The sequence below is a fragment of the Psittacula echo genome (genome assembly GCF_963264785.1).
Source record: "Psittacula echo genome assembly, chromosome: 1".
Taxonomy (NCBI): domain Eukaryota; kingdom Metazoa; phylum Chordata; class Aves; order Psittaciformes; family Psittacidae; genus Psittacula; species Psittacula echo.
In genome coordinates, this window is record NC_137735.1 from 100,866,179 (window position 1) to 100,984,637 (window position 118,459).

Consider the following 118,459-nt stretch of genomic DNA (forward strand, 5'->3'; position numbering starts at 1 on the left):
CTTGATTTGCTTTTTTTGGTCACGGGTTCTATAACCATATCCAAGCTTTCTTGAAAATACTTGTATTTCTTTTACAGGTAGCTCAAAAATCCGTAATATCATAAATTTTTGAAATTACTTTGTATTATTTTAATTCAGGGGCTAGAAAATACTTAACTGCCAGGCCCAACTACATGCTTTTTGGGAAGCAGCAAATGCATATGGAATTTCTGTAAAGGGCACAATGGTGGAAAACCTCCTTCAATCCTGAACGAAGTATAATATAATATAAGCCCTTTAGCTTTAGTATATTAAATCATTTGTGATGTAATGACAAACATTACCGTCATCTCTTCATTCAGAGCAGGTATGAGAACAGCAAAAGCAGCAACTGCAAGACTTGGTATCCCAGCAGTGCCCTAGCAATGATGTTGGTTCTGTTCCTCTACTTCTATGTCTTGACTCTCAGCTGAGACTGACCACAAAGCACCTAGCTAAAATAACTTTTCTTCATCAGCAGGTATCTTGGGGAGGTGGCCAAGAAAACAGGCTGACTCACTAAATAAATAAATGACCCAAGCATCAAATGGTAATGTTTGTCATCACTGCCCATTCTTCTCTGCCCTCTGATGCCATAGTGTATCTTAGGTTGACAACAAAGAATGAAGATAACAAGTCCATCTGCTTACTACTTGAAGTCGATGGAAGGTGTTCTGGCAGTTTTTTGGAGGGTGCTTTAAAACCCCTAGCTTACAAATGCCTTTGCTCATTTCCAACAGTCTAATGCAAAATACATGACATCACATGAAATGCAAAACTAATAGGAGAGAAGAAAGGACTTGATAGGAGACTAAATTTGCACCATGACTTTTCCTGGTTTATGGCTCTTTGGGAGTGTGCCTGTGTTGATGGTTCACATAAAGCTATTTTATAAGTAACAGAGTAAGTGGAAAAAAAAAACCCACCAGGAAAGACACTGAATTACCTTATTGAATGAAATTTTTTGAATGATAAAGCAGAAATTATGAAGGGAAGTAGGCAAATGACATTTGCTTTATACAGTGCTTTGAGACTACCCTGTATATGAAAGTATCAAAGGACCATCACAAATGTCAATGAAGATGTACCATTGTATGTACAAATGCATGTCCTATGCTTTGGGAACTCTCACACTAGCTTGCAGCATAACATGGGCTGAAAATCATTTTCCCCATCTTGCCTCATAATAGTTAGAAAAATCTGCTGTTTGCCACAGAAAAATTTCCACTGCTGATGGATTCCTAGGTCTGTTTGGCTGATTATAATTCCCCAACCTACCCTTATGTGATTCACACCCATACATCTGCTCTAGCTTCAGCATATAATTGTTATTCCATACAGACAGCCCAGTATTTATTCAAACAAGGGTGCTCTTGTGTATTTCTCCTTTTTTAGCTTCTCTAAAAAAGTAAATTGGTCACAATACATTACATTGTATGTGTGTGTGTGTGTGTGGAATAAAAACTAATTTTATTATCGCCTTAAAAGCAGCAGCTGATTACTAAAGCAGAATAAATAAAAGAAGTATATTAAATGGAGTACTGTACATTAGAGACAGGGCATTCCAGCCTTTTCTAAAATACCATGCCTAGTTAAAAAAGAACATGATTTTTGTTATTTTCCAACATTGTTTTCCATATTATAAAACAAATATTTGCTCTTCTGCAGATCTGTTGCTACAGTACAAAAAATCTAGGCTGTGACTCTGTGACACTGCAAGCCTTTGACTCCTGTGTTATCATTTTGTCCTGGGAGAAGCAGAAAAGATACTTGTGCAATGAGCAAGTTGGCACTGCTTGGATTATCTTCATGAAAGAAGCTGAAATGAGTTTAAAAACATTTGTGCTCTGCCAGATTCAGCTGACTTGGTTCTCAGGAGTTTGTGTGAACTGTTGTTTCATGGGTTATTTTGGCTCATGTATGTGTTTGGCCTTTGGGAGAGTTCAATGAACTCAGATCTCCAAGCGAAAGTATTCTACCTACATTTTCTAATGAAGATGGCTTTTAAAAGCTAAATTTAGTTTTCTGGAAAGTATTTCAAAAGTAATTTTAGACTTATTTAGCTCGTTTTGTGAAAACAATCCATATATAGACTTAAAAGTCTAGAGTTAGCAGTTTGGCTTTTGGTTTAAGGCAGTATACAAGTAGGGACCTACTTGTAAAAAAAATTGTAACTACAAGCTTAATGCCAAGTCATGTGGTATCTGGATGTGGAATTTGAGCTATTTTCAGTAACATCTATAGAGATAAAAGCATAGCATTGTTTTTTCCCCTATAAGTATAAACATTCTCAGTAAAAGAATTAATACAGGTTTTATTCCTGAGATCTTTGTGCTTCCTAACACTGTTTTCCATAAGTACTTGCAGTCAGATCAAGAGCATATGAAAGCAGTATGTTTGTTTTTACCTACTCATTCACATTATAGCTCTGAGCAAACATCTAGTAGCTATGTTCCCCCTCACATCCCTTCAAATACTTCAATTTTGACTTTTGCAAATGGAATCAAAGTAGCACTGGCACTCCTGAGACCAAGAGACACATATGCAGTGAATTGAAAGCTTGCACGGAATATCACAAAACCAGCTTTCATCTAGAGTCTTCTGCATCAAGTTCTGTGGTGGAAAATGGGTAAAGGGAATACATAAATTTAGTTAGCAAAACATTTGTAAAGCAATAAGGATAAGAATGTCCAGCAAAGAATGTCTAGCTGTGGCTTTAATGGAGGAGCTGGTAAGAGGTGGAAGAGACAGGTAACAGAAAAAGCGAAGACAGGTATCAAAACCTGGTTAGGAGCCACAAGGCAATAGCATGAAGGGCTTCAGCAGGGTAGGGATTACTTCAGTTACCACAGTGAACAAAATATTTCACTTCCAGGCAACCAATTCACAGTCAGCTACAGTCAGCGGTGCCTGTAAGTGCTGGTGATCTCACAGATAAGATGGTGATCTGACACTTGCTTAGTGGAATATGTAGAATAACTCTCACAAGAAGGAAAGCTGTTCAGGTGATAGGATTAATCCTGTCTTTGTCTGTCTTTGGCCTCTCAAGTGATGCTGTCAATGAGAGGGCTTTCTGATACTTCTGATATTTTTTTAAGATGACAAGCTAACTGATAGCAGGTTTTGGTCTTTCAAGTTGGCACAGATTTGATTAATGATTCACAGATGGAAATCTCTGTAGCTCTTGACAACTGTAGTAATAGCCCATTCCCAGGTGCCGGGCAGATTTTTAATTGATTGGTTTTTGTTTGTTTGGCTGATACACTACAAAGTAACACGAGAAATTAATTTATTCATATAATCCGTGCAGGCTAACAGTTCGTAGTGTCCAAATTCTGCTTCAATTCCTTACTTCGCATATGGTTACTTGTTCAGTGCTTTGAATAGGTGAGATACTAGATGCATATTGTTGGTTATAATATTACAGTCACATTAATTATTTTTAGTGTTGTTTTATCATTCATATAAATAGATAAGCCAAACGGCCTAGATATGCTAGTATGATACGGGGTTTTATCTGTAATCTGTTTGCAGCTGCCAACCCTTAGGTGATCACAATGTTCAAGGGATTTATAGGAACTGTAGAGTGTTACCGCTTCTGTGAAACAACTGTTTTGTGTGCCAGAAAAATTCCTTCCTAAAAGCCTGCACTTGATAGCATTCCAACACAGGTCTGTGTACTTTAGCAAACCAAGGGTGCGCCAAGTATCTCAGGGAATGTCTCTGAGATGCCTGAATACACTGCTTCCTTTGGATTTACTGCCCCCACAAAAATGTAAAACACAAGGTCAAAAACTGAAGTAAAGGATTAGGCATAAAACCAGGGAGGGAAAACCACAAGTAGAACAACTAGAGAATGCTGACACATAACTGGATACTTATGTTTGCTCCAATACTCTTACAATGAGTTCCTATTATATGCTTGGCATTCAGAGCCAAGTACTCAGTTTCCATAGAAATAGAGTATTTTCCAGATAAGGCCTAAGATTAACTACTTAATGACTTTTCCTTACATGGTCCTATACTTTACCCTTAGAGTCAGGCTTTGTTGTTAAACTTCAAAGGCTCTTGATGGGTGTTAAGGGATCTGGCTATCTTGGGAACTTGTGATTTCTTGCTGGTTCACACTCAGCTAACAAACCTGTAACTATAAGCAAAGATGATACTTTCATCTGCAATCAAGTGGTATGGGTGTCTAAAGATTATGTTTTCTTCTATTTTTATCCAGTCTGACAGCCAGTGACTTCTAAAAAATCTAAACTCCTCTTTCATGTACAGCTATTCATACATCCACATTAGTTGTTATATAAAACCTGGGTCACACCAACATTCACATGTAATCAAGATTCCTGGCTTTAGCATCCTGTAGTGATTGCAGATGATCCCTTACAGACACAGACTAGCTTGGACATGACTGTGAGATGAACTAATGCCTCCCTCTAGCTTGTCAAGCTGTTCCTGTGTCACCATCAAAAAACAAAAAGAAAGAAACAATAATTACACTTCTTGGTATAGGAGGACTACGAGTCTGAATTTTGTATGGCTCCATTATATGATGTGCAGCACCAAACATGCAAGCCTCACAGACACCCAACTTGCAAGTATCTTCATTGCACTAATGAATTTCCAAATATTTGTATAAGCCTCATGAGCAAAGTTCTACTCAAGAGTAATGATGTTACTTCCTATCTTTTTTACTCAGTCCATTGTTACAGATTTTCAGTTCCTTGAAGTTATACAATTGTTATGCATCTTGGGACAATAATCTTTGTTCCCCAGACTCTCAGTAAAATGGAACCCTTTGCAAATCTCCCCGTCATGTCTCATAGAAGCACAGTCACTGTCTTCTATCATCAGTGCTATTTATTTATTTCAAAGTTTATCCTGGCAAAAGACCAAAAGCTCGCAATTGTAGTCACTCCAAGCATAATACCATGAGCCAAATTAATCCATGATCTAATACTGATGACACTGGTGGATTCAGTCCAGAGACAAATGTAGCTTAAAGTTGTTTTGAAATGGAACATATTCTCAAATCTCAGAAGAGCAATAATATTTGTTTAAAAGTTGAAGGGATTACGCCCTTAGGGCAGAAATAAAAAAAAACCCATGAATTGCTATCTACGTAAAGAAATTTTACCCAGTAACTTTTCTATATAACACAAATATATGTCACATATCAGCAGTCTCTTATCTTTTTCGTGCTATCCTCTATTTTCAAGTTCACCTTTTTTTCTCATGTGTCCAAAAAGGGGAAAACAGTTTACTACATAGTATTTTCCTTTAAAAAAAAAAAAAAATCTACTTTTAAAAATCTAATTTATTGTACAAGTAGCAGCAGAACCACATTGCTGCATTCTACTTCTCTGTAATGCACACCTTGCTCTGAGAAACCAGCAAATGTCATGTTGCCCGGTGAAAAGAGGCTTACACTGTGCACCTCTGAGAATAGTCTATGACTCTCTTCTTTACATCCTTTCATAGTTAGTTATACGTAACAATAAGGTTCTCTACCTTTGTCTTATCTTCTTATGCCTGAATGAATGCAGTACCCAAAGTGCAGGACTTCACACTTGCCTTTGCTGAACTTATTTCAGACAGAACTTAGCACTGATAATACCCGTAACTTCTCTCTTTCACTTTGTCTCAGTTACAAGAACTCCAAGAATGGGAAAAAACTTGTGTATCTCTCTTTCTCTCCATTTCCCCTTTCCATCTCTCCTATTAACACTGCAAGATCACCTGTCCCACCAAGCCTATCATATGCATTAGCTTACTGAAACATTCTATACTGTTAAATGGATTGACTGAGCACAGTCCTCACACAGGACTTGGGAACACATACACACCTTTCTAGCTGAGTTCCCTATATTGACTCTGTCTGAGCTTTTCCAACTATGTCTTTACATCTTTCAGCATAAACCCTGATTATGTATATATTTACTTTATATTCCTCTATCTTCTGAGGGTTAACTTTAGCAACAGGATATTCTGAGTACATTTGGGTAGAAACCCAGGAAGCATTTCTTGGATTTGTTTTTAACAATTTTTTCACTTGTCCATTTGGTTTTGCAGTGGCTCAGCTTTTCAGTGAACACACAAGCTACTTCAGGTTCATCCTTCCTTTTCTTCATCACTCTCCTATCTGGCCAGCACTATCCACTTTTCCCTTTCAAAAGCCAGAATGGTACTTGAGGACTGAGGAACAGAGAAGCTATTATAGCAGAGATAAAACATTTTTTAATGTTCCTTATTGGCTTCATCGTTCTATGGGTGGTGCATACTCTGAATGTGCCAGATCCCTGCCCTCCAGATAGGTGGAAAAGCTCCTGATGGTCTAACTTGGATGCACTGTTAGGAGCAATATTTTTCTCAGAAGAGTAAATCCTTTTGAGATCCTAGCACTAAGATGGTGATTAAAGAAGTGGAATTACATTTGACCTCACCTGAAGAGACAGGAAAAAAGGTACAAATCCCACTATGAGGCACACTCCAAGTCTCCTATTTCCTCTCCTATCTAGCTTCCCTGTGTCATATTTCTCCTTCTAAACCGCTTCTCTTGCTGCTGTCTCAAACTCTTCTTCAAACTCCTCCCTATTTCTCTACAGCCCATTTCCCTGTCTGATCCCCTTGGCCTCATTTACACACATACAAACTACCATGCACACCCAACATAAGAGTGTCTGTGGTTCAGCACTCACATTCCCCAGTTCTATCCTACAAGAAACTGCATGAAACTAGAAAAAAAACATGGTCACTTGTTGTGAAAGGCTGATCTAGGAAGAATTCCTTGGCTTGCAGCACACTGTTCTACTATTTGTGAAATATGATTACTTCTGCCTTTTATCTTGTCATTCAATGATAACTGACTGCTCAAGGCTGACACTCAGCCGTAATTAGTCCCCTGGTGAAAACACAGCAACATACTTTGCAATTGCTCTCACATATCTGCACCCAGCATCCGTAACACATCATTCTTCAGCAAACAGATACTCCTTTATCTCCCCCCTCCCCCCCCAATTATTTGTACAAATTAGCAGGGGACATTTCTCCAAAGAAAAACTTAACAGAGGTAGAGAGCATCAATGTGCCTACAGATTACACTTAACATTTCACAATACATCAAAATAACTTGTATTCAAAGTCTGCTAACAAAGGGGCTGCCCTGCTGCTGTCTCTTTTTCTTTCCCATTTACTTATATAGCCAACTCATTTCAGAGAATTAAGCATCTAGAAACTTCTTGAGCACTCTGTCCACAAAGCTGCCAGGTACAAGCTGAAATAACTACCAGTAAGTCACCTCAAGCTCTCAGCTAGATCGTTAATGTACTAATAAATATGTAAAGAGCTCCACTCAGTGGCAAAAGAATGTATTTCTATCAGCTATGATATCTTAACATAACATGAGAAGAAAGGAGTCTTTGGAAATGTAAATATGTATACTAAACACCCTCTACTTAATTCAATCTCTGCATGATTAATTTTAATCAAAGCACTAGAATCATGACCTTTCACTAGTATAGCTTTATTCATCATCAGCCACATTTCTGAGAAAATTCAATCACTGGCTGTGAAAAGATGTTGTTTAATCAAGCAGACACTCTGAATTATAAATGTTAAGTAAAAGAGAGTCTTGCCCAGATGCTTCATAACCTATGATTGGCATACTTGTTATTCTCTGCAGTAATGGGGTGAATTACTCTGTATGATTACAAGGCCCTGATTACTCCCTGACAAGTTGAGGTTGACAAATACTTAAATACTATAAGACAGTTATTTGGACAATAAATAAACCAGTGTGAAGGTCTGAATAAAAAGTTTTTAATGACATTTATTTTCTTTGTATCATTTTTGGAAACTTGATACATAATGACCTTGGCTAAACCAAGAAAACTCAGAATTAACTCCGTATTTTTTTTTTAAGCTTGCTAGGTAGGCTTTCTTTTGTAATTAACTACTTTTTTCATCTTTTCTTCTTGTACCTTCCTCAGACTTTCTTACAAGTGAGGCCTGTTCTACAGTTCCTAGCTTCTCGAACAATCTCAGTATTAAAAGTAATCTAGCCTGAGGGCACAGAACTAGTGCATTCCTAAATCAAACATTCTCAAACTGTGGGGAATAAACATCGTTAAATGGAGATGCTACTAGAGAGCCAAAAGGAGGGCAATGGCAGGAGAAATGCTAGAAGAGCTAGAGCTAGGGCCACAGGCTGTCAGGCTCCAACAGAGGAAAACAACAGCTCTGAACACAAGCAGAGGAAGCAGACCTCATAGAAATGACCACATCAGCATACTGCTTCTCAGCAAGAGCTTGCCAGATCAGTTTAGCATTTCCTTTTGCCGGCTGATAATGCTGGATCAGTTCAGCATCTCCTGTGTGTATTCGGCCCCTTCCTTTCTCATCCTTGCTCTTGCTTCTGTCTAAAATACTTCCTCCTGCACATGCTTCTCATTCCACTTGCAGTGGCCCCATGGCAAACTTGTTTTTCCTTTCTCACCTGCAAACATGCTTCATGGTAGTATTTCCCCTCCTTGTGGTCAGCTTAAGAAATGCTGCATTAGAAATTTCTAGTTGGTGTTGGATTAGAGATGCAGAATGTACACTGGAATGTAGCAGGAAAAAAGTCTGAGATGGCTGCTAAACAAACTGGCTGACTGAATTAGGCATGCTATATCCTGAGTCAGGCCTAGGACAAACTCTGGAGACTTTCAGTTATTATGTTCTGGCCTTAGTATTAAAGATACACACACACCAAAAAAAATAGATAGCTTTATTTTCAGTATTATTTCTGTATGTCCTTAGTCATATTTCCCAAAGATAATAAAGGTCCTCCCTGCTTTGCAGAACTGCAATTTAAGAAGTGCTATCCTTCTGTACCACTGTTAAATCTAGATTCTAAGGGCCTAACTCCAGCTGTGTGGCTTTACTGTTCCCTGCACATAGGAATGGGAACATCTTCAGTGCGAAAAGCAAAAATTGGTTTCTGGAAGGCACTGTCTGGTACAGAGCAGGAGAGGTAGCGGGCAGGAAATAAGGCCAGAGAGGCTGTGGCTGGGGCCAGTGGGGAAGTGTCACGCTTTAAGTGGGAATCAATCAAACACCTGCTGCTGGAAGCACACTGGGGGACTGTGTGGATCAGTGCTTGCGTAATCATGTACATTCTTGTACCAAGTCCATCTACCAGCAGGTTTGCAACTTTTGTAAGTGGTAGCCGATAACAATCAATATACAGGTTTCTACCCAGTACAGTTATTTCCCGCATGATGAAGCACAGCAGTTGGCAGCAGGATGCCTGAAGTCTGCCTAGGTCCAACAGTAGGTATCAAAGTCACTTTTTAAGGATCTGTCTTTAGTGAAGCCCACCACATTCCTCACTAGAACTTTCACATTCCTGCAGCGTATGAAAAACTCAATTCATAATACTATCCTACAGTTTTGCTGGGCCTCGTGGGATTTTTAATATGTCTAGATTTTATAGGCTTCCCATTTCCATGATTTTTCTCTTCTGATTTTCAGCTACTTACTAGCAAATTGGAAATATTTTTGCCTTTGTCTGCCTGTGATAGATTTTGTGTCTTCCTAAGTGGATGTCATATTGTTGCTTTGTGCAGGTGGAAAATCATCCCCCACTTCAATAGAAGACAAAATCAAACAAAACTATGAAATCATTAAAATCAAACATCCCTAAACACAATCTTCCATTTCCTTTCCTCAATACTGAATTTTAAGTATGTATTTAAAATTTAATACTGAGGCTTTGTCTTTACTGACCCTTAGGGTGGGTTTTTTTTTTTTTTTCCCCACTCAGAGTTTATAACATCAGTTACCAAACCAGTTTTTTTTTTTTACTCTAAACCCAAGCAACATTTCTAACCAGGAAACATAATCCTATGTTTATATTAGGTGTTGAAAAATGCAAAAGAAAGAAATCTTTCATATAGTCCTGTTTCAAATATAAGCTTTGATAACGAATCACCATCTATCCTTACTCCTAGTTTCTGCCCCATTCATATGAATGTACTTTTTGGTGTGCAATGGCTCTAGAGTCAAACCAGATATACAGTTAGGAACGAAGGAAAGAAAAAAAAAGACAAGGACAGCCTTCCAATATCTGAAGGAGGCCTACAAGGATGCTGGAAAAGGACTCTTCATCAGAGACTGTAGCAATAGAAGGAGCAATGGGTTTAAACTTAAACAAGGGAAGCTCAGGATAAGTATAAGGAAAAAGTTCTTCACTGTGAGGGTGGTGAGGCACTGGAATGGGTTGCCCAAAGAAGTGGTAAATGCTAAATCCCTGGCAGTGTCCAAGGCCACACTGGACAGAGCCTTGGGCGACATGGTCTAGTGTGAGGTGTCCCTGCCCATGACAGGGGGGTTGGAACTAGATGATCTTAAGGTCCTTTCCAACCCTAACTATTCTATGATTCTACAAAATATAGAACATATACGTAAGATTTAGAACACTAATATAACATGACACTCTGGAAACACAGCTGTAATATGAAGTATATTAAAATTGCATTTGACTTCTGCACTCTGAAGTTTTAGCCACTCTACTGAGTAAAAATGTTACATATTACACTCTCAACGTATTCATAAGGATGGGATAAAATACAGAAAATTCCTTAGTCACGAGCAGTTTTACCAAGAGAATGACAAGTTTTGGAGTTCTATTTCAGTAAGACTTTTGATGATAAAAGCTTTCAGAGATACATTTGAATTCCCCTTGATTATCATCTGTAGTCTGAGAGTAGGATCAATTCAGCTATAGGCCTATGCCCACGTTCGGTGAGAGACTGGTATCTCTATTAGGAAAAAAATCCAGAAGATCAGAAAGATACTGAAAAGGTCTATGTGGCAGAACTGGAAACGTCAGTTATAGCATTAGTATACATGGAAATGGGCCATGAAATTACGAAATCAGTGGGAGTTACTTTTGAGAACTCTGGGATCATAAATACTAGATTAGAAACCAAACTGTGGCACCTATGCTGTAAAGAGCAGCTGTGGAAGACTGAAGCTGTTTTAAATTTGAAGTACCTATTAATGATTTAAATACTTTTCACAGTTGTAAGACTTGGAATAGAAAAAGGAAACGAGCAACCACAAATCATTCTGGTATTTTAGGCTGTTGAAAGAAGATGACCACCACTTTCCCAATTTTTAAGGCTGCCGACCCTCTTCAGATGCTTTTGTGGGCAAGAATAGACACTACCACCCATCTGGCTCCCATCTCCTTTATGAAAAACCAAGGGGTACTGCTATCTATCCCTGAGATCCCTAGACTCCCTTCTACCTGCCTTCCTGCCACCTCCTCGCTGGAAAAGCTCATCATATCCTGCAGTGGGCCATGAGTGGGGACAGAACTACAGTAACAATCGCGCTTCCATTCGGTAGGATTAATTTGGTCCTGCTTTAGGAGCCTGAAGAGAGCAGAGGGACAGCACACCGGCACAAAGAACTAACTCAGAAGGAGACAGGATAGGCGGCAACAGCACTGACACCACTTCATAAGAAACCCCCGACTACTGAAAACCAAGCGCAAGGCTGGGGCGCACTGGGAGCTGTTGTCGAGGAGATCAGAGTCAGCACAGCATGAAGAACAACGAATCCTATCCTGAGGACTCGGCTCCGCGGGCACAGAGCCCAGCGGTGGCAGCACAGTATCTAACGGCTCGCCTCAAAAACAACGACCGCCGCGCGCAACCCACCCCTGCTGCGCTGTGCGCCTGCGCCTAAATCGCTTCCGGCTGCGCGCTCACCGCCCGCCGCAGTTTCCGCTCCGGATCGTTTCCGTCTCGTCATTTCCTCCCCCACCGCCACTATTGCTGCTTCCTGCCCGGCCGGAGGGGACTCGTGTCCCTCCACAGGCCCTGTACGTGAGCCACCGCTTCTCCTTCCTTCATCCCCCGCCACCTCCGCCATGGCCATGAGGCAGACCCCGCTAACGTGCTCTGGGCACACGCGGCCTGTGGTGGACCTGGCCTTCAGCGGCATCACCCCCTATGGCTATTTCCTCATTAGCGCCTGCAAGGGTAAGCGAGGACAGGCGGCCCCTTTGTTTTTGAGGGTGCCCTCGCCTCCGGGGTGCGGGTGTGGGGAGTGGGGGGCAGAGCCGAGCGTTCGCCGCGCTGCTCGTAGGCCGCGCGCCGCCTCTCTGGGGGGGTGTCGCAGGGGCGGGTAGGAGGGGACACAGGGACCGGCGTTCGCTGAGGATATTGTTCCCGGTTGCACCACTCGTCCGGTGAAACTAGTGCTTGTAGGGTCCTACTAGCTTATGTTGGTGCCGAAATAAAAGGGGAACGCGCAGCTGGTTTTCGTGGTGCTTAATTAATTAACGGGTTAGCCTCTGGTGTGCCAAAGCCCGCATGCGCCTAGGTTTGGATCCAGACTGGGGGGGGAAGCCTCGAAAAGATTTATTTGTAAAACTGCCCACATGGGCTGTAGGTTTTAAAGTGCGCTTCCATTTAACCAGGACAGCTGCCTTGCTGCACGTAGAATGAAGATGTCCACCTCCATTCCCATGAGAATGCTTCTCCTTTTGTGAAAAGCATTTCCCCTTCATGCAAATATACGTTAATCTTATGTACGTATTCATAAGTTTAAAAGGACATTTCTGCTCTGGAGGGCGTCTAGTTCAGCTGTGCATCTTCTTGTGAGAACAACTTTTTGATAGCCACCCAGAAAAAAATGATTGTGTCGAAAAAATGAAAGGTTTTCTGTTTTATGTAATCTCTGTATGTGCTTTAAATGTACTTGCTGACAAACACAAGGCCTACTTCTGCATACTGTTAGTCTGACAATACTGTTCCAAAGTAAGAAAATAAACTTGCCTCACCTGAAGTAAACTAAGAAATATAAAATGTGAACAAAGTGTTCCTTTCTGCCTCCATTCTACCTTAACACAAACATAAAGAAAAATTTTATCTCATTTGGAGTAGTATTTTAATGTCTGTACAGTTTTAGAGTCATGAAGCAAGTACAGCTGCATAGCTAAGCTCTTCAGATAAACTCTTACAAAGAATAGCTTCATAAAGTATGTGGCGTTTTCTCATACTTTATGCTTGTACAAGGGAGTCTCTTTTTGTTTAACAGCTTCCTTATTTTATCACGTCACCTGAATATTGGTTTTGTTTTTCTGAAGATGGTAAACCCATGCTGCGTCAGGGCGACACAGGAGACTGGATTGGCACCTTTCTCGGTCATAAAGGTGCTGTCTGGGGTGCCACTTTGAACACAGATGCCACTAAAGCAGCTACAGCAGCAGCAGATTTTACAGCGTAAGTGATAAACTGTTTGAAATCTATATTTTATTTTGGTCTATATTTTATTTTAGTGCTCTTTGGTGACATATAGCCATAGTAAATTCCTGATCTCTTTGTTTTTCTTTAGTAATTCTTAGCTTATTTATGGCTAACCAAATTAAAACCTAGACTTTTAGGTTCCTGAAAGCAGCTACAGTTAATTCCATTGTGATTAATAACTATGATTGCTTTTTGATAAATATACTTAATTACCGTACTAGTTTGCTATAGCATTTATATATGGCTTTAATCTCTGGCACTGTAGTTGGAGCATAGTTGAAAGGAGGATTTTTGTTTTGCTTCTGCCAGTTGGCTTCTTTTTATTATTGCTAGGTTGGATGAGGTTTGGAGCAATCTGGTCTAGTGGAAGATGCCCCTGCCATGGCAAAGTGGGAGTTGGAACTAGATGATCTTTAAGGTCCCTTCCCACCCAAACCATTCTATGGTTCTGTGATTATTACAGGAAAACTTGTGAAAATTCTAGTGGATTATTGCTTTGATTTTTTTTCTTTTTTTCTTGTTTGTTTGCAATACATATTAATATTTGGCAAGTTGAATTCTGTTAGTAGAGGGCAACCTCTATAGGCAGTCTCTATATACTGTTAGTAGAGGGCAATCTCTATATATTAATAAAGTTGGAGAGAAGAACTGACTTTGTCTTAAAACTAAAATGGTAATTAGTCTGTATTATCCTGAAGAAGAGGATAAAGGAAAATTGTGGGATAGTACAAAAAAGATGTAGTAAAAACATGTATTTTCATTTACTAACTGGGTTATATCTTATAAGAATGGAGGATTTATGATAAAATGTTATGATGATGTCAGGGAAGATTGCTTACCTTCTAATCTGTTTAGGTTGATTTGTCACAGTGCTACTAAACATAAATGTTTTCTCTTGCTGTTCAGCAAGGTGTGGGATGCTGTGTCAGGCGATGAACTAATCACATTGGCTCACAAGCACATTGTCAAAAGTGTGGATTTTACACAGGTAAGAAAAACTTATATACCATATCCATCAGGGATGTAAGCTCTGGAGTATGTTTTGGTATTAGTTGCTCTTCTACTTTTTATGTGTTTATCTTAATAGGCAAACAATCTAGTGTACTACTCCTAGCTTTTAACACTGTAGATTAAATGTAATAATTCTGTTAGAGGTTGTTACTGTAAGATTCATGGAGGAAGGCTGGTATTGTGATTCAAAATAGAGTTGACCCTTTGTAACTTCTGTTTCAGGATAGCAATTATCTGTTAACAGGTGGACAAGATAAACTGTTGCGTATCTACGACTTAAGCAAGCCAGAAGCCGGTGAGTACTTTTTAGAACTGATTCTTGGGGGGTTTTTTGAGTGAAATAAAAGCTCTGAAATCACAAGCTACTTTGTTATGTATCTCTAGAGACAAAGTTGAGGATTGTTTTACAAATGTAATATCTATATCCTTTTGATATAGTAAGATGATCTGTATGTTTTAAGTTTACATTTTTGCAAGTGAATTAGAGTTTATAATGGATCTCAAGGTTAGCATGTTTCAGCTCAACACACTCATTAACAATAGGTTTAATTAAAATTTATTTATCTTAAAGAAAAAAGACTCCATGTATTTGTGTTTAAATCCATTTTCATACTGAACTACTGATGATTGATATGAAGCTAGAGAACCCTGAGTAGTTAAACTAGTGAAGCTTTTTAAATTTAGGTGATCAAATACCCAGTTTACACTTACCCTGTTCCTGGAATAAGATCTACAAATAAAGTCATAAATGTTTGAAGTAATTTTACAGTTCCTAGTAAATGGAAATCCATATACCTTAAGAAAGCTCCTGAACTACTGCATCAAATTATTTAATTTTCTTACATGTATTAAAATATTTGACTTTATTTTAAGAACCTGATGTTGTCAGTGGACATACTTCTGGCATCAAAAAGGCTTTATGGAGCAGTGATGACAAACAGATTCTTTCAGCTGATGATAAAACTGTCCGGTAAGAAAAAGTAACTTTCAGTTTTCTAAGAAGCTCACTTCTGTTTACTGTCATCTGTGTGAGAAGATAGTTATGTTTTTTGGTAAAGATACGTAACACAAGTTAGTAGTATTAGAGACGTAAATTGTAATAATTCTAATTTACCACATAAACATGTCCTCCCTGATAAGAAGAGGTTTTTGAGAAATGCATAGTATAATAAATTTGCCTTCCGTAATCATAGAGAAGATGAATTTGTACATGAGGTCTTGTGCATACACATTGTGCTGAGGTATTGCTCCCTTGTTTCTTGCAGTCCAGCCTTGAAAGATGCACAAGGCATGGACTAGACAGGCACTGGGATAAAAGACTGGGAAGGGTGTCTGGAAGCAGTGTGCTGCTGGTAGACATAGCCCTGTTTCTCTGCTGTGTTGATAAGTTGAGTAGGCTTTAGTTTTTTTTATAGGATGGCTCATCCAGTCATGATGAAGTGGTTTATAAGTTTACTTTATGCCCACTTGGTAAATGCTCTGAAGCCCAGACAAGACTGGCTGCTGGGGAGATGAATTGACAAAGACCCTTTCTCAAACTCTCTCCAGAAAAGATGGAAGATGTGCCTCAGCTTTCTGGCTGATACGACCAGTATCATTTCATGCTTAGCTGACTCACCGTTGTATTTATGGCACAAATGAGAGAGAAGTAGAATGGTCTTTTCTGCTTTGTAGAAGGAAGGATGGGAGTGTGAAGTGACTGGTGCAATTTCTCTGTAGTCTCCTTTTCAGCTCAAGTTCTTTCCAGTTTCCTAGAGTTCAAAACGGACAAGAGACTTGTCTTGTTTGCTTTTCTCTGATTGTGGAAATAGAAGTGTGGCAGTCAACTAATTCATGAAGATTCTTAACTTGTCGTAGCAGAGCAATTTCGTTTCTATTTAGATAGCTCTTGCACCCCTAGATAGAAAATTTTAGTATGTTGAATTAATTTCTGTTCTTTGTATAAATTGGCATTAGTGCCCCTTTGCCTTGGGATAAAAGGGCAGAATAGACTCTTCAAGCCTTGCTTCTAGGAAACTTGTACTGCTCAGGAGACTTATAGCAAGATTTTTAATCTCTAAAAGAAGAGAAGTTAAGTGGTATGTGTACCATTTGTTTTTGTTGCATTAAGCTTCAAAAGTAAAAGTATTTTAAAGCAAGCACATCTGAAAACTTTGCTTAGGTGAGAACAAAGGTAAGAATGCCACTGAAAATCTGAATTACTTGTGGAATCAAATCCATTGTTAGGTGGTGTGTTTGATCCAAATCTTGCCATTGCTGAAGTAATCTGAAAGGTTTTTTTCTTTTTTGTTTCCCCCTAAGCCTTTGGGACCGGAGTACCATGACAGAAGTGAAGGCACTAAATGTTGCAATGTCAGTGAGCAGCATGGAGTACGTTCCAGAAGGGCAGATACTTGTGATAACCTATGGGAAGACTATTGCTTTTCATAGTGCAGAAACGTGAGTCCCAACCACAGAATTTTCACAGGTTGAGTAATGGGCTTGGTTGCGAGTGAAAAATGATTCTACAAGGCTGGAATCACCAAGTTGTCCACTAATGCCAGTTCTGATGTCTTTGTTTGACATCTTGTTGGAGGCAGAGGGTGAAACAACTACCCTCTTCTAAAACAGTGAACCCTAACTGTGTAGAAGGTGCTAGACTGTAAATGTTCGGTGCCATTTTCATTTCACACTAATTGTAATTTTAGTTAAATAAGTTTAATCCAGGGTTCAATTCAGTGCTTTTCAGAGAACTTAATTATCTATACATCTCTATGATGTGTTAAGAAAGCGAGTTATACACTTAAACATGTTCCAGAAAGTAGTTCTGAATGTGTGAGCTTTTGTTTTGTTTATTCTGAACTTGTTCATATTTGCAAGTATTAAAACTTATTTCACAAACTTTGTGTGGGGGGGTGTATTCTGGTTTTGTTAAAAGCAGTTGTGGTTAGTAGAATCACAGTTTCTTTGCTCTCAATATTAGGGTTTTCTTTAAATTAGCTTTGGTAACAAGCTTTTCTCCCACAGTCTAGAGCAGATTAAATCATTTGAAGCACCTGCTACAATCAACTCTGCATCACTTCACCCTGCGAAAGAATGTTTGGTTGCAGGTGGTGAAGATTTTAAACTGTATAAATATGACTATAATTCAGGAGAAGAATTAGGTACGTTTATCTTCTATAATAAAAAAGTACTTCTGAAATGGGTATTAGAGTAATGAAATAATGACTAATAAATGAAACTTGTACTCAAATAAAATCTCAGCATAGCATGCTGTGCAAGAGGATGGAGGGGAAAAATGCTTAACTGATAATATACCTTATCTTGGTATACTTAATGTTGTTCTTCTAGAACTAATTAAAGCCTCCATTAAAAAGCTTTTTGCACGAACTTAGGAAAAAGTTATTCTGTATTGCTGCAGTAGCAAGCCTTAAGTGTCATAGCATTCATTAGATATGGCTAATGATTTGCAACTACTTTTATGAAAAATGTGATATATTTATGTTCTTAGTAATGTTGGACAAATAGATTAAAAAAAAAAGTATATATTTCAAAGTTTGCTTGTTGATCCCACCCTCATTTAAAATTCTCTGTGTGTAGAGTGAATGAATGGTTGAAGGAACAGAGCAGGTGTACTCCATGGTACTGGCTTGTGTTATAGTTTTGCCTTAAATAAGTAAGCACCTGCAAGAAAACATTAATATGTTACCTAAAGTAGGGATCACTTACATACCAATTAATAGAAGCTTTAGTTTGCATCAGAAGTTAAATACTGAGAAAGCGTCCTCTCACCCCCAGTATTTCTCCCCCTCTTCTGATTATTTTTGCTTACTAATTTCAGTTGTTGGCTGAAATGTGAAATGAATGGTCTCGTGTTCTCTTACAGAATCTTACAAAGGACACTTTGGTCCAATTCACTGTGTGAGATTTAGCCCTGATGGAGAGTTATATGCAAGTGGCTCTGAGGATGGTACGCTAAGACTGTGGCAAACAACAGTAGGGAAAACCTATGGCCTTTGGAAGTGTGTGGTTCCTGGTAAGTGTCTGCTTGTTCTTGATGAAACTTGGCTGCTCTGTGCGGTTTTTAAGTAATATCTATTATAGGTGATAAACATCATTGAATTTCATACAATAACTGTACTGTCTTCTGAGGTTTTCTATATGTGATTATATATATATCCACTCAAATCTGCTAGATTTAAGGATTTACTTTTGTAGATGTCATTTAAGCAATTAAATTCAAATGTGTAAGCTTACTGAATAAAGATACTTCGTGGATATTCAGGCAAACAGCCTGATGTATGTTTAAAAGAAATACTAAATACTGCTTTTTAGAAGTTTTAGAGATAATAATCTAAAATTTCACTAAATTAAGTGGAATTTTTTCATTAAGTTTTGGGGGAGGAACTGAAGATATTGACTGCTTTTTCTTCCTTCTCTCTACAGAAGAGGAGAATGCAGAAGCAGCAAAAGCAAGGACCACCCTTCCAGGAACTGCAGAGGAGGAAATAGGTAATGCACTGAACTGCCAACTTCAGCTCAGCTGCTAAGTGTTAAAAGATAGTGACATTTGTTAGTATGGAAGAGGTAGCTTTTCCTGGGTACCTTCTGGCATTTTTCACTCTTCTCAAAAGATCTTTGAATGCATTTTCCTGAAAATGACCATGTGGTGAGTGTCAGACTACTGAATAGAGCTGAGCAGACGAACAGATGGAGTAGAGTAACTGCATCAGGTTAAATGGGAAAGCAAACTGAACTGGTCTTTAATCAATCCCTGAAACATTTATTTGGTTTAAATATCTAAGATGAAATTAAAATAACACCCTTTTTATTTAATTGCAGAAGATCTTGCCTCTGAAAATTCAGATACAGTGTACAGCTCAACCCCTGAAGTTAAGGCCTGATTATTGCAACTGTTAACGTGACATACGGACATACAAGACTAAATCCAGTGACCGGTGATAAACGGCAGCCTTCCAGAGTGTGCTGTCTACATGAGGCAAAGATGGGCAGTAATTGATGAGAATGCGGTGGAACTGGCTAGGTGTTGTCTGTAAGAACTGAGTATCCAAACAATAGAAAAAGACAAGTAGTAGAGTTCTGCTATCTTCTTAGCATAACTGCCTACTGTCTTTTCAAAGAAGTGTGCAAGCCAAGATCCTGTCTCTCCAACTTCAATTAGACTCATTGTAGTGTTTTTTTTTCATTATGGAGAGGAGAAACAATGGCTTTTACCCACTTTTTTTTTTGTTGTTTTTTTGTTTTGTTCTGTTTCATTTTCTTGAAGGTTGGAAAATTTGGCTTTAGTTGAAAATGGATTATGTACTTCACGTGTTTGGTTTGGGTTTTGTTTCATTGTATGCTGCTTCTGAACATTTGTTTTCAGTTGTCTTAATAAAATGTCTCTCAAAACTCGTATCTTAATGTTGAGTGCGGGGTTCATGGAATGGAAAAGTTAACAGAATCTTTTCTAGCATTCTGGATTTCTACTATACAGAGGGAAGAAAGCAATAAGAATGTTTTAGGGTTGGTACAGACCTTGGCAAGTTCTTTAATCTGTAAGCGTTGTGTCTTTTTATTCTTTAAATTTGAATGTAAATGTGAGTCTCTAAAATCAAAACCAGTGAATACTCCTAAATTAAACATGCTGCCTGAAGTACTTGGTTGTACCTGAAAATCTCAGAGGTTGGCTTTGAGTCTGTATAGTGCTTGGGTTTAGTCCTCCAGACTGGATAAAAAAGTTACTCTTTCAAGGTTACAAATCATATTTTCTTCATTAAAGAAAATATTGCCATTCTTCCACTTGTCATTTCCTTTAATGTTATGCTGTGAGGTTTATATGATGCTTTCTGTAAAGAAAGAAAAGTAATACAGAGGTATATTTATTTATATGCCTTTTTACTTTTAATACTCATATTTGTCCTTGCTTTTCCATTTTTTTCCCCAAGAGTACAATAATGTTAATATTGTAGAAAATTGAAGCTTAATATTTGGAAATTGAGTTATAAATTGAAATGTGGGCAGTTATGTATCAACATAAGAAAATACTTTTCCCGTGTGAGGGGCAGTCAAACACTGGAACAGATTACTTAGGAAGGTGATAAAGTCTCTGATCTTGAAGATACTCAAAACCCAGCTGGATGTGACGCAAGGGAACCTGCTGTATCTGAGCCTGTTTCAGCAGGTGCTTGGACTTAGGTGGTTGGCAGAGGTCCCCTCCAGCTCCAGCTGCTGGAATGGAGTATGTGAGAAGGAAAACAAGGAATGGTCCTATGAATCTTTGTTTCATAGTGCAGTAGTAGTGTTGAGGGTATGTTACTTTGCAGACACTATTCCAAACTTAGTTTGCAGTTATCTCTGAATTTTACTCTCAAAACACGTTACAAACCCTCTGATTTACAGCTAAATTTGTCAGCCTTATTTCTATCTGTTTCAGCCTAGAAGCTGTTTCACAAACTGAAGGGTGTTTAAACAAGAAGTTCACACACCTCATGCAACTTGGTGCAGGCTCTAGTCTTTGTGCTCTATTTCAGTAGGCTGCTCAGCATTCCACAGAGACTGGAATAGCATCCTCAGGTTTCAGAGCTGTGACCATTCACTGCTTTAAAGCGATGCTGTCTTGAGTTTGTGGTTTCTTTGCTAGCCATATGAAAAGACAGCTGAAATGATCTATTACCTAAATGAGAATATTAACAATGTGTAATACTTTTTTCATGTGAGTTTGTGTCATCACAACTCTAGCTAAAAGAGGCTGTGATGTCAGTGGCTTTGTTACCGGACTTGGGATTTTCCAGGTGTTACGAGAAAGTTTTACAAGGTTGGTAATACAGAGCCTGTGGTGTGCACGTGTAACCCTAATTTCTATTTGAAGATTCGACTCGAAGGAATGTTAATTTGCCTGGACTTCTTACCATCAAGAAGGCAGCTCGGGTGTTACTTATCCTTAAAGGAACAGAACATCCTACAGCAGCTGCTGCCGCAGGGCAGCCGTCTCTCCTCGCGGAGGCTGCGGGGTGGTGGTACGTCTTGGGTGCCTCGTAAGCAGCCTCTCCGCAACGCCGCCTCGGCACTAATGCGGTGGCGGCAGGGGAGGGCCGTGGCCGCCCGCCTCCCGCCGCTTCCTGCCTGTGCGGGGCGGGACCGGTGAAGTCGAGGTCCGTCCGCCCCTCCGGGCCCTAGAGCCGCCGGCAGCGCCGGCCATGGCGGGGCGAAATCCAGGCACCAAGCTGGGTAAGGAGCTGCGGCCTGCGGGGAGGGCTCAGTGGAGTCGGGCCTGGCCCTGGCTCCTCCGGTAAGAGCTGTTAGGCTGCGAAGCCGTGGCGTGAGGGGTTCCCGAGGCGGCGGACCGGGAGCGCTGCTCGGGCAGGGCCGGCCGCACGCACTGGGACCGGGCGGAGAAGCGCCGGTGAGGCGCCGGTCTGCTCCCGGCTGTAGGCTCGGCCCCTCTGCCGCAGCCGACCCACTCAGTGCGTACAAGCCAGGCTGCTCCAGACCCTTGTTTTTATGAGAAGCCGAAATAGAAATAAACATGAGATTCCTTTAGTGTATCATACACCAGTGACATACAGGCGTGTCGTAGACTTGTTTTCTCTTTCGTACTCCAGGTTGAACACCGATTGAGGTTTCACCATCTCGTAGGTCTTCGGCTTGAGAGGCTCCGAGCAGGGCAGGGGATTGTGGGACACCCCCAGCACTGTGGGACTCGGCAGCCCTAGTCCTGTCACAAAGCCGGGCCTCATCCCCTCTTGATCCCCTTTGTGGTTCTCACTGAATAAACTTCTCCCCTTCTTTCTCCCCAAGACTCTGATAATGATTTTGCAGGTGGTCTCCAAGCCCAGAAAGTGTCTGTGCCACAAAGAAAGGCAGAGAGCAACCAAGAAAGGATTTCTCTGCCATTTGCTAGTTGGAGCTCCTCTTCTGCTGATTGCTGGGGATAGGGACAGAGAAAGAGCTACAGCTTTCTGACTTCACCCAGCAAACTCTAACTGCAGTGGTGGGATAAATTAAGGTGATTAGCCTTCCTGCAGTCTGCATTTGAGATACAATAATTTGGTAAATGTGAGCAGATGGCTAATTAAGTGAGGCAGATACAGGGGTAGCATCATGGAAGATGGGCAGCAAAGGACAGCTGGTGTGGAACAGGTTGATCTCAATCGGTTAGCAAGAGCAGAGTTCAGGAGTCCATGCTGCAGTGTCATGTGGCTGTGCTCCTGTCTCTAGCATGAGCTCGTGTGTTTTTACAGAACAGTTAAATGATTAGCCTGTGGACAACTGAGTTGGCTGCATTTTCATTCACCAGAATCCTTGACGTGCTGTAACTCCTGAAAGTGAGCTGTCAAATTGCTCTCTGATGTGCTTATGCTTGGGCTGCTTGTAGGGACATGTAAGTTTCAACCGTAGCCATCTGAACAGCATCTTTTTGCTGAAGCAAACATTAATAATGCAGTGGCAAACAGCATCTGTTAGGAAGAACTGGCGTGGAAGTTTGCAGAAACACTCCAGTTACTTTAAAGTAGGTGCATGTTGTGCTTTTTCTTACTGTAAATTTAATGTTACAATTGATTGTTATGTGTGGGGAGTCCAGAAACTTGAATATGAAGTCAGTTCAGTTCTTATCACCAGTCATCCTCTGATAGACAGGACATGTCAGGATGGCTGTGCTGCCAAGTGGAAAATTATTGAAAGAGACAGTTGACTTCACTAATATTTGTCCAGGTCTTCCTGTACGTCACTAGTCAAGAAACAAGTATTCAATCTGCAACTGAGTAGCACAACGTAATTGTTGGTTTTGATACCACTAAAGTAATCTTTGAGTATGTTCCAAGTATTTTCTATAACTCTTTCTTCTCCTTTAAGTAGCCATTCCCTGCCCAAAAAGCAGAGTCAACCTATTGCTCAGGATTATTAATGGAGAGCTCAGAAGGATGGATGTCTTCAGGGCTGCACCATGTGGCCTCTTCCAGCTGCAACTGATTTACCTGGAAGGGCCCTCACTTTATGTGCAGGTACTTGTTGCCATGCATTCCCAGTGATCTTCATTAAAATCAGTTGCAGTCAAAATAGGGAACTGCGGGTGTTTAGTTTTGAGAAGAGAAGGCTCAGGGAGAACCTTATTGCTCTCTACAATTACCTGAAAGGAGGATGGAACGAGGAGGTGGCTGGTTTCTTCTCCTAAGTAACAAGCAACAGGATAAGAGGTAACAGCCTCAAACTGTGCCAAGGAAGGTTTAAATTGGATACAAGGGAAAATTTCTTCACCAAGAAGGTGATCAGGTATTGGAACAGGCTGCCCAGGGTAGTGGTGGAATCGCCATCTCTGGAGGTGTTCAAAAACTATGTAGATGAGGCATTTAGTGACATGGTTTAGTGGTGGACTTGGCAATCCTGTGGTGATGGTTGGACTTGATGATGCTAAAGGTCTGTTCCAACCTAGCAGGTTTTACAATTCTATGATTGGGGTTAGGTGTGCAGGACAGGCATGGTAGGGGAACAGTGTGGCCATCACTACATTTGTTTTAAGCGGTAGCATACCCACAGTGTCTGTTTCTAACAGCTGCCATATGCTGGCTGCTTTAAAGGGAGAACTGAATCTCCCTGTCCTTTGCTCTCTCAATAAATATACATCTGAAGTACGTGAAGTGCTGTATTTAAGTAAGTTGCTGTATCTTACTTGGTGATGTATCGTAGCTGGTAGCAGTGCTCAGACTGAACATGTTAAACCCTTGCCTTTATCTTTCATGGTTGCTAGCAATGCACACTGCTTCTGTGACTTAGGCACTTTGGCTTTTCAAGGTTTTGCCAGCTTGTGCAAGCAGCTTTAACAGTAATTCAAGTGATTTGCCCTGTATCTCACAGAGCATTCTGTAGGATTATAGTCTTCTAACAGGGACACCTAGTGGTAAAATATGTTTTACTTAAAAATGTATTACTTGAGTCTTTTTCTCTGTGTTTGCTATTTCTGTGCTTGCTACCTAATGTCATAATTTAAGCAATAAATTTCTGATGCTGCTATTAGATAACATCTTTTTGTTTATCAGTGACATGCCAAACTCTTCTCAAATAATTACATATAATGCTTTCCATGTGATTTTTAATAAATACCTTTTTTGTAAAAGTCCTTAATTCATCCTTTCTTCCTGTCTTTCTTCTTATCACTATTCCTTAGTAGAAGAAGGTGTTTACTTGGAGTAAAGAACCAGTACATTATAGGACAGATAAAAAGACACTGATTTGCGTGAACTAGTCAGAGGGTCGCTAGTCTAATACAGTGATACATTTGCCAGCAAAAAGTCGTGTAAATGAGGTGGATAAGGAATTTTACAAGTTTGTCATTCCACAGGGTCTGCTTGAGAGGTCATTCTTGAGTGCTCAGGTTCACCGTGATGCCTGCAGAGGCTGAAAGGAGTCTGCCTCTCCTCTGCTCCCAAGGATGCTGGAGTATCACAGACCAGGTGCTTCATGTTTTGTCACATTTCAGAAAAGCATCAGATGCAACATTTTAGTGCCACTTCACAACAAAATACCGAAACGCATCAATCAGTATCTGTTTTGTGGTGTAATCTAGTAGCATATTCCTTTGGTTTACCTGCGGGGATGCAGATATCTTCCATGTGGGTTTTCTGTTCCCTACAGATAGAATTTTGATGCAACATCTTCAGAAGTCATGGAGAAGGAAAAATATTGAGTAACCTTGGGTAGAGGCAGAAGATGGCAAGTAGGATGTTTAAAACCAAGCAGGTAACACAGCTGGTGTGCGTGGAGCCTGAGTATGTGCTAGATACAAGTGTGCCACTCAGTAGACGTGGTGGAATCTGAATCAGAAAGGGAAGTGGCTTGAACCATAATACAGAGTCATGTGGTAGAACAACAGCAGGATTACCAGTCACATAGGTCTACTGTTTATTGCATTAGTCAAAGGGTAAATCCTGCCTGACCAACCTAATTGCTTTCCATAGTAAAATGACTGCATATTTTGACAAAGGGAGAGCAGGGGATGTTGTTTTACTTCAATTTTAGCAAGGTTTTTGACACTCTCTTTTGCAATATTTCATATCCAAGTTGGAACATTTGGACAGATGGATACTGAAATGGTTAAAAACATGATTGAATGGTTGGGCTGATAGGTCATACTCTACTTTGAGTCTGGAACTGGGTAGGGTAATGCAGAGCTCTAGCCTGGGACCCTTCCCACTTAATATTTTTTTTCAGTGACTGGAAGAGGTGATGGACTGCTTGCTCCTAAAGTTTACAGATGCGACTAAATTAGCCAGATCATTCAGAGGGACCCAAACTGGCTGGGAAGGAGGATCAACAGGAGGCCAGTGACGTTCAGCAGGGCTGAAGGCAGAGCCCTGCCTTGGGGAGGAAGAGCGCTATCAGCCACATGGGCTGTGGCTGCCCACCTAGTGAGCACCTCTGCCGAAAGGACCCAGGGCTGGTGGGCACTGAGGTGGGCACAAGCAGCAGTGCCCTGGCAGCAAGGACAGCCAGTGGCATCCTGGGCTGTGCTGACTGGGATATGAGCAGTTATAGCTCCTGGGAAGACAGGAATCATCCTCCCTGCTCAGCACTTGTTAGGCCATATCTGGAAGGCTGTGTCCAGTTCTATTGCCTCCCAACAGGAAAAAGAGATTAATAAACTGCCACAAGTTCAGCAGAGGGTCATCAAGATGGCCAGGGGGGAGTATTCATATTCATAGAATAGTTTGGGTTGGAAGGGACCTTCAAAGGTCATCTAGTCCAACCCTCTGCAATGAGCAGGGACATCTTCAACTAGACCAGGTTGCTCAGAACCATATCTAGCCTGGCCTTGAATGTCTCCGGGGATGGCACATCCACCAGCTGTCTGGGCAGCCTGTACCAGTGTTTCACCATCCTCATCGTAAAAAATGTCTTCAACATATTTAGTCTGAATCTCCCTTCTCTTAGTTTAAAACCATTACCCCTTGTCCCACCTCAACAGGCCCTGCTAAAAAGTCTCTCTCCATCTTTCTCACAGGCCTCTTTTAAGGACTGAAAGGCCACAATAAGGTCTTCCTGGAGTCTTCCGCAGGCGGAACAACTCTCTCAGCCTTTCCTCTAAGAAAGGTGCTCCAGATCTCTGATCACTTTCGTAGCCATCCTCTGGACTCTCCAAGAAGTCCATGTCTTTCTTGTACTGAGGACACCAGAACTGCACACAGTACTTCAAGTGGAGTCTCACCAGAGCAGGGTAGAAGGGCAGGATCACCTCCCTTGACCTGCTGGCCTTGCTCGTTTGGATGCAGCCCAAGATACAGTTGGCTTTCTGGGCTGCGAGTACACACTGCCGGCTCATGTTCTTATATTCTAAAAAAGTAAAAACCTATCCATGTTGCTCAGCCCCTCTAGTTGAAGGGCCAGAAATACATTCATTATGTTTCAATTGATACTTTTAATTATAGTTGGTATTTCTGAGCCATTTACATGTGAGAGCTAGCCTGTTGGCAAGTGGCATTTAGATAATGAAGTGTTGCATCCCTTTTCAAGACAGTGTAATTCTGTTCTAATATATTAATAGATGGTTTTAGCCTGTACTGTGGCTCTGTTTCTTCACCAATCCATTCTAACACCTTTTGAATCTGCTGAATAATTTTAATCAAATTTGAAGGACAGCTAGATGTCTCAGAAATAAGTAAGTTGCTGGATGGAGAGACCAGATTAGTTCCTCTGTTGAGGGGAAGGCAGGCATAGTTCAGCAATTACATGACTTTTCATGACCTCTTTTTTTTGGGGGGAAGACTATGGACAGTTTATGCAAGTAAGAAGGTCCTGTTTACTCCATGGTCATAAGGACCATAACAGGACAACTGGGTTATTGGAGCGAGGAGCAGTCTCTGGAGCCAGCGAAGAAGAGAAGGAGCAGCAGAGGACCTGGACCTGCAGGAAACCAAGCTCCTGTTGTCCTGCAGCTTGCTTCCTGAGGAGAGGCTTGTCAGTGGGTTTTGAAATGCTTTGGAGGATGCTGTCATCTATTTCATGTGATCCATGGCAATTTCACTAATGTCACAAGGTAGTAGAACTGATTTCTAGTTCAGGGCTCATGCCTTGGTGTCCTGCTTTGAGTATGTGAATGCTAATGACTTGGAAACTGAACTTCTCTCGTATAAAGAAAATAAGAGGTCCATAGCAAGAGTTACTACGGAAAAATAGCTACAGCTTCTGTCTTGAAGAAACTGAATAACCCTTAAGCCTCTGAACAGCTTACATGGTAAGATAACTGTAACAATGCCTGATCCTGAAGCCTTTCTTCTCTCTTCAGTGGCTTTGCTCAGCTCTGCATGGCCAGCTGGGGTCAGCCTGTGTCCAGGTGAACACCTCATTTCTCCACTAAAGGTTCAGGACACAGTTTCACCGGCTTCTCTATAAATAACAGCTTTCATCGCTTCCCTTACCCATTTTATCATGTGTTCATGGTAAGAGCAGGAGCACACATGCTGTTTCTGGCACGGAGGAGGAAATAACCAGTTGGGGGGGCAGCTTCTTTTGGGGACAGTGCTGCCTTAAAATGCTTGTGAAGTTACCGCCTCAGGCATCCTTGAGCTTTCTGTTCCACCATCTGAAGGGATGCCATCTACACATTTTTTTTTAAGCTTCTGAAGAGCTTAGTCTGTTTTATGAGGAATGTGTTAGCTATCTTAGATATTTATGTAATTATACTAATGAAGTGGGTTTATTTATTGTTTTCTGAGGAAATGCTTGGTATTTTTGGATTCATGTTCTGCGAAGAGAGGAGATGAATTTCCTGTTGAATATGATTTTTCCAAATGTCTTCGGAGAAAAAAAGTAAACTTGAAGAGTGATTACAGAATATTGGCTAATTAGCTGTAGTGTAACTGCTTTAATTACTTTTATCCGTGAAGCCACACGACTGTGCAGATGACTAGCAGATGACTTATTTAAAAAAAAAAAAAAAAAAAAAAAAAGGAAAAAAGAGACGTGTTCACACTGCAAGGTTAATGAGACTAATTAAATATAGTTTTCCTTAGCCAGATACTAAATCATAAAGCTTGGGGGACTGGGGGAGGGGGAGAATCCAAAGGGAGGCAGTGCTATTTCAAATAATGGTTTTATTGTGATTTTTAATGCAAGTGGGGAAAAAAAAAAAAAAAAAGAGCTGGAATTGAGTGATATTTTTGAATAGAAGCACATTCAAAGATTTTATGAGACCTCACATGGCAAACTTTGAATGTCTATTTAGAGACAATTACGCTGAGACATATATGTTTTCATTTGCCCACTGCTTTAATTAATGGAGAAGTGGGCTTGAATAAAAGGTCTGTGTTAGATAGAAGTCCCCATCTGCTCCTTCATATTAACAGAACCTTTGTCCTTCCTCGCCGTGGGTTTTATTATTTACACCATTTTATATCCTTTAGTAAACTGCATAATGTCTCACATTGAGTTCTGCAGACAGGATGGAGTTCTCATTTTTTGTTAAGCGATTTTTTATTTTTTTATTTTAGGTTTTCTTAAAAACTTTCTTTTCTGTGCACAGTGGTTCGATATCCCACAGTCAATAAAAAGCAAACCCTTGGGGATCTAAATTCTGTGGTCTTTCAAGGAAACTTGAATCTCAGGCACAAAAATTAGATATTAGACCTTACTGAGTTGCCGTGTGTTGCCTGCCTTCATCACTAGCCTTGAGTTATGGAAAACAGAGGGTAAAACGTGTTACATAGTGCGTAGAGCTTAAGCCAATGTAGAAGTTTCACTAGTTTATATTTCAACTTTGTGTGATCTGTATTTCTTGATACTCAAAAAGAAGGAAAGTAGTCATAGGTTTTGTAGCAATAGGTTTTCTCACCTCCTTTCTACATGTCAGTTAAGCTTCTTGCTTTTGGGGGCAGACTAGATAAGCCTGTGGCTTTGAAAGTGGAGAGGAGAAATGAGGGTTTGTTGTTCAACTGATTGCGACTTCGCAAGCTCCTCTTTTTCTTTGTTGCCATACAGTGAGGCTGAAGCTAAAGTGACGCGAACGAAATCCTTAAATTCATTAGGATTCCTTTGAGATTCCTTTTTGGATTTACTTTTTCTGATTTTGCCCAACATTTTGATGTTGTAGGTACTGCTCGTTTAACTGCTGGTATGTCCTAATAGGGAAGTGGGAGCAAGGGGGCTTAGAGTGCTTGGAATGTCTTGCTTAGCTGTGTTTCATACCTTTGTCCTGCATTTCCATTGAATCATCTTTACCCTAAAGTGGCTTCTGCAGAGCTTTTTGTAAGTCTAATTAGGAAAACAAGCTTGTATTTACACATACTTCAGGTAGTATATTAGCTCTGCCCTTTTTTTAGCTATTAAAATATGAAGTAGGAAGACAAAAAATTAGGATAAGATTTCTGCACAAATTTAGTGATTTTTGGCTATCAGATTTTTTTTTTTCCTTAATGTTTTAAACCTTTTTAATCAATGTGCTTGAGGGAAATGCAAGTTTAATACGGTGGTGAAGGCTCATAGAGATGATATGCTCTTAATAGTCACACAGAATTATTATCTGTTAGTATCTAAACCCATGTCCATATACTGATGTTAACTGATGATGATACTTGATGATTGATGGTGATGATTTGCTGATGATTGGCAGTTAATGATTGTTGATGTTCTTCAGAGTATTTTCATGGATTGCTGATATGATTAGTATTTAGAATTATGTTTTGGGACATGAGGGGTTTTAAAGATATTCTGATCTCTTTTTCCAGTGTACTTATGTGAGCAGTTTTTGTTTATTAATATTCAAAATTACACCTTTGGTTTATCATATTAAGCAGAACTTTAAAGATTCATGAACCTGGATCCTGATTTCTCCTTTATCCATCAATTACCCTTTGTTAAGCAGTGTCCCTTCTGGTTTTAGACGATTACATTGTTTTAGTAAATGTTGAGCATCAACTTGTCTCTGTATCTGGTTGTTTATGGATACTGAAGCTCATTGAAGTTGTGAGCCAGGTTGCCTGCAGTGGGCACTTCAAGGAATTCACACATGTAACACCTTGCTCCGAGTCCTCTGGAGTGCTTGGCAAGGTGAACACTTCTTAGGCAGGCATGCATCTCAGCAGCTTGTAGGCAGGTATGTTGCCTAGGAGTTCAGTGGTTTTGGAAACTTGCAGTTATTCAGATAATCAGCCTCTAGTAGCAAATTCAGTAAAATTATCTCTAGACAATAATACCCAAGTGCTTTATTATGCAACATCTGTCCAGAAGTTTTCATGACCATGTGGGGTACAGTTCCTGTAAACAAGGATTCATGCACACAAAATTGCTGTTGCATCCTGGGTACCACCAGACAAGCAAAGGACTGAATAAATGTTACGGTGTTGTGGAATCCAGAAGTAAATCATCAAGCAGTGGCAGAAGGCTGCTTTGTGGATTTTTTTTTAATATGCTACATGTTTAAAAAAACCTTCATAGTCCAGGACTGCAACGTAGTCTCTCTCATCAGCAGTAATTCAGTTGTAATAACAAACAAAACCTTCTGTGTGAAACATCCAGTCCACAGATCGTACCCTAACAGAAGTTAATGCTATTACGGTATCTTGGATGAGTGGTAAGTACTCAAGCCCTTTAAAGTACATGAAAGCACAACATGCTCTTCAGAGTGTCCAAACCAAGCTACAACTTTCTACTGAAGTCCCACACCATAACTTAAAAGGACACAGGAATAGATAAGACTTTTTTTCTTTTCCCACTCCAGAACTTGGCTGGATCTCAAAAGTGTATGTGAATCGACCTGAAGTTGTAAGGCATGCAGAACAAATTAAAAAATGGAGAACTGTGAAAGGTAATTGGCAAGTAAGTGCTCTTTTTATGCATTCTGTTCCTGTATTTTTAAAGCAGTCACTCTCCCTCTCCAGGCTGCAATATTGAATTTTTTTCAAGATACATGTAAACTTAAAAGATGTGCTTGTCCATGTCTTATTGTAATAATTTGTATTTGATGATGGTGGGATGGAATAAGGTGATGCATTTATCCAAACAAGTTAAAAACCTTATAACTCATGAGTGGCAAAACCGCAAATGAATTTAAGTCATCTTTATTCATGAGTGGATTAAATTGTATATTACTATACTACCACATTTATTCTGTTTCCCAGACAGGCTTCTCTGCATGCTGACTTCTTTTTTTTTAATTTTGAAGCTGTAAGATATGATCATGATCCCTGTCAAGTTTGACCTACCTGGATGATTTTTCTTTACTTAAACATCCCCAACATGTGTGATTTCTTAAGTAGTTCTTACCTAAAACTCAAAAATCCTGACAGGCTATGGCACTCAAGAGTGGGGGGGGGGAAGAGCCTACTACAGTTAAAGGGATTGACATCTCAACTCCTCAGATAAGGTAAATGATTGGCTAGTTTCTATATAATATAAAATAGGTTCACGTAAACTATTGCTAAAGCCAGTGGTGCAAATGAACTTTTTTTCAAGGCTGACTTGTATTCATTGACACACACGTTCAAGCTGTCTTGGCAGTTACCTTCAGCCTCTGCTGATTGCTGCCCTCCTGGCAGAGTTGACAGATACTGGCCTGGTGTGCATTGTTGTTTCTTCAGTTTGTACATGAGAATCATAATTCAAAACCATCAGGTCAGCAGCATTAAGGTAGTGTGTTCTGCAAAGCAGAGTAGGTGAGGCATGGCCATGTGCTGGCTTCTGCTGCCCCAGTGTCAGGACAGGAAGGGGAACAGCAAGCAGAGCTGGCTGCAGGATGTCATGAATGCTTTGGCAGCCTTCAGCAAGGGCAAGGTCTGAAAAAAGCCATACAGCAGTGCAGGAGGTCCCAGTGAGCTCTCAACCCTGGTCCAAAGGACAAATTGATTCCTCATTCACCAAACAGCTGTTCCGCAAGCAAATATGTGTGATTCCTCCCCTCTGCATGCTAAGTCATTTACTTGCAACAGTAACTGAAAACCTGGGAGCAGGAGGAAGGGGATAATGAAGGATCAGTCTTAACAGTGCAACATAATAGAATAAAGCAAGAATCATTTAGCTATACCTTAATTCTTAAAAAAGCTGTTCAGACCAGTTGGCATCCTGAGCTTAGCATGTTGGGCAGCCATTCTGTGATGGCTGAAGCTGCGTTCACAATGAATGCAGATGTTGCAGATGACAGCTGGGGATAATTTGATGCAGCTGTAAGGTCCTACTGGAAGGTGATAGAAAAAAAATGTTCCTACCTGTTATGTGAACCTGAAAATTTCGTCTTTGAATGTGATGATTAAATAAAAAATGGATATAAACTAGGAAAATTAGACTCCAGCTCAACATTTCTTCAATTTCTTATCTATAAAAAGGTCACTTGATACCAGTTTAGCAGTCCAGTAGCTCTGGGTTGGGAAATGGTGTCAGTGAGAAAATCCAGAGGGTATTCCACAATCTTGTCTATCTTCAGGTACTGCAGGTGAAGTAATATAAAAAATAAGTCTGCTGATCTGACCAAAGTTACTGTATAAAGAACAAAGACACAGAGAGCCACAGACTTTGATTACAAAGAGTTGTGGGGAAGAAAGAGATTTAGTGTCACTCCCTCAATATGGCTGTAGGACAAATGTTTAATTACTAATGCTTCTGCAATCTCCTGTGTAGTAACACTGATACTGAGCTACTCAAGTAAGGTTTTACTTTGAAGAATGCCAGAAGCATCTCTCCTGTGTTTGAACACTGTCATTGCAGGATAGTCATGTGCTGTTTATTTTACACGGGTGGTTTTGAACCTTTATGTGCTTCAGGTTAAGCAGCTCCACAGGTTCAAATTTTGAAGCCCATTTCCAAATACATATCTGAAAACTCCTTTTTGGAAAGAATGAAGTTCATACCAGTTCTTGGAACTCCTTGAACACATCTGCCTCGATGACTTTATGATTCATGTCACAACAGATGAGACAGAAATTCCTTCGAAGGAAAGATAAAAAAAAATCCAAGTAAAAGAAACTGAAAACCATTTAACGTGAAACCCATTTTGAAGGATTAGAGAGTGAAAGTAGAAATCAGTTAGTAACAAGCAGTCAGGCTTTGACTAACTGATTCCAATAATGGTTCATTACTTCATTCAGTCACCCCAAAGCAGCTTTCAATGTAACATTTACTGCAAGTTCAGAAAGGAGACTCCTGTCAGCGAAGTGTGAAAGGTTTGTAGGCTGGCCAGCCACTTAAGGTTTGCAGAGTAATACCTCCATGCAGAAACAAGTTTTGCTGCATATCGGTGTCAGAGGGCAGTCAAAGAGGAGCTTTATGGACTTCAAAGGACTTTGCTGTTGCAAACTCTCCCCTTGCTGAACATGTGCCCACTAAGAGATGCCAGCTTTTTGCAAAGCCATTGCTGTAAATGAGAATTTGCTGGAAGACCTTCAACAAATATTCCAAAATAATGTCTTAAGCTCAATTTTTATTCAGCAAAATTCTGTAGCATTTTCATCTAAACAGTGCTTACTTTTTCTTTCCCCACCAGATAATTACAGATGTTTTTTGTTCCCTGTTCACACAGAAGAAAGTGGAAACATCTGGAGTATAGACCCTAAGTTTTAAGAAGTTTGGAATCTTACCCCCCGCTGATTCCATGTTTCACTGTCACAGCAGGAGAAGCATGCAGACGTGCAAGTGTGCAAATTGCTTATGTGTAAACTCATCTAGTTACTGGCAATTGCAAACCTGTGCACCTCCTGAAGCACATAAACAATTTCTTGTGCATACAAGCCTTAAAGACACAGACATTCTTTATAGAATGGAGCATGTTATAACAGTGAGGTTTGTCACATAGGTGGTGTTTTCATCTTTGTCTTACAGAATTAAATTTGAAACAAGATGCTTTTTATCATGGTAAAAATGTTTGTTTGATTCTTACAGAGTTCCATTTGGTAGTTAGTATTTGCACCAAAATCTGGAGTTCGATCCTTTGATTTTGAGAGAATGAACTTTTGATTCCAAATACTTTCTCTAGCATTAGATACTGCTCAAGACATGAACAAATATATGCCAATGCTGTCCTTCATAAACCATGCTTTGCATATCCTCTATGTTTCCTCATATCCCATATGTTTCCTCATTCTTGAAGTGAGATCCAGGCTTTTGATTCCTGCATCTTCTAAGTCAATTTGGCTTTGGAAGCATAAACTGAAATACGATATTCCTCTCTTCACTCCCTTTGTAGGCTCCTTGGCTGCTGAAAGCTGTTACCTGCATAGACCTTACCACTCTTTCAGGTGATGATACTCCTTCAAGTATTCACAGACTGTGTTTTAAAGCAAAGCATCCCATCAGAGAGGATCTGCTGAAAGCCTTGGACATGCATGATAAAGGTATGGTAGTTTTTGTTGTGTGTATTTTGTAGGGAAAATGTCTACATTTCCTCAGTGTTCAATTTTCAGAAAGTGGTAAAGATGACTCTTCTTCTTATAATGGAAGGAGTTATGGTCGGGAGCACTGCAAAACTAATTGTCCTGAGAGAACAAACTAGGTTCTATATGATCTTATTCAAAGCAGCTGTCTTAAGTTCTAACTGCTAAGTATATATTTCTTTGAGTTAATATAAGAATGTAAGGAGAGAAAAATCCCTTCTCTGTTTGGCAACCAAAGTGGAGCATGGACTCAGGGCAACACTAAGTTATGATAGCTAATGATGTGGAAGCTGCAAGTGTGTGACCTCAGTGTATGTCTTTTAATAACAGTGCACTAAGGTGAAACTAATTGAGTATTCTGTTAATTTGCTGATTTCATTAGTAAAATGGTGAAGGGGAGGGTGTTCATGTGAGTCCTCTGGATTTCATGCTTAGCTGCTGTTTCTGTAACTACCGAGCCTGCCACTTTGCCTGTCAAAAAGATGCATTCCACAGTCCTAAGCATCTTATTTTTCCTTCAGAATATATTACCTGCTTTTTTCAGTAGTTAAGATAGGAGACATCTTTGCAGTCTGGTCTACTTTAAGAAATTAGTCCTGTAATGGTGGTTGTGTGCATGTCGCATATACTCATATGTACACGCACAGGATTCCCAGAGTTGAAGTCAACCGAGTTGAAGGGGTAGAAGACAGCCCTAAAGAACAAGTGGTAAAACTTTCATTGACATTACTCAAGGAGGCTTCATCTGAAGTCCCAGTGTTACACCCAAGGCTGACCACAATAGAATTTTGGAGCTAATTGAGACTGTCAGTATAACTACCAATAAAATCTCTTTATAGCTGAGCAGTGTTTCTGAATTTTTCCACATGTAATCACTGATGTATCAGTGAATAGCAGTTGACTTTGGTCTTATGATGATCTAACAAAAAGAAAATCCCAACGGCGTTTGGGGCATGCTTTTACTAGGAATATTTCAGTTTTATATGGGCATTGGCCCACTGATTGAAGACATGATGTAGAACCAAAGGGAAATCAGGCCTCTGGTTTTAAGCCATAGACATAAAATACCAAAGATTAGTCTTACTTTAAAACTTTGATTTATGGACTCTTCAGACAGGTGAAGTATTAAAAATGAGGTCAATTATCTAAGACTTTGAGAGAACAGCATTTTAACTAGAAATGCAGTAGGACTGCATTATCATAAAGATTGCTCAGTTGCTGCTGGGCTCAACAAGTAAGGACAGAGCTTGGCAGTGTGGTTTCTCTTGCAGTAATTTCTGACTAAGTATGTCTTAACTGTATGTGTTAGCATTAAAAAGTGAATCTATAAAAATCTTGGTGTTTTAACTCCTGCTAATGCAAACTTGCTTCAGGGTCAGGTGAAGGAACATGAGGGCAGTAACAATATGGAGAATTGCCTGAGCTGTTTGAGCAGTATAACGGACGACTCTAGTGTAGGTCCTTAAGATCTGTGTGAGAATGCAGAAGTGGGAGCTGAGGACAATGCACACATGCTCATAATGTGATTGCACTTGAGAAGGTGGAAATCTAGGTATGAAAAAGTGAACTGTAGCTTTTGCAGGTGTTACTGTTGGAGCGGTTTGTGTATATCCCGCAAGAGTCACCAATGCTGTTAATGCCCTAAAGGCTGCTGGCTGTAACATACCAGTAGCTTCAGGTAAGCTGTATTCAAAAATATCCTGTTAAATATATTGATGCTATAAAATAGGTAGAAAGATCTAGCAGTTTGGACTTGCTATTGTTTCAGAGTGTAAGGTAGAAAGGTGGCAGGTGGAAGGAAGGGAATGGAGGGGAGAATTTGCTTCCGGTATAATCTTTTGTTTTCCTTCAAGCTTATCAGGAATGCCAAGTCCATTTTGCTGGAAGCTCTTCAAAGAGGTCCTTAAGATATATCACTGTTTTCTTCATCCAAATAGAAAAAATTGAGATAGTGTGTGGGACAAAGTAACAGTAGACGCTAAGTCAATAACAACAATAATAATAATAACAACGATGCAGTATGAGCTTTAGGAGTTCTAATACACTTCCCTCCCCCCCCCATCAGTTGTTTGTCTTTTAAGAGTAATCCTGTGTCATGGTTTAACCCCAGCTGGCAACTAAGCACCATACAGCTGCTTGCTCACTTCCCCTCCCCAGCTCTCCACTCACCACACCAGAGACAAGTCTTGAATCTACAATAAGCGAAAAATAGAATCAAAGAATTATACAGGTTGGAAGAGAGCTTTGTATGTCATCTGGTTCAACCTCCTGCTCAAAGCAAGAGCTAACTTTGAAGTTAGGTCTGGTGTTTAATGCAAAGATCCATGTGTGGGTTTTTTTGTTGTTTCATTGTTGTGTAGAGGAAAAAATATGTACTAAATGCATTTATATGTGTGCCTTTTGAAAAAGCCATTATTTTTTCCATTTCCAAAGTTACCTTTGGGTTTTCTACTTAAACATCATAAACATAATCTGAAGTAGACCTCATTGAAAGCAATTTTTGCTATGTTTTAGCTGTTAAACATATTACTAGGATTTAGCTTGAAATATTACTTAAAATAATTGGAAAGAATTAAAAACGTATGTATTGCTTCATCTATGAGTTCACTCCTTGTTTGCTCAATTCTGCTGGAAGCAATAGCTATTGTGCTTTCTTATGTAGACTGCTTTGGAAAATATTAAGGCATATGAAAGAGACCTTTTTGCAAGATGCACTTAGTATCTTGCTGGACATTGGTTCTTGAGGAAAGAGCTAATGCTTCTTGTGAATGAAGAGAGGGTAGGATAAGATGCCTTTAGTTTGTTTGGATTACGTTATAGATAAAAAAACAAAACAACTTTCAAACTCTTTGGTGTATTAGAGGTATTTGCAATTTTATGGTCAATTTATAAAACATTTTCTTTCCTCTACCTGTATCTCCTTTCTTGCTAGTGGCTGGTGGGTTTCCATCTGGACAAACTCCTCTAGAAATCAAACTGGCTGAAATAAAGCTGGCTGTGCAGTATGGTGCTAGAGAGATTGACATTGTCATTAGCAGGACTCTGGTGCTGACTGGCCAGTGGGAAGGTAAGTATCCACCCTTTGGCAAGGAACCTAAACCTCTGTATCTGCGCTTACAAGCTCTGTCTTTGTCTCTTCCTCAAGTCTCCATATTGGTCCTTGAAATTTTGTCCCTCTCCTAAAAGTAATTGATAATCTGGGGGACTGAACTAAATAAAAACTATTTAATTTATGAAGAATGGTTGCATTTTTTTGAAAGAATGCTGTTACAAGTGCTGTCAGGCTGGGCATGCAGAATTATTTTGTGTTTTGAAAAATCACGGCTATTCCTACTATGCCTTTAGAGGATTTTGTTTACAGGATTAAAAAAAATAGCAAATGAAATGGAAGTGAATGTCTAATTATTTGAACAGTTTTGTTAAAACCCCCAAGGGACGCCTAATGTAGATGATAGCTCATTAAATATACATGTTTCAATTCTTGACAAAAATATGTATTTTACTTGTTTTCTTTTTCGTGAAAGTTGAGGGTACAAATTGACTGTTCATATTATTATTGATGTTCTTGTGCCTGTATACTACTACTAATTAGTAAGAACAATAATGCTGAAGATGGTTTTTGCTCTAATTGCCTCCTTAATGTACTGTGAATGGTTTGCCTTAAGTGCTGACAATGCTACTATAAGTAATCTCTATGTGAAGGTAAACACATCATTGTCTTGGAATGAATTTTCCATTTAGTTGTATAATGCAGTGCTTAATAGCCTGTTTGCCTGGAAGATTTCATAAAGGATCCCTGGTACCTGAGTTTGGTTAAGGAAATACAATTATCATGGTAGCAGATCATATTTTCTGATTTTGGTCTTCCTTCAAGTAGCAGTTAGAACTGAACCAAAAGGCCTTCATGTTTCTGCATCAATGTCTTCAGGACTGATATTCTGGTTTCCACTTCCACACCTTGACCTCTTTTGTGGTACTTACCAGCTCCACGCTTTTGCTCTTAAATATATGCAGCTTTACAAAAATTTGACTTCTTGACATTGTTGCAGACGTTTGTTTCATTCAGAGTGGCTGTTTTATATTCAAGTATGGCCTCAGAATATTGCTGTAAAGTGAAGACTGGGTGATTGAGTGGTTTTAAATAAGACAGAATGTTGGTTCTGTACCAGCTGGCAGCAATACTATATGTACACCTTTCTACAGTATATCTTTGTTAGCGTTTACACTGTAGTCTACAAACCAGCTACCCCCTCCAGGAGCTGTGCTGTGCTGGGAACATGCATTGATGGATACAAAGTGAGCAGAATCAGTGATCTGTCACTAAGACTGAAAAAGACCACTGCAGTGGACATGAGCAGCAACTTGCAATTATGCCTGGAAAAGTCTCTTTTGTAGCAATTTCTGGTGTTAACTATGGTTGCCATGCTTCCGACTTCATGGTACAAAACACTTTTAAGTGCAAGTTGCATAGAGCAGAGATCGGAAAGTTAATACATGTAAGCAATTGCAAATGCAGACTCGAGGTTTTATTACCCTGGGTTATGTGAAGGAGAACTCGGAGCTGAAATACAAGGCTAAGTTCAGAGTGAAAGGTTGTATCAGTGGCTGAAATGAACTGGACATACATTTTTAAGTTTTTCTATATGGGAAATGAATTGAGTTTTGTGATCACAAATTACAGGGGAGGAGTACACAGTCATAGCAATGATGGATGTAGTATAAAGCTGTCAGTTTACCAAATAAGTAAATTAAGGATGGCTTTTGATTTGGAATGCATAGTCTTTTACCCAGAAGTGAAGTCATGACAGGGTTGAAAGCTGTCCTTTTCTTAGCGATGGTTAGTTTGTAATGTTGGTTTTTTTTTTTGCTGAGGGAGAATTGAAATTATTTCCAAATGTTTTCTGAAAGTTTAGTCATGAATGTGAATTTGTGTTGGGCACATATTTACATGGTCTTGAAAAGAGCTACCTCAGGAGCAGAATTTACATGCCATGATGCTACAGGGTGAAAAATTATATTTAACCTGCCCATCCAAAAAAAAAATTACTTCAGGAGGTGATCTGAGCATTTTGATAAAAATCTAGTATTCTGAACTCCTGCTTAGCTTTCAATAAATGTATGCTATCTGTATGAACATGCAGGTTTCCATCTCTATCTAATGATTAAATATGATACACAACAATGTATGAAGAATGTTTAAGGAAGCTAGAAGAAGGGATGAAGAAATCCCTATATTACATAAAATTGAAAATTCTAGTGCAGTAACTGTGCCTGTGTTGAAGGTGCTTCATCAACTAGAGCTGCCTTGCAGTTATGACAGAACCTCTGCTTATGCTTATAACACTAATATATTTTTATCGTTATTTTCTCATGTTGCCTGTCTTCACAATGTCAGGAGTTATGGACAAAAATATATATGTGGTAGAGTGCTTTATCTTACCATTCATATATTTTTACCTTTTCTTCTAGCCTGTGCAATAACTGGGGTCACCATGATATAATAGCTTTGCTTTGTGATTTGTTTCAAAGGCTTGTTTGGGTATTAAATATTTTAGTGTCTATCCAATTATGTCAAGTTATTTTAAAGCAGTCCTTAAATATTGTTGGAGCTCTTTATGACACTCAGGATATGTTTTCTAGATCTTTATGAAGTAATTGTTAAGATCTTTTAAAAAGTGCTGAACATGAAAGCAGCTTTATTGGACAGCTAAATTACGCTGGAAAATAACATTAAATGGGATATAAGTTAGTGAACTTATATATCTTTTACAACGTATTCGCTTTTAAAGCAATACTACTTTACAACAGTTTACTCAACCATTGTCTTGTATCACTTGATGAAGTATGCATTAAGCTTAAAAATCAAAATTTAGATACTGTCTTTAGGCAGAGAATGTGGATATTGTCTTAAGGCACAGAATGTGGGCTCTGCATGAAAAAAAAGATGAACACAGGTGAATTTGACAAACAAACTGTATTTATTTATATGTTTTTCCTCTGTTCTCAATTAATATGTTGGGATTGCTGTACCTTCTGACGCTGTCTGGGGTGCTGTAATATGACTTCTATTTCTGTAGCTTTTAGCAAACACCTGGGCATACTGCACTGTCAGCAGCTTCAGAGATATTGTTAACCCATCACTTGCTCTATGTCAGTTGAATTTTCCTACAAAATAAGGGAAGTATGCCAGTATATTCTAAGATGTTTGAACATGGCTGCATCCATGAAATACGGTAGGTATAACCTCATTATGAAACCTGCCTTTCAGTTCTGTTAGTAATTATTCAAATGGGAGTTGAGAGGCTTTGTTCAGGGTTTAGGGGCCCCTTTTGTGCTACATACTTTATGAACAGCACAGAGAAAATACACTCCCCACTCCAGAGACTTAGAAAAGACTCCACGTGTTGTTCAGAAATAGTATTGCTAGATTTACCATTTTCTAGGTGTGCCAGCTGATGTGGGATCCCAAAGCCTAGTTGCACAGTTTCTGTCTTATATTGTCAGAAGCAGCTCAGATTCTTAAAGTTAAGCTCTGTTTTCAGTTTCATGGGAATCACTGGAGCCTGGAGTTGCACATATGTGACTGAGAGTGGAACTGAAGGAGTCGTGTTGTGCTGATAGCCTTGTGCTTGTCATTTTGTTAACAAACCTGCCATTAACATGCGAGACAGAAGGGACTCCAGCTTATTTTCCAGTTTCCCATCATGATTACCTTGATCTTTTGGTCTAACAGAAATTGAAACATCTTCCCTCCTTGTCTCAGTTTCTTACCCTTAACATCAGCCAATATGACTGACTAGATAAAAACAGCAAATAAGAGAAATTTAAGAAAAAAAAAAAAAAGATGTTTTTATCACCACATTTTTGGAGAAGTGCTGTTTCATAAAACTTTCAGCTATGGGTTTTTTTTTTCCCCTTAATATTTTCATTTCCTTTGTAGGAGATGTGGATTATCTCTTTTATATTGTAATTCTTAGGACAAATGTATTAGATCAAAGCAAAAGACCATCTAGACATCTAGACAATTTAGGGCAGATTATAGCCAGCAGTAATTGTCAGGGATGTTTGCTTGAGAAATGTTCAGGAGGAGGAACATTTTCTTTGGTGTATTTAATAGCTGCTAAAATCAATATAATGTACTGAATAGTTACACTTTTAGGAAAACCACAAAAAGGATACTTTCCAACAGATATTTTATGACAGTGAATTTAAAATTACAGCTATGAAAGTATCTTTTTTTTTCTTATAAAATCTGAATTTTTCTGATTTCTATAAATGCATCCAGTAAAAACAGATCTAAAGTTCTTATGTCACATCCATTTTAACAGCTTAAGTCAGTGGATCTACAACAGTGAGCATCCTGGCTCCAAATATGCTCTATTAGGGTTTGCTTGCTTTGGGTTTTGTGTTTCCTTTAGGGGTTTGTGTAGGGCTTTTTTTCCTCCAGCTTAAGACTTAGACTTCTTTTAGAATAGATCGTTTTGGTGCTGTGTTCAAGATGTACTTGCTTTGAGAGCTCTCAGTTTTCTTTTCCTTGTCATTAGCAGTCAGGAGCAGAGAGTCTCCTGCAACCTCTTCCTTGTGGCCTCACATCACAGCAGGGTTTTCTGTGACAGAGGTTTTTCCCAGATTCTTTGTGCCACTACTGCTAACCTGAGAAGCTCTGTGTCAGTTACTGGTGTTCTGCACAGCTCACAGGTATTCCCAGAACTGCAGCGTCCAGCTCTGCTCCTGTTCAGCTTGACAGAACTGAATAGTTAAGCGATGGACTTTTTGGCAGCACAAACTGTCCTAGAAGCAGCCCAGGACCCCTTGAAACACTGAGTGCATTTTCATGTGTGATTAACTTCACCCGTCCTTTAGATGCCAGGAAGTTTCAGGATAATCCAGTTATTTGTGCCTTGATTTAAATCTGACTGGGTACAGAAACTTCTTTTTTACTTTTGAAAGGAGTAGGAGTTTTTGCACTTGTTCTGTAGCAAAGCAGTTCCTGCTTGCCCTGGGACTGGGGTGCTCTGTACCAGAGGTGGTTGCATTTCTGTTTGTGCTTTTATGCTAAGGTTGAGAATGTCCTATGAATGCCAGCTGTTTTCTGTAATAACTGGTCTCTGAATAAAGAGCAGTATTTACTACCTACACAGCTGCCCCATTAAAGCATGCCCACTTTTCCACCACCTCAGCTAAACTGATAGGCACAGGTGATTGAAGATCCTGTGTTGTTCTTGTTTCTGGGTTTGTTCAACATCTTTGTTGGTGACATGGACAGTGGAATTGAGTGCGCCCCCAGCAAGTTTGCCGATGACACCAAGCTGTGTGGTTCGGTTGATACGCTAGAGGGAAGGGATGCCATCCAGAGGGACCTTGACATGCTTGTGAGTTGGGCTGATGCCAACCTGATGAAGTTTAACCATGCCAAGTGCAAAGTCCTACACCTGGGTCGGAGCAATCCCAGGCACAGCTACAGGTTGGGCAAAGAAGAGATTCAGAGCAGCCCTGTGGAGAAGGACTTGGAGGTGTTGGTCGATGAGAAAATGAACATGAGCCGGCTTCAGTGTGCGCTTGCAGCCCAGAAAGCCAACTGTATCCTGGGCTGCATCAAGAGGAGCATGACCAGCAGGTCGAAGGAGGTGATCCTGCCCCTCTCCTCTGCTCTCGTGAGACCTCACTTGGAGTATTGTGTGCAGTTCTGGTGTCCTCAACACAGAAAGGACATGGAACTGTTGGAACAAGTCCAGAGGAGGGCCACAAGGATGATCAGGGGACTGGAGCACCTCCCGTATGAAGAGAGGCTGAGAAAGTTGGGGCTGTTCAGCCTGGAGAAGAGAAGGCTGCGTGGAGACCTCATAGCAGCCTTCCAGTATCTGAAGGGGGCCTACAAGGATGCTGGGGAGGGACTATTCATCAGGGACTGTAGTGACAGGACAAGGGGTAACGGGTTAAAACTTAAACAGGGGAAGTTTAGATTGGATCTAAGGAAGAAATTCTTTACTGTGAGGGTGGTGAGGCACTGGAATGGGTTGCCCAGGGAGGTTGTGAATGCTCCATCCTTGGCGGTGTTCAAGGCCAGGTTGGATGAGGCCTTGGGTGGCATGATTTAGTGTGGGGTGTCCCTGGCCATGGCAGGGGTTTTGGAACTAGATGATCTTAAGGTCCTTTCCAACCCTAATTATTCTATGATTCTATGATCCATGCTGTCAGATAGTGAGACAGTTCAAATGATCTTGGCACTAGTTGCATATAAAATAACCTTCCAACAATAGAGAGGGTGCATAGCTGTGGTACGAACTCCAGTGAACAACAGCTATAAGGATATAATTTCTTTTCATGGAATCCAACCTAAATATACATTTTGTTGATTTTATTTTGACGTTTTTGGTGGTGTATCTTAAAGGTAGAAAAAACTAGAGTCTTTTCTTCTTGTTACTGAAACAAGAACAAGATGAAAGCTGCTTTCTCTGGGTTTCCAAAAGCTTTGGGAAGGAGTCACTCCACAAAAAGAGACTGCATTTGGATCTAACATGAGCAGTGTTATCAAATGCACAAGAAAATACCACAGGCTCTTTGTATTTTTTTTTGAGTCTTGATTTGATGTAGGTTTCTAGAGTATTATCGATTGATCAATAAAACATGCTAGACTGCATGCTAGTACTGATTAATTCACACCTTTGGTACACAGTAAGAACCAAAGTGAAGCTTGGTGTCTCTAAAGGGACTTGCTAAGTGCATTAGCCAGCTCTCTACTCATGTGTGTAGTACCTCTCGATAGATCACCCCAGCGATCCCAGCAGTGGCTGCCTGGTGTGCTGATGGATGTGCTGTAGTAGGATGCAGCAGCACCGCGGGTGGAGGGGAGGTCCAGCACCTGGCAAACCCTACTGTGTGTTTCCAGGTCTCGCTTCAGGACTGAGGGGAAAAGAAAGTTTGTATTGCTGAAAGACTTTAGTCTTCATAGCCATATCCGAGATCTTTTTAGCCAAGAAGGATTTGTTCCAAGCTGTATTTAGCATTCCATAAAAGAACTTTCTGGCTATGTGTTTGAAGATTGAGTAAAATGTGTAAAAAAGACTCTCTTGCAAAGGATCCTGCTTGTTTATTTTGCATCTTTTTTTTTTTTTTTTCCTTAATTCAAATTCTGGAAATGGTTGCTGTACACTGTAAGAGCTGCTTTTCTCTCCACACTGCTGAATTTTACCAGAAAGGGTGGGAGGGATTCCCTGTGCTCCTTCAGTTGTGTTAACTGACCAGGTCCACAAGTTGTAGCCTTTCTAAAGTCAATTGTATACATTTTATTCTGAGTCTGTGAAAATATGAAACTTAGAAAGTTAAGCATACTTTTGGGCATGACACTTCATAAATCCTAAAGCAGCAGTTTGGGAGGGGGGAGTTCTCCGCTGGACAATGTCCATGAGCAGCCAAATGCTGGTCTGTCCTCCCTGTTCCTGCTTCTCCCTCTCTGCAGCTGGGTTGCATGGTAGTTCACTGAGTGGCAGTGAGTACAGATGGGATGTGTGCTGCTTTGTGTCAGGGACGCATTGGCTGCATGGAGAAGAGAGCTAAGGGAAACCAAAGGTCAGAAGATAGAGTGATTGCAAGAGGCCCTGCAAAGGCAGTGGGAAGGGGAGGCAACTCCAGGGCAGGGTTTGCTTTTTGTTTTCCAGCTGGTGCGAAGATACAGAAATAATGGTCTGCTTTATCTCCAGTCTAAAAGGCTTTATGTAAGTCAATCCTACTGTCTGTGTCAGTGCAAGTGATAGTGCTTTGTGTGTACAACAGCGGCTCATGACAAACCTCCTTCCTGAACTCCAGCTGGCTTTTCAGCAAGTGTGGGGCAACAGAAGTGAGAGACCTTGGAGCTGTAGCTCCACAACATGCTAGAAAGATGTTGTCCTGCTGGCCCTCCTGCTGCAGTGCTTCCTTGGCCCTTGCTGTGGCTGTCTGAGATCACAACACAGGATGGTCCAAGTCCTCGTTAACCTTGTGGGCAATGCAACTGCTTGAGGTGGTTAGTAAACACAGATCCATGCAGATTTGCTGATTCTTGAGATGTGATCCCAGGCCTCAGTCTCTCTTCACCAGGGATATTAGCAGATGCCGTGGTTTAAGCCAGTCGGCAAGTCAGCCACGCAGTTTCTACTCCCCCCCCTCCCCCAGGGATGGGGAGAAGAATCGAAAGAATGCAACTGCCAGGGGTTGAGATAAAAATAGTCCAGTAACTAAGGTATAACACAAATCACTACTGCTACCACCAATAATAATAATGATAAGAGAAATAACAAGGGAAGAGAATACAATACCACCCGCTGGAAATGAGCCCGACAGAGCTGAGAATGTGCCCTTCCAGGAAACTCCCAGTTGCATCCCCGGGCATGACGTGCTGTGGTATGGAATACCTCTTTGGCTAGTTTGGGTCAGGTGTCCTGTCCCTGCTTCCTCCCAGCTTCTCCTCCTCCCTGGCAGAGCATGAGACTCACAAAGTCCTTGGTCAGGGTAAACATTCTGACCAGCAACTGAAAACATCGGCTTTATCAGTATTATCCCCAGGCCGAAAGTCAAAACCACAGCACTGCACCAGCTACTAAGAAGGAGAAAAACTGACTGCTGCTGCTGAACCTAGGACACAGACCACACTGATTTTTTTTCAGGAAGTTTTTATTTTCAAAAACCTTAAAGTGGGATTCAGATGCCTAAACACAGGCATCAAGCTCCATCATCAGACTTCATGAGGTGGTCCCATGGTACTGAGCGGAAAGTTAGGAAACCGAATGGAGATGTGGAGCCTCCAGGAGTGGCAGCTGGAAGCCAAGTGCAATATGTTGTGGCATTTTATGTGGCAGTAATATTTGTAATTAGACAATTTGGTCACACCTTTGGGATCTTTTAGGCTGAGCCCTTTGGCAAATGTGGCTGAAGGGGACAGAGAGTGTGACGACGTGGTGTGGAGAGGAAAACATAGCTGCCCCTGAGTACTGATTCAATGTACTAACATTTATTGCTGAAAAAGCTGTTTTAAAATCAATCTTGACTGTCATAGCATTTTTTACTCCTGATGTATTCATGAGTGTTTGGCATACTGTGCACATTCTTAGTTTTGAGAGAACTGACATTAATAGCTATTAAGTTAAGTCTGAAACTGTGTGGCATTGTTAATTATCTCCAGTCATGTAATTTATTGAACTTACAAAACTTAAGTTCTTGAGTGCTATGACTAATTATAAGATTGGAAATTAATCCAGAAGTGGAAATTACAGCCATACTTGAAAATGTCTCTCAGGCAACTTTGATCATTTTCACACGCTTTTATCCGCAGGTCTCTATGAGGAGATCCGTCAGTGCCGTGAGGCCTGTGGAGAAGCTCATATGAAAACAATCTTGTCAACGGGTGAACTGGGGTCCCTTGCTAATGTCTACAAAGCCAGTATGATAGCTATGATGGCAGGTAAATATATGGTGTTTTCTTTTTAAGCTAAGAATGTCTTTGCTATATTATTTATGAAGCTTAAAAAGTTCTAAGTGTGAAAGTTTAGTTTTGCCCAAAGTAGAAAAAAAACTATTATGCAGCAATTGCTGAAGTTGCAGGTGTAGTAATGAAGTGTCTTTTTTTTGTATAACCTACGAAAACTGCATCAAATGCTAAATAACACTTAAAACTGCTACAAAATTTGTGGAATGAGTAATATTTGTTGTAAAATGTCTGATCCTTGATATGTTTAATAAGGACACACACATTTGGGGCAGATGCATGTATTATCTAGGCAATTGTGGTGAGCTACAGATGGGGTGTAGGTAGATATGTCATAAGCTTATTTTAAATGGAGGGGGAATTTCCCTGTGAAGATTCATGCTGACAGCTCTCTCTTCTGGTTTACAATCAGTTCTGCTAACCACCCTTATTAGAGTGCAGTTTGAGAAACCAACTGTACTAGAAATGCAGTAAGGGGGAGAACACCACATGCTTCAGCAGGCACTCGGATGAGCTAGAATGTAACTGGTTTTAACTGGAATGCTCAAAATCAATGGCACTCACTACCAACAATTAACTGGCACTTCAAAAGTGTCCAGTCTTCCTGTCTTTGAAAACTCAGTTACATCTGACCCAATGTTTAGAAGTCTGTCTGCCTTTATTTTGAAACTTTCAGCCAAGAAACACATTCCTAGGAGCATGATGGAGTTTTTAGGGGCTATATATCGCTTGTAGGACTTATTTTTTTGCATAGCTATTGCCACTGAATGTAGCAAAGCACCTGTTTGCCCCTCTACTCTGCTCTTGTGAGACCTCACTTGGAGTATTGTGTGCAGTTCTGGTGTCTTCAACATAGAAAGGACATGGAACTGTTGGAACAAGTCCAGAGGAGGGCCACAAGGATGGTCAGGGGACTGGAGCACCTCCTGTATGAAGACAGGCTGAGAAAGTTGGGGCTGTTCAGCCTGGAGAAGAGAAGGCTGCGTGGAGACCTCATAGCAGCCTTCCAGTATCTGAAGGGGGCCTACAAGGATGCTGGGGAGGGACTATTCATCAGGGACTGTAGTGACAGGACAAGGGGTAATGGGTTCAAACTTAAACAAGGGAAGTTTAGATTGGATATGAGGAAGAAATTCTTTACTGTGAGGGTGGTGAGGCACTGGAATGGGTTGCCCAGGGAGGTTGTGAATGCTCCATCCTTGGCGGTGTTCAAGGCCAGGTTGGATGAGGCCTTGGGTGGCATGGTTTAATGTGAGGTGTCCCTGCCCATGGCAGGGGGATTGGAACTAGATGATCTTAAGGTCCTTTCCAACCCTAACTATTCTATGATTCTATGATTTACAGCAATATAGTCTCTGCATCTTTGGGTCTGTGTTGGTACAATTTTCCCTAGTTTAACCAGGATTTTAGGGATGTGTGTTAATGCAAAACTGGGAATTGGTTGATAAGGCTACATTCTTTCATTTCTGTTCTAGACACCTGCTTCTTCTACTGTGCTTGAAACAGGACTCTTTAAGTGTATTAATAGAAAGAAGTGTAAAGATATATTAGAAACACTTGAGTTAGTCTGTCTTCTAAACTTACCCTCATTTTTGTGTTGATTCTTTTTTTCCTACTATAAACTCTTCAGACCTGGAATTTTTTCTTATTTTAGAGCAAGAAAATATAATCTAGTGTCTTGTCAGTATTTAAATAAATATTCAACTTGCTACTGACCTCATTGTCTCCTTACAGACCACTATGCTTACCTACTTCAAGTGAAAGGGGAAGCGTTTCATGCATTTACATAGAATCATAGAATCATGATGCTCAGCTACAATGTCAATTGGTATCATTAGGTACAGAGGATCAGAGTTATACCAGTAAATATTGCTTTTAATTAGAAGAGGTGTAAGAAATACACATTTGCTGTAACTTAAACTGATGTAGTAATCATAATGATCACTTATTATAAACATGGAGTAGTGAAAAACTCAGGTTGTAAAGCAGTTTAACGTTTTCAGATTCTTTGCTGGTGTAGTTTTTTTGAAATACAGCAGATGGCTCTATTGTTAATGATTTTCCTTGCATAGTTATTCATTTTGCAAGATACTTATCCATCTGAATATATGCAGTAATTTCTTTATTTCAGTGTCTTGCTTTTTCTTTGTGGGTAGGTATAAAAATAAGAGTTTGTTGGTGCCCTACATACATGTATTGAGGGCCAGATTTTCAGACTACTTGTCAGAACTGCTGAGAACTTCATATTCCAGTTGAATTTTGTTTGCTTTGTATACTTGTAGCATCTTGGGGAGGAAGTAATTTGGCACAGTACTTTTAAATTGTAGCTTTAGGATCTATATATTTTTTCAACTGGAGCTATGACTTGAAAGAAAGAAAGAAAGACAAAAAACCAGATGATTTTTGTGGGTGTGGTGAGCCCAGGCAACTTTTATCTGAAGATAAAAAAGCAACGACTCTGATAAACCTGACCCTAGCAATTGGTTTTATATGCAGAAGTTAGTTACACAATGTAGAATCATAGAATAGTTAGGGTTGGAAAGGACCTTAAGATCATCTAGTTCCAACCCCCCTGCCATGGGCAGGGACACCCCGCACTAAACCACATCACCCAAGGCCTCATCCAACCTGGCCTTGAACACCGCCAAGGATGGAGCATTCACAACCTCCCTGGGCAACCCATTCCAGTGCCTCACCACCCTCACAGTAAAGAATTTCTTCCTTATATCCAATCTAAACTTCCCCTGTTTTAAGTTTGAACCCGTTACCCCTTGTCCTGTCACTACAGTCCCTGATGAATGCAAAACTGGCTTTAGAATTTTTTGCTGCCTCGAGCCAATTGTGCCTGTCCTTTACACCAAAATTTTCTGTTCCTTCAGCTGTGCTGTTAGAAATGCTCATCATGCTGTGTTGTAAACTGAGTTTTCAAAGCAGTGTAGTTGAAAATTACTTTAGAAAAGGGTTAATTAGTTTGCTGTTTGCTTTTTGTGATTGGTTGGGAATGTGTGGTTTGTTTTTTTTTTTAAATTGTCACAGCCTCAATAATCTGTTTTACAGCCTTGCCTTGCGTGCGATTGTGCCAGTGCAACTGAGGGCTTGGTGTGCAGTCCTTCAACTGTTTCACTTCACTATGCATAATGTAAGCCTATTATATAGGGAGCACAAAATCCTTACAGATGTTTATGTTGCGCTTGATGAACATGCACACGTTCACCTAGGTCCTGGAGCACAAAGCCACAGATGTATCACAACGTGTATATAAAATATATGTATTTCCTGCATATCTTACTTGTATGACTCAGAAGGCTGAGAGAGTAACACAGTGCTGATTTATCAGTAGCTCTAGAGCTTGGCTGGGACGTCTGGGACTTGGTCTCTGACTTGGTCTCTCTGACTCGGGTTCTTCCATACAGAGGTGAATTTTACAGTATATTTGCTGTTAAGGATCTCAGTCCCTCCCGATAAAGTTGCTCTGCTTTGCACAAAGCAATTAACTGAACAGGGAATACAACCCAGATGTCTCCTCTCCCAGATAACTTGCCAAAGTATAGTCTTCCTTGTGCTGTATTGAGGAATTATTGGTATATGGTGGGACCCACAGCACGTTTCATTTAGTCTGATTCAGGTAGCAGGTGGGGGTTCAGCCTCTGGACATGAGGCCAGCTGCACAGATCACTGACTTGAAAAGGGATGGTAAAAGGTCAGAAAATGTGCACCTCTGCGCTGGCTGGGATTTTAAAAGAACATTAAGGACCATGCTCAAGCTGAGGTGGTGAGCCCATGCACTTGTATTCAAAGCAGATTGCATAGGCTGCTTCTGTAGGCAAACAGCTGTACTCTGAGTCATAGCCCTTACAGGACTCGGCAGAAGGCATTTACTGTACATCAGCGAGTGAGGCTGAGCCCAGTCAGATGTGCAGATCCCAGCAGTGCACGGGAGGTAGAAGCCAGTTGTAGAAATGGTGCTTTGCACAACATGCCTGAGTACAAAATGTTAATGTTTGTGCCTGCAAGAAAGTGTTGCTTCAAAGGAAGGTATGAGAATAATTTACCTCTGTGTGAAGCAGTGGCTTTTGGCTACGCCTGTGCCTGAAATTGTATCTTCAAAGTACCATGATGACTTTTTCTTCCTTCTCTGGCACAGTACCATAAGGAGAAAGACATCAGAATGGGAGCAGGCACACGGTTCCCTTAATTTCTCTTAACCATACCTTGACTGACATGTGATAAATTCTTCTGGAATATTTAAGAACCTATTTCTGAGTGAAAGAGGCTGACAGCCCTCTAAGGACAGTGACTCATCTGGCAAGAATAATTCTTGCAGTGCTAAGGAGGACATAATGGCAGGTAGGATTGCACTTCAGTGGCTCTGTGTCACTGCCAAAGGGGCACATTGTTTTCAGAAGGCTGATTGAAAGAAAAATCTCAGTATTGAATCAGGGAGATTTTGGTCATTGGTTTACAATGTCCACTGCCATTTCTTGAGCTTTTTGAAGTCTTGATGGTGGTTTGAGTATATGAGCTTCTCAAGGGAAACTGCAACTTTGACTCTACCCAACAACTTCCAGACAGTGAGTAGAGCAAGCTAATCAATGGTTTTCAACTGTCTGGTGTATACTTGTGTGAGCCACATCCATTTCTATAGGAGACACTCAACTCTGTATCTTTGTAGCCTCTTGGAATAAACAGTCCTAAGGAACACAAATGTGAGTTCCTGACACCAGGGTACCAGTGGTAACTATTCTGTTTCTTTGTTGCGGTGTCTTTAAAAAAAAACCGGAACAGGTCTTGTGTACAGTTCTCTTGTGAGAGAGAGAACATTTTTTAACTTCCATTTTCTGACACAAACATCAGAGATCACCAGGGAAGCCAGGCAAGGAAGGGAAGTATGATGAACTTGCAGTGGGAAAGGAACGTTTCAGTAAAGATGTGGATGACTTAATTGCATATCACAGTCATATATGGTTTTTATTTTGGAAAATCATATTTTAACCATATTACCTAATTACAAAATCTTTATTGTCCTGTGTAACAATTCATATTAATTAGGATATGTAGACTGGGAGAGAGGTGGAGGAAGTGATTATGTAAATGTACTTTGCTTTAAAAGTGAAAACTTCATCTGAGTAATTTTGACTGTGAAAGCTGCTCTTGATGGTACAGTTCCTTTTACATCAGGCTTTGCAAAGCTAAGAGGAACACAGTGACACATAAAAGGTATTTGTTTTCTTTATATATATAGAAACAAGCACCTGTGGAAAGATCATGAAGCAGTGATGCAATGTTCTTCTGCAGCTCTACTAAATGTATGAGTTTAGGACAATTTTTTTTTCCATAAGTCATTAAGCAGTTAGTCAAATAAATTTTAAGCTGTACTGACTAATGTAAAAATTGAACTCAGAAAGAGCAAGAATTAGTGCTAAACCAAACTAGCTTCTAAAGTCTCTAGCACAAAAAACCCTGCAAAAAGTTGCAGGAGATGGCGGAGGCAATAAGGTCTCTGATGTTGGTAGTCTAGAAGAAGAAAACTAAACCACATTAAATGTGTGAGCAGAAACTTTTTTAGATGTTTGATACTGTTCATTCCAAAGTGAACTGAAATAATATAGCCAAATAGTTAAGAAAAACCATGTCTTGCAGTTCTCTGAAGAGCCTGCTATCAGTTCTTCCAGGCTTCATCACTCTTTACAGAAGTGATTCCAGTTAATACACACATCATTTTCATAGCAAAACTTACCAAAACTCAAAGTTGCAAATGGGCTGGCCTTGTGCTAGATTCAGAGAGAGACTGGCTGAGAGCTGTAGTATCCAGGCTTTGTCTCTTGAAGCAGAGAGCAGTGCTGCAAGGTTCCCCTAAAGAAAACTCAGGACATGGCAGTACTGCGTGAAGAGGTTTCCTGGAATATTCCACTGCACAAAAGCCTAGTCCTGAATTAAGAAAAGATATCACAGTTTAATGATTATAAGAAGACAGAGTCCAAGAACTGTGGTTTGGAAATTTTGCAAAGTAATGCCTGGCTATACCAAGCATTACCTCAGCTCTAAATAAGGTTTTTATACTGTGCTTAGTACTGGTGCAGATCCATTTTTAGCATGAATAATGGGAAGACAAATTCTAAGGTACAATAGCTGTTGTTTTGAGCACTGTATTGTGAAGATTTGCTTCAAGCAGGACTAGGTGGTATGGCTGTAAACATGCTAGACACCATCTACGTGCAGTGGATGATTTCCCTGCTGCTGGATGTGGACTGCCATGATCCAAAACTTCTACTAAGCAAATGTTTCTTGAAAAATGAAAGAGAAGAAAGGACTAGCAAAAACTAGCAAAATTTGATTGAAAAGCTAGGCAAATGTGTGCAAATGTGACCAATGTAGGAAACAAGACTGCTGAATAAGTAATAATACTTTGCACTTACATAGTACTTTGTATCTTCAAAGCACATACTGACATTAGCAGAGTAAATCTTACAATTGGCCTGTGAAGTATGGAACAAAGATAATAACAGACAAGTCAAAAGTGAAGCTGAGATCAGTTGTGAGTTCCTGGCTTTAAATCCCACGCTCAATCCAAAAGTCGAGGGTCCCCTCAATGGCATGTGAGTTGTATTATGTATTGATTTAAGTATGTGCTTACAACTTCAGCTGTAATTTGATACTAATTCAATCAATTATTAGAGCCCAGAGCATTTCCAAATGAAAGGCAAACCAAGGGAGGAGGCTTGGTAACACATATAAAACAAGATTTCAATTTGTGTCTCATTTTACATGTCTCAAATCCAACCATGTTAAATTTACAGTATATCTGCAAAGGGTACACTTTACCCTGTGAGAGATCCATCAGAAATCAGAGTCAATGTGTGGCTGTCATCTTCTAAAAGCAGACTGGGTCAAAATTGTCAGCTCCTTTCTACAGATGTGAACTGTTGCTGAGTGCTTTCCAGGGTGACAGATGCTATTCAGCTCTGGTTTGAAGGTCCACTATAGGACTGGGGACAAACTAGTAAGTCTTACTCTCCTGAATGTGTGGAAAGAGGATTTACTGCCTGACTGGTGACTAAGGCTTTCTTGGTCAGAGCCTGGTGGATGTTTTTTCTTTCCTTCCAACCAAGCAGAAGTCAGCATGAGTCCAAGGTGTGATGGGTCTTGCTTACCCTTCCAGCTTGGCTGAGCTGCACTCACTGGCTGGGGAAGGAGGATGTCACAGTGCAGTGTATTCTTTGATCTGACTGCTCGTCTTCAGAGAACAAAGCACAGTGCAGAGAGTTCTCCCACCTGCGTTGTCAAATGGTAGAGAATAATCCCAATTTTTTTTTGGCTGTGATCTTCTGGCAGTACAGATTAGATCAAGCGTGGGCATGATGAGCACATTTCTGAATTTCTGTCGGTTTACTGAGAGTGCATAAAAAGATGTTTATGTCAGCTCTCTTTCTGTCTGCGTGCATGCAGACAATACCTCATTTGTCCAAAGATTTGCCCATTCCTTCAGAATTTTTAGATAAATTTGAACTTGCATAGTTTGTACTGCTTCAGCACTTTGCATCATGCAGATGCAGTGTTGTGTCATTTTAGGAACATAGCTTTGGTTATTGTCTTGAATATATAGAAGTGCTTGCAGTTGGTTGTTGTAAGAGGCTCATCAGAACAGTAATTAGCGCTGTGGAATTATACTAGTAGGTGATAACTTTACTGTCTGCTGCAGCAGAAGTCGTTCATTCTGCATAGTCTGTGAATTGTTATGCATTTCAGAGCTCTGGTAGCATTAGTGAAAGCTTAGAGCAAAGAATAAGCACAAAGCACTGTAGAAAATCAAGATACAGAGCAGGTCAGAGTGACACAGTCTGTCTCAAAATTTTGAATGATATTATGGACTAAATAGTTGTTGAATTAAGAGTTATATCAAAAGATTGATGGTCTTTAAATACAATCACTCTAAAAGAGGTCTCTGCAGGAGCAAGTGACTTCATTTATTCTGCTACAAAGTGGGGGGACATAAAAAAGCCAGTGGTATAAAAATGCAGAAAGCTGCATGTTCAGTAAGGCAGAACAAGGCTGCTCTCTTAAATGATGTAATTGCGTGCAAGCCTAGCAGTGATACTGCAGCTAATCACTACAAATAATGTAGGCGTGATAGATAAGCTTGGAGTTGAAAAGTTCTAACAATGCAATCACAATATCCTCAGGTTTGAATTACTGATGAGAGTCCATACAAAGAGCAGTAACACAAAGAAAAAAAGTTGGGCTTGGGTAAAGCAGACCTTGAAGGAAAGCAAAATGAGACTTTAAAATCTGCCTGGAATTCAATAATGTGTGTATAGGGAATCAGAAGTGAAGGAACAGAAAGTGGTTGAGAAACAGTGCAGCAGGCTCTAATGAAAAGTCTGTTCAGTAGAGTCAAAAGAGCAATAGAACTCTCTACAGGTAAGTAGAGATGTACTAGGTAAGGGAAACAAATGTTGGGGGAAAAAAGGTACAAAGAGTCTGTGAAGAAAGAAGAAAATGTGTATGGTAAAGCCTTATTTGTTTGCAGTTTGTTAAGCTAGAAACCCAGACATGCATGCAAGGCCCCATTTGTTATGCATTTATTTATGTTCCTGCTGAACTGTGCACTAGCCTATACAGCCATATCTGAAGGGAGATAGTTATCTGGAGCTGTTCATGGTTGTCATATCAGGATGCCTGGCAACTCAATTTGCTAATGTTTTGAAAGGTCTAATCTATTAGTGGTATTCTTCTGTAATCAGAAAATAGTAAGATACACTCTCTACTGAAGTCAGAGAAGAAATACCAGTGTAAAACAAAAGATATTTGTCAGTCTGTATCTGTTTTTTGTGTTACCCACAACATCATTCGGCTTTCTCCCTCCACCATTCTCATTTACAAATGGAAATAGTGCTATTTCCAAGCGCTTCTCACCAGAAGAATATCAAGTTAAGTCAGGAAGCCAGAAGATGGGTAGGATTGTTTGAGGTAGCAGAATGACTCCTAACTTATCATCACCTTTGACAAGTCTGTTAAATTCTCTGTTTTTCTGTATGTAAAGTTAACATTGTGCATTTTATAGGACCTCTGTGAGATCTAGTAAATTAAGATATAAGCAGAAATATGTTGTTCTCATTAAAAGGCAAAAGTTTTTCATGTCTGTGTAGGAAGAATGAATACCCTTAGTCACGATTGAAATTGGGAAATGCAGCAAGAGGAAGTATGGAAATCTTATGGTGGGAGCTGCTGACTCTGATTTACTAGTTCAACCAGCCCTGGGAGTTGCAGTGAAGGTGGGAGCTGGCACAGCTTCTCATGGTACTCTATGGTGATGATGTTGTGCACTACCTGATTGACCAGCACTGCCAGTAGCAGCAGGGAGGTCAATTCCCTTCAGCTGTTTTCGTAGCACCCCACTAAATGTTCTTTTAAATGAAAGTGTTCTGCTGTGCCTCCCATGTGCCTTGCTGTGCTTTGGTGATCCCCCTGCACTGAGCAAACTGGAATGAGCTGTATGTGACAACATGAAGTCATAGATGAGAGGAGTCCTCAGAAATCCCAGGACTTGTCACTGGGTCTTAGAGAAGGGTTTGAACCATGATCTGCAGATTTCTGCTGCTTAACCTGTAAGAAAGTGGCTATTCTTTATGCTTCAGTCTTTGAAACTGGCTGTGAAATAGTAGATTACACTGAGGAGGCATAGACTAACAGCATAACATACCATTGAGAGGGATTAACCTTCTATTAACAAACTATCCTAAATGCCTGAATAGCATTTTTCTTTTACTGATATTCAAGATCTTTACAAAGCATGTTAATTAAAGAATATCTAAATAGTATACTTTCAGTTTATAACAACTGATGCAGAGAGGTGAGAAAGCACCCCCCCTTGTGTTAATTTTCCCCATGAATGAAACCTTGTTTCTATGTTAAATAATTTGTTAGAATTTGAGTTAAAACTTCTGAAGTTTCATATCACCTCAGGCTCAGAAATCGTTGCACAGTGAATAGTTCTAGTCAAACATTCCATCAAAATAACACAGCTTCCTAGCAAAAAACTGCTTCTGCGAAGCTCTGGTATAGAAGGTAATGGTTTGAGAAAATGCAATTTTAAAACATGGAAATATTATGTAAAATCAATAGATGTACAGGGTACTATTTATTTCTCTGATATTTCAGGTTTGTTTTTTTTATTCTGGCAACAGCAGGTGTTAAATTCTACTAAACCAGTGAAAAATAAAAATAAATATTTAATTTACTGTATCTATCAATTATACAAAATTTGCTTATGAAATATTAAAGTATCTTTTAAGAGATAGCAAGTAGGAACACCAGTTAGAAAATCCAATCCCTTAACAGAAACTTAATAGAGATGTGGAAATAAACTAAGCATGATTCTAGGGTTGTAGGTCCTGGACATTTTTTGTTGATTTTTAAGGTGCCAGGACCTAGTGATTGTGCCTATGTAGTTTGAAGGTATATGCTCATATCAGCAGAAATTAGTCTTCTAAAGAGAGATGTTGAATGAAAATATATGTTAGGTTATGTGATCCTGAACAGGAATAGGTTATTTTAAAACACTGTGGACACTCATTTGAGTAAACACATTTAATCATAAGGAGCAGGAGTACAGTGGAAAACAAAGCAGCATAACAAGACATGGACACAAACATAAGTGAAATACATATTGAGACACAAAAGTGGGACAAAAATTAGTCATGTGAAACAAGAAGTTTGGCATAAGGAGGTTATGGATAGTTTACTATGATAAACTAGATGTTAAAACACATAGAGATCAATATAAAAACATCCACTAACTTTGACCAGTTCATGTCCTAATGGTGCTAACACTGTATTTCAAAGTGTTACATTATTAAGAGCGGAAAAACAGACTGAATACCCAAGCTGGCTGCCAGGTTGCATCATGCTGTGTTCGGAAGAGAGCTTCATGGCTTTTCCCAGCTTGCCTCCATGGCTGCTTGCTGTATTTTTGTTGAGTTGCACAAGGGACTTGAACTTCCTTGGTAGGTACCCGAGTTACTTGAAGCCTGTCTCCCAGGCTTTCTGCACTCTTGATTCATGTTGCCAAAGTGCAAACTATGTTAGGAAGACACAGAAAAGAACAGATGTTCCTTCTTTGGTGCTATAGTCCGGAATTTCATCCCCTGGGAAATGTTCCTGATTTATATATTTAAAAAAAAAAAAAAAATATCCTTTTCGGAAATTGAAGGTTTTAATTTCAGCATCTCTCAGATAAGACAATTTCCAGTTTCTGACTATGCTTATTTTATAGTTAGCAAAGACAGTAGCTTTCCTGGACCTGTCTGTAATAGTCCTGCTTTTGAGAGAACTTTTTCAAAGACAAAGATGACAGCAAAGTCCATAGTCTTCTCAGCAAGTCAGCAGAGACCTGACATCTGATTGTCACTTGCACCTTTGATGTTTCTTCCCCTCTGGCATTTGTGCTATACAGTGATTTCCCTGCAGTGTAGAACTGCAGCTGATTTCTCAAGTTAAGTTCTCCCTAAATCTAAGATGTAGAAAAGATTCCTCCTTCATGATGCCAGGACTTTTTCTTAAGCAAAAAGTCTTCCTTCCATGATCTTTGCAGTTACACTGCCAATCCAATGTCCAGTTTACCAGCCTGTCCCAAAGACTTTAGAGGTGAAGTCTTGGGGTTTATCAAGAGATTTGTAAATTCATCTCTAAGGGACCACAAAGAAAACAGATGACAGTGTTTCATATTCTGTGCAGCACATTAAAGTTATAAAATTAAATTATGCAATACAAAATTATGAAACATACGTCTTAAAAAGCCTCCTTCCCACTGGTCCTGGAAATTGGATGTGTAGAGAGCTCAAAGGAAATACAATGCCTTACACATAAATGGAGCTTGAAATGAAAGATGAGAAAGCAGCTTGGTGGGGTGTGATGGAAAAGGGTGCCATGATTCTCATGACTTCTAGTCCCCAGTAAGAAGAGGGATAGCATTTTCAGGTAGAGCTTTGATAACAAGATACCATATGCATGATGTTGATAGCTAGCTGGTTACATCTGTGTTGTAATCAGGTACTGTGTTTGCAGCTACTCTGGGTATAAGCAAATTTAGCTTCTCAGCAGTTTGCTTGGTTGCCAATTGCAGCATTGTTGCAGCTTCAAGGCAAGCTCTTCCAGGAATTTCAGATGAATGGACCCTGTACTGTTATACTGATGCAATTTTCAGCAATTTCCAGAGCCTGGGTTAGAATTACAGCTCACTTACATTTAAACTAGCAGTTCCAGAGCGTACCGCAGAAATGCTGGTTTGTTACTTAGATGTAAACCAAAAAAATCCTAGTAAGGTAAACATGCTTTTGAACAACTTCTTGGCAAGTTCTTTTGCAGGGACTTGCTTGCTTTAGAAAGTAAGAACTAAAGGCGGGAAAGAAACATGGGAAGAAAGTAATATATTTTTCTGTTAAAATGTTCGAGATTAAGTAAATAAAAAAAAAAAAAGAAAAGGTGTTAGTGAGGGGTAAAGAGAAGCCTTTAGGTTTGAAGTGTTCCTGTTCCTTTTTTACTGCCTGAAGAACGCATTTTCAGAGTGAAACACAGGAACATGCAGAGCACTGTGCAGTCTATTGCTGCAGATGAGAACAAATAACTATTAACTAGTAACTCAGCTGCATTTTATTTCTCAGAAATAATTCAGAGAAAGGTTCTGCCAGTTCAGGTTATTGTCTAATGTCTGGTTCATGAAAGACAGAGGCAGGAGAGGATCTGAGATTATTAGAGTGGAATTTTTAAATGGCGGAAGGCAAAGGGAAGGTAAGAATAGAATCCGTTCAAGTTGAAAGAGGCAACTAATGTGGCGTTTGAGGTATTGGCAATGCGTTCTATATTATTCATGGCCATGACTTCAGTATGGCTTGTAGGTTTTTTACATTTTCATTTGCTAAATTAGGTGGGACATCACATATAGAGTAAAGTAGCCAGTGAAATGTGGAAAGTTTCAGATCATCACAATCATGCAAAGCCTGCAGACTCCTTTCCACAAAATACGAGTTGCTACAGCACTGATTTTTATGTTAATTTACTACTGAATAATTTAAAACGACCTGTTTATTTTTTAATAAAAAGGAAAGATATAAATTGGCTGAGTGTTCCTAATGTTACTTACAGCTGCCATTGAGCAGATGTTAGGGTTTCTTAGTGGTATGCTAGACCAAAGTAAGTTTTATGAATAAACAAACAATTTCGTTTTACTACCAACTCTTTCAGGCTGATTCTCTCCCAAATTCGCAATAAATGGCTTTTTAAAGCCTCCTCATAAATAATTACCTTTCTTGTGCCACTTTTTTCTAGGCACTTGGATTTTAATTACAATGATGAACTGTTTTAATAAGTTGTTAAATAATTTTATCCTTTTAGGGCTGAACCCATTTTCCATCTCTCTTAGACTTCATTGGTTCCTGGGATTTTAATCCTTTTAATTCTTACTAATTCACTTGATATTGCACTTTCACTCCCCTTTATAAATTCACATTGGAGAAGCAAACAGCATGCAGCAGCATCTTTTCATCTTTTCCTTCTGAACTTACACATGTATGCCCACCTTAGCTTGCTGGTTAACAACGGTCCCCTGTTACTGGTAACCATTTTGTTTAACTCAGTCATTTTGATCACAGCAGGTTTGAAAAGATAGGTAATTAAATGGAGACAATGTGGTTTTGCTTTGGGCTGATGTCTGCAGGCATTAAAGCACTCTGCCGAAAATACCTAGCAAAGTAAATACTATGCTTAGTTGAGTAGATAAAGGATCCACAACACTGCTATACTGCAGTGTTTTCCTATGTAAATACTTATTAGATACCTTTGTTTGTGATCTGATGTAGAGAAATGCTGAACACATAATTCCATGTAACTTCCGCTGTGATTCAGTTTCTGTGAAAAGCAGCTGCTTTATTGAAAAGTACACATCACTCACTATTGGAGGCAGGGGGGGAGGAAGTGCCACGTGACAGGTTTTTAAACTTACTGATTTTTAGTCTCATGGCATGACCAAAATTTACTTAATTAAAAGTGGCTGCTGTTAAAACCAAAGACCCCACAGATCATGTTTAAACTTACATTATTTTTTTTTTTATATGAAACACAAAATATGGAATGATTTCTTAACTGAAAGGGTTGTCAGGCATTGGAACAGGCTCCTCAGGGCAGTGGTGGAATCACCATCCCTGGTAGTGTTCACAAACTGTATAAACAAGGCCCTTACTGACATAGTTTAGTGATGGATGTGTCAGTGCTGGGGTAATGGTTGGACTTGATGATCTTAAAGGTCTTTTCCAACCCAGTCGAATCTATGATTCTATGTCTTATGATCCCACTCCCTACCACTGAACAACTGGAGTCACTACAGAAAATATTAATCCCAATTTAGATATTGTTAGAAGTCATAGTTAATAGTGTGGATCTTGCAAGGCTTTTCTTTTACTGGGGCAGGGTCTGTCTACATCAAGTATGGGTTTTGTTGGAGTGCAGCCTTGGGTAGCTTTGAATACTGTTATGCTCTGCACAACCTAAACAGAGCATGCCTAGGACCCAGCTCACACGGGGAGACGGTTCTGCGGCTTTTTGCTATTTATGTCAGAAGCTTAGGATTACAGATGGAAAGCTGTAGACCAGGTGGTCATGCTTGCTGGTGTGATGGTGATACCATCACTACAACTACAGTTTGGCAAGTGACAACTTGGTGAAACACAGGTAATGTTTTGCTTGACCACTTCTATTTCTGAACATGTACGTGTGGATGAAGAAGCCATTGGTAACAAAGTGAGGCTCTGAAATACTGCCATGCAAAGCTACAAACTTTAGATGGATTTTTTTTACTCAGTAAGAAAGACATAAAACGTACTGTCTCAATGAGTAGTGACATTTAATAACTTTCCACTAAATACCTATGAGGATACATATACATCTAACACAAAGAGAGATTCATACTCAATTTCTTTCACTCACAGTATTTCAATAAAAATAATGGAATGCCAAAGTACAAAATGATAATATATATTTAGTGTAGGTTTTTTAAAATGTAAAACCTATATATAAAATGTAGATTTGAAGAATGAAATATCATCATATCATTTTCATTTGCCAGTGAGCTAACAAAATGTGCATTTCTATATCAGTTTCAATTATTTTTAACCAAAAGCCAGGCGGTTGTTTCATTATTTTGGTACTTTTGGTTTGAGATGCTTGCCATGATTGCACTCTGTGACCAGATCAGCACACAGGCTGTTGATAAATGGAGGTAGAGAAACAATGCCCCAGCATATTAAATACCTTTTTATGAGTTGCTGCCTATTTCTGATGGTGCTTAAGGGTCTTTTTGATTTCCTTCATTTTTTAAAGTAGTGCTTAGTAGATTGTTATGCCAGAAAAGTCTGACTGAATTTATCAGCCATATGCCTTCATAAAACATCCCTTTGAAATAAAATTGTTAGTTTTGCCATGTAAGCATCATTAATAATACAGTAGGGGGAAAAAAAGATTTATTAAAAAGCCAGAAATGTGTCTTTCCCTGACCCCAGCAGGGAGGTGCCCTGCTGCTTGCAGTGTGGCTGCACAGTCAGGGGTTTTACCTGTTTTTTTTCTTGAAGAGGACTGGCAGGCTTTTTGGTATTCAGGCTACCTGAAGAGCTGGAAACCTTGTAAAACAACCCTACTGACAGTGGTGAAAGCATCTGCCAGTACCTGGAAGTTCTCACCTGCATTGCAGCCTACATGGATGGGCTTCTGCAATTTTGCCCAATGTCAAATTACCAAGATGGGGAAAAAAGAAGGAAACATTCTGAGGGGCAAAAGCTTCTGGGAGGCAGGAGCTGTGGGTAAGATCAATACCTTTTAAAACAGTCACAGATTGCCATTTTACTAACGCTGCCAAATGTGTAGGTAAGGCCTTCCAGATTGTTACCTTTTGGATATTTGTTACATCAGGAGAATGCCCAACACCTGCGCCTAGGAAGTCCATAATAGATTCTGTGTGCTTGTAAGTTGATTGTATTGAAGACTTTATCATAAAAATTAAACTAAAAGTTCCTAACGTTTTCTTAGTAATTGGATAATCACTGAAAATTAAATATTCAGCCCTCTATTCAAGCCCCTAAGTAACCTATTCTACCTGATTTGTAAAAGCCAGGGGAAAACAAACACATCATAGATGAGTCTGGTGAGATCTGGTACCTTGACACTGGCTGCAAAGTGCTCTTGGAAAATACCTTGGATACTGGAAATCCTCCCAGTACTGAAGCCTCCACCTTTGCCAGCTGCCTTTTTTTGTGTAGGGAACAGTGTGGAAGAAGGGCCCACGCTGTCTGTTTGACCTCTGCATGACAAAGAGGCTGGATGCTGGGCAGATTCTGTCTGTGGCATTAAGACATGACTTTTAAATTGCAAAAATCAATCCTGCCATTTTCTGGGTTAGAGTCAGAACAGAGTCTTAAACTGCTTTTATCATGAGGTGTTGAAAAAACGCTCAAAATGACATTGAAGTGTCATGATTTTGGCTGTATTATGTTTGTTTTTTTAAAAAAATCTTTAAAATTCACAGCACCATCTTGATAAAGTAGTCTGATTCCCTACTTGCTTTGTTCAGTCTGGAGTATTTCCAAATGGATTTTAAACAGCTATTTCTTCAATTTGAGTAATTTTGTTACAAGCTGATAGGCTTACCTGAAGCATACCTGAGTTTTAATGTTAGCGTATTTGTTTCAAAGTTGCTATCAACATTAAAAAACAAAAAGCTAAATGTGGCTGCTAAAACACGCTATGTAATATAGCATGTAGTACTGTGATTCTGAGCAGTCATGCATATTTATTATTTTCTTCCAAACTGCAGTGCTATTACTGGTAGATATATCAGGGGTTTAGCCTCAGTCTGTAATATGTCATGTACTGGACAACATTTTGAGAGACTGAGATGTATTGATCCAAAACCAACAATGCCAAGAGGGAAAAAACCTGACCTAGATCAGTGCTGTTTTAATTATATCACAGTTTAGGATAGTTTGTCATTGTTTAGATTAGTTTAAGTGTGAACAAGTAAATGGTGCAATGCAATTGAGTATTTGTAAAGGAAGCTTAAAGGGTGAGATTGAAAATCAAGTCTACTTTCTCCCACAGCATTTTACTTTTTCACCCAGCATTTGGCTCAATGCTGAGAACCTGAGTGCCTTCATCTAATCTGTAAGGAGAGGCCAGCCTTTATGTTGCTTCATAAAAGAGAAACAACCTGTTTTAGCAGCAGCCTCTGTGTTACTGGTAAAGCAATGAGAATGAATGTTGTGGTTCCTTCTCAAACACTCAGCGTCTTTAGCTGCTGTATGTGGGACACTAAGACTCTGCCAAAGCAGAGAAAGTCACCATCCCCCTTTTAGCCCTTGGCCACATCCATATCCCTGTACAGAGACAATGTGTTATTTTCTAACGTTTAGCTTTTTTATGCAAATGAAGTGTTTTGGACATTAGGGCAATTTGCAGAATTCAGCCATCACTATCTTTTCAGCAAAGAGTCAGAAGGAGGTGTTGAAAGATGTGACTACCTTTTTTATAGCTAGCTGCTGTGTGATCATGGAGATGGTGGTGGCCATGAGAGGGGGCAGGTCTGTGACTCTGTGCCTCCATGCATGCTGTGGAACACTTCCACTAGAATTTATGAAGGTGCTGTAGCAATGCTCACCAGTAGCACACTCTTCATGCTTTTTCAGTTGTTTGTGGTTCTCCTACTCCTTTCCCCTTACTCTTCAGGTATATTGGTAGCTAATGGAATAGACACATCTTAAAGCTCAGAGCTAAGAGCTTTTCAGGCTCTTCCAGCAGCGTGTAATTGCCTGAACTGCTCCTGCATCCTGGTATCTCCCAACACAACCTCTGTTGGGCAATATGAGAGGGGACTGGGGACATGTTTCTACCTGCACTTTAGTGTGGTTTGAAGCCTAAAGCAAAGGACCCCCCATCGACAATGATTCCAGCTGTGGCCTTCGAGCCTGAAGCACATGACAATTGTCTTCTCTTTCACCGTACCAAATAGAGACTGGATTGGAAGAAATGCTTTAAAAATAGTAAGAGTCCATGCCATATAGCCAAGGAACAGAAGGTAGTGTGGGTCTTTCTGTTGAATCTTCTGAAGAAACACATTTGAAATGAACACACAGGAAACTAATACTAATTAAGTAACAGTATTCTATGGAGACTTGTGGTAGACACTATAATGGTGCATTAGCGAGCCATGCATAATTCAGCAATACTGAATTCTTTAAGCCATCATCTACAGGGAATTTTGCATTAGTATGAACTTAATAATTTGTCCCTTTGTGTGCATGCATAAGTGTTCCTAGGGGCATCATTTGGCTCGCAGAATGCCTGTTACCAGAGGTGGTATACAAGAGAGAAAGCATCCATTCTGGGTCTTGGAAACCAAGCTGAGATGATAGGATGGGTCATTAGAAAAATTGTCTGATTTGTAAACAGACATTAGACATGGAGCCCTATGATGTGATTTCTTTCTCCCCCTCCCCACTCCCTCTTTGTGCAGGCACTTTTCCGAAAAGGATTGCAAAAAATAGGCAGTTCACAAAACACCAAGTTATGAGCTAGTATTTTTCAAAGCAATAGCTTAGACACAGGCATGTGAAAACATATGTAGGCACTTAACCAAGTGATCTGGCAGTGTAGCCATGTGTGATGGAGTTAAAGCTACTTGGTGAGCTACTGCTAAAGTGCATTGTTGCAGTTGCATATTCTCTTCTTCTCAACAGCAAAGTTAAGCTGGCAGGGAATTTATTTTATCTTTCTGCTGAAGTAGGATAAGAACATGTAAGTGGACTATTACCATGACTCAACTGACAAGAATTAGTTGCTACAATTAGCCTTTTATGTCTTGCCTTGCCTCTTATTTTCAGAGGGTTGATAACCTGGTTGCCCCTAGTCAGGCTAATGTGTGTGAATCTTAAGAGCCTTATTTTAGATACTCATAAACCAGAAGGATGGCTTGCTAATGGGACTATATGCACATCTGATTGTGTAGTATTTTATCATTGCTACCTTGTCAGCACAAACAGCAGGGGCTTTTGCAAGTCCCCTCAACAGCATGCCTCTTTTTACCACCAGTTCTAAAAGTCTTGGAAGGGTATGTGTTCACCCTATGTCGCCGCATATTCTTATATCTGAGTTGCAGCAACCAAGATATATTTGTGTTCATTGCAAGTATTTTCGAAGTAGCATGGGATAATTGTCCCTTTGCAAGCATCTCTCTCTAAACTATTGTTTAAAACTGCCAGATGTATCTTTGGTTTTTATTAAGAGTAAGGCAACAACAGAGAATCTGTAGTTATCAGGAGATAATAATTCCCCAAGGGCATTTGAAGCACTTCACAACCAAAAGGTTGTGATTACTCCATGTTTGCTATACTGCTTATTATTCCTTATTGCTTAATTATGGAACCAAAGTGTGTTTCCTGAATGCTGTCATCTAAATAACATCTGCAGTTCTCATGCTTCGCTTCAGTGTTACATGGGCTGGGGAGCTTTGTAGTGTTTTGAGATGATGTAAGGGATAGCAAAAGGGTGGGCTAGTCATGGGAACTCTTCTGGCCTTTGGGAGACCCAAGCGTTCAATCCCTGCTCTGTCAAATGCTTGCTGAGAGGCCCTGGGCAAGTCACTCTGCTTCTGTATACCTCAGCTCTACAAGTCAGCTCAGATGCTGTCGTAAATAAGGCTCTGTGAGTATCTAGAATAGAAATAATATAATGGACTTCATCTTGACCTCTAGGTATGGACTCAGCCAGCACGCTATGAAGACACTGATTTTCTTTTCATTATGAAGTGAGTGGTCTTTGGTGAAGTGCAGTGGCTGGGGGTTGTGTGTGTATGGGGGTTGTGTGTGTATGGGGGTTGAAAGCACAAGGGAAGACAGAATTTAATATCTTAAAACCATAAAATCATAGAATAGTTTGGGTTGGAAGGTCATCTAGTCCAACCTCCCTGCAATGAGCAGAGACATCTTCAACTAGATCAGGTTGCGCAGAAGCAGATCCATCCTGGCCTTGAATGTCTCCCGGGGATGATGCATCCACCACCTCTCTGGGCAACCTGTGCTAGTGTTTTAACACCCCCAATGTAAAAAATTTTTTCCTTACATCAGACTGAATCTCCCCTCTTCTAGTTTAAACGCATTACCCCTTGTGCCATTGCAACAGGCGAAAAAGTCTCTACCTGATTTCACAAATGTGTGACTGCAGCCCAAGTGGTCAGGCTCCCAGCAGCACTGAAGGCTCCATTGCTCTTGACCAGAGAGAGCCTCTGTTCACACTTAAGGTTTATGCAGATTTCCAGCTTTGGTTAAACCTATACAGTTTGTACTTGCCAGGCTGTGGTGTGTAATGTATGACACACAGGTGTGTTACTAGATTGTCAGCAAGCTCACCTAAAACAGGCATGTAATGCTGCTGTGTTAGAAGAAGGCTTTGATGTCACCACTCTTTACTGATTCAATGAGTCTTAAATGACTTGCTGCCTTGAAAGGCAACGTACTGTTGCAGTTATACATTGGAAAAAAATAGAAAGTGTGGCCTTCTCCAGGCTCACTGGGCCCAGAAATCTACCCTGAAGAACTCTTTTTGAGTCTTTGATTTAATGTTTCATTGAATCATGTAACCTACTCTAGGGAAGGGGAAAGCCATCCAGCATGTGTTTGAATATTAGCCTTGATTTTTTTATTGTTTACATTAAAAGGAAGAGAAGAAGATGGGTGATAAAACTCAGTTTCTGAATTATCAGTTTCCAGATGAAACTCCTACTGAACTTCATTCCTTAGACTTGTTTTTGAAAACTTGAATAAGAAATAGAATTGGTAAAAATCCCTTATTGTTATAAGGTTGGCGTAAAGTCTACTTAATGAGGTGCTTTTATGTCAGGGGCCATATTTTTTGATTCCCCCTTTTCATTCCTGAAATCTGAACATTAACAGCACCTTCCATTTTAGCGTGCTCTGCTAGCATGCATCTTCTGTCTTCTGCAAGAGGCTGCATGCAATCCTGCTAGCAAGCTCTTGTGTCATAAATAGAATTTGTTCAGGAAATAAAAATGTATTGTTTTCATTGTTAGAGGATGCTACTAAATTGGCTGTATGTTTGTCTAATAATCATATCTAAAGCTGATTATTCTGGTAATAGCCTTAAGATATTGTTTAAAAATAAATATATAAATGCACTACTTTTGTACTAATACAAGTTTTTAATCTCTTCTTGTTTCTATGAAGTCTGAATGAGATTTTCAAAATTGAATAATAATTTGATCCGTTAATCTTTTGAAGCTAGTAATTTTATTTTCCCCTCTTTGCAGTCTCTGAGGCTCGCAAATGAATAGAGCTTCATTACTGGAGTCTGCATTTAATAACCATTATCCATTATCTTGTAATTAAGACTCCCTGTAACGAATCATGAGGACAATGCAAAAATACATAGTACATTTCTTTAATGAACTGGAAAATGTTCATCTTGTTCTATTTAGTAATGAGTTGCTGAATAGTCGTTAAATCCACTGGAGAATAGAGCTAGATGGATTTTGAAGACTATCTTGAGTTTGTAGTTAATCTATTAGAATTAAAATTTCATCTTCTATTTTTATCAACAGCTGATTAGAAGTCATTCTGTTTGACCAAATTGATTAGAAGACCATATACAAGGGCAGCTGTTGTTTAATGAAAGTTTTTAATGAAACTGTACCATAGAGACTTGTAATTATAAGACTTATAAAAGCTTTGACTTACCTTATACTAGAAAAAATGGGAAGTATTGCACTGAAGGACTTTTAAATGCTACATTTCGGAAGAGGAATTAAAAATATAATTTGGCGATGTCGAAGTTTCACTTCCACTGTTACTTGTTTTAATGTGACTATCAGATGTCCATAGTGTCTCTCTGGAAGGGAGTAGCTCTGAAATATGTAACTCGATTGTCTCTGTGCTCCATTCTTTGCAAAGCTCAATCAACTATTAATTGCCTCTTTTGTGCACTGCACATTCTCTGGAGTTAGAACTTTTTCCACAAAAAATTGTTTCTCTTTGGAATGGAAACTGTCACAGGAGGGTGCAGTTTAATCACCAATGGGCCTAGACAGGAAGCCTACAAAGAAAGCTGTGCTCTTACAAGACACAATATTAGTGATACCGTTTGTGTTTAAATCACAGGACACAGGAACATGCCTGGCTTTGTCTTAATACCATCAAGGCTGAGACCTAGCTGTGTGCCAGTTGGCAGTGTCGTCAGGAAGGTGGGTCTCTGGAGTGTGCTCTAGCACACCATCAGAGTGTAGTCTAGGCAACTCTTTAGTTTGAGCCAGTAGTGAAACTTCCCTTGCTTACTCTAGGGAATGCTGTAGAGGTATCATCATTCAAATAAGAGACAAAATGGACCCTAAGCCAAAGCTGAAGTGGAAGCAGATGCAGTTCCAATTGCCTTAAGTGGCTGATGCACTACTACACGATGGTTGAATTATCCCTCTTCTTCTCCCGATTACCTTTGATAATTAATGATCCCACAGTGCATATTTTCTAAGAAGCAGGTTCCCAGGGATGAAGTGCGCCCTAATGCAATTAAAGAAGTTTTGTCATTGTATTGTGTCAGTGCAGGATCATACAGTGCAAGGCAAATTTTTTGGTTCACTTTTTTGGCTTCTTGTTGTACTGTGCTGCAGAATTCATTTTAAGCCAACCCGGAACAACAAGAATGCACAAGAATACTGCATAAGTATTCAGGACAGGTAGCGGAGACTACTATTCACAAGTGAGAAGCCAAGAAAAATAAGCCAAGGTTAACTCTCTTTAAAATAACACAGATGTTTTGACCTTATTACTGCATTATATCAGACCATGGATTTAAAAATAGTAATTTGATATGTTACAATTGCAAAATGTGTAAAAGAGTTTTTACCTTGTTTACGGAATTACACAGCTGGTTTCATAAATACACATGGAATTCCTTTCACTTTAAACAGCTGCAGGAGATACAATACTAGACTGTCAAATGTGAGACTAAATAAATGCAAGATTTAATTAAAACCCTATATATTCTATTCAGAAAGATCCTTGAGGAAATACTACAAAGTTAATTTAATGTAGAATTTATTCAGAGGAAATAATTTCCATGGTTGAAGTTAGACACATTGCTGTTCATGAATATATACACATATATTGAGTGTCCGTACAGGAACATATATTATATTGGACTGTCCTTAAAAGACTGTTAATCTGATAGCTAGAGCAAAGAATTAAGAGCTTGGATGTTCATTTAGCCACTGGGATTTCTGACTTGCTGTGAAATCAGATGGGTATCATCCTCCTGCTCCAGCCTCCACAACTGCAAGGTTAGCACTGTCACCACAGTAAAAGAATGCTTCATAATTGCTGTGAAGCATAAGATCATCTATGGAGGGCGTGAACTATGTATGTGTGGAATGCCTCTTATTCTAAAACTAGCATAAAGCTTTTTACTTCTTTTCAGGTTCTGATTTTATAAAGACATCTACAGGGAAGGAGGTGGAAAACGCGACCTTTCCAGTTGGAGTAGTCATGATGCGAGCCATTAAAGAATTCTACTGGCAAACTGGCTACAAGGTAATTCTTACTACCATTATAAAAATTAACCAAACAAGCTCATTCAGAAGGAAATGAGACTGTAATGGTTTCAAAGTGCAGAACATATAAATCCACATACGTTAGCTTCCGTGGTTATAGGAGCCATAGATAATGAGACTTCTGTCTTGTATGTCTCATTTGATTTGCTATTATTCTCGTGCTTAAAAAAACAAACCCAAAAGGCACTTTTGGCTTTCCTCCCTGGAATAACTGTCACTTCGTTCCCTAAAAGCTCATGCGATCTTGATGCATCCCCTCCTGCATTTGAGTTTGAATTTTGTTTCACCATTTAAGGTATTTAAATGGTCATCTCCAGCTGATAGTGATTGGCATACTCTCATAAACCTCAGTGGAGCTATACAAATTTATAGCCACTGAGAGTCTGTCCGGTGTACACAACTGTATTTTCTGACTTTGTTCTGGCAACCCAAGAGATAAGTTCTGCTCTTTCCTCCCTTGCCAAAGGGACTTTCCAAAGGGACAAAAAGGCAGATCCAGTTGGAGCCTGTTGTGTGGGATGGAGGGAGAGAGGGACTGGGGCCAGAAAAACATTAAGTCCTGGTCCACGACATTTATCTGTCGTGTCAATGTCAAATGAGGTCAGTGGATGCAAGGAGCAGGGAAGAAAGTATGACAGAGCCATTGATGAGCTATCCATGCATCCATGCTTGTGCTGAAGCAGTGAGAAAGGAGGAGGTTGTTCAGGAAGGCTTAAGCCACCTCTCACTTCCTTTATCTACGTGCAAGTGGGGGCTGTCAGTTAGATCCGGTGCTGATGTTCAGCAGCAGGCTTTGTCTTCACCGGCAGCCTCAGGAGAGAAAATCGTATCTCTGACTAAAGACTCACATTTCTGGGTCACCCTTCTGTCCTCTCCAGCTCACCCTTCTGGAAGTGGCCTTTCAAAGATATGATGTTAGGACACGGGACAAGAGTGGGATAGGAACTGAGATGGCTTCAGGGGCTGTTGGAGCTAGAGGAGAACGTGACAGCAGGTTAGACATGCGTCCATCTGCTCTCTGTGGTCATCTAAATGAGGCCATTGTGATCCCTGGGCTATTCTCACTCCTCTCTTCCCTAGCTTGCTTCTCCCTCTGACACACCACAACTTGAGCAGCTTGGATAGTCTTGCTTCTGTGGCAGCATCACCACTGCTCCCAACCTGAGGCAGATCCCTGGGGCTGGGTGACTCACCTCGGCGCTGGTGCTGCTTATAGGAGCTGTGTGCCAGAGGTTGGGCTCTGCTGCATTAACACAGCTTTGTACCTATAATTGGATATAAATGTTGCATTCACCTTTTGCTTTAAAAGGATGCATTCATGGTTTAAAATGTGTTATTAAGAATGAGTGCTTGTGCCTGTGTGCATGTATATGTCAGAGAATTAGATGTAAACTGACTTTATGTGCTTTTATTAACTGAAGACAATATTATCACTGACAAGAAATTTCTAAATGGTTTCTTTAACAAACTAATTTTGCAGCTGTAGGGATGCTTTCTACCAAGGTGTTGGCTTGGAAAAACAGGTTAATACAGAAATTAAACTTCTTCAAGGAAAGGAACAAGTTGCAGAGTAACATTTATTGACTGATAAGCTGTGGTGGTGATATGAAAAGTGTGTAATATAATAGGAGATAATATTTTCCTGTCATTATTGAAGGACATACATAAATTGGTTTTTCTGTTGGGAAAACCCCCAATCCAGAAAAACTTATTACTTTTAATAATATAAGCTGAAGAGAAAATTCTTGAGGAGATGAACTTATTAAGCAAAATAATGAAATGCTGTGAAACAGCAGGAAAGTGGTAGCTGGACTTTGTACTGCTCTTGAATTAAATTCCAACCCCCCTTCTTTTTTACCTTTTTATGGCAGTCAGATGTGCCGTTTGGAAGGCTGGTAAATGGAGGATAGGCTTTTTTTGTAAAGAGCTTTCAGAATTTGCTAAAAAAAAAAGAAGGAATTCTGCATGGTGTTTTTAATTCTCTTATTAACTCTATTTTAGTTGGGGGTTTTTTGACAGATTATCTCAAAGAGCTGTGATATTTCTAGGAAGAAATCTAAATTTGAATTTCATTAGGATTTCTCTTCCTGAGGGAAAACACATTCCCACTACTTTAATTTATTGTCTAGAAGATGCTTTTCCAGTTGCTGTGGTTTAAATTCCTTTTGGAAATCTAATGTGAACAGATGTATGCAAACACTCCTGCATGCGTGCATGCATGCATCCATGCATCCATGCATCCATCCATCCATCCACAAAAAAACACAGTCTTCATGTTTTGGATTTATCAAGCTTTTCCTGTTATTGTTCTTTATAATCTTATTGGAAATATGCTGTTATCACAATGCTTCAGAGTGAGAGAAGGATTTATTCTATGTTTGTTTGTCCTGAAATCACTATAACAAAAATTACCAAAAACATTTAAAAACAGATACTTTTTGATTCCACTATTATATCCATAAGGTACAAAGAAATCCTCAATGCAGTGAGGTTTCAGGAACAAATATGCAGAAATCAGAATGATAATTCTTCCAGAAGGCAGCTGCCAGGAAGAGGTATGGAAGGTAAAGGTTTATGGCAGAAGGAAACGTAGAAAGAATCATGTGCTACTGTACAGATTGTTCAGGTGTAATTACTATGTTTTGTTAATGCAGAAACACTTTTTCCTAGCTCTCCTGGTTTTTCAAGAGGTTAGCAAGCTGCTAAAGGCCAACATTTTAGCTAATGCAAGTGACAATTTTTGATGAGGGTTTTGATAGGTGCATGTCACAGGCTCTGTCTCAGAATGAGATTTGTTTAAATTACAGCTAACCAAAAGACTGGTGCTAGGGGTTCATGCCATGTCACCTCACTGCTGCCTCTGCACAGCAGGTTGATCAAGGGACTCAAAAGAGTCTTTACCTCAAAGTTGTGTTTTTCTTGACAGGTGTGCCTCTACCTACATGGCAGTTCCCCTGACCAAATATGACAAATTATCTCACATCGAGTGACTGAAAGCTTATCCAGAGTGTGTTGGGAGGGAAGTTTTGCAGTTCCTGTGAAACACAAAACTTTCAGTTTTTTTTAAAGTCAGACCTAATTTAATTCCCATTTGGAAAATTTTAGTGAGAATTAAACCTCTGATAGGTTTGAATGTACATCCCAATCACGTATTATTTGGTGCACAGTCTGTTTATAAAGAACAGCCATCTCTCACCACTCTTCCCATGAGTCAGCTGCCTCACATGCCTTATTTCAGCATCTTGAGTATATTGTACGTATATTTGTTGTTATATATTTGGAATTATTTTACAACATGGGCAGTAGTGATACACATATATCCCAGGTCCTGCCTAAATCCCTTGGCCTAATATGTGCTGTGGGCTAAGTACTCCCATTAGACCTCAAACCCACCTCCTTAGAAGGTGCACTGGGGTCAAAAGTATTACTCCCTCAGTTGCCATGCGTCGTGATGAAATGTTATCTTTCGCAGTGATGACTGAAGCTTCATAGCTCTCAGCACTAGTCTGGAGCTGATACTGTTTGCAGGCAGGTACTTACTGAGTAGAGTTGTTACATACACCACAGGCACTTTGAGACTGCAGGTGTACAAATGCTGATTGCTCTTCTGGGGTTACTGATGAATGAAAATGTGTATTGCACTTCTTTTTGCTGTATAAAGGTTGGATTTAAACCTGCTGGGGGCATTCGGACAGCAAAAGAAGCTATTAGTTGGCTTATGCTGGTGAAGGAGGAACTGGGAGTGGAATGGCTAACACCAGAGCTCTTTCGCCTGGGTGCCAGTAGTTTGCTGGAAGACATTGAGAAACAGGTTAGTTTTTAATGGTTTTCAGCTTGATGGAGGGAAAAACTAATCTTTCTAAATGCACTGGCTTACTGTTACTGCAAAATATGCTTTTTAGTGCTGTTTAAAAGATAATAGAATGTACATCTAATTCATTATTAAAGTCGGTTTCACTTCCAGCCCACTATTTCTTTAAATTTGGCCTGTTGTTACAGATGTATTCTAGCAACTGGCAATTGCCTTGGCCAGGTTTGCAGTGCAGTGATCAAAGAGGCTCAGTTTGTACAATTGCAGAGTCTTTTGCAATTGCATGGTAGTGCGCTCCCCTGCACAGCTAGCCGTTGCCAGTTCACCTGACCCTCAAGATATCTCACAGACCCTTTGTGTCACTGTCCTGCAACTGTTCACGATATATTTCCATGCTGTGAAGAAAGTCACGTCTTGCCCTATATATGGTACTGCTGATAGAGAAGTTTTTACATATTGATTATTTCCTGGGGAAGACAAGCAATTGCCTCCTACAAAGCCTGATTTTGCTAATTGCTTTTATTTTTGCGCAGGCTGCTCGCTGTGTTTCCTGGCAGGAAAACAGTGTGTGAGGTGCAGTGACAACGTGTAGTTCCTGGTGGGCAGAAAGGTTCTGACCAGTCTACCCGTGACCTAATTCACTGGCGCAGGGTATCAACCCCAAAAGATACAACATAGTTGAGAAGAGCATAAGCAATTTTGGATACTTTTAATATCATTAAATGGTGCTGAAATGGTCAAAATCAGATCACAGTGAGAGTAAAGCAGTATCTTCCACCTTGCTCTTTTTGAAAGCTTAATTAAATGCGAAAAGAGTCATTGCTTTTTTTCTTTTTTTTTCCAGCAAAAAGCCATTGTTTTTTTCTTTTCTTTTTAAAGAAGCAAGAGCCCCTAGTTCAGATCCTATGAACAAGTATATAAAGGTATACTACATCATGTTTTATGCACACACACACATAGACACAAACAGATATCCATCATCTTCATCTGGCATGCCTTTAATTTGTTACTTCCTAGACATTTTCAGATTTATAGACATGTATAATTCCATCATAAATTTTCTTTTTTCTTGCAGATTTTCTACCATGTGACTGGCTCTTATCCACTTCAGCATGACCTGGCAATGGCTTAGACACAAGATCAACTCAGGATTACTTTTACAAAAGAGGTCTTTAAGCAAAAAACATTCAGAAGTTTTCTGACAACCAAGTGCATATGATAAAATTAAAAGACTAATTCTCCCTTCTTCATATGTTATAGTATATAAAAATATGCTTGTCTGCTGGTTGTACTTGATCCAAAAGCAGAAAAAATGGTAATTCTGAAATAGTTAAATAGTTAATACTTACAGATTTGCAAAGTTAATCTTGCAAAGTCTTCCTCAGACTAGCCTGAAAAGCTTATTAATGGCAACACTGAAATACTATGAAGAAGATTTAGGTGGCCTGGTAACACTTTGCAGTCACAGAATATGAAATATCTGTGGAATGTTTCAGATTACTAATTAAGAGCTACAGATCTTGGAATAGCTTTCCATTCACCTCAGACAAAACCTTCTGTCACAGATGTGTTGCACTATTAATTGTTATGTTGATTCACTTTCAAGCATTGTAACCTGAGAAAATGAAACTTGGCTATTACTTTCTTTTATAAAATGTCTCTGCAGCAAAAGAAAACCCTTTTTTTTTTGGCTTTTTTTCCCCCAAACTTGGGCACAGACATCCATATTTAGACCCTTGAATAAAGGTGGCTTGATTTCTAGAACAGCTGAGTATCCACAGTTGCTCCTGAAGTTAATGGGAGCTCTGGGTGATCAGAACAACTGAAAATCAAGCAGCCTTATATAGGTGCCTAACTATGCATTCAAGGGCCTATTTTTAGGCATTTCACTCTTAAATTTTAGTATAACTTGCTTAGAAGCTCCCATTCCTGTCTCCTGTCATTTTAAAACACATTCATGCAAATCTTTGCATCTTAATGTAGGGGGGTTTGGCTGTCATTTTGCAGGTGTCACTGCTATGCTGGCTTCACCTCGGTCATTCTAAAAGTGATTTTTTAATTTAAAAGGTGATTTGAATTTTATCCTATGCAGGGTTTATAGCTTTAATATAAAAAGTACTTTTCTCAGAGCACATTAGGAATAGTACTGAAATCATCAACACCTTTTGAATATCAGACTACAGCTAGTAGATTCATTATTTCAGAGCTGCATTCTGCTCACTAACCAGAGTTGTACTAAAAACTTAATTATCTTATCATCATGACTAGTCTCACTGACTTAAGTAGGTGTCATCAGGGAAGTAAGAGAAGGGGGATTTTGCTGTAAATCAAGCTACAAAGGTACATTTATTGCAAAGAGATCTGTACTTCATAAAGATAATAGCTCAGTTATTTATCTGGCCATACCACCTGAATCAGTGGTGCTCTACTGAACACCTTGGACAGATAGGGAAGCTGAATAGGGAGGGAAAAAGTAATAATCAGAGAAACAACATCTACAGAAAGTAAAATCCTATATGCAGTGCTCAAAAATAGGCCTTAATTTCCCAGGAAGTAGTTCGTCCAAGGCTCCCAGACTTTTTCTGCTTCAAGTCTCAATGCAGAAAATGAGACAGAGCAATGACTGTATTTTCACATGTTTGTTTTCCTGGAAAGTGGCCTTTTTTGCTACAGGTTTTCCTTCTGATTTTCCTGCCAGTTTCCTGAAGGAAAAATCCAGTGCCTCTTTGCATGTTTAGGGAAAAATTCTGCTGAGCTTGCAGAAATACAGAGCCTGTTTTATGAAGTCAGCTTCCACCAGGTGTTTGTCAGATTGACCCTCTGCCCTCCCAGCAACCACACACTGGATTTTGCTGCTGTTTAACTCTAGCCATATAAATGTTAGAGTGTATTTCTGTACTTCCATAGCAGAGAGATTCACTTTACTTGCAGAATATACTTTCTTGTTGTTGGTTGTCTTTTGGACATTTAGGCTGAAGATACAAGCTATTTTTTGGAGATGCTTTTGGAGATGCTTTAGTTTCTAGGTGAAGGACTCTCCATAGTTCCTTAAAATTAATGCAGGTACAACTTTGCCACCTAACTATTTAACATGAGTACCTCTGAGAGCAACCTCACTGTTTCAACAGGAGCTACGTGTCAATTAATAAGCTTGCCAAGAGGAATTGTTTATATTTCTGTTGACAGCCACCCTTCATTTTGATGTGCACATCAAAATGGGCTGCTGCTGGTTACTTTGCTTTAGAGGGAACAAGCTCCATTTGCAGAGGGAGAGGTTCAGCTTCGTGAAAAGTCAAAGATAGCTGCTTCCCTTTTCTGTGAACATTGCAAACACACGAGTGTGAAATACTGTGCAAATCCAAGCCAGCCAGTGTTTTGGGAGAAGCTGGATTGGAAAGTAATTTAAACATTTTTCTGTTGAAACCTGTAATTTTGGGGGGCAAAAAATTTAAATATGTAAAAGTAACAGACTCTGTAAAGACATTCAAATAAAGATGATCCTGCTTTTGGGGTGGGTTTTTTTGAGGAATAAGCAGGAGGCTCAGTGTTACGGAGTGTCTGCTTGTTAACTTCTGTCTGACTCAAGTGAGTTGTTTTCATATTGTCTGTGGGTGTGGATACCCAGTGTGACCCAGAGCCTTGTCTCTCACTTCTACAGAAGCTGCTGGTACCAGCCAGGTGTTGGTCTGTTGACGGCCCTGGGCAATAGGAGCAGATGAACCTGGGCTGGGGCTCCCATCAGGAGCAGCAGTGGACTGGGGTGGAGACATATAACAAGGCATGGCCAGGGAGCCCATACAGGAGATAGATACCAACAGCACAGGTCTGAGGTCCACCCTGGAAGTAGAGGCAGGGCTGGAGACCACTGCTCCTGCAACACAGCTCAGAGTGGTGCTGAGCTAAAGTGGGACTCCTGAGCCCCTGCTGTAGGTAGAGAGAAGCTGGGCAGGACCAGTGGTGAGCCTGTGAGAGAGCCAAATACAGGGGATACAAGGACTAACATGCGTTTTGATCTCAGGTCAGAGGCCAGCATGGCAGCACCTACACCCTCACCCATGGGGAAATAAAAGCCCTCACAGAGTGATCTCCTAGGCTCGCTGTCCTTAGCCCTGACCTGCACTTCCACTGCCCTCTCCTCCACCTTTCCCATCGCTGACACTGTTTGCTGCTATTTAGTTCCCATGGTTAGGAAGCAGTTGAGATTTATCGAGGGTGCTGCAGCTGGGTGCCACTCCTGCAGACAGCTTGTGAAAAGTAATGGGGACCTGAGCTCAGGAACCAGGGAGGGGGCAGCACTCCTTCACTGCATAGACTTTGGGAAAAGTTCAGATTTAGCACTGTGCTTCAGGCCATTAGAAAAGGAACAGGCAATTATGCGCTGCCATCTAAATATATTTCAGAGTGTAACATATGTTTTGTGCAAGTCAGTCTTGTATACTAATTTATTATTTTTATAGCACTTATTCATTTAGGATTTTAAATAGCTTCATTTTATAGACCACATTACTTTGAAAAAAAAAAAGAGAATAAATTCAAGAAGAAAGTAAAGTAGAAACTGCAAATCTAGAAGATTCTGCATCAGCTTATTTACACGAAGAGGGAATTGGGGGAGAGGGTAAGCTTTTTTTCCTAGTTTGTAGGAAACAAAGATATTAAATAGTAATTATATGTGAAGTGTACGTATCAGCTGGGGCAAGTAATACTTTGATATCTTTGTTTCATCAGTTATATAAGTTCATTCTTTCATTTCCTTTGTGAAGCAGGTAACATACATTATATACCATAGCACATGCTACTGAGACAGAAAAACTGATCTACTTTTAATTTTATTTTGCTCAGTTGGAACTATGGCTCCCTGCCTCCCTGGGGGCAAAAAGGCACAAAACAACAGCAGCAAGTTTTATCCAAATCTCAGTGAGCTTTTGCTGAAATTACCAGTGCTGATGTCTGAATGTTGTGTATAGCGTGTGGTAGGAGTGGAAGGAAGGAAGGAACTGCCTTTAATTAGATGTAACCTGCTGAGGAGAGAAAGAGACTTGTCCATCTGGTCAGTCCTTATTTAATAGGGCAACCAAGGATAAAAGAATTCTTAATATTCAAAGACACCATAGGCAAAATTACTGGTTTACCATGTTTATTAAAAATCCCAGAAAGCCGGAACTATGTTAAATTAAGAGGTGGTAAGAGAAAGAAGGAAAGAAGCATGGGGGGCATGGTTTAGTGTGAGGTGTCCCTGCACATGGCAGGGGGGTTGAAACTTGATGATCTTAAGGTACTTTCCAACCCTAACTATTCTATGATTCCATGATTCTAAGCATCAAGAAGGGAATCCTTGCACTCCCTAAAAGCAGGAGTAAGCAAGTGATGGGAGACTGTCTGTCAGGTCCCAACCAGCTGCACTGTAGAGACCTTTCCTCAGTTCTAGACAATTGACAGGTCATTTCTGTTTTTTGAGGACCCACGGTAACCACTTAGCAAGAGAAAGTGTGACAAAATTGTTTTAATATCCTTCAATGAAAGTTAACATTGATGGAATGAAGGAGTGCCAACAAGATGCTCTAGCCATTCCTAATGAGTCTGCTGATTTTTAAGTGACTATTTTGATCAATGGGAACATCTTGTGGATTGCTAAGTCTTGGAAGTTGCAGAAAATCTGGTCTTCTGAAAGCAAAGCTTTCTTGAGTCTCAACAGCTTCAGATCTCCAAGATCATAGGGAGTGTTTGAAAACACTGAATTGTGAAAGCATCACCTTAGAATGGCCTCCTTAGCTGAGGTGAAAACAAATGATACTTTAAAGAATGTTAACAAACTGAGGAGTTTGTGCCGGAATTGACAGCACTTGTTTTTTTTTCAAGTCTTGCTTTCTGCATGGGGGGAGTAGAGGAAGGAGCTTTGCAGGCTCAGCTGGTGGAGTTTACCATCATCTCCATACAGTACAGTGTTGTATAAAACCAACCCCCAAAGTGGATGAGCATCTTTAAGGTCCTCTCACTCAAGCAGGTCCATGTCCCTCTTTTGTTGGGGGCCCAAAGACTTACATGAGTTCTCACCTATTTATTAGTAACAAACAAGCAAACCAGTCAACCACTTCATATGTCTGGGTCAAGGCCAGTGGCAAAGCTGGTTTGGTAATCCCCCAGCTTAGGGTGTCCCTGCCACTGTCGCAATCTAGAGAGTAAGTAGGCTGATGGAGGAGCCTGCCAAAGGTTTACCATCATGCCCGCTGGCTGCACAAACCAGTGCATGCTCTTACTGCCTGAGAGGCTGCCCTGAGGGTACAAAGTGCTAAAACTGTCTGTAGTGATTACTGGTCCATCGAGAACTTTTTTTCCTCCACTTTAATGCTCAGACCTGAGCAGCCGGTTTTTGAGGAGAAGCTGGAGAAAGCGTATTTTCCATGATTTAATTTAATTAAACGTAAGTTGATTAAGGTTGTTATCTTCATTTCCAGGGGAAATGAAACATTCAGCTGGCATCATATCAAAAGCCTGGCTGAAAGCAAGCACGTCTCAGCACTGGCTGCTTTCTGCTGCTTTCAGCAGAGTCGTGGGCTTTCTTCAAAGTACAGGCACTGACTGACCCAGAGCATGATTTCTTTCTCTACCTTATTTAAAGGCATTGAATTGAACCAGAGCAAAGGACAGCTATCCAGGCTCTGAATAAGAAGTGCTTTGTGTTCTAGTTAGCACAAAAATCCCAACAAACCCCACTGAATGCCATCACCCCATCTGACAGTGACTGTAACGAGGCCTCTGGGAGGGCAGTAACAGGATGATATAGATAAAGTTAAAACAGAGGGGTAAAAAAAGAAGTTGTGAGAAGTAAGAGACATCGTCACCATCGCTGTTACTGCTTCACAGAAGTGTAATCTTTTGTGATCTCTTTGGAACAGGAGGTAAATAATAAAACACAAGGGAGGGAAAAAATTAAGTGTAGTATGTGAGTGCATGTTAAAACAGATGTCAGATTAAAAATAACTGAAAAGGAAATTCTACTGTAGGGGAAAAACTGCTTTTTCCTTCAACATTTTATATTCCACCTTCATTAGGCGGAAAGTGAAAGAGCTGTAAAGGAAAAGGGGAACTTTTGTTGTTTCCCTCTGAACATTAAGAAAAGCCTAATGCTAGTGCAGGGGGGATGCTTTGCAATACATGGTGCTGGACCAATTCTCAGGATGAAGCCCAGAAGCAGCAAGGATGTTAAACAGATGCACTGTGTGTGCAGAGCCCTGGGACTTGGAGCTTTAAACCTGTGGTGCTGCACATCCAGTTATTTTCATCCTCTCCATCTTCCCTCCCTTAGTCCCTTCGGGGTTGACGAGTCCTCTAATGTTGTAAAAAAATAAACCCTGCAATCTGGTATGATCACATCATCCAGTAATGCCCCTGTACTATTGATCTAGGCACCAGGGACTTCATTCTAGTTTCTTCAGCACTTTTAAACGAGCTGTTTTGGTGTTTGTTGACAGCAAAGTGAGGAACATTTACACAAACACATTTTTCCCTACGTAGCAGCTGGACCAAACCCATCCTTGGAGATGGCAAATACTCACAAAAGTACCAGTGCCACTCTGTAGAAAACTCTAATCCTGGGTCTCTTCTGCTGTGTGCTTCAGTATGGCTACTGAATTCATGGTCTGAAAAGTGACCTGCCCTGCACCTGGTTAAAGCTCAAGGAACAGGTCCGTAACTAGTGCCTCAACTTACAGGAGGAGTCAGAAATGGCACATATCTTTGGCTATCTTACTGGTGTGAATGTCCAATGTACTCAAAGAGCTCAATGAGATCCAGAGCGAGTAGATTCCTACAGTGTTTTAGAAAAATACCTTTACTTTCCCCTACCATTATCTTGCACAAATTCCTGCAACTTGTATTTCTTTACGATGCTGAAGCTAAGGAAGAGGCAGCTGAGACAGAAGGGCATCCTAAAAGACATCCCCAGCAGACTGAAGGCAAAGCTGATTCACAGTTTCTGAAACTTTTCCTTTGCTTGTCCTGAAAATGCCAGGCAAGATCCCAGTGCAGAGTCCTTCTAACCAGAACCATTCGTGAGCAGGAGCATCTTGGTGTTTACGATTTGCCAGAGAGGTAGGAGCAGATGTAGCCCAAAGCAACTTCATGCAGTCAGTCAGGGTGAAATGGGTACATTAGCAACAAGCACTACTTGTTAAATATATTGTGTTAGATCCAGCCAAATAACACTGCATTAGCACCACATTTTCAGGGAGGGTCAGTAGGTGTTAATGGCCACTCACTGGGCACACACCACCTCTGCCGACCACAGCGGAGAAGCAGGAATGTCCCCAGCAGCAACGACTTCCCAAGCCAAGGTAGGAAGGCTGATGTCTCCAGGAGGTTTCACTTGCACTCTTCGCACTAATCTGATTTCAGTCAGCCCCCACCCCTGCTTCTCACTAAGGAGAAAACAGCGACCTTCTGCTCTGAATGAACAAGTAGGTACCTAAATGAAAGTCACTTCAACTGCAGGAAAATAGCTGTCCGCTCTTAACTGAGCACGTGTTTTCAGAGCTGCCTTCTCCAGGGGAAATTTCTTTGTTAAGCGTTAATTTCATTTCATTTTGCTGAATGAGCCTGCTATTGTCTCCATTAGAGGGCCTCAGAGCAGTGTGTTAGAAACGGATTTAAACCTGTATCTGTACTTTGGGCTTAATTTCCTGCTGTATAACTCTCCTGAACTCAATGGGATGTAAAACTGGTGCAACACAGGAGAGAAAAAACCTGCACAGCTCCTCAGAATACATCAGTGCTTTGGGTTTTGCTGACGAGATTAAGAAATTCAGAGATGCCAGGACAGAATTTTAAATACACGTGTGACAGGTGAGGCAGATGAGTAAGTTAATTGCTGCTTGTGTGTTTGAACACAGCGTAATTGGTCAATAGGGTATGTTTCCAGAGAAGTGAAGTGCATGAGCAAAGCACAAATAGAGCTTTAAATCCTTCCTTAGAAACTAGGCTTATTCTAGGCAGAACTTTGAGTCTCTACCACGTACAGGAGTCATAAATGTTATATTTTCCATTATGCTCTGATTCTGGCGTTGGCAAGCTAATTGCTTGGACTGAAATTTTCTGGATAGATGTCTTCCTCAGCTGAACTTTCTTCTAAAAAAGAGTCAGAAAATAAAGCTAAATAAGAGTACTGAGTGGGCTGTGATTTTTAGCCCACACCTAGAAACCTTGGCAATTGAGCTTTGTGAAATTCCCACATCTCAGAGCACGAACCTGTGGCAAAGGGCAGAATGGTCCTGATCCTCAACACCTGCCTTTCGTGGCATTAGTATAGTGCATGGTACCAGCAGAAGGAGAGTAATTCCAACAGCCAGACCAGAGGGAGAGAAAGAATCTGACGCAGGTTAGAGAAATAGAGGAAGCAGGGAGTGCCAGTGTGAGCAGGGAAAGTGGAAGCAAAAGAGTGTGGGGGAGATGCCTCAGAAGACCAGAAGCAAGAACTGGCAGCTACACAGCAGGAGTGAGGTGATCCGCGCAAGAAGAGTGGAAATGAACCTGCCAGAAACACGATGCCTCGTCAGGAGAGGAGGAATTCGGAGACCAAAAGAAAATAGCTCCAGACCTAATCTCTTGCCCATGAATTTAATTTGGGGAATGGCTGGAAGAGAGATGGACAGACCGACCAGGCAACAGCGTTGTCACTGAAAGCAGCATTGACAAAGGTTAAGATATAGTGGCACTGGCAACCTAAGTACTTAGTATTCTGTGACTCTGAAATGCTTCACCCTCCTTTATTCCATGTTTCTTGTTGTACACATTGTAAATTTAATTCATCTGAGCAATTAAGCCATGAGGTAAGGATTGATTTATTTTGTTCTGTTTTTGCACAGCACTTGCTGCGATGTGTTGTGGTTCCTGGCTAGTGCCCTTACGTGTCACTAATGCAATAGTGTGTTGATGGAGGTACATGTGAATTCCAGCAATGGAGGAGAATGGTTTGATGCAAAATAATGGGTTTATATCAAGTGCACAAGGGAAAAATAGCTAGTGGACAATTTAGGGTGAGTACCAGCAAGTCTTTCTGTAAGTAGTTAGGTGAGGCTGTTTGGCAGCCCATCAGGGAAGCAGCAGAAGCCCCTCAGTTGGGAACCAACCAAATATGAGACAGCTTCATTCAAAGAGCACAAGCCTGCGTGGGGAGGCAGATGGGCTACATGGTCTAACAGGTCTGCTATGTCTTTAACTTCTCTGATTCTGCATAGTCTTCACTAAAAGCCATCACAAAAAAGTGTCAAAAGACTCAATACATATTCATGGGCATTTCTGGAGCTGCAAACTATGAAAAGAAATCAAGTTGCTCTTATCCATGGACTGAAATTGAGAGTACAGTCTAATCCAAAAGGATACCAGCTCATAAAGTGGTGTATGAAAATCTTATAAAGCACTGCAACACTCCATAAATAATTTTCAAACAAGAAGCTTTTTGTTTCACTGATGGCAACACTAAAAAGGAAGAATGCCAAATAGCCATCAAAAAATGGCTGAAACAGCCTGCACTCTGTACCGAAGTTAACTTTAATCACTGCAGGAGTTACACACAGAGTTATCAGTCATTTGTTAGAAACCGCAGACAATCATTGCAGAGGTTTAGATTAACGCGGACCAGAGCCTGGTGCCTTGCCAATGGGGCACCACGTGACGGGCAGCCCATGGAATAAACATTCTGGCACATCAGCATGCTATAAATCCTCCAAATGAAAGAAATTAAAAAGCCAGGAGCAATTCTGAAAATGATTTATGATTGGAGGTGCACTTAGAAGTGCTTTTATTGTCACGGAAACATCTTCTTTCTCATCCTTAAGGTGACAGACCCACTCCGCTTCCCTCCGAATTTCTTGGGCTACCCTGTGACTATACAGGGTGCAAAAGCAAGCACCCTGGGAGCTCGCTGTGGGGGAGGGAACACCAGCACTTAACCAACATCCCCCTCTTGTGAGGGTTAGCTTTGCACAGCCTAAGGGTAAGAGAACTGCAAATCCGGTCTGACATTTTAAGTATGCAAAAAGACACCAGTTGTGGAGTGGTTTGTTTTTTTTCTTTTACAGCTATACCATAACCATGCTCCTAAGTGCATGTATAAACATTTTATAACATGGATTTGGAATAACGCTTCAAAAATAAACTTAAGAATAGTTCCTAAGCAGAAGGTATTCTTATCAAAATAGCAGTCTGTTGCAAGTCAACCCTTTGCTCCATACGTAAAAAGATGTAGCACTATCTGTTAGTGTAGTTCTTTTGTAAATATTACTAAATGTTTCACTAAAATATTATTTTAGTACTGATATAGATATGCTTTTTTTTTAACAAAATTGCTTCCACTATAAGCTGAAAGGCAGAAGATTGTGGTTTACAGGCAGAACACTCTATCTAAAGAATAGCAGCCATGGCATGAGCAAAAGCCTGGATACCTTGCATATCCAGGATATGGGCATCACAGTTAATACTGGTCCAAGGCAGTGACACCCTGGGCCATGGACACAAACTTACCTGCAGCATCACTGCCTTCCTGGTTTCTACTTTGGGCATGTCTTCAGGTGCTTGGCCTTGTGCCTCTTGTTCTTCTGAGCTGGCACGGGGTTGTTCCACACAGGGTGCCATGCACATGTACCCAGCAGAGTCAGCTGGTTTGGGTACATTCAGATTAGCGATGGCTGACCATTACTGCTTCTGTGCATAGCTGGAACAAACCTTTAAAAAACATAGTCTGCATGGGTGTTTATTTCCATTAAAGGCTTACACATCTCCCAGCATTGCTTATTTTCTGTAGGTGATTGTGGGCCCCTGTGTTGATCTCAAAGTATTTCCTCCACATGTTCCCACAGGTGAATTCTTAGGGTTAATTTTACATCTATCTACTAATCCTTCTGATGTTCCCATCCTGGGGCAGCACAGCAAACCAACTTGTATATCTTGGTTGGAGGTTGGCCCTTCAAAGCCAGCAGCTCAGGAGCTGTCTTACTAAACTTTGCATGTGTTTGCTGAATGTGACTTTTAAGGGCCACACTCACTTAGACCCACTGACATCCCCATCTCCACCAAAGCTAGGGAGTGCCCTACCCCCAGAGATGCCGTGAGTGGACTGACAGCATGGGGCACAACGTGTGGGGACCTGCACTGCAGGCTGGTGTTCCGTGACCTTATGGGGTTCCTTCTCATTCTCACATAGGGTGGATGTGGTGGGAGGGCATAGGGTTAAAACTTTCTGGGATTATTTATGGAAGCCATTTCTTGAATTTGCAAGTGTTTATTTAGATTTTGTAAGCATCTTTTATTATGGGTTTTCTGTTGTGCTGCTGATATTGAGCCTGGATGTATAATTCACTGATTGCCAGTTAATTACATGTCATTAATAGATCAATAACCTGCTTTGATCCTGATCTGCTTTAAAACATATGAATTGAGCAGCTTTTCCTTGCAACAACACTAATTTTTCTCTGTCCGTTTCCCAGAAATAAACCAATGAAGCTGTAAAGCAGACACCCCTCCCACCCTCCAAGTGCAAGTATCTCTTTACACATAACATACCTCCACCACGCTGAACAAAAAGGGGTAGAATGTGATAAAAAGGAGCTGGACACTTAGGGATAAGTCCCCCCTGGCACAGGAAATGAAAGTCACAGCTAAGTGGTTTTGAGGGTAGCAATAACTCTGGGTGGGGGAGAAGACCAATGAGCTCTTGCAGGACAAGGAGAGTACTGTAAGGTGTACAAATTGCTCTGAGGGAAACTGAAGGGACTGGAGCTGTCTCACATCAAGTGAGCACAAAGAAGGCATTAAGCCATTCAAGCTTTCTCTCTGCAAAGCCTGTGCTGAGGCACTGCAGACTTGTAGCTCAGTAACTTCCCTGACTCTGTACAGACCAGGTGTTAGTTTGCTCTGTGCATCTAGTCTGGTCTTCATCCCTCTTCTCATTTTACTGACAAAGCTGCTGAGCAGTGACTGCTATGACAGTAATAGGCACATGTGGATCCCTATTTAATGAGAAATAACCTGAGAGAAATTCTCCATCTGCATAGCAGGTTAATGTTCCTCCTTTTTTTCTAATTTGGATTGATATAGAAATGCTAAGCCATAATTTTAGCAAGGCAGATGCTGCTAGAAATGCAAGATGCAGCAAAAAGTGATTTAATGATTGCATTGTATTTAAACCAAAAATATGAGTATATGCAACGAAGGACATTTTAAGGTATATCAGCTGCATCCTAAGTGGAGGAGCATGTCTGAAACAGTGGCTTGGGACCAGCCATGTTCCTCAATGAACCGAGGGGATGTGATCCCACCTCAAGACCCTACGCACCTTCAGTTTGGTATTTCAGTGTTAGAATCTGAACTGCTCGCATACAAGGTATCTGTGGTTTTGACAGTGGCTCTGCCTGTCCCCTACCCCACGAAATCCATATCAAATCTCCCAGCAGACAGACTGATCTCCATTCTCCGAGAGGGATCTCACTTTCACAGTTTGTAAGGATGTACTAAGGATGTACGCCTTGTCTCGCAGGGCCTTTTCCTCCCTCCCACCCCATCAACACTCCGGCATGAAAACGGGATGCCATCAGGCGCAGTTATTAATACACAATAGAAGCGCCATGTGTGATTGTCTTCATTTTATGTAATGCAGATTTAGAGATTTCATTGTAAAGTCATTTTAAACTCTGAACTAATGGGTAGTTTGGCAACAGCTTCTAAGTATGAAATCATTATTAATTCCTTTAGTACCATAATAACATTGATTTAGATGAACTCTTATAACATAGAAATTGTATAGTATTTAGCTGTAATTAACGTCCCCTAATTAGGACGTATTGCCAAGTAGTTTTCTCTGCTGGCTCTGTTGTACTTAAGTGCAGCTGGATGAAAATTAACCACAAAGGGAACAGCTTGTGTTTTATGTGAAGTTTGCCTTTGATTGATTAAAAACTATTCCTTGGTACTTTATTTTATTACCAAAGAGGGTGCACTGGATTATCAATGTTACAGAGAGCCACAAAGTCCACATGCTGTAAACTACACACACATTTGTATAGTATATAAGCCCAATGACTTAGCTACACATTCAGAAAATTCACAGATTTATTTTGTCTCAAAACCACAAGTTAACCATAATAAAAATCAATTTATTTTAATGTGGCTGTTGTTAATAAAGTCTGTAGAAATTTAAGCAGAATTAGCGTAATTTAATGTCCACTCAGAGGAAAGAGCCAGGCACTGCAAACTGCGAGGCTTTTGTTGATGTGAAAAATGCTGACATTTTTGGAAATTCAAATTTAAATGAAATACTGCTGTCAGTTTACTGTGCAACTTCGTAGCATATGGTGCTTCTGCTGGTGGGTGTTATTTCAAAGTTTGCAAATCACACTATGAGAGTGTCCCTCTGGTGAGCTCTTGCAACACTTAGCAACTGTGAATCAAGAGTGACAGTACAGGGGAAGAGGGACTGAAAAAAATTCTAAGTCAGTAGAACAAGAGCAAAGTCTATAAGTTAATACATTCTTACAGGGGGGAAAAAGGAGGCCAACGTGCTAAAGCTAAAAGAGATTCAGTGCCTCCGTTCATGCAGAATAAGGCACAAAGTCTTCTAAATTGTTAAAATAAAAATGTGGTTTGTCTCTCACAGTCTCTTTGACTTCGGTAAGACAAGACAATTAAAACAACTGGCAGATAGGACATAGAATGGTTCACTTTCAAAATGTCAGAGTTGCTGTAAGATGCGATAAAATCTGCTCAGAAGGTCCAGATGTTTCTTTTACCCATATCTCTGACAAAATTTCATACCACCACAAAATAGTGTTCACTACTTGAAACGCATTGTCCACCTGAGGCTGTCAACACAGAGGAAGAAAGCCAGAAAAAAAGTAAGTTCTGTATTAGCCCAACAATGTGGATTCTAACTAGTCTCGTAGAAAGCATACACTGATAAGTTAAATTTAAGTAACTAAAATACGATGATATCCTACACCATGGTTTTCAAGAATCTGCCACTCAGTGACCCCTTTAACATGCATATACACTATCAAGAAGCGAACATAAAATGTGGATTCATTGTGATTTGATCTGGCTGCTGTTGCTACTCGTTGTTCTACTCCAGGTAGTGATTTTTTGGCACCAAGATGGAACCACGGCTGCGTGGTACAGTCCTCATCAATTTGCCAATCAAGCTGTCTGAGAATACAAAGTGATGGGGCTGTCAGTAGCAGTTCAACCATAAGCAATTCTAAACTAAGCAATTTGGAAATTTAAATAGTTATAATGACCAAGATTCTCTGGGTTGGGCCCTTAATTACTGGAATGTCAGTTCAGCTGAAAATTGCCTTTCCCAGGTAATGATAATTCTTAGAAAAGTCTTTGCTTATACACCCACCCATAGCACTCATTAAGTCAAGCTTCTTCCTTTTGTCTGAGGAGCTGTCAATTTTATGTGACATCACCAATCATCTGCCGTCTAAAAAATCTCTAGGCTGTCTTGCTGAAGGCAGGCTTATTCTCTTTCAGCTGCAGCACACTGCATGGCAGCACGGCACTAACAACATTGCACCAAATGAGTGTAATGAGTTGCCTAGTCTTGGCACCGCTAAACAATAAGCCACTGAAATTTGGTTGTTGGCATCTTAAGTGAAACTTAGAGCCCGTACAATAGCAGTATATGTTTTATGTGTGAAGGGAAATGCTGCTACTCAGCCCTACGCAGCACTCAGCACTGGAAAAGAAGGTTGATGTTCCCTCCATCACTTCTGGAAAAGGAAAGGAGAGGGATGTTGCTATATTTGCTATATCAGAGGCCTCCCCCTGAAGTGGTCATAAGGGGCAGAGATGGGTGGAATGAACCTGTGGTGCATGAACATGTCCCTATGTATTCCATATGTCCTATCTCTTACATTTCTTTTGCAGCAACTTGCTATTTCCAATTCAGAATGATTGCACTGTGGCTGTCCATACCAATCAATATTTGTGGACATCACAAGCTGTTTTATTTTTAAGAGAAAAAAAACATGAAAAAGAAGCAAAACCATCTCCATGACCAGAATGTGCACAACAACAATCCACTGTTACTGAAACCCGTATTGGTGATATTATTTATTTCCTGCAGAAGGCCAAAAGCACCCTGCAGTTGTGGGTAGAGAACAGCTATGCTTTGTTCCCCTCTTCCAGTCAAACTGGAGCAGGCTTTGCCTCCTGCCTTCATATGACTAATATGGGATTCCAGAGAACCAAGAAAAAGTAAGAGTAGCAAAATTACATCTGCTGAAAGAGTCAGCATTCAAGTGCCCATGCATCTAAATTGAGACAAATTCAAATAATTTACTTCCTCATTCTGGCAATGTGTCATGTACCTCTCTGACACCATGGCCAATACATGGCATTGTTTTACACAGGAAAACAGAGAAAAGGGACTGCATTAGTGGTTTGAAGAGGGAAGAGGGTTTCTTCCATGCTCCTTTCTTGACTAGAACTCCTTTCCTCACTTGCCCTAGATGCTGAATGTGCCATTCTTCCACATCTGTAACCACTGCATAAGGTTTGCAATCATATTCTCACAGTCAAAACTATTTTTACTAGTTTGGATGTAACTTGCTCACTCTCTCCCTGCTCCTGATTCTTGGCTTGCACACAATGAAATAGTAGGGGCCTTAGGCACTTAAAAAAAAAAAAAAGAAAAGCCCTCAATAAATCCCCTTAAGGGCTCATTTTAATTCTGCTTATGTTCTTGATGTGCAAGTTCTTACCCTGCTATGCCCCTAGAAGCAGTTTATTTCTGTCTGTCAGCACTGCCAAAGTGACAAAATCCCCTTCCCCACCCACCATGTAATTGCTCTGTTGTTGCCCTTCCCACACATGCCTGTAGAAAGAAAGCTCTCGCTTTATTTGTACTGCCAAAGTGAATAGCATCTCTTTCCTCCCTCCATGTGGCTTTCAAGTAGTCACACTATCATTAGTTATTTCTATTCTGGAGGAGCTCCCTGTCTGAGGAGGGAGCATACTCCATAGGAAGTAGAGCGAAGGCCTGATCTGAGAGCTCACGTGTGCCCCCAAATACTGGAGCTGAGGAATTTGGGGTTGTAAGGAACGCAGAAGCAAACATAACAAATAAAGGACATTCAGAGAAGGGTAGTAAAATAAGAAAATCAAAGTACCTGGCTGCATTTTTTAATCACTTTTTTCTTATTGAAAAGGTTATGGGGCAAAGCAGCTCCCTTTGTTCTGTGTTTACACAATGCCATGCTGTTAAATTTAGTCTATGACAGGAAAACTAACCATTGGAATAGGGTTATTTTTACTTTTCCATTGTTTTTGTCACTCTCTTCTTCATTTAAACTTCCATTCTTGGCAGAAACCAAATGTCTAAAATTTGTTTGTGGCTTTAGTTTCTTTGGGGTTTATTTACCCACTTATTTTAAAGGTGCGCTACAGATTAATTTCCCCACCTCATTCTAGGTGCTAGGTGTATGAGTACGAGAAGACCAGACCGTTGCTACTAACTAAATCACCAGAAATAATTTCTTTGACTTGCATAAGGAAACTACCCCTTAACTCTTAATAAATTTCAAAAATCTCTGAAGCATGGTTACATGGAAACAAGAAACAGAGTTTCAGAACCACTGATCTCTAAGGCTGACAATGGACAATAAAATTATTCCTTAATAAAATTTAAAAATATAGTAACATAGCCTCAGATAGAACAGATTTTTGTGTTAGACATGCGAGGTTTTTCGTGTAGTTTTGCTCCTTTGTAGTTTGGCGATCTAGGATTGGTAAATAGCCGTAGTTACATTGTCAAATAATAGGAATAGCACATTTTGCAGTCAGCATCTTCAGCCTAACATTTCTGCAATGTGAAAATTTTCTTTGTGAAAAAAAGTCCTGGACAATGGTTTAAACCATATATTTGCTTTTCCTCTGAGCCCTGGTAGTTGTCAAAACCTGTTGCACTCTAGTAGGGGAGCCATTTAGACATATTCCAGGGCTAGCTCCATGCAGACAAAATGCATGAGAGGCCACTCAAATACCAGATCTAAACAATCACACGAACCTGATTATGCCCACTTCATCCACAAGCTTTCCTGTACACCACACGCAGAGGTCAGCTATTCTCCTCCTCTGCAATGTGGAGAGCTGCCAGGCACAGAAAATATCGAGGGCTGGTAGGAATTAATCCATATTACTTCCCAAGCATATATTTAGGGTATCAGAGGAGGTGTTATCGGAAGCAATGCAAAACCCCAAGTTAGGAAAACAATGGGAAGAGTCTAATTTTAGTAAGAGTATAGTGGACTGACCTTAATCCTGTCCTTCTCAGGATGCCCAGACTTCTCTCTGGGATACTGTTCCTGACCTTAATCCTGTCCTTCTCTGGATGCCCAGACTTCTCTCTGGGATACTGTTCCTCCCCAGCACTCTCTCACTGTCCCAGTTACTTCCTCCTAGAGCAGTCTGGTTTTATTTAAACTCTATTTATTTAGAATTAAGGAATTAATTTTTGAAGCAGCCAAAATGTATCTGTGAAGGAGCTGTGTTACAGTACCTTTCATTTGCTGTGCTAACCCAAAGAAACGTGTGTTGGAGGATAGCCTTGTTAAGCTGCTGCTGCTGCTGCTCTGATGGTGCTGCCATGCTGGACACTGGCTGTGCACTTGTATATTTGGTTTCCAGTCGTTCAGTCTGCTTTTTCAGCCCTGGCAGGACCTTCTTTCTCCAGTTCAGCTATTATCAAGTCTTCATAGCTGTGTCCGATTTCAACATTTTATAATCGGCTCTAAAATCTTCCATTTAAACCACAGCAGCATGGATTTGTTAATGGCAGCCTGGAAATAACAACCTTTGTCATAAAGCCCTACATTAAAATTTTATCTTTATGGAAATATTTACATTTGGGTTTGGATAAACAGAAACCAGTTACTCCTGCTGTGAGTACAGATCAGTGCTCATGCTGTAAAAATTGAGGGGATGAGAAACATGAATAAAGAGGGGACTCTGGAGTGTGCTCCCCAATGATATGCAGAACCCCTCCTCAAACCCTGTTATTTACTTCTAGATAGTGATTCCAAAGCTGAAATAAAAATGTGCTACTCAAAGTAGTTTTTGATGAGTTCAAAGGTGATATTTCCATCAGTGATGATTTACTCTTCTCTGCAGTCCCATGGATCCAGCCCTCCTGAGAAATCACAGCCCTTGTCTGATCCCCCCAGACTTGTGGAATTTGGAAAAAGATTCAGATAGCCTTGTGAAACTGCAGAGTCTTGTCCTCTGTAGCCTCTGATTTCTACTGATGCCACCAAAGGAAGAGCCAGAGAGCATCAACAATTTCTGTAACATCACCAGAGCCAATAAACTGCCCCTTGATGACAACTCCTTACCAGGCTTGGACCAGCAGCTGAGCTTTGCCTTCCCAGTCCCAGCACTGGAGCCCTGTTGGCCATCCCAGCAATGGCTGTGCAATGCTGTCATCCAAACGCAGCACACTTGGAGGATCCCAAATGGCTTCTGTGGATGGCACACAAGACAGTGACTGAATGACTTCCACTCTCTTTGACTTGTGTTGGCACTGCAGTACTAAGCGGAGTATGAACATGGATGGTTGTTTTTCAACAGTCATTTCAGCAGGTGAGACCTTACTTACAAACATAGAATAAATAAGCTGTGTAAGGCAGTGCCAGTCCTGTGTTAGGATTTTAAGATATATATGTAAAAAAAGGATTTAAGCAAACCATCACTAAGTGCCTCGGCTTGTGCTGCTATTGCAGGATCAAGAAGCTGCATGCAGCATCCCACAGGCTCTGTGGCTCAGATACCCAACTGCCTGACATTTACTAGTCTCCTTAAGATGACCAGAAGAGTGACAGGTACCAAAGTACTATCCACAAAAAGCCAGCAGTATCCTAGATGAGCAGCTGACCAAGATTAGGTGACAAAGGGCCTGCAATACAAAGGAGCATTGTCCTCCATGCAGTGCACAGCTGAGCTCTGATAACTCTGCTTCAGGCCTCAAAGAGGCAAATTGGGCTCATCCTTGCTTGCTGCCACCATCTGCAGGGCTATACAGTGTTACAGCATTTAGCTGAGATCCAGCACATCTGGGTGTGAGTCTTTCCTCATCATAAGGGGCCTCAGATCCTCGTGTCCTACCCTAACCCAAGGAGACAGCCTTGTAGTGACACTGCTGATATGGGTGTGCTGGTACCATAACACATCTGTAAGGGAAAGCACGAGACTGCACTTGAATCCTCTTCTGAAAAGCCAAAGAGCTTCAGTACTAATTGGCCAGGGAGAGAGGAGAAAATGTGCGTAAGCAAGAGGGACCATGACTCTTCAGATTATTATTGCAAACTTTCCTTTGAAATCAAGAGTCTGGTCCCAGGGCATGCTCCTAGGAAGTGATCTATTTTGCATTGCATGGATTTTATATAGATAAAATACAGAAGGAACTGGGACTGGAATTCCGTACTCCCTCTTTTAAACTAAATGCCACAAGCACTCACATCTCCTCTTTTCTGGTCAAAAGTCCTAACACCAAGCCACTGCACAGGGTCAGAAAAACAGAACTTAAATGAAAGCAGAGGCTTCCACCCCATTTCACCAGATCTGGTAGGCATTCACAAATTTTCAGAATCCTCCAGCAAGAAATCGGGAGAGGGACTTTCTACAGGGATGTGTAGTGATAGGACAAGGGGAATGGCTTTTAGCTGATAGAAGGTAGATTTAGATTAAACATTAGGAATAAATTCTTCACTGTGAGGGTAGTGAGGCACTGGCACAAATTTCCCAGAGAAGTTGTGGCTGCCCCATCCCTGGCAGTGTTCAAGGCCAGGTTGAATGGGGTTTGAAGAAACCTAGTCTAGCGTGAGGTGTCCTTGCCCATGGCAGGGGGGTTGGAATTAGATAATCTTAAGGTCCTTTCCAACCCAAATCATCCTATGATTCTATGAATATATTGTTTGAAGATCCTACTTGATCAGGCTTAGCCATAAAGTTAGGCAACGAGCTGTTCACACATTTCAAGAGCAGGAAGCTGCTCACTGTGCATTAAAGTTGATTGTGAGATCTTTGGAAAGCCTCTAAGGAGAAAACTGTCCACAGGAGATTATGAGTCACACGCTGGTGCTCCAAATAAATGATGCTTTCTAGGACTGCAGTTTAGGATGTACTCGACTATATTTAACGGAAGTACCACTTAAGCATCCCTGTTCTTCTTCTATCTTCCCTTTTAGAGGCTGATCCACCTCCTTGAGCAGTCCTGAAACTTCATTCAACTGACAAGGTTACAAAGCTTCAGCATCATATCTCTACTAGCTTTGATTCCCTCCTATTTTAAGCAACCATACGTGGAATGAAAGACAAGCACACATTTCTCAGGCAATCAAAGGCATTTAACTTTTGGCTGTGTGACACAGGATGAGAGATGTACCCAACCTCCCAACTTCTCGCCTGAACTCATGCTTCCTTCAAGGCTGACATTTCTCCTTCTGCCAAGTCCAATCAAAACCCTATCTCACAGCTATCTTGAAAACCACATTTACAACCAGTCCAAGGCTCCCTAGCCAGTGCCAGCTCTTCGCACGCGTTGGAGTGGTTGGTAGGAAGGAGAACAGCCTTATGAAGCACACCTGCTTCTATTTACTGGACAAGAGCCTGTTCTCATTTCTGAGTCAGGCATAACACTTGTGAAGATGCTAGAAGAATTATTTCTGTGTACGCTAACTCCAAGAGCAAAATACGTTCCCTGCTATTCATGCAAAATGTAAACCCTTTCTTTTGCCTTCAGGATAATCTACCACCAGCTCCAAACTTGCACTGTCCATTGATTTAAATCACAACTCTGTAGGGTAAAATTTGGCTCATGGTGCCCTGTACTAATTTAGGAGGAAAAGAGGGGCCTCGCTCATGAAACATTTCAGGTACAATCAGGAAATTGTGGTTACAGATGCAATACAGGAGCATTTTGGCTTGGTAACCAAGGCAACATTTCTTGCTTCAAGACACACTTTTCTGTTGATAATCTATTGTAATGCCAGTAATTGCAGCTGACAAGGCTCTGTTTGTTGTGAGAGATAATTAGCACTTGAAATAAAGTAACAGATTTAAATAAACTGGGGGGAACTGAGTGGTGTGACCTGATTGCTTTAGAAACAAACAAGAGCTTTGGGGGCCTGCACACTGTGTGATGTTAGTGGTGGCCTCCACGGCAACTGAACAGTACCAACATTTATTAGGCATTGTTTAATTGGGAATTACAGTTGTTTTTGTGATGAAAACATTTTTTTTCTCTTTCTCATCCAGGTTATATTGACATTGTAAAACAAAAACCCACAAAACCCCTCTACCTACCTTGGCAAACAAAACTACCAGTGTTTTCATGTGCTTGTTCTTTTGCCTAGAATTTGATTTGTTTAAAAGCCAATGTAAGTGTTTTGGACAATTGCACAGTTTAAAGAACCAAGGGTGACTCTACCCAAGGATGTGGAGGGAGTGTTGTTCATTCAGCAGATACCAGCTATGTCCCTAGGGTCAGCTTCAGTTCGCTGCCAGTTTATTCTAGTGCTGGTTTCATGGCTTGGGTTGTTAACATGGCTCCTTAGTTGATGTCAGTGTTAGGTGTTGAAGTATATAGAGGTAGACAGGCAAACCAGGATTGTTGCCTGATGAAACGTGGGATCTTATATCCTGCAGAAGTAGTATTAATTAGATGGATGGGAAATGTGGGGCTCAGAAACCACAGCAATTCGCTTAAGCTCCACTAATAAGCCAAACTTAATATTATATTTTTCTTTCTGAAATGCTGAGACATAACCACTCAGTGGATAACGAGGAGAGGAATACAATCCTACTGAACTTTTGTGCCATGGGGAATGGAAATATTTTACGTAAACTTGTAGCTGTGGAAATGGGGATGCTTTTATGTTGAAGCAACACAACCACATGGCTGCATGCAGCTAAACCTAATCTACTGTAGTGAACCCTTTTTCCACAGTGCCCAAGCATCATTTTCACAGTTAAAGAGAAAACAAGATTTCTTAAGAATATGAGATCAGCTTGTTTACAAGACAGGAATGAAGGCTCAGGCTGCACAGGTTTGTAAGCTCGGACTTACAGGCAAACACATGGCAGATCAGTGAACTGAGCCCATGTCGCACAAGGTCAACAGTAGCAGCCCAAACTACAGGCCACATTTTTCTTCTGAAAGCCAGTCTGGAATGGATCAGCTTCTTCACAGAGTCTCACCAAACCTGTGAAATCTCCTGACCAGGCCATGATATCATATCCATTGTCAAAACAGAGACTGCCTTGTAAATGCATTCATCTCAGGGCTAGCCAGAAGGTTAAGTTAGTACTCTCTTAAGATTTGCTCATAAGACATTAAATGACTAGCTATGGCTAGTAATGTTCTTTCTTTAATGCTTCATCAAAAAGACAACATCTCTGTTATCCTTAAAATAACAGCCACACTATTCCTCCAGTTCAATAAGAATCATACAGTCATTATAAATTACTATTCACAGACCATGTAAGGCAGCATAGTCATATTCTCAGGAATCCAAAATTGCATTATTACTTTCTTTCTACAACTGAGGTCAGCGGTTAAAGATACCAAAATTTAATTGCCTGCTGTTTGCTAGCCTCTGCTGAAGTTACAAAGATGGCTAGCAGAGGAGACCAGACTGAAGCCCAAGGGAAGCTTCCAAGGTCAGTGGTCAGGCTCTCCCCTGCCAGCTCCCACATGCCCAGTTTTTCATACAAGTTCACCAGAAGCAATCAAAGGTGGTGCTATCCCCCTGTTAAATTATAAGCTCAATGCACAGATTACAGTTGTCTTCTTTCTTTAGTAATCAGCAAATTAGTTTCATCAGGCAAGGTTTCTGATTTTTAAATGCTTTGGAGCACACAAAAATGTTGCATTTTAAAGTTATTTAAAAACCAACAACAAATAATGATCTGCAGTAGTTCCCCAGGAATTAAAAATTGCTTACAATTTGTAGCATACTTAGGATCTTACCACAAATCCCATCCCAGCCCCAGTTCTAAGTAGCTCATAAAAATGGCCTGTTTATTTTCTAAAACGATCTGCATAAAAAGATTAAGCTTATTTATTGTAAAAATTAACGTCTTGCTGAAACAGTAATGACTACATAACCGAAGAATGTTCTTCCCCTGAATGCCTCCCTCGGCAGTGCTGTGCAAGGAGACCCGCATTTATAGTCTCCTAGAATAAAGTTAATGCTCATAAGACTCTGCTTTTGTACGCCTACAGCTAAATCATGGTATCTAGCAGATGGTGTATGTGTGTTTCCTAATGCAATGTCTTGTATGTGTGTAGTTGTCATAATTAAATAATAACTCCCTACACCATCTCATGTAACGGGAGAGCCACAGCCATATTTCCCATCAGAGTGAAGCCGTCAAACCCAGCTGTGGGTAGATAAAGTAGGCTATAAGGAAATTAACACACAAAGCACCCCATCACCTCCTCTCAGGATTGAAACAAGTTCTTCTTTATGTGGCTAGTCCTTTTTAAAAAGTAAACAAAAACATCTCTGCCCCAAACTTGCCAGATACCAGGGTCACAACACATCCCTAAGGTTAAGTAATCTGTTCACATGCCTAACTTTAAGTAATCTATTCTTGTGGGAAAGGAGTCCGGCCTGGGATTTTCCTTGCTTTTCATGGTCATCATCATGACGGGGAATTATGGACATCTGCAGGAGAAGTGTCTGCGAGACAAGGCAATTTACAGCCATCATCTTCTTAAGATAAATGCAACAGCTGCTATTTATATTCCTTTACGGATGGAAGACAGAATGATAGGTCTCTGCAGATATTCATTCTTTCCTTAGCTTAGGAAGAGAATTAAGTTGTTGATTACGCCCAGCAAGAAACATCTCTGTTCAAACTGAGGACAAATGTAACTTATTTTAAGGGATACAAGTTTAACAATTCCAGTATTATCCTTTGCTGTAAAAAAATCCTTTTGCTGAGGATACTATAAATGCCTAGAACAGATGAAAAGCATTTAGCCTTTATTTCATAGTAAAAATTAGAATGTAAAATCAAGAAAGGCATCTTTCAAATTTGAGTGCAAAAGTTACACAGGAGGTAGTGGGAGCTATTTACCTCTTTTGTGTGAAAAAATACACGGAAGCTTTGGCTCCCGCTCTCCTTTGGCCAGGCAGGGTTCTGCCCATGGATTAGCCTCATCTTCCTCCTGCCCCAGCAGGTCGAACATTCCAGTTAACTGGTTGCTTCTTGGGAGTGGGGAAGTAGTAAGCAACACCTCCCTGTGGCTTTCTCTTCTTTAAGGTGGCACAACAATAGCTGATCATCTTTCCCCCACTTCTCCTTCAGGTTCAGAGAACTGAAAATTGAAACCAGGAGTCAGTTCTAAACTTTGCAAAGGGCCTCAACCTCTTAGCAAACAAATCTCTCTTATCTTCAGGATGCTGATGTCCTTTTTATTTGGCTTGATAAATGGAAGATATAATTGTCTAGAACATGTGAATGACCAACTTGATATTATATGTCAGACTATGATAATTATGCTTCACATGTAAAAGAAGAAAAGAAAAATCCCACCTTCAAGTTTCACATCATATACTCCAATTTAAAGCCAAGGTGAGCTATTGCCACAGGAAGCTTATAAAGACAACAAACTCACTTCCTCCTTCCCCCCGCCCCCAAAGTTTACATGATAATAAATATTCATGCCATGCTCCCTTCACAGTGTAACTGTTAGAGAACACACTGTAATCTGTTTAAAGAGGAACATGAATCAGATTGATAAAAATAATTGGTTGGATTTTTCTTTTAATTTTTTTTTTTTAGTATTTTAAATAAAACTGTCAAAGGTTCCTGTGGTAATGAGGAGCTTTGTTGTTATGACAACTGCTTATTCCTTTTCCTTTGAAGAAGTCTGCATTTTGATAGGCAAAAACATCAGGAATAATTAAAACAAACGGTAAGTGAAGAAGAACATCTGCTAGGAAAAATCCCCACCCGAAATCTTAGCAATCATCTCGCTTGTGAAGTGACAAACTTCAGGTGGAGTCTTCATGTCAGCCAGCACAGGGGTGTTCAGCAGCTGCCAGGGGACCGGGTAACCTGTGTCAGAATGCTCATGTTTTCATAAGGGGCACATATATATTTTTCACATGGCACACTGTCTTCCTCTCCAAAGTGTATTGTTACCAAAGAAGTGTCTTTTCAGACCCTTCTTTTAATTCTGCTGCTTCTCATTTTAAAAGCAGCCATAGTTCAAAACATGGCCTCCAAGTGTTTTGCAGACAGTGCTGGTGTCTCCTGCAACATGCTTCCCTCTTATTGCAGGATGAGGACTGGGCAATGCTGAGCTCTGGGCAAACTGGTGTGAATTAATAGATTTTGCCAGGAAGAAAGGCTTCCCTTTAGAAGCAAAGGTGGACGTTGCCAAAGAGTCCTCTAGTGAAGATGGAGCAATCCTCAGAGCATTGGCTGGGGCTGTACTGGGGGCCTTCATCGCTCTGATGAACCATCATTGTATGGGCAGCTAGAGCTGACCACACCTGAGAGGACAAGCACACAGCTTTGGCGTTGACAGCCACACAAACACAATGGATATTGAAATGCATCTATCAAAAGTATTTCTGCTGTCTGGGACTAATGTTCAATTCAGGGAGAAACACACCATCAACAACTACCAAAAATTTGGGAAGGTTTTCCCCAAAGCAATTGTTCTCCACTCATTGTCATCTTATGGGCTGTCCTTCCCAGTGGACATGTGACTGTCAGATTTTAGTCATTTTTTACATATAATTAGTCTGCTCCACTTTACAAACTGCAAGATTTGACCCCATAGATGTAATATGACAGAAGGGATACAAATGCATGTTCCTGGCTCTGTAATGCTAATAAACTCGGTGTTTGGCAATAAGCTATGATGATACACGCTGCTTGGAGACTGGAATCAGGAGTGCCAACATTCCTGCTGTGCATCTGACTTCATGAGAAATAGGACACTTTGCAATAATTTCTGTAGCTTCACATGCCAGCTCATACTGCCAGGCACACCATGGTCTCATTTTGCTGTTCTTTGCTGCACACGCTGTTCTCCATTGCTCCATCCTCTTGGAAATAATCCAATGCTTTTAAGCAGCAGAATGTTAACCGCTGTCTTGCCTTGCCACCAACATTTAAGAACCTGCATTTTTCATCAAGTCTCTTCTTGATACCCCTGAACTCCTCATTCATTCAGTCAAGATACTCCTTCAGAAAGTGAAGATTTCAACATCTCTATGAAGAAAGTGCAGTCCCTGCTTGCTACCTTTTCTGTGCAGAGAGATTTCAGGCATCCAAGAGAAGGAAATCTTGCTAAGAAGATGGCAGGGTTTGGAAATAAAAGCAGTACTCCAGTTGTTGCACATGCAAATTTTTCTGAAGGTGCTGTAGGAGTTCATGGCAGTGTAAAAACTCTTAAAGACCCACCTGAATTTTATTTTCTCTTTTTCTCCCCGTGAATTGGCTGTATTCCCACGTTAAAGACATCTGAATTGCCAGGTTGGACACTAGGTGGTGCTAGGACAGTGGTTTGCCGGGAAATTCATAGGAAAACTCTGGGTGGAAGAGCACAGTAGGCTGTAAATGGTTACTTGCCAATAAACCATTTGCTCTGGTGCAGCTAATCCATCCCTATCTGTCTTTGTTAGACTAACCCACATGACTAGACACCATTAGCTGGCATTAGGTGTTCCTAATGTTGCCTTTTGCCAACCTTGTCTCCCATACATCCATAAGCTGTCAGAGGTATAACGCTCCTTTTGTCAACCTGTCACTCCTTTCCTCTCTCCTGTCCCCTTCGGGAGGAGACCAGCTCAGCCGCCTCCTGAATGCAGAGAGAAAGATGCTCCAGAAGTTTTCCTGAGCTAGCCCTGCCACTTAGGCAAGAGGGAGGCAAGCGAGTGGGACTGCTACGTGGTCAACTCTGCACCTCCTGCCTCATGCTGTGCCCCCAGTAGCTGATCCTAGTGGTTGTGCAGCTCACCAGGACAGGGAGCTGATCTTGATTTTAAAATAACCGTTTCCCATCATGTCCCACGTACGCTTTTCTGCTAGTTTGAGTCCCTCACCCACTGCATCACCCTCGTGAGACATAGTGTGCCAGTGCAGGGTGCAGAGTCAGCGCTGCTCACTGTTACTCGCAGCCAGAGTTGCTGTGGCCAGTTCTCCTGGTAGTGAAGGTCACCTGAAATGACAAACTTCGATGGAGTGGACAGGAGCCCCCAGCTTGGCTCCCTGCTGTCCTGATAAAGCCCCCACTGTAGGGGTGCAAGTCTGTGTCCTCCAGCTGCCTGCTCCCCCAGGCACCATGGTTCCCTTGCAAGTATGTCATGTGTCCTCCACAGCAGCAATAAGGGTGGATGGTCCTCTGAAGGTTACAGCAGCTGCCATGCACCACAGACCGTGACAGTGTGTGGAGAAACCTGACGAAGCCATGTTCAGAAGCGCTGTACTCCCAGAGGTGTGAGCGAATCTGGGGACAAGAGAAATGGATGACACTTAGAAACCAGTCAGTGGGAAAGGCTTGTGTTCTCTGGTCTGGTTTTGACACCCAGCTGAAGTGCTTGTCCTCACTTATGGAGTGCTATATGAGAGCCCTCTCATCACACCGTTCACTTGCCTCTATCCCCTAGCCTTCAGGCAAACTGCACTCCCGTATTTACAGACAGCAAATTAGATGAATTCTCTGGGGTCAGTCAAGTGCAAACTGGACATAGCTGAACCTATTAATAAATATATTCAGAGAAAAATAAGAGTTTGAAGAATAAATCGTGTAGTCTCATGACGTGGTATACCTAAAGGATAGGCTGAAACTGAAAAATTCAAAGCCCAATCAATTTTTCATGTGTCCAGTTACTTCCTAACTGCAGCAGTTAGGTTGTCTCTGCTTCAGCCTAAATCATTTTACTCAAAACATTAGGAATAACAAAGTAAAGAGGCCCCAGAGATCCTGCACGTAGTGCTTTCTGTTGTCAGAGAGAGCTATTTAGAAAATCAGGGTAAGTTTAAGATAAAGTTAAAACCAAAACAAACAAAACACCGAACAAAAAAAACCCTTTAAATAATAAAATGCAATTTCAGAATAAGTAACAGGATACGGCACGTAAATAAGCATTTTTGAGAGATGCACTGAATGTACTGAACCTAAAGATATAATACCTGCCTTAACAGTGTACAAGGCCTGTTCCTGGAAACAAGAAATTCATAACAATATATGAAACACAATACAAGTTGTTATTTTGTTTTCTTTTGGTTTTTTAAATTGACAACATGCCACTTCATGGCAAACAGAAAAATCTGTGTAAGAATGCTCCAACTTCTGTATTTATCTATATAAAATATCTAGCCTGGAGCATGCAAACAAGGACTTGAAACTGCACTTCTAGGTAAGTGTCCAAGAGGTGTAAACACAAGACTACTCTGGTCGCACATTTGAGTCCAAATTTTTCCTCAAGACCTTTTTTCAGTCACTGGCAGATGTTTTGGCACAGAGAGAAGAGAGATCTGAAACCTCAGAATTGCAGAGAAGAATGAACATGCTCTCACCCAGGAAAAGCACACTATAAATTTAGCATCTTGACCTTTTGGTGCTTGTGTTAATGCACAACACGACACCCATCACATCTTCATTCATCAGTTACCTGCGGCAAGACAAACACCCTTCATTGGATAGGGCAGGAACAGAGATTTAGCAGCTGGCTGCATCCATCCTGTTGCAGCTAACCAGTAACTGAGAAACGGGTATTTGTAATGATACTCTCAAATGAAGATATCGAGATCCAGGTGTACTGCCCCCAGCCAGCACCCTGTGCACAGAAAGACTTAGACTGCCTGGAAGTGAAGCCTGGAACGTTGTGGGGAACATACAGGTGATTCAGCTAGTGAGAAACAATTCAACAGACCTTACCAAATCACGCAGCATCCTCTGCGCTGCCTGCAGCAGCAAAGAGGTTCTTCCATTTCCTCATTTCCTAGATTAAACTAAGTAGGAAAGTATTCTTAACAGTGAGAAAGACCACATGCACATGGGAAAATTCAAACTAGCCATTGTGATTTATATCTGTCTTCATCAGTCAAATTAGTTTTCATGAAGAGACAAGCCTGTGACGGAGCCAGGGATAGTATCACAGCAAATCGTTTCACAAAGTCATTAATTACTAAAGGTCAGAACAATATTACGTAAATCTTAAAGTGTCGTTTAATTGAATACGCTCTGTTTTACTTATTCCAGCCAGACTGTGAGCAGCTTTCTATGGAATTCTTGCCTTTCCCTCTTCCACTTTTACTATGTATTCAGGGAGCTTTGAAGACTATGGTTTATACACATTAAAAAAAGAAACAAAACAAAAAAAAAAAAAAAAAGGAACAGTAAGTAGGTGGCTACTTTATTATCTAAATAAGTGGTCTCAGACAAGCATCTTGTTAATGCATGCTGTAAAATATATTGTCCCTGCTTGGTGGATGTAAAACAAGCACAGAGATTTGTGGATTCTGGCAGTTGCTGCTTGCTCAGGAAGGCTCGTGCATCTTGTCACAAATATAAAATGTAGATTTTTTTAATATAGACATATTTCCAGCTTGGCAAAGTGATTAAAGTCAGAGTATATCCATCTCCAACTATCCAAAGGCATACAAATAAAAAAAGGAAAATATTAGCAACAATTCATAAGGGGATGGTTCAGAAGACCCAGATGTGTTTATGGTTTTTAACCTTCTGAAAATAAAAAATACAACAGGGCTAGCCTGACAAGAACCGGTCACCTGTGACTTCAGAAACACGTATACGTGACCCTGTCCTTTTCTGGCAGAGAACCTAGCAGGGTTAGTCCTAGAGAGAGAACAAACATAATTACACAAAGCACTAATAAGATTTGAAGTCCTTTTGGTAATACCTAGTGAAATCGTTGCAAACACTGCTGATGAGCATTGACACAGAGCTGCTGAGCAAAACTTCAGGACATGAGGTGTGGATCCTCAGACACAAAATGAGACACTGTATACTGACTGACAATACCCAGCCTGTGTGTGCATTTATTACAACGCGTATGCTTGCAGCAGTTTAGTGGGGGGATACCAGTACCCATGAACAGCTCCTTGTAAAGTCATTCTTAAATGCCTGCAAAACCTGCTTGTTCTATTGCTTCCCTTTCAGTGAATGAGCGTAACTACGCTGTGATTCTGTGCTCCCCAGGGATATTTATTAGACAATGGCCAGCAAATCACCTTCATTATAGCAACCAAATGCAAAGCCTTGAACAATGCAAAGATCTTTCGAGTTTACGGGCAGTGCTTCCAGAGAAAGAGAAGAGTGTGAATTTAGTTTTGTTCTTTGCATCCTGTCATCCCTCAACATCCAAGGGCTTCAGCTTGCTGCAGCCAGACTGTTGAGGACCCCCACGGATTAACATGAAGCCAGGAGACAGTAAGAGATGATCAGACGGCAATCACAGAAGCAGACGCGTAAAGGATCTTTTCATTTCACCAGGTGACGGACCTGATACGCTAATTGAAACAATATCTGTGTCTGCTCATGCGATTCCAAACCACTAAAGCTCTATTTTTGACACAGGCATGATAAAAATAAAGTCCTCATCAAAAGAGTAGCAGTGACCTCATTCAGACACGTTCATTTCCATGAAAGGTAAATACGGCCGACAAAGTAGCGATGCTAGCAGTTTGTTCCTCGGAAGTAAGGCAGGGGGAAAGGAAAATCATCGCACAGTTTGTCTTTCCGTCAGGCTGATCTTCTTCAGCAGCCTGAATAAGCAATTGGCTACTAGCCAGCTGCGGTGAATTTGTCCCATGTTTGCAAGATCAGTCAGTGAGCAAAGCTGTTTTCAGTTAATAAATATTTGATTTACAAGGTACCATAAGTAATAAAAAGGGAAGGGAGTTTAGCTGCTGGGAGATTTGTTTAGCACTTTAGTGGGGATAACTAACAACCAGCTTTGGTTGTTTTTCCTTCTTCACATGGCCAGTGGGCAACCAACTTTATCAGTCCTGCTGCATTACAACCTTGTAGTGAGCAGAACTAACACACTGAGCAAAACAGAGGTGGACTGGGACACACACCATTGACAGAAGCACAGCTGAAGGGAACACTCTTAGATTCTCCTTTCTTCTTCTCTGCAAGTAACCTGTGATAAATATTGCATTTCTCAGTATCATTGGGAAAAATCAAAACTGTTTGATCCTTTCCATATGATATAGGTAGTTATACATGGGGGGGGGGGGGGGGGGGGGCGGGGAAGGATATAAAGGAGCAGGTACAGAACAGCTAGCAGCATTTTATCAAAGGAGAAAAGGCCCAGAAGACACCAAACAGCCAACTATATAGTCCTGGATATTTTGGATAGAGCTGGAAAACAAAGTGGGCATGCACACATGAAAAAAGAAAAAGAAAAAGAAAGGCAAAAAAGCGCCTGTGTTTTAACCCCCCTAAACCAGATATGATATAAAAGGGAGGGTTTTTTTACATTTTTGTTTCTTCCTAGAGCACTGAGCCTCTAGGTGGGGATGTGGTAATGTGGGCAAGGCAAAGCACAGAGCACCAGGAGGCCTGAAGTGCAAGGCAGAGCACAGGTGAGCACACTTTGCATGCTGAAAGAGCTGACGTGTCTGTTCTCAGCCTCCAGTTTGCACAACAGACCTCCCGTGTGACCATAGGCACATCACTTAGTCTTTCAGATCTCCAGTTCCACCACTAGTAAAAAGACTGGCTATCCTACCCGCTGCTTAGGCACATCAGGCTGTTTCATGCAGGCTCTGTAAAGGAGTTTTGAGGTGTATAGCAGGTACAGCACAGAATATTATTGCCAGAGTTGTGGCTGTTCGCTGCAGATCAAGGACTCCACCAGAAAAGTAATAGCCTCTTTCTAAAGGTTCAGGACAGCAGTAAGGATGTCCATACAGCCTCACCAGAAATACTGTGTATACACAGTTATTGATTTCTAGGATGTTGTCAGCAGTTGCTTCCCAGGAACTACCAGTAGGACAGAACAAAGTGCTTTCTCTGTCAAGTACAAACTAATTCTTCTGAGTTCTACCTCTTCATTCTGTACAGCTTTACTCTGCTTTATACTGCTTTGTATTTGTTCCCAGAGTTATTCCAAGTTTTTGCCTAGTAAGAGCACTACAAAAACCCTGGGCAGCCTACAGGTGAGGACAGACCTCAGGTGAGTCTTACAAAGCAGCCTCTGGAAAATCAGCCCCTTCCCCGCCACACAGAGAGGGCAGCAGAAGGCAACCCTGCATAGCAGCACGCCTACAACCGCATGGCAGCACTGCTGCCTCGGCTAGGCTGGCCTACAGCTCTGCTCTGAAGTGCTGTGCTGGAGGTCAGTGGCTGGCTTCCCCACTGGAGCGAGCAGCAGGCTCTTGCAGTAAGAGCGGCTTTTGCATCACTGGTGTCAATTGGGTTGCTTTGCAGTGAGAAGCCAGCCTTGTCCAGCATGGCTGTGGAAGCAGCTCCAGCAGCAGATGAACAGTGAGGACGGACGACCCAGACCCCCCCCCCGCACCCCGTAATGAAGAAAGGTCCATGTTCACTTTTCTACCAGGGCACAAATACCGCATTTAAATTTTGTTCCAGACTTGAGGAAAACTTCATGGCAGGAGCTTCAGCAAAGCACATCCTTCTGCAAAAAAACCTTTAATGAATCAATGTTTCCTGACAAAATATAGTTTTTGCCGGAAATCCTGTCCAGCTTCCATATTCAGTTATCTGTCTATATAAATACTGCAGTCCTCCACCTGCAAAACAAGGATAAGAATTTTACCTTCTTTTTATGAAGCACATTAGGATCTATAGGTTAACAGCTCACAGAATAAGGTGCTATTAAAAACTGGTGCTTTCAAAACAGATCTGACAGCTGCCACACTGATACTGGACAATAATATTCAAATAGGGCAGAAAGTAGTAATTTTGGCATGATGATCCCACATTATATTATTTTAAGACACGCGGTCATTCCCCTGGAACTGGAGTCCAAGGGGCATGCCAAGTGCTTTGGGGAAAGGAGGGAGCAGGCAGAGCGCATGCTTTATATACCTTTTACTTTTTAACAGTTATTGGGATATCTGTTAAAATAAAGTGCAGTAGTTGGACCACAAATCTTTATTGTAATAACAGCAGTATTATAAAACTGATCAGCCCCATCCTTCAGAAACAGGCTGTGCCTCTGTTTGTTTTTCTGCTGAGGAGGGACGCGTCCCAGAGGATCTCCCTTTGGGAACCCCTGTCTCGGCATGAAACGAGTAACACGATTTATACAGACACTGCCAGCTTCTTTCCCTTCTCAGACAGAAAATGGCTTTATCTAGTCAGGTAATGTCACAATAAAGTAGTACAGTAGAAATTTCATCACTGAATGGTCTAAAAGAGACAGATCACCCAATCTATATTTTCACAGGCTTTTTAAACAATGTGCAGTGATCAAATGGCAGCAAGCAGTAAAAGGGGGATGGGGGAAACCCAAGCAACCACAAAACCAAACAACTGGCACTACAGCACAGATTTTAAGTCAAATATATTCATGAGGCACTGATGATAGTATAATCAAAGTTGGATAAACAGGTAAGGGGACAATACAATGCACTGATCAGATTTGGTGAACCTGTTAGACTTGATTTCAGTGAGCTTTTCAGAAGAACTGCTGATTCATCGTGTTTACCTAGGCAGGACTTGAGGGCAGAGGACAGGCTCTGGCAGTGGTGACAATCCCCTGTTAACAACATTCAATAAAACACTCCCACCTCCCTAGTACATCTGCACCCATCCTACCTTTCTTCTCCTGCCCTTGCCTCTGCTCCTGGGTCAGACCAGGGCTGTGTCTGACCGTGTTTGCACATACATAGGTGGGGACTATTAATACCTAATTTTTAAAGAAAGGGGAAAACACAGTAAACATTTCTTTTGCTACACTATTTCAGTTTCTTGTTCTAATCACGAATCAGAGCCTGGTGGAGGGGACAAATTTCTCTGCCCATGTACTCTGGCAGATTAAACTGAAAGAAGGTAAACTAGGTAAGAAAGAAATTCTGCACTATGAGGATGGTGAGGCACCGGCAGAGGTTGCCCAGAGAAGCTGTGGCTGCCCCACCCCTGGGAGTGTTTAAGGTCAGGCTGGACAGGCCTCGGAGCAACCTGATCTAGTGTGAAGTGTCCCTACCCATGGCAGGGGGATAGAAACTGGTTGAGCTTTAAGGTCCCTTCCAACCCAAACCATTCTATGATCCTATGATGATTACAGCAGGACCAGTAACAGTAATGTTTAACTGTGCTGTTTGCAAAGTCAGTCTGAACACAGGCAAAATCTCTATGTCCTGTACTCCCTTCATATTTCTATATTCATTAAAACAAAACAAAGCAAAAAAAAGAAAGAAAACAAGGGGGTTTAGGAAATGCCACAGGACATTTGATAGGGAAATTTGGGATAAAAATGAGGGGGATTTGGAACTTAAAATGTTCATCAGTGTCATTAATCCTCACCACTTGCATCTAACTAGGCACACTTCTTCCAGCTGTGTGACTAAATAAAATACTACTGTGTCATTTTGATGTTTTCTTGGCTTTGAATAACTGAATACAAAGCCTTAGAAAACAACAAACAGCCACATGAAGTACATAATATTACTGTCACATTATTGTCCAGAAGCTTCACTCGTGGTTTCAGCATAACAAGGTTTTTCGATTTCAGCATAACAAGTTTTTTCAGTTCCAGACTTTCTTTGCAGCTCGTATTGATAGCTCTGTACCATACTGTCAGTGCCAAACAGGAATGGGAATGCAGGAATTGGTGATAAGATTTAGTAAACGAAGAGAAAGGAGGTGTGTCACCACCTACAGAGCTTTTTACTCATTTTCAAAGGTGCGAATGTTTACAAGCTCCCTTCCCTCAAAAGTAAAAGCAGATCTAAAAGAAAACTATGTAAGTCACTACTGTCTCAACTGATTTAGGCAGCTGTTGTTGCTGATCGTATCTTTGCTTCTCAACATTCATGAATAAATTCCTTCATCTTAAACCTTCCAAACACATAAGTTCATGAAAGAACCCACATGACTTCTTTTATTTTTAGGAGATTGAATAAAATATTTATATGCCTCTGTGTCCCAAATATCAATTACTTCCTTCACTGAAAAAGTACTTATGCGATGTGATTAAAAATTTACCCCACAACAAAACAATATACAATTAACTCATACATTTCCAACTTTTCTTGTCAGACACATACTGTATACGTCCACTTCATCCCTTTTAAACCATGCACACCATCAATACCTGCTTTCAAATTTGACAGGTAAGTAAAAAATACAGCTATTATCAGACAATGCATCCAAATGATCTCCTGACGGCTACAAGCACACACAGCAGCTACCACTGGAAGGAATCAGCATTTACTAATATGTGTCTGATATCGATCAGATTTTCCTGGATTATGAGATTCCCAAAAGTACTTTGGCTTCAGAATTAGTTTTTAGGGAAATTTAGACAAACACAGATTCTGATCATTTTCAGCATAACCCGCAGAGCTTTTTTCTTTTTCCTTTTAAATCTATACAGTTATATTTGCATCTATTTTCTTCTTTCTCATGATGACTTCCCATTCCTGAAAAAGTATAGCCAGCAAAACCCCTTAAAACTTTATTCCAGTAAAGCTTTCATTTTTTCCCTCTTCATCTGGAATAAAGAACATGAAATTCAATAGCAACATTTGCTTTCATCACTGCATTTTACATGGGGGATATAAGGAATTTAAAATTTTACTTAGTTTTAAGGAACAGTTATTAAATGCTTAGAGAAATACATCCCCTGCAGTAGACTTACAATAGCATAGAAGTGAAAATCAGAGGTATTAAAAAAAAACCCTCAATAAATTACCTAGTTATAAAAAAAATTAAATCAAATGAACAAATCCAATCAGGAAACCAATGCCCACCAAGCTGAAGCAGCACTGTAAAACTGTGCTGTTGCTTTGGTTGGGTTTCTTTTTCTTTTTAACCCTGCATCATCCTCAAAATGTTTCTTTATACAAAGTATCCTGAATCCTTCAAAAAATTAGCTTCAGTGATATGTTAATATTCAGACCACAGGAGCAGAGAAAGACTGAGAAAATAATATGTGAAATTTGCAGTGGAATGCTGTTTATGAATACCATATCCTATAGCAAATACAACAGTTAACCAAAATCTGTTTTCTAGTACAGAAAGTTAAGAGGCACATTTTTCTTCTTCTTTTTTAATGGAAGAGCTCTGATATAATCAAATATCTACTGGTCATAATTAAATTGGCACAAACAAATGTAGATTCACTTCCAACATGTAAAACCCTCTATATTAGCAAAAGTTACCTTTATACTTATGAGGAAAGGGGTTTGACTATTTTAATATCAGACATGATTTAGACAGCTACACATTTTGTCTTTAAAATCCTCTCCAAGTTAATGAAAGTTGTTTTTCCAAATACTCAGTGGCATCACTTACTAAGCAGTGCCTTTAGGAAATCCCACACACTGTTGCTTCTACTGCCCTCTCAGATTTCATTTTTGCAGTTAGTAAAGGCTCAGAGCAGCCTAAGAGAAACCACACAGTTCTCAAGCAGAGGGAAGCAGAGAAAATGAAGGGAAAGAGGGAAAGTACTTCTGAGAAAAAAATTCCCCCAAAACTGCCTGCCTGCATTCCTAAAGCCACACGTACAAACTGTGTGACATTTCTCTGTTATGGATCTGAAGTGGCCATCATTTCCAAGATGACAGGAAGGCAACTGCCTGCCCTGTTGTATATTCCTCCTTACAATGGGGAAAATAATCTCTGAAGAGTTTTGTGGGTCAGGGACAAGGCACTCAAGTATTATGACTCTACAGATACCTGAGGTCCTACTGAGGCCAGGCAGAAGTAAAACCTCTCAAATGCTTGTGTGGGGTTGATCACGTGCCTTTTGTATTCAGTTCTGGAAGATCACAGGGTTCCCTATTTCTGGCTTCCTACAGCATCTGCTAATATAAAATAGAAGGACTTTCCACCTGGATGGGTCTTCTGACAAGCAACAACAACAAATGACTCAATGATTTCCAGTAGCAGTACAGAAGAATGCACAGTGGAAAAATGTGTCTTTGAATTCATAATTTTTGAACTTATTTTCATTCTCATTCTATGAAAAATTCATTTGTGCTATTAAAAACTGTTGTGGCGGAAACCCAAAAATCCAAGCCAATTTCATAATGGAAGGCAATTAAGCTGATTGCTAAATGATAAACTTTCTTCAGCAGGGATACTGTTCTTGAGTAAGCAAACTCTTTTCCTGTTCATGAATTTAAAAGAATGCATCACAAATTTCTCTCTGGAAAGCTCAATGGAAAGCAAGAATTCATTACTGACTTCTTTAAATTCTCAGCCATTTGAAGACCTTATGTACTAATAATGGAGGAGAAAAAAACCCAAACTGACTCTTATGCAAACATATTAGGATTAGAAATAATACCTCTACAAATCCTCACCTATATTTTCACTTTGCAGTTGTCTATTCATTTTCAGGCATGAACATCTTCCTCTGGAATCTGTAGGTTGATTTATGACTAGAATGAAAGTCTCTCTGAAGGAGACAGTTATTGCACTGCATGTAGTTAAATGTCAGAATTTATTTCTTAAGTAGGACAAGAAAAAATGTACAGCAGAAGCTTATTGGTATATTTCTCTAGCCCAGGCTATATAAACTATATAGGTTAAGATCCTTTATCCTGAAAACCAAAGCAAAACATACCAGTCTAGGAATTCATCTTGAACACAGACAAAGAAATTTAGCTCTAGGAAAACCTTGAAAAGGCTTTAAGCAGGAGAAAAATATATGGTTAAATCTGCGGTGGAGATCAGCTTTGAAAGTAAAGTCAGGTAAGGGTCTGGGGCAATAATCTGCAGATTTCCTGGAGTTTAGTATTTTTCGGTAGCAGTAAAGTCATGAATGACAAAATACCACACCTTACTATGGTAAGATCATCAAAATCTAAATGCAGTTCTTAGCTTCTGTAGGACATATACATTACAGATAAAATGTAGGAAATGTAAAACAACCCAATAACAATAACAAACAAAATCCTTATGGCAATTTTAGGACTTTATGGTTGAAAATCATATAGGTCATGCCATAATTCACACAAACCATACTGGGCACACTCAGACTCTTACACAAGAGTTTCAGTCAAGCCAGGCAGCAATATGAAACCAAATATTAAACCCTGAACCAGAGTCCACTGCAGTCATGATTCTCATGATCTGGAACTGATGTTATTCACTGACAGCTGAGATGAAACTCAAACTACACGAAATGATGTTATGAAAAGACATTAGCTGAAGAAAAATTCTAATTGCCTTGAATACATGTTACTTCTCTCTTATTTCTCAGTATCCTTTTCTTCATTGTTTCAAAAGGCACCAACAAGTTCCTGAGGTTAGAGACACTCCATGTTGTATTTGAACAACACACAGAGAAGTGAACCCCAAATGCAATCTGAATCTTTGGACACACAAAGGAAATTACCAGTGACACTAAAAAAAGTAAGTATTCTTAGCAAGCTGCTCCTCCCTTCCACTGTCTTCTGTACAGGTGAGGCTGAGATTTAACTAAAGATAATAAAGCCTTAAAAAAGAATTGCATATTTCCAGTGGGAAAACCTAATGCTTTTAATTCTTTGTAATGTCAAGAGGCAAGAGAAGTTCTTCAAATTATATATTTAGAAAGAGATTAGGTAAAAAATATTTTGTAAAGCATAAATGTGGAATGAAACGGTTACTTGGAAAGTAGTGGACAGTGCAAGCTGCAGTAACCACTATCAGAGAGGCTATAATGTGCAGAAAGACTGGATGATTAGGCGCAGCAGATTACTAGGAATGTACTCCAACTCAGAAGCCCCGCAGCCAGTGTGATGATATGATCATTTTTCATGCCAAACAATTGCAAATTGTTTTGCTGGCCTGTAGTTTGCTGGCAAATGGGATCTGGGTGTTCAAGAAGATATTTCACCCAAACTTGATTTTCACAGGGTGCTCACAACTCTTGTAGATCACATCTCTTAAGGGGCAGCCAGAACGGGCATTTTAACTGGAAGGTACTGCCAGTGTCGTAGAAATTACCCTAGACTTGTCCCCTTCTTTGCTTCATTAGTCAGCTGGCTTCAGTGCATTTGAGGAAGGTCAGTAGCTCTGCACACAACTTGATCTTTGAGATCTCCCATTCAAGAGACAAGCTTCAATTGTAGTTATTATAACTGACTACAATCCCCTGCAAGCTGCAGCTCCCTCAAGAGGTTTTTATTTGAACAGAGACTATGTTACACAATTTGGGAAGCTCTTAAAGGGCATGTACAGTGCCAGATAATTAAAGAAGTAATAAAAATTAATGTGGCTGCCTGGCATGACTCAGCAGTCAAATATTTTCATTCAGAGATATTTAGCATTAAAATTCAAACAGACTCAGGTGTCATTAGCTATTTATGAGGGAAAGAATCTCAAGTATTCTTGGTTTGTTAATGATCCAAGTTACAATGGAGCTTTTATTTCCTTTTAATTGTGAGCAAACAATATTATTGGTACTCAAGGCAGACAAAACAGTATTATCATTATTCATTTACCATTATTACTAAAAAGTACAAGAAAAAGAAACAACCCCCCCCAACCTCAATCTCTTCCTCCGCCCCTCAAGATATCCTTTCTAATCCTATAAAAGCATCTGTCTTTGATTTCAAGCGGAGTACCTGCTGTGCAGGATGCAATGCCAATCCAATTTGCGTGCAACAAAACCAAATGGGTTGAAATGAACTCTGCATTTTAAAGACGTTTTTGTTTAATCATTACCGTCACCTCCTCTTTAATGAATACATTAATCAAGCAAAACTTCAAGCAAAAACGGAAAAGCTCATCTCAAAAAATGAAACAACAAACAGAAAAAACCTCCTATCTTCACAATATCCGCTATTGTCAAGCACTGTTACACTTTCCTTTGGCACAACTTCAAATGCATATTACTTTAGGTTATTTGGAGACATTAAGCAGACGCAGCAGCTCCCTCCAGAAAGAAGTGGAGGAGGAAACAGGTGAGCTGTTGTGTAGTCTTAGCTCTGCTACTGAGCTTATTAATGACCTGCTACACAGGATGTGCAGCCCTGAGTTTTCCTGAGCACCCCTTCAAATGTCCTAGAATTCTGTTTTGCTTCAAGGAGATAACTAGAACAGTCACTACCATATTGTCAGCAACAAGTAAAAATCATGTACATAATAATCCAGTCCTCCAATTTAGTTTGTTTCAAAGCTCGGTATCAACAAGAACAATTCAATATTCAGCAGATTTTCACCAGACAGTAAAAAGCACACGACTGGTCTAAAAAGAAACTTGTTTTCAGTACTGAGGATACGTAAATGCTCACTCGTGACATAAATTCAGTCACACTCTTTATTTACCTTATGATGTTTATCCAAATTTTTAAAGCAGGGATTGAAGATGAATTTGCATTGGAAAATACCAGCAAAGAAGAAACAAAAATGGGAGAACACCACAGCTTTTCCAGTCTGGCATTCCCACTATCTCAATCACCCAGGAAAATAAATAAGGATTTGTTGAAATCTAACCATCATGATACACTGGGACAAGACAGTTATCATTTCACAAATAAAGCAGAGATAATTTGATATAACTTGCTCAGATGACAAATGCATTTTATATGGATGTTTTTCTTCTATAAGAATTTTCCTTGTTGAAATTTTCATACTGTTTCATCAAGGTAATGTCTCAAATCCTTTACTTCTCTTTTGCTTCATTTGTGCATGATATTTTTTTCCAAATGCTTAAGGCATTTCTACTGGTCACTGTCACCAAGGTACTACACACAAACCCGTGTTGCTGAAAGCTGTACCAAAGTTGCACTGTTGCTTCAAATGGCTTTCTGACAGAGCTAGATCCTTTCTAGGAGGAATTATCCAATAGCACTGCATTAAAGGATCATTAAAATTTTAAAGACATTTTATGATTAGGCCAATGACCTTTACTAGAGTTTCTCCTATGAATTCCACAAATTTTATCTCAACGGAGAAACAAAAAACAGTATAAGAAAAATCATACTGTTTAATTTGTAGTTTGACAACCAAAAAAGGTAATTAACTAATATCACATGGATTATGAGGAATATAGTAATATTACATACTTATTTTTCCTTAAATAAAAAGAAATTAAGTTAGATATTTATGTGCTCTTTTGATCCCTGGAGAGTTCATATTATTTTTTAATATTTCTGAAGAAAACTAGGGAGCAAAGTTGGCTATACTGATGCACAGCAGAGAGACATTCTGTTATTCTGATGCTACTAACTAGAAGATCGGCTAGTGCCATTTCTGGAATTACTAAGTGGGCAAAGTACAGTTGACTCCTCTGCACAACCATACAATAAGTAGTCATTAGGGCAGGGCAAAAAACATCTTCCGTCTTCTGATGCAAAGGTCTGGAATTCACTGATGCTGTTATTCTACATTATGACAATCACAGGTCTTTTTTATTCATTTATTTTAAAATCTATCCCATTCAGCATTATCCCAGAAAATGCCCACTCAGTCAGAAAAACGGGAGACTCTGCTCCCCTGATGAGCAGTGACTGAATGTGATCACCACCAGATTCAGAAAAGGGAAGGAGAAGGCTCCTCTCAGTCTTATGACAGACTCCAGATGAACCAAGGTACACATGAATGATGCATGAGGTAATTTGAAAAAGTTGTATTAAAAGTTTAAGTTGTGATTATTTGACATCTATTTTTCTTAAATGCCCATCACCTCTGGCAATAACACTGATTTACTTGTTATTCGTGTGTTATGCACTCAAAACAATAGCTATTATTTTCCTTACTCATTCTGCCAAATTTTCCATTTGAAAAGCAATTAAAAGATATCCCCAGATAGTCTTCTGTGAGAGACTCAATTTCCTGATTGCAGTTGTTGATAAATATGAAGCAACATCACAAAGGAGGCAAGAAAAAGAAAAAGAAGAGAGAAAGAAGTCATTCCCAACCTTCTGTCAGGCGCTTTACAGCATAATGAGCTATGATGAAAAACAAGTCAAACGCTGAAAAAACAAGAAAGCTGGGAAATTTGATCTTACTGATGGGATCGGGAGTAATTAATTAGAACCCATGTGACCACTGGATGTCTCCACTGTTCCTCAGATGCAGCGCAAAACCAGCAGATCTGACAAAGAGCAGGGAGTGTGTAAGGACACAGGTAACAATAATTCCCACAGCAGTCAAATCCCCAGTGCGTGCAGACATGCATGTGCAGGAGCAAACCAGAGAGCAGGGGAACAGCAGTTCACGCACACTGAGAAACAGCTTTGAATACAGTTTCCACCAAGTTCGCATGGTGTCTGCTCAATGCTTAATAATATAACACTGACCAAGGCTGGGTGACAGATCCTCAGAGGGAGCCAGGAAAGCAGAATTACTTTGAGGAGATGTGCAGGAAGCCTGGATTAGAGTGTGGTGTGCAATGGGGCAAATGGGAAAGACCCTTGTGCTGTAACAGGTGAGAGGAAAGGTGAGCAGAAGCAGGGATGCCAGCATAAGACCAGTGAGCAGCTGCCAGTCAAAAGCATCCAGAAGAGCTGAAATAATAAGAGAACATCTGTAATACCATGGGGTGCTCTTCATATCAAAGCTTTGAGGGCACTGGTGGGATGAAAGCTGGAGAAGGCAAAGAAAAACAAAAACAAACCCCAAAGTACACCAGGAAGCCTACTACTACACATCCTTCTTTTGAGGTGAGGTCATATGAAAGGTTTAAGTTCACCTGAAGGTGTAGGAAGCTGTGG

General features: G+C 40.3%; 2 protein-coding genes across 2 annotated transcripts; both read left to right on the forward strand.

The window, feature by feature from the left end:
* Positions 1-11,779: 11,779 nt before the first annotated feature.
* On the forward strand, positions 11,780-20,087 carry STRAP (serine/threonine kinase receptor associated protein). The gene is made up of 10 exons (XM_080635461.1): positions 11,780-12,053; positions 13,163-13,298; positions 14,229-14,310; positions 14,556-14,628; positions 15,207-15,303; positions 16,635-16,772; positions 17,340-17,476; positions 18,199-18,348; positions 18,759-18,824; positions 19,155-20,087. The coding sequence occupies exons 1-10, from the start codon at positions 11,942-11,944 to the stop codon at positions 19,214-19,216; spliced, it is 1,053 nt and encodes a 350-aa protein (XP_080491587.1). The 5' UTR covers positions 11,780-11,941; the 3' UTR covers positions 19,217-20,087.
* A 1,424-nt stretch (positions 20,088-21,511) lies between these two features.
* Positions 21,512-75,882, forward strand: DERA (deoxyribose-phosphate aldolase; the record flags this gene model as incomplete). The annotated part of the gene is made up of 9 exons (XM_080629171.1): positions 21,512-21,542; positions 31,021-31,118; positions 34,474-34,621; positions 36,243-36,338; positions 37,593-37,727; positions 46,968-47,096; positions 70,638-70,750; positions 74,432-74,581; positions 75,657-75,882. The coding sequence occupies 9 exons, from the start codon at positions 21,512-21,514 to the stop codon at positions 75,711-75,713; spliced, it is 957 nt and encodes a 318-aa protein (XP_080485297.1). The 3' UTR covers positions 75,714-75,882.
* Between the last annotated feature and the right edge of the window lie 42,577 nt (positions 75,883-118,459).

Excerpts from the sequence above, each read along its gene's own strand:
- STRAP (XM_080635461.1), top strand. The coding sequence starts at position 11,942 with ATGGCCATGAGGCAGACCCCGCTAACGTGCTCTGGGCACACGCGGCCT. Across the intron at positions 13,299-14,228 it reads GCAGCAGCAGATTTTACAGC|CAAGGTGTGGGATGCTGTGT; the intron begins GTAAGTGATAAA and ends CTTGCTGTTCAG. Across the intron at positions 16,773-17,339 it reads GCTTTTCATAGTGCAGAAAC|TCTAGAGCAGATTAAATCAT; the intron begins GTGAGTCCCAAC and ends TTTCTCCCACAG.